The sequence below is a fragment of the Macaca fascicularis genome, chromosome X (assembly GCF_037993035.2).
Source record: "Macaca fascicularis isolate 582-1 chromosome X, T2T-MFA8v1.1".
Classification (NCBI taxonomy): Eukaryota; Metazoa; Chordata; class Mammalia; order Primates; family Cercopithecidae; genus Macaca; species Macaca fascicularis.
In genome coordinates, this window is record NC_088395.1 from 48,304,192 (window position 1) to 48,433,585 (window position 129,394).

The 129,394-nt window shown below is 43.8% G+C and overlaps 3 protein-coding genes and 5 pseudogenes across 11 annotated transcripts; 4 read left to right on the forward strand and 4 right to left on the reverse strand.

The window, feature by feature from the left end:
- Window positions 1-3,593: 3,593 nt before the first annotated feature.
- Window positions 3,594-3,894, reverse strand: LOC102118213 (protein S100-A11 pseudogene; annotated as a pseudogene).
- Window positions 3,895-31,151: 27,257 nt separating this feature from the next.
- On the forward strand, window positions 31,152-39,089 carry LOC102121356 (putative protein SSX8). The gene is made up of 6 exons (XM_065538710.1): window positions 31,152-31,220; window positions 31,706-31,820; window positions 32,511-32,606; window positions 34,450-34,499; window positions 36,472-36,607; window positions 38,989-39,089. Exons 1-6 carry the CDS (start codon window positions 31,152-31,154, stop codon window positions 39,087-39,089), a joined length of 567 nt encoding a protein of 188 aa, XP_065394782.1.
- Window positions 39,090-50,031: 10,942 nt separating this feature from the next.
- Window positions 50,032-50,332, reverse strand: LOC123571060 (protein S100-A11 pseudogene; annotated as a pseudogene).
- Window positions 50,333-61,064: 10,732 nt separating this feature from the next.
- LOC102122019 (protein SSX5-like) lies at window positions 61,065-71,470 on the reverse strand. Of its 5 annotated transcripts, XM_065538706.1 has the most exons (8): window positions 71,402-71,470; window positions 71,119-71,241; window positions 70,847-70,961; window positions 70,224-70,319; window positions 68,336-68,392; window positions 67,565-67,569; window positions 63,542-63,668; window positions 61,065-61,165 (listed from the first exon to the last, which is right to left on the reverse strand). In XM_065538706.1, exons 1-8 carry the CDS (start codon window positions 71,468-71,470, stop codon window positions 61,065-61,067), a joined length of 693 nt encoding a protein of 230 aa, XP_065394778.1. The 5 variants fall into 5 exon arrangements, with proteins under 5 accessions (XP_065394778.1, XP_065394779.1, XP_065394781.1 ...); XM_065538707.1 differs by lacking the exons at window positions 67,565-67,569; window positions 71,119-71,241 and adding an exon at window positions 61,941-62,010 and having other exon boundaries at window positions 61,065-61,173; window positions 63,542-63,687; window positions 68,344-68,392; XM_065538709.1 differs by lacking the exon at window positions 71,119-71,241.
- Window positions 71,471-73,324: 1,854 nt separating this feature from the next.
- LOC102118964 (ornithine aminotransferase, mitochondrial-like) lies at window positions 73,325-75,668 on the forward strand (annotated as a pseudogene).
- Window positions 75,669-91,759: 16,091 nt separating this feature from the next.
- LOC102122895 (putative protein SSX9) lies at window positions 91,760-101,638 on the reverse strand. 5 transcript variants are annotated; one of them, XM_045383570.2, is made up of 7 exons: window positions 101,570-101,638; window positions 101,017-101,131; window positions 100,285-100,380; window positions 98,391-98,440; window positions 94,509-94,644; window positions 92,941-93,018; window positions 91,760-91,860 (listed from the first exon to the last, which is right to left on the reverse strand). In XM_045383570.2, exons 1-7 carry the CDS (start codon window positions 101,636-101,638, stop codon window positions 91,760-91,762), a joined length of 645 nt encoding a protein of 214 aa, XP_045239505.2. The 5 variants fall into 5 exon arrangements, with proteins under 5 accessions (XP_045239505.2, XP_015299128.3, XP_045239506.2 ...); XM_015443642.3 differs by lacking the exon at window positions 92,941-93,018 and adding an exon at window positions 101,287-101,409; XM_065538788.1 differs by having other exon boundaries at window positions 91,801-91,860; window positions 92,873-93,018.
- A 1,345-nt stretch (window positions 101,639-102,983) lies between these two features.
- LOC102119355 (ornithine aminotransferase, mitochondrial-like) lies at window positions 102,984-105,934 on the forward strand (annotated as a pseudogene).
- A 9,549-nt stretch (window positions 105,935-115,483) lies between these two features.
- On the forward strand, window positions 115,484-122,990 carry LOC102119728 (putative protein SSX8; annotated as a pseudogene).
- Window positions 122,991-129,394: the final 6,404 nt, after the last annotated feature.

The following is a 129,394-nucleotide window of genomic DNA, read 5'->3' on the forward strand; positions in this document are numbered from 1 at the left end:
AACATCAACTTCTTATCCTGATTTGTCACTGGAATGTATCTGGTTATGGCACTGGACAGTTTGGTGAACTTTTTCTGTGGTCCAAACATCAGGCACAAGACTTGTTCCATAAAAGAAAAAAAATTTTTTTTGAGACAGAGTCTCGCTCTGTCACCCAGTTTGGACTGCAGTGGTGCAATCTCGGTTCACTGCAAGCTCCACCTCCCGGGTTCATGCCATTCTCCTGCCTCAGCCTCCCAAGTAGCTGGGACTACAGGCGCCCACCACCACGCCCGGCTAATTTTTTGTATTTTTAGTAGAGACGGGGTTTCACTGTGTTACACAGGATGGTCTCGATCTCCTGACCTTATGATCTGCCCCCCTCGGCCTCCCAAAGTGCTGGGATTACAGGCGTGAGCCACTGTGCCCGGCCTCGTTCCATAAAATTTATGCACTTTGTCTAGGCTCGGTGGTTCACGCCTGTAATCCCAGCACTTTGGGAGGCCGAGGTGGGTGGATCACGAGGTCAGGAGATCAAGACCATCCTGGGTAACACGGTGAAACCCCGCCTCCACTAAAAATACAAAATATTAGCCAGGGATGGTGTCACGTGCCTGTAGTCCCAGCTACTCAGGAGGTTAGGCAGGAGAATCGCTTGAACTCGGGAAGCGGAGGTTGCAGTGAGCCGAGATCTCGCCACTGCACTTCCAGACTTGGTGACAGAGCAAGACTGTCTCAAAAACAAAAAAAAAGAAAAGAAAAGAAAGAGAGAGAAAGAAAAAGAAAGAAAGAAAAGAAAGGAAAGAAAGAACGAAAGAAAGAAAGAGAAAGAAAGAAAGAAAGAAAAAATTATGCAGCTTTATCTTAAAGGATTTGTAAACCAAAAATAACATCCTAAGCAACCCCCTGTTCCCCCACCACCCTTAACCATCTGAATGGACTTCCTCCTCAGCCAGAGCTCTTTTAAAATTAACCTAAGTGACCATTTTAGGCCATGACAGGATGTGTGGTTGAGACATGCCTCATTATACCTCTCTGGCATCAACATTAACACAGACTTAAATCTCATAAGAAACATGTTACAACCTAGTCTCTGAAGCTGAGTCCCTGAAGGCTTCCTCTGGAAATAAGAACTTGGGTCACCACAATCCTCTATCTTAACCCAGACATTCCTTTCTGTTGATCCTAGGCATTTTTGTTTGTTTCTTTGTTTTTGTTTTGAGGCAGAGTCTAGATCTGTTGCCCAGGCTGGAGTGCAATGGTGTGCTCTCGGCTCACTGTAACCTCTGCTGCCCGGATTCAAGGAATTCTCCTGTCTCAACCTCCTGAGTAGCTGGGATTACAGGCGCCCTCCACCATATCCAGCTAATTTTTTTGTATCTTTAGTAGAGACGGGGTTTCACCATGTTGGCCAGGCTGGTCTCGATCTCTGATCTCAGGTGATTCACTGGCCTCAGCCTCCCAAAGTGCTAGGATTACAGGCGTGAACCACCGTGCCCAGCCCATGCTAGGTTTTCAGATAAATCCAACCAATTGTCAACCAGAAAATTTTTAAATCTACGTATACACTGGAAGCCCCTGCTTCGAGTTGTCCTGCCTTTCTAGATCAAACCAAAGTATTACTTAAAAGTATTTGATAGACTGGGCGCGGTGGCTCAAGCCTGTAATCCCAGCACTTTGGGAGGCCGAGACGGGTGGATCACGAGGTCAGGAGATCGAGACCATCCTGGCTAACACGGTGAAACCCCGTCTCTACTAAAAAAATACAAAAAACTAGCCGGGCGAGGTGGTGGGCGCCTGTAGTCCCAGCTACTCGGGAGGCTGAGACCGGAGAATGGCGTGAACCTGGGAGGCGGAGCTTGCAGTGAGCTGAGATCCAGCCACTGCACTCCAGCCTGGGCGACAGAGCGAGACTCCGTCTCAAAAAAAAAAAAAAAAAAAAAAGTATTTGATTGAGTTTCCATATAATGTATAAAACCAAGCTGCACCCCGACCTCCTTGGGCAACTCAGGACCTCCTAAGGCCGAGTCATGGGCCATGGTCACTCCATTTGTCTCAGAATAAATCTCTTCAAATGTTTTCCAGAGTTTATCTGTTTTCATCAGCAGACTTCAGGAACAGAGCCGTTTCTGTTTTTAGTAATTTTATGGGAAAAAGTTGGATCTAGTCTAGTCTATATTTAGATAACAAGAACTCGGTCGGGCGCAGTGGCTCATGCTTATAATCCCACCATTTTGGGAGGCTGAGGCGAGCAGATCACTAGGTCAAGAGATCGAGACCATCCTGGCCAACATGGTGAAACCTGTCTCTACTAAAAATACAAAAATTAGCTGGACATGGTGGCGTGAGCCCGTAGTCCCAGCTACTTAGGAGACTGAGGCAGGAGAATCGCTTGAATGCGGGAGGTGGAGGTTGCAGTGAGCTAAGATCCGGCCACTGCACTCCTGCCTGGTGACAGAGCAAGACTCTGTCTTAAAAACAAAGAAATAAGAAAAAAAAAAAAACCAAGACAACTATAATCTAATAACAGATCTATTACAGCAATTTTTAGCAACATAATTTTTCTCTATATATTGATCACTTGGGAATCTTAGATTTAAAAACCTCTTGAGTATAGAAAGTGAAATCAAGGCCGACTTTAGATTTCACCTACGTTCTTCAGGTTCCTAGACCTGCCAGAAAGTGACCATTTTATTTACCCACTGTAAAGCTAAAAACACTTGAAGTCAGGCATTCCATGCATTTTGATGAAAGCTTTGGTAATATAACCAATTTTTTTTTCTTTTTGAGACAGAGTCTTGCTCTATCACCCAGGCTGGTATGCAGTGGTGAGATCTCAGCTCACTGCAGCCTCCACCTCCTGGGTTCAAGCAATTCTCCTGTCTCAGTCTCCTGAGTAGCCAGGATTACAAATGTGTGCCACCACTCCCTGCTACGTATTTTTGTATTTTTAGTAGAGATGTGGTTTCACCATGTTGGCCAGGCTGGTCTCAGACTCCTGACCTCAGATGATCCATGCGCCTCAGCCTCCCAAAGTGCTGGGATTATAGGTGTGAGCCACCGTGCCCGGCCCTATAACCAATGTTTTTAATTGTATCCATCTATAAAGAGAGAGCAGATTTTTTTTTATTTTCGTGTTTGAAAAAAAATGGGCCTGGTGCAATGACTCATACCTATAATCCCAGAAGGTTGGGAGAGCACTTGAGCCCAGGAGTTCAAGATCAGCCTGGGCAACATAACTAGACCCCCGTCTCTGAAAAAAACATAATAAGAAGAAAAGAAAAAAAAAAGGGAAGAAAAGAAAGAGAAGAGAAAAGTAAAGTATGGTTTTATTATTACCTGCATGAGGTGGTAGGTGTGCTTGAGAGAAGAGAGGAAAGGAGGGGAGGAGAGGGGAGGGCAGGGGAGGGCAGGAGAGGGGAGGGGAGGAGGGGCAGTGGGGAGAGGGAGTGGGGAGCTGCAGGCAGGAAGGAATGGTTTTATTACTACCTGCAGGCAAGGCCTGCATGAGGTGGTGGGTGTGCTGGGCCCAGGGGACGTGTGGGTTGTGAGGAGATGGTGATGGTGAGGCTGGAAGGAAAGGGGGTGGTTTGGAAACCAGGCCCAAGGGATCCTCAGATCCACTTCTTGGAATGGGCAGCCTTGAGAAAAGAGTCACGGTAAGCCACAGTCATGCCATCCATCAGATGCAGAAATTCTTGGAAATCTAGCTGCCCATCACTAGTGAGATCCAGTTTCTTCAACATGTGGTCAAGGACACTGGGGCCCTCTGGTTCTTCGTGAAGGCATCCAGTTCTCTATTCATGAAGTTTGGGAACTCCATCTTGGAGTGCATGCTATTATAACCATCCTTTCCAGTTTATTTCTGGAAAACAGCAATCAGGGACTCTCTGTAGGGCTGGAGATTTTTGCCATGTTGGAGTTGAATGAGTCACCAAGAGCAGGTTTTTACTGGACCTGTGTAAATAGACATATTGCCATAAGAATATTTACAAATAGTTTCTGAATTTTGGAAGAATGGAGCAGAAAGAGAAAGCAAACCTTTCCATCTTAGTTTACAAAAGTATACTTTACCAAATTGTTATAAACTATAGATAGTTTAACAGAGAAAATTTTCTCTTTGTTTCATTTTTTTGAGAAAGTGTTGTGCCCTGTTGCACAGGCTAGAGTGCAGTGGTACAAACGCAGCTCCCTGCAACCTCTGCCTCCTGGCTGAAGTGATCCTCCCACCTCGGCCTCCCAAGTAGCTGGGACCACAGGCGCACACCACCATGCCCAGCTAATTGGTTTTTTTTTTTTTTTTTTTTTTTTTTGAGACAGGCTTTTGCCATGTTGCCCAGACTGGTCTTGAACTCCTGGGCTCAAGCAATCCTCCTGCCTTGGCTTCCAAAGTGAGCCGCCACACCCCACCAGAAAATTTTATTAAATGTGGAAAACCAAACATTTAAGTAAAAAACAAAGCTTTTTTTCCCCTTAATTTCTTTTAGAAACCAGGTCTCCTGTGTTGCCCAGGTTTGTCCTGAAGTCCTGTGCTCAATGGATCCTCCTGTCTCAGCCCGAGAATGCTGGGATTACAGGTGTGAACCACTGTGCCAAGCCCAAGAATAAATAAAGTTTTAAATAGAGGTCATAAAAACATTATCAGTTATTTAGCCTCACGTAATTTTGTTCTGCTTGATCTTGATGATCAGTTGCATGAAACCATCAGTTTTAATTAGAGTTTTGAAAAATAATTTAGTTCATTGATCTGAAAGTTATTACAAATCTATATTCAATAGTACTTGTTAAAATCTTTTTTTATGAATCTGATTCTGGATGCCTTTAGAGAAGAATCAGCACTGTAGATGATAAAGCTTAGAATAGTAATGATTAAGATCTGATGAAAGGTCCACAATTGAGAAAAAATTCAGTTATTTCTATTATATAGAACATTTTAAGATAACAACCAGAATCATGACTGATAGCGTTACACCAGGACCATCAGAACTCTGTAAAATTTATGTAATCTTCAGAACATTAACATCAATAACATATCTATATAGATGTAAACAGCAATTAGTGTTTTTTTTTATTTGACATTGCTTTTCATATAATCTAACATATCAAATAAGTCTAATGAGAGACACATTCTTTGAGGCTCTCCAGGGGCCTCACTGGTAAATCTCAAAGTCAATTTCAGGTTAAAAAGACTTAGAATATGATTAGTTTGTTCGACAGCAATAGATAAATTAAAAAAGAATTGGATTTTGGGAAAGTTTGTCAAAGATGTTAAAAGGCTCAAAACATTTGTTCAAAACAGGATCACGGGTCACTGTGGAAATAAGTCACTCATTTAACCAGAGTGATAGTCAACAGACTTCAAAAGCAATACAGAAAGTTACACGGACTTAAAAACTTAACCCTTTCAAAGCTCAGTTTTCCTAAGCAAAAAGAAACCTAATTAGTAGGCCGGACACGTTGGCTCATGCCTGGAACCCCAGCACTTTGGGAGGCCGAGGCAGATGGATCACATGAGGCCAGAAGTTCAAGACCAGGCTGAGCAATATGACAAAACCCCTTTTCTACTAAAAGGACAAAAAATTAGCTGGATGTGGTGGCCCGCACCTGTGGTCCCAGCTAGTGGAGGTTGAAGAGTTGCTTGAACCCGAGAGATGGAGGTTCCAGTGACCTGAGATCCCGCCCCTTGCACTCCAACCTGGGCAACAGAGAAAGACTCCATCTCAAAACAAAAACAAAACAAAACAAAACTCTAGGAACAACAGAAAGGAATGCCAGGGTTAAGATAAAGGATTGTGGAGACCCAAGTTCTCATTTGCAGAGAGAATAGGTTGTAACATGTTTCTTATCAGACTTCAAGTCTGTGTTGATGTTGATGCCAGAAAGGTATAATAAGGCATGTCTGACCCCCATTTCCTGTCATGGCCTGAAACCATCTCTCAGGTTAAATTTTAAAAGAGCCCTTACGGAGGAAGAAGTCCATTCAGATAGTTGTGGGGTGGCAGGGTTAGGATTTTATTTTTGATTTACAAGTCCTATAAGATAAAAGTGCATAAATGTTAAGGAACAATTGTCGTGCCTGATGTATGGACCATGCAAAAAGTTCACCAAACTGTCCAATGCCGTAACCAGAGACATTTGAACGACAAATCAGGGTGAGGGGATGATGTTTCCACACTGTAGACAGCTTTTCCCAAGACGTCAGAATGAGTCTTCATATCATAATGGGGCTCTTACCCCCTTAATGTCTACATTTTTATTTGACAGAACCTGACCCCCAAATCCCATAATTCACCTAGTGGTCCCTTTTATAGAGTTGGCACTCTGCTTTAATTGAACCAGTCCTAAAATGCTACTCAAAGACTACAAGAAGCCTCATTCAATTCCCCCATAGGTTTTTGATTTGTTTAGCTGGTGGTCCTTAGGCTTGGGATCTTGGTTCAAAACCATTGTACAAATTAAATTTATTATACTATTGCTAATTATAGCTGGGTGCGGTGGCTTACGCCTGTAATCCCAGCACTTTGGGATGCCAAGGTGGGCAGATCACTTGACGTCATGAGTTCTAGACCAGCCTGGGTAACATGGTGAAACCCTGTCTCTACTGAAAATAAAAAAACTAGCCGGGCATGGTCGTGAGCACCTGTAATTCCAGCTGCTTAAAAGGCTGAGGCAGGAGAATTGCTTGAATCCGGGAGATGTAGGTTGCAGTGAGCCGGGATCTTGCCATGTAGGTTGCAGTGAGCCGGGATCACGCCACTGCACTTCATCCTGGGCAACAGAGCAGGAATCCATCTGAATAAAATAAATAAAATAAAATAAAATAAAGTAAAATAAAATAAAATAAAGCAAAACAATTGTTAATTATTTTTGGATTATGATCTTTGAGCTCTGTTCTTGTTGCCTGTCCAATATTTGTTAAGCCAGTTCTTCCAACAAGATAATGTTAGCCCAGGGCATCAAGAAGTTTGCTAATACAGATGGCACTAACTAGATGAAACTTGATGCTGAACTCCAGATAAATCTCCCTGAATTTTTTTTTCTTCTGACCTCTTTGTGGCTCAAATGTGGCCCATGTCCCTGATATCGACTCCCTTACCTTTCTCTTGACATGGGACAAAGACAACCGGCCCAGGTCCATCCTGACATGGAGTGACAATGAAGCTTCACTGTAAGATGGCTGATCAGTAAGGTTTTCAAAGAAAGATGTTGATCAAAACGGGGAATGTGAAAGCTGATTGTGCAAATGAACCAGCTTCTCCAGTGCCAATGGGGTTCATTTCAAAACAATATGTAACATTTTTCTTTCTAATAAAACTTCCAACTTCTGCTTCTTCGTTGCACATACTGAAGACCACCCTAGTCCGTGTGTATGCCCTGAATTGCAATTTTGTGATTCCCAAATAAAGCATTTGATTTAGGGATTTGTCTCTATAATTTATTTTGACTTTCACACAATTAACCAGTATGATGTGTTGAATGGTTGCCCCGCCCCCTGGCAAGGTGCATATTATACTGAATTTAAAAATTCACTCTAGACTGAGCATGGTGGCTCACGTCTGTAATCCTAACACTTTGGGAGGCTGAGGTGGGTGGATCACGTGGGGTGAGGAGTTCAAGACCAGCCTGGCTAACACGATGAAGCCCCATCTCTACAAAAAATACAAAATTAGCTGGGCCTGGTGCCGCATGCCTGTAATCCCAGCTACTTGGGAGACTGAGGCAGTAGAATCGCTTGAACTCAGGAGACAGAGGTTGCAGTGAGCCGAGATCCCACCATTGCACTCCAGCCAGGGCAACGAGAGTGAAACTCTGTCCCGAAAAAAAAAGAAATCATTCTATTATAATCCTGATAATTGCTTTGCTTTGCATCTTACTGTGGACTTGCTGGCAATCTAGGTGGCTGTAAACTACCCAGAGAAAGACAGAAATAGCAGCGGTGATAATTAGAAAATTGTATTGTTACTATAAAAGAATAACAAAAGGGGGAAATTGTAAGGGTAACTAAACATAAAATTGAATTTTTCCTGTTGCCAAAACCGCAAGAAGATACCTTTCCCCATTTCACTTTCCCTAGAGCATTTCCTCGAGAAAATTTGTATTTGTAAGTTCTTCCTTTGATCTGTAGGCCTCTGGCCATCCTAGAACCCAGGAGGGTGTTGAACTTGAACTCCAGGCCTCAAGTGATCCTCCAGCCTCAGCCTCCCAAAGTGTTGGGATTACAGGCATGAGCCACCACACTTGTACCCTAGGAATGCCTTTCTTCAGGGCCTTGGAGCCATCTCTTTGAAATGTGAACCTCGAGGAAGATGATGTCCCTGTCTCCCTGTCACCAGGGGAGTTTAGCCTAGGTGCTTTGCTCTAAGCTGTAAGCACCTGCTTGTCATAGAGATATGAGTTTTATTTTTCTTTCAGATAAAGGCAATTAACTAATGCAGATGGGTACTCCAATTACTTGGTGAACTTAGGACTTGCCTGGGAGTATTTAGTTTTCACCCCTGGCTGCTGCTGTACAAGCAGCATATTAGCTGTTAGCTACATATCCAAACTTTCTGTTTTCTGCTACCATTTTTTATTGTTTCTTTGTTTGGCTTTTGTTTGTTTGTTTTTGAGAGGGAGTCTCCCTCTGTTGCCCAGGCTGGAGTGCAGTGATGCGATCTCGGCTCATCGCAACCTCTGCCTCCCTGGTTCAAGCAATACTCCTACCTCAGCCCATGGAGTAGCTGGGATTACAAGCACGGGCCACCATGCCAGGCTAAATTTGGACTTTTAGTGGAGACGGGGTTTCACCATGCTCAGCAGGCTAGTCTCAAACTCCTGAACTCATGATTCACCTGTCTTGGCTTCCCAAAGTGCTGGGATTACAGGCATGAGCCACCACACCTGGCCTCTATGACCACTTTTGGATTGTATGAAACACTACACTTCAAAGTGTGGGATCTGGCTCCCCAGACAGCTGCCAAAGGGGCAGGTGATGCAATCTGGAAGTGTAGGGGAGTTCATGTGCGTGGGGTAAATTTTGACCAATAAGAAAATAGCCAGGAGTGAGAGACAGGTAGTAAATTCCCTCTCCTCTCCTCTGGCCATGCACCGTTCCAAGCATGGTTTCTCAGTATAGTCTGTCTAGAGGTATCCTATATGGCCCAAAGCCTGTTTTCTTGGGAACCTGAGCTAAAACAATGGGAATTCACATACTCGAAGACAGTGTTAAGTGTTGTGGAGGACCCAGATCTGGGCAGAGGAAAATTACCCCAATAAGGAAATGGATAATTTGAGGTTTTGGAATAGAGGGAAAGACTAGAAGAACCAGTAGTAGAATAGCTTATGGGTAATATTTTTGGAGAAAAGGCAGTTTTGGTGATTTCTGCAGTGAACTGCCCAGCTCTGTAAAATATATACTTCCTTTCTTTCCATCAATCTCCCCTATGAAATCTTCCATAAATTATCCTTTTATCACTATCTATTGCCTGTGAAGTGAATTTTCTTTTTTTCTTTTTCTTTTTTATTTAGACATACTCTCTGTCACCCGGGCTAGAGAGTGCAGTGGCACGATCTCGACTCACTGCGATCTCCGCCTCCCGAGTTCAAGTAATCCTTCCTCCTCAGCTGCCCTAGTAGCTGGGACTACAGGCACGCACCAATGCCCGGCTATTTTTTTTTTTTTTTTTTTTTTTTGTATTTTTAGTAGAGATGGGGTTTCACCATCTTGGCCAGGCTGGTCTCGAACTCCTGACCTCAGGTGATCCACACACCTAGGTCTCCCAAAGTGCTGGGATTACAGATGTGAGTCACCACACACAGCCTGTCAGTTTTCTTTTGGAGAATAAAACAGATTGAGTCTTGTGCCAAAATGCAGGGGAAGCTGCACCCAGACAGGTAACAATATATTATATAAAATAATAAGGCTTCTACATACCAATATTAACCATTTAGAAAACCAAACTAAGAAAAATTACACTTATATAGTGACAAAAATACATAAAATATCTAAAACCAGATGGTTGGAGCAAGATGACAGCTAGATCCCGTGCCCCACTCAACATTCCATTGACCTGGGAAGAAATGTTTTCAAGGATCAATTCTTAACAGTAGAGGAAAATAGGAAAACAGGTCAGTGGTCCACCAGAAATATTGAGGCATTCCTGGGAGATAGAGTAGATGGGATCAGACTGATAGGGAAACTCAAAGAGAAAAGACCACAGCTCAAATCACTGTAGACAAGAGATGCTGTTTGTTTTTTGAGACAGAAACTTACTCTGTCGCCCAGGCTGGAGTGCGGTGGCATGATATCAGCTAGCTGCAGCATCTGTCTCCCAGGTTCAAGGGATTCTCCTGCCTCAGCCCCTGTACTAACTGGGATTCACAGGCTCAAGCCACCACAGCCAGCTAATTTTTGTATTTTTAGTAGAGATCGGGGTTTCGCCATGTAGGCCAGGCTGGTCTCGGAATCCTGACCTCAAGTGATCTGCTTGCCTCAGCCGCCCAAAGTGCTGGGATTACAGCATAAGTCACCGTTTTTAATGAGTCATTGTCTTTGTTGTTTTTTAGGCTTTTAATTTTTGTTTTTTATTTTTGTGGGTACACAGTAAGTGTATATTCTTATGGGGTACGTGAGATGCTTTGATACCGGCATGCCATGCGTAATAATCACATCATGGAAAATAGGGTCTCCATCCCCTCAACCATTTATCCTTGTGTTACAAACAATCCATTTACACTCTTTTAGTTTTTTTTAAATGTACGATAAAGTTATTATTGCCTATAATCACCCTGTTGTGTGTAATTGTTTGGGGGGTACCAGGAACTGCACCCATAGACGATGACAAACTTAATCGATGAATGTTGTGTGTGTTCTGACTGCTCCACCGATGAGCTCTTCTCTTCTCTCATCCTTTTCTTGGGCCTCCATATTTCCTGAGACACAGCAACACTGAAATTAGGACAATAAACAACCCTACAGTGGCCGCCAAGTATTCAGTTGAAAGGAAGAGTTGCATGTCTCTCACATTAAATCAGAAGCTAGAAATGGCTAAGCTGAGTGAGGAAGGCATGCTGAAAGCCAAGACAGGCTGAAAGCTTGGCCTCTTGCACCAAAGAGCCAAGCTGTGTATGCAAAGGAAAAGTTCTTGAAGGAAACACTAATACTAATACTCCAGTGAACAGAAGAATAAGAAAGCAAAACAGCCTTACTGCTGAAATAGAGAAAGTTTGAGTGGTCATGATAGAACATGAAACCAGCCACAACATTCCCTTAAGCCAAAGTCTAATTGAGAACAACACCCGAACTCTCTTCAAGTCCATGAAAGCTTGAGAGAGGTGAAGAAGCTGCAGAAGAAACGTGTGAAGCTACCAGAGGTTGGTTTGTGAGGTTTAAGGAAAGAAGCTGTCTCCATAACATAAAAGTGCAAGGAGAAGCCTGATGGAGAAGCTGCAGCAAGTTATCCGGAAGATCCAGCTAAGATCACTGATAAAGGTGGCTACACTAAACAACAGATTTCCAATATAGATAAAATAGCCTTCTATTTGAAGGTGATGCCATCTAAACCTTTCATAGCTAGAGAGGATTGACTCCAACTTTGAAAGAAGTTCTACTGTGGGTAAAATGCTATCCAATAGCATCACATAGTACAGAGAAATCCTTCATGAAAGGGAGAGCTAATCAATGTGGCAAATTTCATTGTTGTCTTCTTTTAAGAAACTGCCACAGCCACTCCACCCTCCACCAACCACCACCTTGATCAGCCAGCAGCCATCAACACCGAGGCAAGACCCTCCACCAGAAAAGAGCATGACTCCCTGAAAGCTCAGAAGTTTGTTAGCATTTTTAAACAATGAATTATTTTAAAATTAAGGTATGTATTTTTTAGACATAACGCTATTGCACATTTAAGAGACTACAGTATAGTGTAAGCATAATGTTTTTATGCACTGCGAAACCAAACAAAAAAAAAGTGTGAGACTCTCTTTATTGCAGTGGTCTGGAACCGAATCTACAATATCTCTGAAGTACACCTGTATTGGGTATCAGGCATTGAGCTGAGTAAGACATGATCCCAGGTTATCAAAGATAGAATTGCTTGAGCACGTTTCATGTCATCAGGACTTCGGGATTAAATTTAATGCCTCCAAATAATTTATGAACTATGATTCTTTATTTCCATCTTATGGACAGGGAAACTGGAGCTGAGAAAATTTGGAAGACTTGCCCCAAGTCACGTGGTTTTTTATATGGATGACAACTCCAGTCTGTGTCTCTGGAAGTCATGTTTATCATCTCATCTGGAGCTGGGCAAGCTCCTCAGCCCAGCCTGAACCCAGGCTTTTCTGGGATCCATGCCTCACACCCAGTCCCCACACCTGAACATAGCCAGGGAAGCCAGAGGGGTTGTTCCCGATTTGTTTCCTCTTACCAGGTGTCTTGTTAATCTTCTCAGAGGTACTTGGTTTTCCTGGGGGGCACAGCTGTTTCCCATCATTTTGTGGGCCAGATGCTTCTGACATTCCCTTCGAATCATTTCCTTCCTCTGCTGGCTTCTTGGGCACGATCTTTGTAATGTGAAGGTCACAGATAAACAGTATCAGTGACATTTCTATAGTGCTTTAGAGCTTACAAAGCGTCTTCACATGCATTACCTTAATCAATGTTCTCAACAATGCTGGAAGAGTTACACATGCCTAAATGAAGAGAAACCTGGGAAGTTAGAAGGGAAAGGAATGCCCTAAATGAATAGGGTTTCCAGGTTTATCTTCACACTCTTTTAAGACTGACATTCTTGCAGACAGCAAAAATCTCCATGTAATTGAGAGTTTTGTATACAGAAGATTTAGAGAAGAATAGCATTCTAAGAATTCACAAGGTCTACAAAGGGAAGATGTTCTGTAAAATACAAGGGATCCCATATAAGCTTGTAGACAGCTGCTGGGAGAGTAAATGTAAAAACATAGGGAGGTGACAAAACACTGCTGGGAAAGATGGTGTGGGGAGACGAATACAGGGAAGGGAGAGGTAAATAAATGGTTTGTTGAAATTAATCTAGACAGCAAAGAAAGCAGTACCAGATATGGCATACCACCCTACCGAGGCACCAACATTGAATGTGGAATTACCTGAGGTTGTACTCATAACAATTCTGGTTGCACTGGGATGTGTCACTGACCACCAATCTTATGCTGCTACTTCTTCTTTTTTTTTTTTTTTTTTTTTTGAGACGCTGTCTTGCTCTCTTCCAGGCTGGAGTACACTGGTGCCATCTTGGCTCACTGCAACATTTGACTCCTGCATTCAAGCGATTCTCCTTCCTCAGCCTCCAGAGTATCTGGGGCTACAGGGAGGTGCTACCACGCCCCGCTAAATTTAGAATTTTTAGTAGAGACGAGGTTTCACTATGTTGGGCAGGATGATCTCGATCTCTTGACCTTGTGATCTGCCCACCTCGGCCTCCCAAAGTGCTGGGACTACAGTCGTGAGCCACCATGCCCAGTCTTTAAGCTGCTTTGTATTCAGCTTTCTCACTTATGAAATAGTGAACAATACATGTAAAACAGGCTAAGGGAAAGTCCTCTCTGAGCTTGTAAATTCTGTTTAAATGTAGTCATAATAACAATTAATACCTTTCATGATCCTCTTTGAATTCAGTCTCCACGCTGGCAACCCAACTCCCAGATCCCTTTACCCTCTAAACCAGAGTTGAATCTGCACTTGTGGGATCACTCATTCAGGGGCCTCCGAGGGATCACTGGGCTGGGACTGGGGCTTCCCAGATGCCCCAGGTGCAGACAAGGCACTCAAGGAGCTCACAGTAGGGAGGGACCAACAGTCAAAGCAATTCCTAAGCCATGCAAGCGGCCCCGGTAACAGAGCAGAGGCCAGCTGGTCCTTCCTATTGCGAGAGTGTGTGTCTCAATGGAAGCACCAGCAGGCCCTATGGGGTAAAGCCCTAGTGAGCAACATCTGAACTTCATAAACAAATGCAAACGTGAATGAGCTTTAAATGGCTTGGAGCTCTGGATTAGACTACCCCTGCCACTGTGCCCCAGGAAAATTCTTTAACATCTCTGTACCCCGATAGCCTCATTTTATTATTATGTTGCTGTTAGCTATGATCTAAAACATGAACTATGATTCTTTACTTCCATTTCACGGACCAGGAATCTGGAGCTCAGAGAACTTAGAAGATTTGTGCCATGTCACGTGGCTTTTATATGGATGACAACCGAAGTGTGTGACTCATTATTTGGAGATAATAATAGAAACAACGTCATAGAGGTCTCCTTAAGGATTAAATAAATTAATCCATGTGAACTGCTTAAAATAGTATCTGGCATCTCTATGAAAACAAAAGAAGTATTAAGGATCACAACTCTTAGTATTATTAAGCCGTCGATGCTACATTAGGCGTTGTGATACACATGGGGGGAAGGAGGCAGTGAGGGCATTTTTGATATTCTCCCACTCTTACCAGTGTTCACATCCGTGAAGAGACAAAGTTCTCTGGTCCTTTAGATTTGAGAGATACTCACTTTCAGGAAGATTCTCTGTAGCCTGCTGAAAGTCATCTGAGGACTTTCAACTAAAAGAGAATACATCAGAATTTTTCTTGGTTGGTAAAGATTTCCAAACTTCAGAGAGACTTCTGTCGCATGAGGGCATTCTGCAGCGGAGGGTTACGAGTGCACTCATCATTGAGGAGTTATTTGAGATTTGCTTCTGAATTATGTTTAGTCATGGTTGGTCCATTTATCTGTGGGATCAGTTCAAACTTGTCCATCTCATAGTTTATCAAATGGGAACTAAACCCCATCATAGTCTCATCTTATTCCATTACATATCTTTTACTTTTTCCCAAATAATTAAATTAAATTGATTGGTTGGGAATCTGAACTGTATCCACTCAAGAAGTACAACTAAAAATCACTGTACACTTCAAATGGGTGAATCTTATGGTATGTCAATTAAGCTGTTAAATGTGTGATGAATCATGGATGATTTAGTTCAGTGGCTCTGAAATATTTTCAGTATAAAGACACTCCTTTAATATCAAAAACTTGGCAGATACTAAAGCACTGGATTTTCAGACCTCTTATAGTGATTGTGGGAGAATGTAGAATCTGACCTGTTTAGTTGAGGAGTAATAGGTCTATTGGAGACAGTGTGGACATTCTGACCTTGTCTTATAATTGTGTTGTCAGAGCAGAAGAGCAAGTAAACACATATGTCCCCTTAATAGTCCTGAAATGCACAAAGATCTCTACGCAAAGGGATTATTCTTTCAAACTCACTTCCAAGCTCATCACGGAGAATTGGGGTTGTTTGGGAATGAGAAGAGTATTTGGTTTTGATAAAATGCAGAAAAACAGTGATCTTTATTACATAATGTGTCCATCACCCTCACTCATAAGATACCTATCCAATACCCATATGCTGTTAATGAGACAAACTCTGGAAGTTTTTGGCGGATCTACAGTTTTAACATTTTCTTTCTTTTTTTCACTTGTAACATTTTCTTAATTGTCCTTTGATTCATTAACAGTGCTTAGAAGAACAACATGTTCTTTAAAAAAGAAATATTTCAAACACACAGAAAAGTATAGGAAATAATATTGAGTCCAGTCAGATCTCAACAATGCCCCACAGCTATGTTAGGTCTGATTTATTTATTCAGAATATTAGAAATACTACAAACAGGCCGGGCGTGGTAGCTCACACTGGTAATCCCAGCACTTTGGGAGGCTGAGGCGGGTGGATCACCTTAGGTCAGGAAGTTTGATACCAGCCTGGCCAGCATGGTGAAACCCCTTCTTTACCAAAAATAAAAAAATTAGCTGGGTGTGGGGGTAGGCACCTGTAACCCCAGCTACTCCGGAGGCTGAGGCAAGAAAATTACTTGAACCTAGGAGGTGAAAGTTAGAGTGAGCTGAGATTGCCTTATTGCACTCAAGCCTGGGCGACAAGAGCGAACCTCCACCTCAAAAACAAACAAAACACACTATCAACAAGTCACGGCTGAAGCTGTCTGTGCAGCGCTCACCAATCCCTGCCCTCCCTCCCTCCTCCACTTACAGTCAGTCACCTTAATTTGATGGCTTTTTATTCACATTCATGTTTGTATACATTTACCATTTACTTATTATCCATAAAAATATATGGTGGTGGTATGGTGACTTGTATGGTAGCTGAGGCGGGAGGATTGCTTGAAGCCCAGATTTCGAGGCTACAGTGAGCTATGATTGCACTACTGCACTCTAAGCTAGATGACAGAGTGAGAGTCTGACTCAAAAAAAAGAGAGAGAGAGAGAGAGAGAGACAAGCCGAGAGAAAGATGGTAGGGTAGGTGTGTCTGTTTGGGGGTTTGGGGATAGGGTGCCAGGATGCCACAGAGACAGTTGGACTCATCAGAACAGACGCCTAAGGGAGAGAAACGTGCAGGATACAGGTATGAGCTCCACTGTGGCCAGTCCCTGCCCTCGGCCCTGACAGGATACAGAAGAGCAGAACACCCAGAAGCTGTCTTGCAAATTTTCTCTTCACAAAAGGAAAATGTGGGGTACTTTCTGCAGCCTAAAAAGTAGCCAAAGCAGAAAAAGGGATGCTCACGTGTCCCCAGACTTGTGTGTGCCTAGAACGTTCTGTTACCTAGTTTAGTCATGGCCTCATACTTTCTCTTCATATACACAGAGATGATTTTCTCCAAGGCTTTCATCTTTTCCCACTTTTTCTTAGAGAAGTATTTGGGAATATCATCAAAGGCCTAGGAAAAAAAGAAAAAGGAATTCTGGCAGTGTCTCAGCTAGGGATGTCTGCCATTCAGCTGGAGCCGCTTCCTGTGTGCTGGATCTGGGAAGTGGGGATGATAATCCGTCCTGGTTGATGCCATGGCTAACTGACAGAACATGGGGGACCTACACTAGCTTGTACTCTGCCACACAGTAGGGCTTTAATGCTGCTGGCTGACTCTCTTCCCACCTTCCAGAATGGACTGAGAGTCACCAAATGAAGTGCAAGATCACAGACTTGTCTCCAGGGATACTAGGTGATGACAGAGTGAGGGTGGGAGGCTCCCAAGGGTCCAGATCTCCCCCGAGACCCTGCTCCTTGTCCCCAGTATCTCTGTCCTCCCCTCCTCAGAAACCTGCTCACTCCCACTGTCCCCTGGGCCACTGCTTTGCCCCCTCCAGGTCACCTCATCTTTTGTATCTTCTCTGGTATTTGAGCATCATCCCTGGGCCTCTTTGCACAGGCGTCATCTCTATTAACGGCACCAAGACCAGTCTGACCTGCAAGAGAAACAGCCTGAGTCTTTAGGGAGAAATCTGTGAAGGCCGGTCACACTCAGTCACCTGGAATCAGGTGTTGCATTTCTCCATCCAGGGCTTATCTGTCCGTGAGTAAGGGGAGAAGTCAGATGGAAACAGGGAGCCAGGGGTCTCTGGGAGAAGTGTTGATTGGGGATGACAGGTTTCCTATGGGCATAGCAGCCTTGAGTCTTTGGGAGGGGGTTGGCTACTGTTGTTAGTAGTTTCCCCGGGACTAGGCTTACCCTGAAAGATGTACAGACCCCTGTTGGGGAGGCAGAGATGTGACTGTGTAATTGTATTGAGTGGGGGCGTTCTGACACCCCCACTCAATATATAAAGTCCCAGAGATAACATGGTCTCTCTGGTGATGGATCTGTTCAGGCAGAGGGATGCGGGGTTCTGTTCTGTTGAAGAGAAATGAGTATCTCTAATATGAACGAGTTTAGAGGCTATTAATGGGTGACTTGTAAATTATTAGAAGGAAGAGAGCTAGAATTTCTGAGACTACAAGAGCCCGCCATCACTTAGAGAGAATGTGGGGCATTTCAAGATGCAACAATCAGCCAGGAGCAGTGGCTCACACCTGTAATCCCAGCACACTGAACAATCCTTCTGCCTCTATCTCAGGACTACAGGCATGCACCACCCCACCCCGACTAAAATTTTTATTTTTGATTTTTTTAGTAGAGACCGTTTGCTATGTTGACCAGGTTGGTCTCGATCCCCTGGGCTCAAACAATACTCCTGCCTCAGCTTTGAGATTACAGGCATGCAATACCCTGCCTTTTGCTATGTTTCCCAAGCAGGTGAGCCACTGGGCCCAGTCAGTAGTTCATTTTTATTACTGAGTAGTATTCCACGGTACAGATGTACCACAGTTCGACCATTTGCTTATTGTAGAACATATTGATTATTTCCAGCTTTTGGCTATTACAGTAAAGCTGCTATGAACAATTATGTACAAGTTTCTGGATAAGCATACGTTTTAATTTCTCTGAAGTGTAATTGTTGAATTGTATGGTCATTACATGTTTCATTTTATAAGAAACTACCAAACTGCTTTCCAGAGTGGTTGTAAGATTTTACCTTCCCAGAAGCATTTTACTAGATGTCCAGTTTCTCCGCATCCTTGTCACCATTTGGTGTTCTCACTATGTCTTTTATTTTAGCTATTGTAATAAGTGTGTAGTGATACCACATCATGGTCTTAGTTTGTATCTAATGAAGCAAATGAGCATTGAGCATCTTTTCATGTGCTTATTTGCTTGTTTCCTCTTCAGTGAAATGTATGTTCACATCTTTTCATGATTTTCTAATTGGATTATTTGTTTGTATTTTTTACCATTGAGGTTTTATTATTATTATTATTATTTTTCTTGAGACAGAGTCTGGCTCTGTTACCCAGGCTGGAGTGCAGTGGCACGATCTTGGCTCACTCCAATTTCCGCCTCCCAGGTTCTAATGATTCTCATGTCTCAGCCTCCCACATAGCTGGGATTACAGGCGGGCATCATCATGCCAGTCTAATTTTTGTATTTTTAGTAGAGATGGGTTTTTGCGATGTTTCCCAGGCTGGTCTCGAATTCCAGGCCTCAAGGGATCTGCCCTCCATCCACCTTGACCTTTCAATATGCTGGGATTACAAGCTTGAGCCACCACGCTCAGCCTACCGTTGAGTTTTGAGAGTACTACACATATCCATTATATATTCTGGATGTGAGTCCTTTCTTGGTTATGTGGTTTGCAAACATTTTCTCCTAGTCCAGACCCTGTTTTTTCGTCCTTTTAACAGGGTTTCTTGCAAAGCACAAGTTTTAAATTGGATGTAATCTAATTTATTTGTTTTCCTTATGGATTGTGCTTTTTGAACCATTGACTATGCCCTAGATCTCAGACATTTGTCCTGTGCTTTCCTGCAAAAGTTTGTTTTTTAGTTTTATATTTTAGATTTAAATCTATGATCCACTTGAGGTGTTTTTGGTATAAAAATATGAAGATTAGGTCTTTTTTTTTTTTTTGCCTATGGATATGCAACTGCTCCAGCACCATTTGTTAAGCAGACGATCCTTCCTTCTTTTTGTCTCTTTGTAAAAAATCAGTGTGGGGCTATTTCTAGGTTCTCTATTTTGTTCCAGTGATCTATGTGTCTATTCTTCTCCCAATACTACAGTCTTGATTCCTGTAGCTATATAAGAAGTACTGAAATGTGGTAGAGCAATTCCTCCCACTTTATTCTTCTTTTCCAAAAATTGTCTTAGCTATAAAAATATTTTTTGAGATGGAATCTCACTTGTGTCACCCAAACTGGAGATCAGTGGGGTGATCTTGGCTCACTGCAACCTCCGCCTCCTCTCAGCGGCCCGAGTAGCTGGAATTTCAGGTGTGCACCACCACACCTGGCTAATTTTTGTATTTTTAGTAGAGAGGGGATTTCACCATGTTGGCCAGGCTGGTCTTGAACTCCTGACTTCAAGCGATCCACGGGTCTCGGCCTCACAAAGTGCTGGGATTACAGGCGTGAGCCACCATGCCCGGCGTTGTCTAAGCTATTGAAAATTTGTTACAGCAGCAATCAAAAATGAAAACACATGGAAACATTTATTAGTGAAATAAAATAGAAGGTCAAGAAACAGACTAATCTATATGCAAACTTCAGCATGCATTTCCAAACAGGAACAAAAGATGATGGGTTGTATAATAAATGATTGCTTGACAAGTGTCTATCCATTTGAAAAAATGAAGATTAAATCCAAAATGTGAAGTCATAAAGAACTAGATGAAAATTTAGGAAAATATTACCATGTAAGACATCTTGAGTTGGCATAGGCACTTCCTGACATTACACCAAGGCTATAAACAATGAATCTGACAAATTTAAAAATGTAAAAATTAAAGTATCATCTAATTCAAAAGACACCATAAACAACTGTTTTAAAAGGCAAATTTTGGGGAAATTGGTGAAGCATCCACAACAAATTAAAAGTAACCATCTCTAATATACAACAGAGCTTTTGCATATCAATAAGAGAAACTGGAACAACCCAATGAAAAAAATGTGTTCAGGCATGGCACTACTTCACCGTATAACAGAAAAGGATTACAAAATAGAATGTATGAAATGAAAATAATAAAGGAAATGGAGAATAGATTCCAGAAGTTTCAACATTCATCCAATAAAAGTTCCAGAGATACACCAGGGGCAGTGACTCATGCCTGTAATCCCAGCACTTTGGGAAGCCGAGGTGGGTGGATCACCTGAGGTCAAGAGTTTGAGACCAGCCTGGCCAACGTGGTGAAACCCCATCTCTACTAAAAATTAAAAAAATTAGCCAGGCATGGTGGCATATGCCTGTAATCCTAGCTGCTAGCGGTGCTGAGGCAGGAAGATCACTTGGACCTGGGAGGCGGAAGTTGCAGTGAGCCGAGATTGTGCCACTGCACTCCAACCTGGGCAACAGAGTGAGACTCTATTTCAAGAAAAAAAAAAGAAGAAGTTCCAGAGATAGAGAATAGAAAGACTGGGCCGGGCGCCGGGGCTCACGCCTGTAATCCCAGTACTTTGGGAGGCCAAGGCAGGCAGATCACCTAAGGTCAGGAGTTTGAGATCAACCTGGCCAACATGGTGAAACCCCATCTCTACTAGGAGTTGGTGGAGGGCGCCTGAAATCCCAGCTATTTGGGAGTTCAGAACAGCTCCCAGTAACAAAACCCTTGATGGTTTGGCCCAACTCGGGGATGACATGTCTTCGAGTGGGAAAAGGTCAGAGGCCACAGATGGAGGATCAGCCCAGGTGGAGCTTTCTAAGTTGCATCCTTTTTTTTTTTTTGTCCTTGTTTTCTGGAAGGCTTATTACCTGTTCTGTGAACATGCAGAGCAGACACTTGGCGGGGCAGACCCAGTGCTAACCCAAAGTGGTGTGATAACATTAAGGAATGGGGGCTTGGAAAGTTCCTAGAGAAAGTGCAGACTCATCAAAGCTGGCCAGTAACTGAGCATTCCTTTCCTACCTCTCCCTCTGACCTCTGAGCTAGGCAATTACAACCAATATCACTCACCCATAGACTCCCTTCACACTGTAAGGCAGAAATCCTGTAAGCGTCTCTGAGGACTCATACGCTAGGGGCTGAAAAGAAAAATTGACTCAGCTCAGCTCTAGAGACTCTGTACCCTAAGACCTATCAATCCAGAAACCCTGAAACTCATGTGGAGTGTCTGGGCTGACACATCTTCCCAGGCACAAAGAGTTATACAGAAAAACTATCTGATAGGCCAGGTGTGGTGGCTCACGCCTGTAATCCCAGTACTTTGGAAGGCCGAGGTGGGATGATCACCTGAAGTCAAGAGTTTGAGACCAGCCTGGTCAACATGGCGAAACACCATCTCTACTAAAAATACAAAATTAGCTGGGGGTGGTGGTGCATGCCTGTAACCCCAGCTACTCAGGAGGCTGGGGCAGGAGAATCACTTGAACCTGGGAGGCGGAGGTTGCAGTGAGGTGAGATCACACCATTGCACTTCAGCCTGGGCAATAGTGAAACCGTCTTAACAACAACAACAACAAAAGGCTGGGCATGGTGGCTCACGCCTGTAATCCCAGCACTTTGAGAGGCTGAGGCAGGCGGCTCGTCTGAGATCAGGAGTTCGAGACCAGCCTGACCAACATGGTGAAACCCCATCTGTACTAAAAATACAAAAATTAGCCTGGCATAGGGTCACACGACTGTGGTCCCAGTTACTCAAGGAGCTGAGGAAGGAGAATTGCTTGGACTCCGGAGGCAGAGGTGCAGTGAGCCAAGATCGAGTCACTGCACTCCAGCCTGGGTGAAAGAGCAAGACTCTGTCTCAAATACATAAGTAAAAAGAAAACCTATTGCATAGATTGGATATGAAAATATTAACTGCTCAAATACATAATTCAGTGGAATAGGTTGGATATTAAAACTGATATAGTTGAAAAAGCAATTACTGAGTTGAGGAAATGAGTCTAAAGAATTCATAAAAGTAATCGGTAATGGATAGAGATGAAGTAAATGAAAGAAAAGTTAATTAGTAGGGAGGATAGAAGAACAAATGTTGAAATACATCCAATAGTAGCCTTATAAGAAGAGAATATAGTCATTAAAAAGGAGAGTGTACTTAAACAAGTAATGAATGAGAAGTTCTCAGATTTAGACAAATGTCTTAAGATTTAAAGGGATCATCGTACACACACACACACACAAGAACGGTGAAACGAAAAATTGTGAAAGACCAAAAAAAATTTTTTTAATGATCAGAGAGAAATAGCAGGTTACTTACAAAGGAAAAATATTTAAACCTTCATCGGATCTCTCAAACACCACACTGGAGGCAAGGATACAATGGTGTAATAACTCCAGTGTTGAACGAAAGGAATTTTTTTTTTTTTTTAAACAGAGTCTTGCTTTGTCACTCATGCTGGCATGCAGTGGCATGCTCTCGAATCACTGTAACCTCTGCCTCCCAGTTTCAAGTGATGCTCCTCCTTAGCCTCCTGAGTAGCTACAGGTGCACACCACCACACCCAGCTAATTTTTGTACTTTTAGTAGAGATGGGGTCTCGCCATGTTGGCCAGGCTGATCTCGAACTCCTGACCTGGGATGATCTACCCACCTTGGCCTCCCAATGTGCTGGGATTATAGGAGTAAGCCACTGCTCCCAGCAAAAGAAAGGAATTTTTGTATTTGGTGGAGTAAGGCAAAGTCAGACATATAACACTTCAGGAGATTGAAGACAGAGGGAAATGTTAAAGCAAACAAGTATTTATTGCACTTATTAAAGGCTGTAAGAAAGGGCCAGCTGCAGTGGCTCATGCCTGTAATCCCAGCACTTTGGGAGCCTGAGGCAAGAGGAGTGGTTGACACCAGGAATTCAAGACCAGCCTGGGCAACATGGCGAAACCCTGTCTCTACAAAACATACAAAATTAGACGGGCATTTCAAGTTCCTGAGTCTGTAGAGAATTAAAAAAAAAATACCTGGGTGTGGCAGTGCATACCTGTAGTCCCAGCTACTCGGGAGACTGGGGCAGGAAGATTGCTTGGGCCCTGGAGTTTGAGGCTGCAGTGAGCTAGAATTGGGTCACTGCACTCCAGCCTGAGTGACAGAGTGAGACTTTGTCTCTGAAAAAAAAAAAAAAAAAAAGAAGATCGTAAGGACGATTTTACTACTATGATAAGTACAGGGACCACTGCAATGGGGTCCTGCTGTGGGAGAGTGATACTAGGATATTAGGATTGACTTCAACTCCACCGAGGAAAAGTGGGGATTTGTAGTCAAGGAGTAGGAGCGGGGGGTCAGAAGATGGGAAATTACTTGGAGGAAACCTCAGGGGCAGGGAGACTCAGGTAAAACTGACTTGACAGGATTTTTGCTGAAACAGGCTAAATGGACAGAGTCCCTGGATGAAGGACAGAGCCCGAGGTTGGGACCTAGTCAGAAACCGAACTCAGAGGAGCCCCACTTAAGTTTGGTCAAAGGAGAGTGTCTCTGTCCGAAAGCATGAGCAATAAAGTCAACAGCAGTAAAATGAGTGGATCACAAAGGAGAATTTTTGTTCATTGCTAAGCAGGACTCTGCTTTAACCACTGTGAAAGTTGATTATGTGAAGTGAATCGTTCTTAGTTTTTTTTTTTTTAAGTTCTTATTTGCAGAGGAAGACTTCAGGTACTATGCTTCAGAGAGAACAGGTTGTAACAAGTTCTGTTTTTTTTTTTCTTTTTGAGATGGAGTCTCGCTATGTTGCCAGGCTAGAGTGCAGTGGCTCCTTCTCCGCTCACTGCAACCTCCAGCTCCCGGGTCAAATGATTCTCTTGCCTGAGCCTCCTGAGTAGCTGAGACTACAGGTGTGTGCCACCACGCCCGGCTAATTTTTTGTATTTTTAGTAGAGACAGGGTTTCACTGTGTTAGCCAGGATGGTGTTCATCTCCTGACTTCATGATCCACCCTCCTCACCCCCCTAAAGTGCTGGGATTACAAGGGTGAGCCACTGCGCCCGGCCAACATGTTTCTTATCAGACTTCAAGTCTTTGTTGATGTTGATGCCAGAGAGGTATAATGAGGCATGTCTGACCCCCACTTCCTGTCATGGCCTGAAACCATCTCTCAGGTTAAATTTTAAAAGAGCCATGGCTGAGGAGGAAGTCCATTCAGATGCTTGGGGGCAGGGGGCTTAGGATTTTATTTTTTATTTACAAGTCCTATAAGATAAAACTGCATAAATTTTAAAGAACAAGTTTCTTACCTGATGTATGGACCACACAAAAAGTTCACCAAACTGTCCAATGCCATAACCAGGGATATTCAAATGACAAATCAGGATGAGAAGTTGATGTTTCCACACTGTAGACAGCTTTTCCCAAGATATCAGAATAAGTCTTCATATCATAAGGAGACTCTTACCCTTTAATGTCTACATTTTTCACTTGACAGACCCTGATCCCTAAATCCTTTACTTCAACTAGTGGTCCCTTTTATAGAGTTGGCACACTTCTTTAATTCAACCCAGTCCTAAAATGCTACCCAAAGACTACAAGAGGCCTCATTCACTTCCCCCACTATCTTTTGATTTGTTTAGTTGGTGGCCTCTAGGCTTGGGATCTTCGTTCAAAACCATTGTACAAACCAAATTTATTATACTATTGCTAATTATAGCTGGGTGCAGTGCTCACGTTGGTAATCCCAGCATTTTGGGATGCCAAGGAGGGCAGATCACTTGAGGACAGGAGTTCAAGACAAGCCTGGCCAACATGGTGAAACCCCGTCTCTACTAAAAACACAAAAATTAGCTGGGCGTGGTGGTGGGCACCTGTAATCCCAGCTACTCAGGAGGCTGAGGCACAAGAATCACTTGAACCTGGGAGGTGGAAGTTGCAGTGAGCAACTTTGCTCACTGCAGTGGCTGGATCGCACCGCTGCACACCACCCTGGGCTACAGAGGAACACTCCATCTCAGAAAAACAAAAACAAAAATGAAAACTTAATAAACGCAGTCAGGAAACTATCTTAAAACACAAAATCGCCATTTTTTTTACTGATTGTTTAAAAGAAAAACAGATCAACATGTTAAGAAAACCTATTTCAAACCTAGAGGAGCAGACTCACCCTGCTTCAGTGCACCCTTGACACTAATGTTCAATTTTTAGAAAAACTGATAAACAATTTATTTTCAATCCCAACTAATCTGATCATATGTAAGACTCCTTTTCCAAGGCTCTTCCTTCATAAACCCTCAACAACTTGCCTAGACATTCCATCATTTTTTACCCCCCGTCTTAGTCCCATAATTTTTTATTTTTATATTGGACTCCAATCCAAGTACTAGTAAAATGTTAGAGGAAAGGGATAAACGGAGGAAAGGACTCTTAAGCAAAAAGGATCCAGGGAAATTCTCAGCCTATCAAGATTTCAAAAGACACTAAAATTAGGAGAGGCACTGTCAGGAAGGTATGCTCTGGAGAGAAAGTCAAGAATGGGGCCATGTTTGCTAGTGCTGAAGAGACTAGGCACATGACTCAAGGAGCTCTTCCACTATGCTCAGCCATAGCCGGTAATAGAAATGATATTATCTGGGAAAGATCCACAAAGGACCTGCTGGTCTAAAGGTGTGAATCACTATGACATACATTCTGAGAGGAGGGCTATGGGACCAGAGGGGAGAGCTTCAAGCTACAGAGGATTTTTCTGAGTCCTTGAAACCAAATGGAATTTGTCCTGCTAGATTTCAAAATGGTTGGAAGCAGCGACTCCTTCCTTTCTTCCATTTTCTCCCATTTGAAATGGAAACATCTATAACTATTATCCTACACCTGTCCCACCACTGTATTTTTGGAACAGATAACTTGTTTTCTAGTGTCACGAATTCACAGCAGGAGAATTTTGCCCCAGGATGTTTCATAACCAGAGTCTCATCCATATCTGTTTTAGATGAGGAGACTTGGTACTTCTGAACTGATCTTATTTGGATAAGATGTCAGACTTCTGCGAATGTTGCATGGTTTGAGACATTTGAGGATTTGGGGATGGGGTGCATGTATTTTGCACGTGGAAGAGATGTAAATCCTCGGGGGCCAGAGGGCAGGCTGTGGTAGACTGAACAATGTCCCTCCAAAAGATAGCCACATGGTAACCCCTGGAACCTGTGAGTGTTAACTTACAACAAAAAAAGTGATTATGTTGGTCAAGTGTGGTGGCTCGCACCTGTAATCCCAGCACTTTGGGAGGCTGAGGCCGGTGGGTCACGAGGTCAGGAGTTCAAGACCAGCCTGGCCGAGATGGTGAAACCCTGTCTCTACTAAAAATACAAAAATTAGCTGAGCATGGTGGCAAGCACCTGTAATCCCAGCTACTCGGGAGGCTGAGGCAGAGAATTGCTTGAACCCAGGAGGCAGAAGTTGTAGTGAGCTGAGATCACACCTCTGCACGCCAGCCTGGGTGACATAGTGAGACCCCATCTCAAAAAAAAAAAAAGAAAGAAAAACGTAATTGTGTTAAAGATCCTGAGATGGGGAGATTCTCCTGGATTATCTGGGTGGGCCCTAAATGTAACATTGAATGTCCTTATCAGATTGAGGTAGGGAGATCTGACACAGGGAGAAGAGAAGAAGGCAGTATGACTGCCATGATTTGAATGTTCCCACCAAAACTTGTGTTGAAATGTAATTGCCATTGTAACAATATTAAGAGGTGGGGCTGTGAGGAAGTGATTAAGGCCATTATCAAAAGATTGGATTAATTATCACGAGACTGGGCTTGTTATAAAAGGGAGTTTAGCCACATTTTCTCTGTCTGTCTCCTGCACTTGCTTTTGTCTTTCATTCTTCCATCATGGCACAACCTTTACCAGATGCCAATGCCATGCTCTTGGACTCCTAGCCTCTAGAACTGTACACTAAATAAACTTCTATCCTTTATAAATTACCCAATTTGTGGTATTCCGTTATAGTAACAGAAAACAAACAAAGGCAATGACCATGGAGATAGAGATTAGAGTGATGCAGCCATGCATTAGTCCATTCTCATGCTGCTATAAAGAACTGCCCGAGACTGGGTAATTTATAAAGGAAAGAGATTTAACTGACTCACAGTTCCACATGGCTGGGGAGGCCTCAGGAAACAATCATGGCCAAAGGTGAAGAGGAAGCAAATACTTTCTTCACATAGTGGCGGGAGACAGAAGTGCCAGCAGGGGAAATGCCAGACGCTTATAAAACCATCAGATCTCGTGAGAACTCACTGTCACAAGAAGAGCAAGGGGAAAACCTCCCCCACTGGGATTTTTAATCCGTGGGGATTACAATTTGAGATAAGATTATGGAAATTATTTTAATTAAAAATAAATAAATACATAAATAAAAGCACAGATTTTGGACTCAGTTCAACTTCTGGGTGAATCCCAGCTGTGTCACCCACTGACCTTGAGCAGACTGCTTAATTCTCTGAGCCTCAGTCTCAACATCTGCACACTGGGGATGATAATAGTATTTAACTCAAGAGAAGGTTGTGAAAATCAATGGGAAGATGCACATAAAGGGCTTTGTGCTGGGCTCAAGGGCCATTGCCCTGTCCCTGCCCTAAGGGAGCTCCCTGTCATCCTGGGGGGATCTTAGAGAGATCAGGGCTGTACATGGAAAGCCTAGAGAGGAATGGGGACTTGTTGGAGGTGCTAGGGATGGGGGTAAGGGAGACTTCTTAGACAAATTGACTTATGAGCTCCCTGATGAACACAGTGGGCCCTAATTACATACTCTTTTTAATACTATTATTATAAATATTATTAATATCAATGGGTAAAATATATTTCTGGTTTTTTGGTCTTTTAGAAAAAAACATATATAGAAGTGAGTTTTTTTAGTTTAAATTTCTTTTTAAAAAAAATTTTTGTAGAGATGGGGGTATCACTATGTATCCCAGATTGTTCTGGAACTCCTGGCCTCAAGTGATCCTTCCACCTCCTGCCTCACCCTCTCAAAGTGTTGGGATTACAGGCATAAGCCACTGGGACTGACTCATTGAAATTTTTCTTTCTTTCTTTCTCTCTATCTCTCTCTCTCTTTTTTGGACAATATCTTGCTCTGTGGCCCAGGTAGGCAGCAGTTGCCGAATCATGGCTCACTGCAACCTCGTACTCCTGGGCTCAAGCAATCTTCCTAACCCAGCCTCCTGAGTAACGGACTACAGGCACACCACCCCACCTCGCTAATTTTATTTTGTGTGTGTGTAGAGAAAAGAGGGTATCGCTCTGTTGCCCAGGCTGGGGTGCACTGGCGTGATCGTGGCTCACTGCAACCTCTGCCTCCCGGGTTCAAGCGATCCACCAGCTGTGGCCTCCCAACGTGCTGGGATTACAAGAGTGGGCCACCGTGCCCGGCCCAAATTTCTTACGTTACTACAGAGTTCCTAGGAAAAATCCCATACATGAAAAAGTTAGAAACTGACAGGAAGGATTTGAGATGGCGCCTTGCTTCGTATACACTGCTTATTAAAACTGGATAACAAATGCACCGTAGGGGGTGGGGGGGGGATAGGAAAAATGGAAAGGTAAAATCAGCCCATGCGTACTCTGATTTTGAAAGAATCTAAAGAGAAAATCAGAGCATGCGTACTCTGAACTTGAAGTAGCCAATCCCAGGGGATGCTTTAGGCGGGAAAATCAGAGTCTCTGCCCTCGCTTTGAGAAGGTTCTGTCCCTGGAGCCTGGACTGAGAGACCCCACGTCAGCTTGGCTTGTCCCGCCTACTGTTCTGACTTCTAATTGGCCAGATGGAGTTCACTGACTGCCCTGATTGGTCCATCATCCTGGGGCAGTGACATCACAGAATATTTTCTCCTCCTCCAGCCACACTTTGTCGCCAACTGCTGCCGACCTCGCCACCACTGCTTTGTCTCTGAGGTAGGTTCTCTTGAAGGGACACCCTAGATGGGCCAATGGGGGCAGATAGAAAAGGAGGAAGCCTCCGTAGGGGCCTCAAGTGCTTGGGCTTCCCAAAGTCTTGAGGACTGAAAGACAACTAATGCCTTTCAGGGCGATCATCATGGAGGAGCCTCCCGCCTCGGCCTCGCGCCTACAGGCCTGTGCCATCCCACCCCTGGAAATATTTTTTCATTTTTGTATTTTAGTAGAGACGGGGATTCGTTATGTCGGCCAGGCTGGCCTCGACTGCCTGGGCTCAAGTAATCCTCCCACCTCGGCCTCGGGACTACAGGCACGCACCACCCCGCCCTCACTAATAGTTTTTATTTTTCATTTTTTTTAGTAGAGACAGTTTCGCCATGTTGGCCAGGCTGGCCTCAACCGCCTGGGCTCAAGCAGTCCTCCCGCCTTGGCCTCGGGACTACAGGCAGGCAGCAACCTGCTCCCACTAATATTTTTTATTTTTCATTTTTTTAGTGCAGATGGTTTCGCTATGTTTGCCAGGCTGGCCTCGACCACCTGGGCTTAAGCAATCCTTCCACCTTGGCCCTAGGACTACAGAAGTACACGACCCTTCCCACCCTTTTGTTTGTTTGGTTGGTTTTAGTAGAAACCGGATTTCACTATGTTGGCCAGGCTGGCCTCAACCTCCTGGGCTCAGGCAATCCTTGCACCTTGGCCTCAGGACTACAGATGTGTGCCATTCCACCCCTGCTAGTTTGTTGTTGTTATTGTTGTTGTTCTTTTTAGTAGAGACGGGGTTTCGCTATGTTGGCCAGGCTGGGCTTGACCTCCTGGCCTCAAGCCATCATCCCACCTCGGCCTCAGAACTACAGGCAGGAACCACCTCGCCCATGCTGTTTTTTTTTGTTGTTGTTATTGTTATTAGTAGAAGTGGGGTTTTGCTATGTTAGCCAGGCTGGCCTCGACTTCCTGGGCTCAAGAGATCTCTTGCCTCAGCCTAGGGACTACAGGTGAGCACTACCCTGCCCCCACCAATACTTTTTATTTTATTTTATTTTTTTACTAGAGGGTTTTGCTAGGTTGGCTAGGCTGGTATCGACCTTGTGGGCTCAAGCGATCTGCCCCCCTTGGCCAGCCAAGGTGCTGAGATGTTACAGGCCTGTGCCACCACCCCCAGCTAAGTTTTTTGCGTTTTTTTTTTCTTTCTTTTTTTTTTTTTTTTTTTTGTAGAGATAGGGATTTTGCTATGTTTCCCAGGCTGATCTCAACCTCCTGGGCTCAAGCGATCTGCATGCCTCGGCCTCTCAAAATGCTGGGATTATAGCCATGAGCCACTGCGCCTGGCCGCTTGCTGCAACTTGAAATGCCCCACATTCTCTCTAAGGGATGGCGGGCTCTTGTAGTCTCGGAGATTCTAGCTCTCTTCCTTCTAAAAATTTACAGGTAACCCAGTAATAGCCTCTAAATCTGTTCATATTAGCGAAGGTCATTTCTCTTCAACGGAACAGAACCCCCCCCCCCCCCATCCCTCTGCCTGATCAGATCCATTACCAAAGAGACCGTGTTATCTCTGGGAGTCACTTCCCTTCCTTTATTGAATGAGTGGAGGCATCAGAATGCCCACACTCAATAAAATTACACAGTCACGTCCCTGCCTCCCCAACAAGGGTCTGTACATCTTTCAGGGTAAGCCTAGCTCCAGGGAAACTACTAACGACATTGGCTAACCCCCTCCCAAAGACTCAAGACTGCTTTGCCCATAGGAAACCTGTCATCCCAATCAATACTTCTCCCAGAAACTCCTGGCTCCCTGTTTTCATCCGACTACTCCCCATGTCCTTACTCAGGGACAGATAAGCTCCCAATGGAGAAAAGGAACAACTGATTCCAGGTGACTGAGTGTGGCCGGCCTTCACTGATTTCTCCCTCCACAGGACCAAAGGTCTCAGACTGTTTCTCTTGCAGGTCAGACTGCTCCTGGTGCCATGAATGGAGACAACGCCTTTGCAAAGAGACCGAGGGATAATGCTAAAACATCAAAGAAGAGAAGCAAGGTGAGGTGATCTGGAGGGGGCATAGCAGTGGTCCAGGGAACAGAGTAGGGTGACCAAATTTCTGAGGAGGGGAGGACAGAGGTACTGGGAACAAGGAGCAGGGTCTCTGGGGAGATCTGGACCCTTGGGAGCCTCCCACCCTCACTCTGTCATCACCTAGTATCCCTGGAGACAAGTCTGTGACCCTGCACTACATTTGGCGACTCTCAGTCCATTCTGGAAGGTGGGAAGAGAGCCAGCCAGCAGCATTAAAGCCCTACTGTGTGCCATGGGAGAAGCTAGGGTAGGTCCCCCATGGTCTCTGAGTTAGCCATGGCATCAACCAGGACAGCTTATCATCCCCACTTCCCAGATCCAGCACAAGGAAGCAGCTCCAACTGAATGGCAGACATGCCTAGCTGAGTCACTGCCAAAATTCCTTTCTTTCTTTCTTTCTTTCTTTCTTTCTTTTCTTTTCTTTTTTTTTTTTTTTTTTTTTTTTGTAGGCCTTCGATGATATTGCCAAGTACTTCTCTAAGAAAGAGTGGGAAAAGATGAAATACTCGGAGAAAATCAGCTATGTGTACATGAAGAGAAACTATGAGGCCATGACTAAACTAGGTAACAGAAAGTTCTAGGAACAGACAAGTCTGGGGATACATGAGCATCACTTTTCCTGCCTAGGCTACTTCTTAGGCTGCAGAAAGCACCCCACATTTTCCTTTTGTGAAGGAAAAAATCGCAAGGCAGCTTCTGGGTGTTCTGCTCTTCTGTATCCTGTCAGGGCTGAGGGCAGGGACTGACCATGGTGGAGCTTGTACCTGGACCCTGCACTTTTCTCTCCCTTAGGCGTCTGTTCTGATGAACCCAACTGTCTCTGTGGCATCACAGCACATCTCCCACCCTACCTTCCTCCTCTCGGCTTGGCTCTCTATCTCTCTCTCTCTTTCTCTTTTAATTTTTTTTTTTTTTTTTTTTTTTTTTTGAGCCAGACTCTCACTCTGTCACCTAGGCTAGAGTGTAGTAGTGCAATCATAGCTCAATGCAGCCTCGAACTCCTGGGCTTAAGCAATCCTTCTGCCCAGCCTATGGATTAGCTGAGCCTACAGGCACATGTCACCATGCCCAACTAATTTTATTTTATATTTTGTAGATATGGGAGTCTCTCTATGTTACCCAGGCTCATCTTGAACTCCTGGCCTCAAGCAATCCTCCCACCTCAGCCTCCCAAAGTGCTGGTACTACAGACATGAGCCACCATGTCAGGCCTAAGTTTGTGTCTTAAGGAATAAACATTTTGCTTCTTTCTAGGTTTCAATGCCACTCTCCCACCTTTCATGCATAATAAACAGGCCACAGACTTCCAGGGGAATGATTCTGATAATGACCGTAACCACAGGAATCAGGGTGAGTAGATGGGAAGTGGCTGGAAAGGTCTCCTGAAGCCCAATTGCTTTTCAACTCAGCTACTTGGGAAAGATCCTCTGGCATTTGTTCCCTCATACACATCTGAGTTGAGTGAAAAAAAAAAAATTGAATACAGAAAGTTAACTACAGAGGCCATTCATAAAATTCTTAAACATGCAAAACAGTAATATGTATTTTCATGGATAATAAGTTAATGGTAAATACATAAAAACATAAATGTGAATAAAAAGCCATCAAATTGAGGAGACTGGCTGTAAATGGAGAAGGAGGGGGGCAGGGATTGGTGAGTGCTGCACAGACAGCTTCAGCCATGACTTGTTGATAGTGTGTTTTGTTTTGTTTTTGTTTTTGTTTTGGACTGGAGATTCTCTCTTGTCGCCCAGGCTGGAGTGCAGCGGCACAGTCTCAACCCACTACAACCTCTGCCTCCCAGGTTCAAGCGATTCTCCTGCCTCAACCTCCTGAGCAGCTGGGATTACAGGCGCCCGCCACCATGCCCACCTAATTTTTGTATTTTTAGTAGAGACAGGGTTTCACCATGTTGGCCAGGCTGGTCTCAAACTCCTGACCTCAGGTGATCCACCTGCCTCAGCCTCCAAAGTGCTGGGATTACAGCCGTGAACTACTGCACCCGGCCCGTTTATAGTGTTTCTAACATTCTGAATAAATAAATCAGATCTAACATAGTCATGGGGTAATGTTGAGATGGGACTGAACTCAACATTATTCCCCATACTTTTCTGTGTGTTTGAAATATTTCCTTTTTAAAGGACATGCTGTTCTTGCTAAACATTGTTAATGAATCAAAGGACAGTTAAGAAAATTTTAAAAGTGAAAAAAAAAAGAAAATGTTAAAAGTGTAGATCCGCCAAAAACTTCCAGAGATTGTTTCATTAACAGCATGTAGATACTGGATAAATATCTTAAGAGAGAGGGTGATGAACACATTGTGTAATAAAGAACACTGTTTCTCTGTACTTTATTAAAACCAAATAGTCTTCTCATTCCCAAACAACCCTAATTCTCCGTGATGAGCTTGGAAGTGAGTTTGAAAGAGTGATCCCTCATCCAACACAGAGAGCTTTCCCAATTGTCAGTGAGCAAAGATAACATAGGGTGAAAAAAAGACAGGTTCTTGGGTAGAGATCTTTGTACACTTCAGGACTATTAGGGGAACATATGTGTTTACTTGGTCTTCTGCTCTGACAATACAATCATAAGACAAGGTCAGAATGTCCAAACTGTCTCCAATAGACCTATTACTGCCCAAGTAAACAGGCCAGAATCTACCATCTCCCACATCACTATAAGAGATCTGAAAATCCAGTGCTTGAGCATCTGCCAAGTTTTTGACATTAAAGGAGTGTCTTTTTACTGAAAATATTTCAGAACCACAGGACTAAATCATCCATGGTTCATTACAAATTTAACAGCTTAATTGACATACTTATGGTATGTGCACTTCACCCATTTGAAGTGTACAGTGATTTTTAGTTGTTGCACATCTTGAGTGGATACAGTTCAGATTCCCAATCAATTTAATTATTTGGGAAAAAGTAAAAGATACGTAATGACATAAGATGAGACTGTGATGGGGTTTAACCCCCATTTGATAAACCATGAGATGGAAAATTCTGAATTGATGCCACAGATAAATGCACCAACCATGACTAAACATAATTCAGAAACAAATCTGAAATAACTCCTCAACAGTGAGTGGACTCATAACCCTCTGCTACAGAATGCCCTCATGTGACAGAAGTCTCTCTAGAGTTTGGAAATCTTTACCAACAAACAAAAATTCTGATGTATTCTCTTTCAGTTGAACGTCCTCAGATGACTTTTGGCAAGCTCCAGAGAATCATCCCGAAGGTGAGTATCTCTCAAATCTAAAGGACTAGAGAACCTTTGTCCCTTCATGGATGTGAACACTGGTAACAGTGGGAGCATATCAAAAATGCCCTCATTGCCTCCTTCTCCCCATGTCTATCACAACACCTGATGTAGCATCAACGGCTTGATAATACTAAGAGTTGTGATCCTTAATACTTCTTTTGTTTTCATACTGTCGCCAGATACTTTTTTAAGCAGTTCACGTGGATTAATTAATTTAATCCATAAGAAGACCTCTATGACGTTTCTGTTATTATCTCCAAATAGTAATGAATCACACACCTCAGCTGTCATCCATATAAAATCCATGTTGTTGGCACAAATCTTCTAAGTTCTCTGAGCTCCAGATTCCTGGTCCATGAAATGGAAGTAAAGAATCGTAGTTCGTGTTATAGATCATAATTATCAGCAAATTAATAATAAAATGAGGCTATCAGGGTACAGAGATGTTAAAGAATTTTCCTGAGGTGCAGTGGCAGTGGTACTCTAATCTAGAGCTCCAAGCCATTTAAAGCTCATTCACATTTGTATTTGTTTATGAAGTTCAGATGTTGCTCACTAGGGCTTTACCCCATAAGGCCTGCTGGTGCTTCCATTGAGACACCCACTCTCGCAACGGGAAGGAGCAGCTGGCCCCTCCTCTATTACCGAGGCCGCTCACTCACATGGCTTAGGAATCGCTTTGACTGTTGGCCCCTCCTTGAGCTCCTTGAGGGCCTTGTCTGTACCTGGGGCATCTGGGAAGCCCCAGTCCCAGCCCAGGGGATCCCTCAGAGGCCCCTGAATGAGTGATTCCAGAAGTGCAGATTCAACTCTGGTTTAGATGGTAAAGGCATCTGGGAGTTGGGTTGCCAGTGTGGAGAACGAATTCAAAGAAGGATCCAGAAAGGTATTCATTGTTATTATTATTACATTTGAACAATCTTTACAAGCTCAGAGAGGACTTTCCCTTAGTCTGTTTTACATGTATTATTTACTATTTCATAAGTGAGGAAGCTGAGTAAAAGGTAGCTTAAGGGCCAGGCATGGTGGCTCACGACTGTAATCCCAACACTTTAGGAGGCTGAGGTGGGCAGATCACGAGGTCAAGAGATTGAGACCATCCTGGCCAACATGGTGAAACCTCGTCTCTACTAAAAATATGAAACTTAGTGGGGCGTGGTAGCGTCTGCCTATAGTCCCAGCTACTCGGGAGGCTGAGGCAGGGGAATCGCTTGAACAGGGAGGGGGAGATTGCAGTGAGCCGAGATCGCACTACTGCACTCTAGCCTGGTGACACAGTGAGATTTTGTCCCCCTCCAAAAAAAGAAGAAAGCAGCTTAATATTGTTAGTCAGTAACACATCCCAATGTAACCAGAACTGATATGGGCACCACCTCACTGAATTCCACATTCAATGTTGGTGGCTTGGTAGGGTGTTATGCCATATCTGGTACTGCTTTGTTTGCTGCCTAGACTAATTTCAGCAAATCATTTCTTTCCCTCTCCCTTCCCTGTATTCATCTCCCCACAATACCTTTCCCAGCAGTGTTTTGTCCCCTCTCTTATGTTTTTACATTTACTCTCCCAGCAGCTGTCTACAAGCTTACATGGGATCCCTTATATCTTATAAAAGCTCTTCCTTTCGTAGACCTTGAGAATTCGTAGAATGCTATTTTTCTCCAAAGCTTCTGTGTACCACATTCTCAATGACATGGAGATTTCTGATGTTTGCACCAGTGTCAGTCTTAAAAGAGTGTGAAGATAAGCATTCTAGCCCTGGAAACCCCATTCATTTAGGCCATTCCTTTTGCTTCTGATCTCCCAGGTTTCTCTTATTTAGGTAAGTGTAACTCTGGCACCATTGTTGAGAACATTGATTAAGGTAATGCATGTGAAGACGCTTTGTAAGCTCAAAAGCACTATAGAAATGTGACTGATACTGTTTATCTGTGACCTTCACATTATAAAGATCATACCCAAGAAGCCAGCAGAGGAAGGAAATGATTCAAAGGGAGTGCCAGAAACATCTGACCCACAAAACGATGGGAAACAGCTGTGCCCCCCAGGAAACGCAAATACCTCTGAGAAGATTAACAAGAGATCTGGTAAGAGGAATCAATTCGGGAACAAGCCCTCTGGCTTCCCTGGCTATGTTCGGGTGTGTGGACTGAGTATGTGACATGGATCCCAGACAAACCTGGTCCAGGCTGGGCTGAGGAGCTCGCCCAGCTCCAAATGAGACATTAGACATGACTTCCAGAGACACAGACTGGAGTTGTCATCCATATTAAAAAAGCCATGTGACTTGGGGCAAGTCTTCCAAATTTTCTCAATTCCAGATTCCTAGTCCATAAGATAGAAATAAAGAATCATAGTTCATAAGTTGTTTGGAGGCGTTAAATTAAATCTAGAAGGCCTGATGACGTGAAAGGTGCTCAAGCAATTCTATCTGTGATTACCTGGGATCATATCTTACTCAGCTCAATGCCTGATACCCAATACAGGTGTACTTCAGAGATATTGTAGGTTCGGTTCCAGACCACTGCAATAAAGAGAGTCACACACATTGTTTTCCGTTTGTTTCACAGTGCATTAAGAACATTATGTTTACACTATAGTGTACTCTACTATGTGCAATAGCGTTATGTGTAAAAATGTACATACCTTAATTTTAAAATAATTCATTGTTAAAAAGTGCTAACAATCTTCTGAGCCTTCATTGAGTCACAACTTTTTGCTGGTGGAGAGTTTTGCCTCGGTGTTGATGGCTGCTGGCTGATCAAGGTGGTGATTGCTGAAGGGTGGAGTGGCTGTGGCAGGTTCTTGAACACAATGAAATCTGCCACATCGATTAGCTCTCCCTTTCATGAAAGATTTCTCTGTAGTATGTGATGCTATTGGATAGCTTTTACCCACATTAGAACTTCCTTCAAAGCTGGAGTGAATCCTCTCTAGCTGTGAAAGTTTTAGATGGCATCTTCTTCCAATAAAAAGGCTATTTTATCTATATTGAAAATCTGTTGTTTAGTGTAGCCACCTTCAGCAGTGATCTTAGCTAGATCTTCTGTATAACTTGCTGCAGCTTCTCCATCAGGGTTTGCTGCTTCTCCTTGCACTTTTATGTTATGGAGACGACTTCTTTCCTTAAACCTCATGAACCAACCTCTGCTAGCTTCACACATTTCTTCTGCAGGTTCTTCACCTCTCTCAGCTTTCATGGACTTGAAGAGAGTTTGGGTGTTGCTCTGAATTAGACTTTGGCTTAAGGGAATGTTGTGGCTGGTTTCATCTTGTATCCTGATCACTCAAATTTCTCTATTTCAGCAGTAAGGCTGTTTTGCTTTCTTATTCTTCTATTCACTGGAGTGTTCGTATTATTATTTCCTTCAAGAACTTTTCCTTTGCAGTGTATACTATTATTTCCTTCAAGAACTTTTCATTTGCATACACAGCTTGGCTATTTGGTGCAAGAGGCCTAGCTTTCAGCCTGTCTTGGCTTTCAGCATGCCTTCCCCACTCAGCTTAGCCATTTCTGGCTTCTGATTTAAAGTGAGAGACATGCAACTCTTCCTTTCTTTGGAACACTTAGCAGCCATTGTAAGGTTGCTAATTGTCCTAATTTCAGTATTGCTGTGTCTCAGGGAATAGGTAAGCCCGAGAAAAGGAAGAGAGATGGGGAACAGCTCATCGCTGGAGCAGTCAGAACACACAACATTGATCGATTACGTTCGTCATCTTCTGTGGGCACAGTTCCTAGTACCCCCAAAACATTTATACACAACATCGTGACTATAGTCAATAATAACTTAATTGTACATTTTAAAATAACTAAAAGGGTGTAACTGGATTGTTTGTAACACAAGGATGACTGCTTGACAGGATGGATACCCTATTTTCCATGATGTGATTATTACGCATTGCATGCGTGTATCAAAACATCTCACATACCCCATAAGTATAAACACCTACTGTGTACCCACAAGAATAAAAAACAAAAATTATTTTAAAAGACTAAGAAACAAAAAAATAATTGCAGTAATAACATCAAAGCTCACTGATGACAGATCACCATAACAGATAGAATAATAATGGAAAAGTGTAAAATTGGTGAGAATTCCCCCCAGAAAATTGCAGTATCTGCGAAGCACTATAAAAACGATGTGCCATAAAACAAGGTATGCCTGTGTGCCCTTAGCAAATACGTGCAGAACGAAAGGAGGTATGGGTGAATGTTCCCGTAAGTGAAGATGTTGGGAATCTAAACCTCACAACGGAAGGAGCCAGAAGCTAAAACTTTAATTGGCATTTGGTGTGTATTGGTGTGGGTCTAAGGTCTCAGCCTCTCTAAGCCAGAGAATGTGAAAAACTGGATAAAGAAGGCCCATGGGCACTTGGGAGCATGGAGGCATCTCCTGTTTTTGAGAAAAAAGAGCCTAACACTCTCCAATCTACCCAACCCTCATCTTCCAACTCTTCTCCATCATAGGACCCAAAAGGGGGAAACATGCCTGGACCCACAGACTGCGTGAGAGAAAGCAGCTGGTGATTTATGAAGAGATCAGCGACCCTGAGGAAGATGACGAGTAACTCCGTAAGTGAACCTTCGGCTCATCCCCCACATCCCTGCAGATGTGCTATTCTGTTACGGTACCGGTATCCCATCTTGTCACTTGTTCCCCAAATCATTCCCTTCTCATAATTTTCTGGGGTACATCATTGAGGCTGAATGCTGAGATTTCCCATGCTCTTTCTACTCCCTATCCTGTATATCCAGTGATCCTTCCTACACAGGATGCTGTGGACTCCCAAACCCCACGTCAGCCCTGATATGTGGGCCACATCTTCCTTTAGCCTAGGAATGGATAAACCAGGTGAGGAAGTCACTGTGGCATGAGCGGATGGTTCTCTTCGAGGAACCGTGGAAGGTGTGTGCAGGTCCCGAGGTAGGGCAGAATCAGAGTGTGCAGGTTCTACAGGTCAGGAGAAGTTGAGATTGAGTTATTGGGAATTGGGAACTCACTGTCACTTACCTTCCTTCTCTCTTCTCGCCTTAGCCTCGGGGATATGACACATGCCCGTGATGAGAAGCAGAACGTGGTGACCTTTCACGAACATGGGCATGGCGGCGGACCCCTTGTCATCAGCTGTATAGCAAGTGAAAGCAAGTGTTCACAACAGTGAAAAATTGAGTGTCATTTTTCTTAGTGTTCCAAGACTTCGATGTTAGCATTTCCATTGTATTTTCTTACAGTGTGCCATTCTGTTAGATACTAGCGTTTTCATTGCTGAGCAAGACATATTAAATGCATATTTCGGTTTGTGTATCTATGCACCTATCTCAGAAAGCAAGTATTGTCAGGTATTCTCTGCATAGAACAGCACTACCCTCCTTTCTCCCCAGATATGACTACTGAGGGCAGTTCTGAGTGTTTAATTTCAGATTTTTTCCTCTGCATTTACACATCACACACACGCGCACACACACACACACACACACACACACACACACACACACACACCAAGTACCAGTGAAAGCATCTCCCATCTGCTTTTCCCATTGCCATGCATCCCGGTCAAGCCCCCCTCACTGTGTTTCCTGTTCATCATGTACTTCCCTCATCCGATTTTCCTGTATCAGTCGCTGACAGTTAATAAACATTTGCAAACGTTCCCCAGTTGTTTGCTCCTCTCATTACTGTGCACACAGCTCTATGCACGTGTGTGAATATTTCTTTAGAAAAGATTCTTAGAAGTGGAATTGCTGCATCAAAGGAGTCATTTATTCAACAAAACCCTAATGAGTACTTACTCGTGCTGAGCGCTGTTCTAGGTGTTGGAGAGACATCAGGGAACAAGGCAGACAGATGTTCCTGACCACCATTCTAGAGGAGGATGTTTCCAGTTGTTGGCTGGTTTGTTTGTTTTTTCTAGGGATGGGGTCTTGCTCTCTCTAGGCTGGAGTGCAGTGGCATGATCATAGCTCAATGCCCCCTTGAACTCCTGGGCTCAAGCAATCCTCCCACCTTGGCCTCCTAAAGTGCTAGAATTCAGGCGTGAGCCACCGCGCCTGGCCTCTAGTTTTTATTTTGATAGAGACTATACACTTCAGTCCTGGAGCAGGATTCTGCAGCAGATGATTGGGCATCTTGGCCTTTGCGCTCTGAACGATTTTTGGGTTCAAAGCCTGGGACGGCCCATTTGGGAGTATGTGGGAGGAGACACAGATGAAATCATCATCTGGGGAATGTGGAGGAATGAGGAAGATATTTGCACGGTAGACCCTGTAATGGGCAGGGAATAGAAGAGTCCACTTAGTCTCCATGCAGGGGAGCAACGGTGGGAAATTCCCCTGGACAGAAGCATGAGACTGCCCATCAAGGGTCTCACCAACCAAGGGCCTGGAGGCTGGAGTGGGGACGATGGTTTGGGAATGGGACAGTTCTTTCTCACAGGTACCACTGCACGGTGCAGAGGGGAAACAGTTGTGGGGAAGGGAAGGGCAGAGGGGAGTCCATTTTTGAACAAACCATTGTGTGTGAATGGAGGCATTAAGGTTCCATTTACACACAGCGGACTTGAAACATCAGACCCAGGTGGAGGTAGGATTAGAGCTGTTTTGGCAGTCCATAGCCCATCACCTTGGCCTTCTGGTTCTCCCCAGCCTTTGAAGGAGGACACTATCATCATTATGCCTATACGACAGATGAGAAACGGAGTCCCAGACAGATGGTAGGTGTCTTGTCACAGGTCCCACAGCTGGCAGGTGCAGGAGGGGCTGAGTTTGGAGCTCACTGACTCTAGAAACATGAAGGAGGACAAGTGTGTGTGACGGAGGGAGGGAGAATTGAACAAGCCCAGGGTTCTGTCCCTAATCGCAAGGTAGAGGCTGTGGGTTAATTTACCCAAGACAACGAGTCCTCAGAGAGGGAGAGTGCAGGGAGGGAGAGGCAATCGTGGTCATAGTGGGGACAGTGGGAGACAGAGATATGCAGGGTGGGCAGAAGAAGGGCAGGCAAAGAAGCAGGGGAGATCCAAGGCAAAGTGTGAGCTGTCACAGCCACCAGAGGGACAGGGTGCCAGGAAGGAGGTTGTGGGGCTCCAGGAGCAGCAGAGGTTCCCCAGATCTGTGAGCATGCCCTGCCTGGCACTGCAGGAAGAGGTGGCTGCCACCCAGGTCAGTGTGGATGTACCTCTACCTGTGTCTCAGAGGAAACAAATTCTATTTTATCCCAACATGTTTCTGTGTTACACAAATGTAACATTCGGCTACTAAATATCGAGAGCCTTATCCTCCATGCAAATAGCAGAGAGGATACCCTGAAAGAGATACTGAAGGATTTGATTTTTCTTTCTCCCCGGGAAGATGGGATCCATAAGCTGGGTCCCCCAGCCCACAAGACAGGTGCAAGGAAGGGTGGTCGGAAGATTGTGAGTCATGACAGGGAACATTTTTCCGTAGGTTCCTTGGGTATATAAAGCTCCCTACTATCTGTCTGTCATGGACAGATAAAGAGTGAATGTGGTCCCCTCTCCACAAATGTGTTTCTCTCCTTCATTATTTCTGTGAAGGGCTGAAGATACACAAGTCCTGATACATTACCTTTGAGACAGAGTCTTGCTCTGTCACCCAGGCTGGAGTGCAGTGGCGATATCTCGGCTCACTGCAACCTCTTCCTACCAAGTTCAAGCGATTCTCCTGCCTCAGCCTCCTGAATCGCTGGGAATACAGGCGCCTGCCACCATGCCCAGCTAATTTTTTGTATTTTTAGTAGAAACGGGGTTTCACTGTGTCAGCCAGGATGATCTCCTGACCTCACGATCTGCTGGCCTCAGCATCCCAGTGTTGGGATTACAGGCGTGAGCCAACGCACCCAGTGATGCATTACTTTTTTGTTTTTTTGTGTTTTTGTTTGTTTGTTTGTTTGTTTATTTTGAGACAAGATCACACTCTGTCTCCCAGGCTGGAGCACAGTTCTGCAGTTTCAGCACACTGCAGCTTCGATCTCCCAGGCTCAACAGATTCTCCCAGTTCAGCTTCCGAACTAGCTGGGACTACAGGCACACACCACCACACCCAGCTAGTTTTTGTATTTTCTATAGAGACAGGATCCCACTATGTTGCCCAGGCTGGTCTCTATGTACTGGCTTCAGGCAATCCTCCTGCCTCAGCCTCCCAAAGTGCTGGGATGACAAGTATAAGCCACCCCACCAGGCCTTCACTTTCTTTAATGTACAATTATCAGAGTATCATCTTAGAGGCAAAAGTGGCTACTGCCAGCCAATCTGAGTGTGGTGTTGGAGGGGAATCTGGCTGATTCAGATGTTTCAAATGAACTTTTAAATTAACCTACCTGATGACTATCCTAAGGCCCTTTCTCACTCCATGTTTTTCTGATTCTGGGTTTGGAGTTTTCAGAAGCTTTGTTACAAAGAACATCTCCTGGCCGGACGCAGTGACTCACGCTGTAATCCCAGCACTTTGGGAGGCCAAGGAAGGCAGATCACTTGAGGTCAGGAATTCGAGACCAGCCTGGCCTACATTGCAAAACTCCTGTCTCTACTAAAAATACAAAAATTAGCCGGCCGTGGTGGTGGGCACCTGTGAATTTCAGTTACTGCAGGGGCTGAGGCAGGAGAATCACTTGAACCCGGGAGACAGAGCATGCAGTGAGCCGAGATCATGCCACTGCACTCCAGCCTGGGCGACAGAGTAAGTCTCTGTCTCAAAAAACAAACAGCATCTCTTGCCTACATTGATTTAAGCTATGGTCTTGTCTCCTTGGCTTTCTCTATCAGTCTGATCCCACCTACTCTATCTCCCAAGAATGCCTCCATATATCTGGTGGACCACTGACATGTTTTCTTATTTTCCTCTACTGTTAAGAATTGACCCTTGAAAACATTTTCTTCCCAGTTCGATGGAATGTTGAGTGGGGCACAGGATCTATCTGCTATCTTACTCCAATCATCTGTTTTAGATATTGTATGTATTTTTGTCACAATATGAGTGTAATTTTTCTCAATTTGGTTTCTAAATGGATAAGATTGGTATGTAGAAGCCCTATCTATTATTTTATGTATATAATATTTTGCTACCTGTCTGGGTGCAGCTTCCCCTGAATTTTGGCACAAGACTCAATCTGTTTTATTCTTCAAAATAAAACTGACAGGCTGGGTGTGGTGGCTCACACCTGTAATCTCAGCATTTACGGAGGCCGAGGCATGTGGATCACCTGAGGTCAGGATTTTGAGACCAGCCTGGCCAAGATGGTGAAACCCCATCTCTAATAAAAATACAAAAAAAAAAAAAATTAGCCAGGCATTGGTGGTGCATGCCTGTGGTCCCAGCTACTAGGGCAGCAGAGGCGGCAGGATCACTTGAACTCGGGAGGTGGAGATTGCAGTGAGCCAAAGTGGCACCATTGCATTTCAGTCTGGTGGACAGAAATTCTATCTCTAAATAAAAAGAAAAAGAAAAAAAGAAAATTCACTGCACAGGCAGTGGATAGTAATAAAAGGATAATTTATGGAAGATTTCATAGGGGAGACTGATGGAAATAAAGGAAGTATACATTTTACAGAGCTGAGTAGGTCACTGCAAAAATCACCAGAACTGCCTTTTTCTCCAAAAGTACTACCCATAAGCTATTCTACTACTGGTTCTTCTAGTCCTTTTCTCTATTCCAATTCCTCAAATTGTCCTTTTCCTTACTGGGATAATTTTCCTCTGCCCAGATCTGGGTCCGCCACAACACTTAACACTGTCTTCAAGTGTGTGAATTCCCATTGTTTTAGCTCAGGTTCCCAAGGAAACAGGCTATGGGCCACACAGGACACCTCTAGACAGACTATACTGAGAAACCATGCTTGGAACGGTGCATGGGGAGAGGAGAGGAGAGGGAATTTACATACCTGGCTCTCACTCATGGCTTTTTTTTTTTTATTATTGGTCAAAATTTACCCCACAGGCACAAGCTCCCCCACACTTCTAGATTGCATCATCTGCCCCTTTGGCAGCTGTCTGGAAAGCCGGATCCCACACTTTGAAGTGTAGTGTTTCATACAATCCAAAAGTGGTAGCAGAGGCCAGGTGTGGTGGCTCATGCCTGTAATCCCATCACTTTTGGAGGCCAAGGCAGGAAGATCATGAGGTCAGGAGTTCGAGACTAGCCTGGTGAGCATGGTGAAACCCCATCTCTACTAAAAATACAAAAATTAGCCCAGCACAGTGGCACGTTCTTGTAATCTCAGCTACTCGGGAAGCTGAGGCAGGAGAATCGCTTGGCCCTGGAAGGCAGAGGTTGCAGTGAGCTGAGATTCCACCACCGCACTTCAGCCTGGGCAACAGAGCAAGACTCCATCTGAAAAACAAAACGAAACAAAGCAAAACAAGCTATCAAAAGAGTGGTAGCCAAAACCAGAAAGTCCAGGCATGTAGCTAATTGGCCTGATTGTACAGCAGCAGGCAAGGGTGAAAACTAAATACTCCCAGGCAAGTCCTAAGTTCACCAAGTAATTGGAGTACCCATCTGTGCTAGTTAATTGCCCTTATCTGAAGGAAAAATAAAATTCATATCTCAATGATAAGCAAGTCTTACAGGTTGGAGCAAGTCACCTAGGCTAAACTCCCCTGGTGACAGGGAGACAGGGACATCATCTTCCTCGACATTCACATTTCAAAGAGATGGTTCCAAGGCCCTCAAAAAAGACATTCCTAGGGGACGGGTGTGGTGGCTCACGCCTGTAATCCCAACATTTTGGGAGGCTGAGGCTGGAGGATCACTTGCGGCCTGGAGTTCAAGTTCAAGACATTCCTGGGTTCTAGGGTGACCAGAGGCTTACAGATCAGAGGAAGAATTTACAAATACAAATTTTCTGAAGGAAATGCTCTAGGGAAAGGGAAATGGGGAAAGGTCTCTTCTTCCCTTTTGGCCACAGGAAAATCTCAATTTTATGTGTAGTTACCCTACAATTTCCCCTTTTTGTTATTCTTTTACAGTAACATTTTAATTTTCTAATTATCTCCACTGCTGTTTATATCTTTCTCTGGGTACTTTATAGCCACCTAGATATCCAACAAGTCCATAGTAAGATGCGCAGCAAAGCAATTATCAAGATTATAATAGGATAATTTTTTTTTTCGGGACAGAGTTTCTCTCTTGTTGCCCAGGCTGGAGTGCAATGGTGTGATCTCGGCTCACTGCAACCTCTGTCTCCTGAGTTCAAGCGATTTTCCTTCCTCAGCCTCCCAAGTAGCTAGGATTACAGGCATCCACCACGAGGCCCAACTAATTTTGTAGTTTTTGTAGAGATGGGGTTTCACCATGTTAGCCAGGCTGGACTTAACTCCTCACCCCAGGTGGTCCACCCACCTCGGCCTCCCAAAGTGTTAGGATTACAGACATGAGCCACCATGCCCAGTCTAGAATGAATTTTTAAATTCAGTGTAATACTCACCTTGTCAGGGGGCGGGGCAACCTTTAAACACATCATACTGGTTGATTGTGTCAAAGTCAAAATAAATTATAGAGACAAATCCCTAAATCAAATGCTCTATTCGGGAATCACAAAATTGCAATTCAGGGCATACACACGGACTAGGGTGTTCTTCAGTATGTGCCACAAACAAAGAGAAGTTGGAAGTTTTATTAGAAGGAAAAATGTTACATATTGTTTTGAAATGAGGCTCATTGGCCCTGGAGAAGCTGGTTCATTCTCACAATCAGCTTTCACATTCCCTCTTTCGATCAACATCTTTCTTTGAAAACCTCACTGATCAGCCATCTTAAAGTGAGGCTTCATTGTCACTCCATGCCAGGATGGACCTGGGCCGGTTGTCTTGGTCCCATGTCAAGGGAAAGGTAAGGGAATCAATGTCAGGGACATGGGCCACATTTGAGCCACAAAGAGGCCAGAAGGAAAAAAAAAATTCAGGCATGTTTGTCTGGAGTTCAGCATCAAGTTCCATCGTGTTAGTCCCATCTATATTAGCATTCATCCTAAAGCACTATGTCAACATTATCCTGTTGGGAGAACTGGCTGAACAAATATTAGACAGGCAACAAGAACAGAGCTCAGAGCTCATAATCCAAAAATAATTAGCCATCGTTTTATTTTATTTTATTTTGTTTTATTTTATTGTGATGGATTCTTGCTCTGTTGCCCAGGATGAAGTGCAGTGGCGTGATCCCGGTTCACTGCAACCTCCACCTCCTGGGTTCAAGAGAATCTCCTGCCTCCGCCTCTGGAGTAGCTGGGATTACAGGTGCCCACCACCACGCCGAGCTAATTTTTGTATTTTCAGTGGAGATGGGGTTTCACCATGTTGGCCAGGCTGGTCTTACACTCCTGACCTCAAGTGACTCACCTGCCTTGGCATCCCAAAGTGCTGGGATTACAGGCGTGAGCTACTGCACCCAGCTATAATTAGCAATAGTATAATAAATTTAGTTTGTACAATGGCTTTGAACCAAGATCCCAAGAGAAGTCAAAACACTATGGGGGAATTGAATGAGACCTCTTGCTGTCTTTGAGTAGCATTTTAGGACTGTGTTGAATTAAAGCAGAGTGCCAACTCTATAAAAGAGACCACTAGATGAATCAAAGTATTTGTGAGTTAGGTTCTGTCAAGTGCCTGTAATCCCAGCATTTTGGGAGGCCGAGGCTGGCAGATCACGAGGTCAGGAGATCGGGACCATCCTGGGTAACACAGTGAAATCCCACTTCTACTAAAATGCCACAAATTAGCTGGGGATGGTGTCACATGCCTGTAGTCCCAGCTACTCTTGAGGTTGAGGCAGGAGAATCACTTGAACCCGGGAAGCGGAGGTTGAAGTGAGCTGAGATCTTGCCACTGCACTCCAACCTTGGCGACAGAGTGAGACTATGTATCAAAAAAAAAAAAAAAATGCAGTTTTATCTTATTGTATTTGTAAACCAAAAATAGCATCCCAAGCACCTCTCCTCCCCTTAACCATCTGAATGGACTTCCTCTTCAGCCAGGGCTCTTTTAAAATTAACCTGAGAGACTGTTTTAGGCCATGACAGGATGTGTGGGTCAGACATGCCTCATTATACCACTCTGGCATCAACATTAACACAGACTTAAATCTCATAAGAAACATGTTATGACTTAGTCTCTCTGAAGCCTACACCCTGAAGGCTTCCTCTGCAAATAAGAACTTGGGTCACCACAATCCTCTGTCTTAACCCAGACATTCCTTTCTGTTGATCCAGGGCATTTTTGTTTGTTTGTTTTTGTTTTGAGGCAGAGTCTGGATCTGTTTAATGCAATGGCGCGTTCTCAGCTCACTGTAACCTCTGTTTTCCAGATTCAAGGAATTCTCCTGTCTCAGCCTCCCAAGTAGCTGCAATTACAGGTGCCCGCCACCACACCCAGCTATTTTTGTGTGTGTGTCTTTAGTAGAGACAGGGTTTCACCATGTTGGCCAGGCTGGTCTCGAACTCCTGACCTCAGGTGATTCACCACCTTCAGCCTCCCAAAGTGCTGGGATTACAGGCGTGAGCCACAATGCCCAGCCCATCCTTGGTTTTTAGATAAACCCAACCAATTGTCAACCACAAAATTTTTATATCTGCCTATAACTGGAAGCCCCTGCTTCGAGTTGTCCTGCCTTTCTGGACCAAACCAAAGTATTACTTAAATGTATTTGACTGAGTCTCCATAAAATCTATAAAACCAAGCTGCACCCCAACCACCTTGGGCAACTCAGGACCTCCTGAGGCCGTGTCATCAGTCCTGGTCACTCCTATTTGGCTCAGAATAAATCTCTTCAAATGTTTTCCAGAGTTTGACTTTTTTCATCAGGAGACATCAGGAACAGAGCAGTTTCTGTTTTTAGTAATTTTATGGGAAAAAGTTGGATCTAGTCTAGTCTATAGGTAGATAACAAGAACTTGGCTGGGCGCAGTGGCTCACGCCTGTTATCCCACCATTTTGGGTGGCTGAGGCAGGTGGATCATGAGGTCAAGAGATCGAGACCATCTTGTCCAACATGGTGAAACACCATCTCTACAAAAAACACAAAAATTAGCTGGACATGGTGGCATGAGTCTGTAGTCCCAGCTACTCGGACGGCTGAGGCAGGAGAATTGCTTGAACGCGGGAGGCGGAGGTTGCAGTGAGCCAAGATCTCGACACTGCACTCCTGCCTGGTGACAGAGCGAGACTCTGTCTCAAACAAACAAACAACAACAAAACAAAACAACAACAACAGCTAAAACAAGAACTCAAACAATGCACAGAGCTACAATCTCATACCTAGTCTATTAGAGCTTTTCTTCAGCAACATAATTTTTCTCTATATATTGATCACTTGGGAATCTCAGATTTAAAAACCTCTTGAGGATAGAAAGTGAAACCAAGGCCGACTTTAGATTTCACCTACATTCTTAAGGTTCCTGGGCCGCCAGAAAGTGACCGTTTTTATTTACCCACTGTAAAGCTAAAAGCACTTGAAGTCAAGCATTCCATGCATTTTGATGAAAGCCTTGGTAATATAACCAATTTTTTTTTTCTTTTTGAGACAGGGTCTTACTCTGTCACCCAGGCTGGTATGCAGTGGTGAGATCTCAGCTCACTGCAGCCTCCACCTCCTGGGTTCAAGCAATTCTCCTGCCTCAGCCTCCTGAGTAGCCAGGATTACAAATGTGTGCCGCCACTCAGTGCTACGTATTTTTGTATTTTTAGTAGAGATGTGGTTTCATCACGTTGGCCAGGCTGGTCTCAGACTCCTGACCACAGATGATCCATGCGCCTCAGCCTCCCAAAGTGCTGGGATTATAGGTGTGAGCCACCGTGCTCGGCCCTATAACCAATGTTTTTAATTGTATCCGACTATAAAGAGAGAGCAGATTTTTTTTTTTTTTCGTGTTTAAAAAAAAGTGGGCCGGTGCAATGACTCACACCTATAATCCCAGAAGGTTGGGAGAGCACTTGAGACCAGGAGTGCAAGATCAGCCTGGGCAACATAACTAGACCTCCATCTCTGAAAGAGAGAGAGAGAGAGAGAGAGAGAGAGAGAGAGAGAGAGAGAGAAAGAAAAAGAAAGAAAGAAAGAAAGAAAGAAAGAAAGAAAGAGAGAGAGAGAGAGAGAGAAAGAAAGAAAGAAAGAAAGAGAAAGAAAGAAAGAAAGAAAGAAAGAAAGAAAGAAAGAAAGAAAGAAAGAAAGAAAGAAAGAAAGAAAGAAAGAAAGAAAAGAGAAAAGTAAACTATGGTTTTATTACTGCTTGCATGAGGTGGTAGGTGTGCTTGAGAGAAGAGAAGAGAGGAAAGGAGGGGAGGAGAGGGGAGGGCAGGGGAGGCAGGAGAGGGGAGGGGGAGGAGGGGCAGGGGAAAGAGGGAGTGGGGAGCTGCAGGCAGGAGGGAATAGTCTTATTACTACCTGCAGGCAGGGCCTGCATGAGGTGCTGGGTGTGCTGGGCCCAGGGGATGTGTGGGTTGTGAGGAGACGGTGATGGTGAGGCTGGAAGAAAAGGGGGTGGCTTGGAAACCAGGCTCAAGGGATCCTCAGATCCACTTCTTGGAATGGGCAGCCTTGAGAAAAGAGTCACGGTAAGCCACAGTCATGCCATCCATCAGATGCAGAAATTCTTGGAAATCTACCTGCCCATCACTAGCGAGGTCCAGTTTCTTCATCATGTGGTCAAGGAGACTGGGGCCCTCTGGTTTTTCGTGAAGGCATCCAGTTCTCTATTGATGAAGTTTGGGAACTCCGTCTTGGAGTGCATGCTATTATAACCATCCTTTCCAGTCTATTTCTGGAAAACAGCAATCAGGGACTCTCTGTAGGGCTGGAGATTTTTGCCATGTTGGAGTTGAATGAGTCACCAAGAGCAGGTTTTTACTGGACCTGTGTAAATAACCATATTGCCATAAGAATATTTACAAGTAGTTTTCGAATTCTGGAAGAATGGAGCAGAAAGAGAAAGCAAACGTTTCCATCTTAGTTTACAAAAGTATACTTTACCAAATTGTTATAAACTATAGATAGTTTAACAGAGAAAATTTTCTCTTTGTTTCATTTTTTTGAGAAAGTGTTGTGCCCTGTTGCACAGGCTAGAGTGCAGTGGTGCAAACACGGCTCCCTGCAACCTCTGCCTCCTGGCTGAAGTGATCCTCCCACCTCGGCCTCCCAAGTAGCTGGGACCACAGGCGCACACCACCATGCCCAGCTAATTGGTTTTTTTTGTTTTGTTTTTTTTTTTTTTTTGAGACAGGCTTTTGCCATGTTGCCCAGACTGGTCTTGAACTCCTGGGCTCATGCAATCCTCCTGCCTTAGCTTCCAAAGTGAGTCACCACATCCCACCAGAAAATTTTATTAAATGTGGAAAACCAAACATTTAAGTAAAAAACAAAGCTTTTTTTCCCCTTAATTTCTTTTAGAAACCAGGTCTCCTATGTTGCCCAGGTTTGTCTTGAAGTCCTGCGCTCAATGGATCCTCCTGTCTCAGCCCGAGAATGCTGGGATTACAGGTGTGAACCACTGTGCCAAGCCCAAGAATAAATAAAGTTTTAAATAGAGGTCAAAAAACATTATCAGTTATTTAGCCTCACGTAATTTTGTTCTGCTTGATCTTGATGATCAGTTGCATGAAACCATCAGTTTTCATTAGAGTTTTGAAAAATAATTTATTTAGTTCATTGATCTGAAAGTTATTACAAATCTATATTCAATAGTACTTGTTAAAATCTTTTTTTATGAATCTGATTCTGGATGCCTTTAGAGAAGAATCAGCACTGTAGATGATAAAGCTTAGAATAGTAATGATTAAGATCTGATGAAAGGTCCACAACTGAGAAAAAAATCAGTTATTTCTATTATATAGAACATTTTAAGATAACAACCAGAATCATGACTGATAGCGTCACACCAGGGCCATCAGAACTCTATAAAATTTATATGATCTTCAGAACATTAATATCAATAACATATCTATATAAATGTAGATAGCAATTAGTGTTTTTTTTATTTGACATTGCTTTTCATATAATCTAACATATCAAATAAGCCTAATGAGAGACACATTCTTTGAGGCTCTCCAGGGGCCTCACTGGTAAAACTCAAAGTCAATTTCAGGTTAAAAAGATTTAAATTAGAATATGATTAGTCTGTTCAACAGCAATAGATAAATTAAAAAAGAATTGGATTTTGGGGAAGTTTGTCAAAGATGTTAAAAGGCTCAAAACACTTGTTCAAAACAGGATCACGGGTCACTGTGGAAATAAGTCACTCATTTAACCAGAATGATAGTCAACAGACTTCACATGCAATACGGAAAGTTAACATGGACTTAAACACTTAACCCTTTCAAAGCTCAGTTTTCCTAAGCAAAAAGAAACCTAATTAGTAGGCTAGGCGCGTTGGCTCATGCCTGGAATCCCAGCACTTTGGGAGGCCGAGGCAGACGGATCACCAGGCCAGAAGTTCAAGACCAAGCTGAGCAACATGGCAAAACCCCTTCTCTACTAAAAGGACAAAACATTAGCTGGGCGTAGTGTCCCGCGCCTGTGGTCCTAGCTATTGGAGGCACAAGAATTGCTTGAACCCGGGAGACAGAGGTTGCAGTGAGCTGAGATCCTGCCCATTGCACTCTAACGTAGGCAAAACTCCAACAAAAGCAAAACAAAACCCTAGGATCAACAGAAAGGAATGCCTGGGATAAGATAAAGGATTGTGTTGACCCAAGTTCATATTTGCAGAGAAAGCCTTCTGGTACTAGGCTTCAGAGAGAATAGGTTGTAACATGTTTCTTACTAGACTGAAAGTCTGTGTTGATGTTGATGACAGAGGTATAATGAGGCAAGTCCGACCCCCACTTCCTGTCATGACCTGAAACAGTCTCTCAGGTTAAATTTTAAAAGAGCCGTGGCTGAGGAAGAAGTCAATTCAGATGGTTGGGGGGTGGCGGGGGTTAGGATTTTATTTTTGATTTACAAGTCCTATGAAAGTGCATAAATTTTAAGGAACAAGTGTCGGGCCTGATGTATGGACCCCAAAAAGAGTTCTCCAAACTGTCCAATGCCATAACCAGAGACATTTGAACGACAAATCAGGATGAGAAGTTGATGTTTCCACACTGTAGACAGCTTTTCCCAAGACGTCAGAATAAGTCTTCACATCATAATGAGACTCTTACCCCCTAAATGTCTATACGTTTCACTTGACAGAACCTGATCCCCAAATGCTTTGATTCCCCTAGTGGTCCATTTTATAGAGTTGGCACTCTGCTTTAATTCAACTCAGTCCTAAAATGCTACTCAAAGACTACAAGAGGTCTCATTCAATTCCCCCATAGGTTTTTGATTTGTTTAGCTGGTGGCCCTTAGGCTTGAGATTTGGTTCAAAACCATTGTACAAACTAAATTTATTATACTATTGCTAATTATAGCTGGGTGCGGTGGCTCACGCCTGTAATCCCAGCACTTTGGGATGCCAAGGAGGGCAGATCACTTGTGGTCATGAGTTCTAGACCAGCCTGGCCAACATGGTGAAACCCCGTCTCTACCGAAAATACAAAAATTAGCTCGGCGTGGTGGTGAGCACCTGTAATCCCAGGTACTCAGGAGGCTGAGGCAGGAGAATTGCTTGAATCAGAGACATGTAGGTTGCAGTGAGTCGGGATCAGGCCACTGTACTTCATCCTGGGCAATAGAGCAAGAATCCATTGCAATAAAATAAAATAAAATAAAATAAAATAAAATAAAATAAAATAAAACAAAACAAAATAAAATAATAAAACAATTGCTAATTATTTTTGGATTATGATCTCTGAGCTCTGTTCTTGTTGCCTGTCTAATATTTGTTAAGCCAGTTCTCCCAACAGGATAATGTTGGCCTAGTGCTTCAAGATGATTGCTAATACAGATGGTACTAACACAATGAAACTTGATGCTGAACTCCAGACAAAGCTGCCTGAATTTTTTTTTTTCCTTCTGGCCTTTTTGTGGCTCAAATGTGGCCCATGTCCCTGATATCGACTCCCTTACCTTTCCCTTGACGTAGGACAAAGACAACCGGCCCAGGTCCATCCTGGCATGGAGTGACAATGAAGCCTCACTTTAAGATGGCTGATCAGTGAGGTTTTCAAAGAAAGATGTTGATCGAAAGAGGGAATGTGAAGGCTGATTGTGAGGATGAACCAGCTTCTCCAGGGCCAATGAGCCTCATTTCAAAACAATATGTAACATTTTTCTTTCTAATAAAACTTCCAACATCTCTTTGTTCGTTGTACATGCTGAAGACCACCCTAGTCCGTGTGTATGTCCTGAATTGCAATTTTGTGATTCCTGAATAGAGCATTTGATTTAGGGATTTGTCTCTATAATTTATTTTGACTTTGACACAAATAACCAGTATGATGTGTTGAATGGTCACCCGGCCCCCTGACAAGGTAAGTATTATACTGAATTTAAAAACTCATTCTAGACCAGGCACGGTGGCTCATGTTTGTAATCCTAACACTTTGGGAGGCCGAGGTGGGTGGATCACCTGGGGTGAGGAGTTCAAGTCCAGCCTAGCTAACATGGTGAAACCCCATCTCCACAAAAAATACAAAATTAGCTGGGCCTGGTGGTGCAAGCCTGTAATCCCAGTTACTTGGGAGGCTGAGGCAGGAGAAATTGCTCGAACTCAGGAGACAGAGGTTGCAGTGAGCCGAGATCACACCATTGCACTCCAGCCTGGGCAACAAGAATGAAACTCTGTCTCGGAAAAAAAAAATTACTCTATTATAATCTTGATAATTGCTTTGCTGTGCATCTTACTATGGACTTGTTGGATATCTAGGTGGCTATAAAGTACCCAGAGAAAGATATAAACAGCAGTGGAGATAATTAGAAAATTAAAATGTTACTGTAAAAGAATAACAAAAGGGGGAAATTGTAAGGGTAACTAAACACAAAATTGATTTTTTTCCCGTCGTCAAAAGGGTAAGAAGAGACCTTTCCCCTTTTCACTTTCCTTAGAGCATTTCCTTGAGAAAATTTCTATTTGTAAGCCTCTGTTCACCCTATAACCCAGGAATGTCTTGAACTTGAACTCCAGGCCTCAAGTGATCCTCCAGCCTCAGCCTCCTCACCCGGCCCCCAGGAAGGTCTTTCTTGAGGGCCTTGGAGCCATCTCTTTGAAATGTGAACATTGAGGAAGATGATGTCATTGTCTCCCTGTCACTAGGGGAGTTTAGCCTAAGTGACTTGCTCCAAGCTGTAAGCACCTGCTTGTCACAGAGATATGAGTTTTATTTTTCTTTCAGATAAGGGCAGTTAACTAGCACAGATTCGTACTCCAATTACTTGGTGAACTTAGGACTTGCCTGGGAGTATTTAGTTTTCATCCTTGGCTGCTACTGTATAATCAGGCCAGTGAGCCACATACCTGAAATTTCTGGTTTCTGCTGCAACTTTTCTTTGTTTGTTTGTTTTTGAGAGGAAGTCTCCCTCTGCTGCCCAGGCTGGAGTGCAGTGGTGCGATCTCGGCTCATTGCAGCCTCTGCCGCCCAGGGTCCAGCGATTCTCCTTCCTCAGTCTCCTGAGTAGCTAGAATTACATGCATGGGGCACCATGCTAGGCTAAATTAGGATTTTTAGTAGAGATGGGGTTTTACCATGCTCACCAGGCTAATCTTGAACTCCTGACCTCATGATCCACCTTCCTTGGCCTCCCAAAGTGCTAGGATTACAGGCTTGACCCACCACACCTGGCCTCTATGACCACTTTTGGATTGTAGGAAACACTACACTCCAAACTGTGTGATCTGGCTTCCAGATCTGGCTTCCAAGACAGCTGCCAAAGGGGAAGGTGATGCAGTCTAGAAGTGTGGGGGAGTTCGTGCCTGTGGGGTAAATTTTGACCAATTGGAAAAAGAACCAGGAGTGAGAGCCAGGTACCTAAATTCCCTCTCCTCTCCTCTCCCCATGCACTGGTCCAAGCATAATTTCTCAGTATAGTCTGTCTAGAGGTGTCCTGTATGGCCCAAAGCCTGTTTCTTTGGGAACCTGAGCTAAAGTAATGGGAATCCACACACTCGAAGACAGTGTTAAGTGTTGCGAAGGACCCAGATACCGGCAGAGGAAAATTACCCCAATAAGGAAAAGGACAATTTGGGGATCTGGAACAGAGGGAAGGACTAGAAAAAAAACAGTCGTAGAATAGCTTATGGGTAATATTTTTGGAGAAAAAGGCAGTTCTGGTGATTTTTGCAGTGAACTGCCCAGCTCCATAAAATATATACTTCCTTTCTTTCCATCAGTCTCCCCTATGAAATCTTCCATAAATTATCCTTTTATCACTATCTATTGCCTGTGAAGTGAATTTTCCTTTTTTCTTTTTCTTTTTTATTTAGAGGTAAAGCTGTCACCCGGGCTGGAGTGCAGCAGCGCAATCTCGACTCACTGCAGTCTCTGCCTCCCAAGTTCAAGTAATCCTGCCACCTCTGCTGCCCTAGTAGATGGGACTACAGGCCCGCGCCACCAATGCCTGTCTAATTAATTTTATTTTATTCATTTATTTTTTTTTATTTTGTATTTTTAGTAGAGATGGGGTTTCACCATCTGGGCCAGGCTGGTCTTGAACTCCTGATCTCAGGTGGTCCATGCACCACGGCCTACCAAAGTGCTGGAATTAGAGCTGTGAGCCACCACACCCAGCCTGTCAGTTTTCTTTTGGAGAATAAAACAGATTAAGTCTTGTGCCAAAATGCAGGGACGCCGCATTCAGAGAGGTAACAATATATTATATACAATAATAGATAGGTTTTGTACATACCAATAATAACCATTTAGAAAACCAAATTGAAAAAAATTACACTTATATAGTGACAAAAATACATAAAATATCTAAAACCAGATGATTGGAGCAAGACGGCAGGTAGATCCCGTGCCCCACTCAACATTCCATTGCACTGGGAAGAAAACGTTTTCAAGGGTCAATTCTTAACAGTAGAGGAAAATAGGAAAACGTGTCAGTGGTCCACCAGAAATATTGAGGCATTCTTGGGAGATAGAGTAGATGGGATCAGACTGATAGAGAAACCCAAGGAGAACAGACCACAGCTCAAATCACTGTAGGCAAGAGATGCTGTTTGTTTTTTGAGACAGAAACTTACTCTGTCACCCAGGGTGGAGTTCAGTGGTGTGATCTCGGCTCATTGCACCCTCTGTCTCCTGGGTTCAAGGGATTCTCCTGCCTCAGACCCTGCAGTAACTGGGATTCACAGGTGCCCACCACCAAGGTTGGCTAATTTTTGTATTTTTAGTAGAGATAGGGTTTCGCCATGTAGGCCAGGCTGATCTCGAACTCCTGACCACAAGTGATCTGCTTGCCTTGGCCTCGCAAAGTGCTGGGATTACAGTGTCAGTCACTGTGCCCAGCCAGGAGATGCTCTTTGTAACAAAGCCTATGAAAAACTCTAAACCCAGAATCAAAATTACACGGTGCAGGAAAGGACCTTAGGATAATCATCAGGTAGGTGAATTTAAAAGTTCATTTAAAACAACTGAATCACTAGATTCCCCTCCAACACCACACTCAGATTGGCTGGCAGTAGCCACTTTTGCCTCTAAGATGAAACTCTGCTAATTGTTCATTAAAGAAAGTGAAGACCTGGCCAGGTGGCTCACATTTGTCATCCCAGCACTTTGGGAGGCTGAGGCAGGAGGATTACCTGATGCCAGGAGATCCAGACCAGCCTGGGAAATATAGTGGATCCCATCTCTACAAAAAAAAAATACAAAAATTAGCTGGGTGTGGTGGCGTTTCTCTGTAGTTCCAGCTAGTTGGGAAGCTAAAGTGGGAGAATCCCTTGAGCCTGGGAGATCGAGGCTGCAGTGAGCTGTACTTGCATCACTGTACTCCAGCCTGGGTGACAGAGTGTGATCTTGTCTTAAAAAAACACAAAAAAGTAAGGTATCAGGACTTGGTGTATCTTCAGCACTTCACAGTAACAATGAAGGAGAGAAACACATTTGTGGAGAGGGGACTATGTTCACTCATTATCTACACATGATAGACTGATAGTCAGGAGCTTTATATACCCAACGAGCCTAAGGAAAAATGTTCCCTGTCATGACTCAGAATCTTCCAGCCACCCTTCCTTGCACCTGTCTGGAGGGCTGGGGGACACAACTTATGGATCTCATCATCTCAAGGAGAAAGAAATATCAAATCCTTCAGTATCTCTTTTGGGGTACACTCTCCTCTGTCTCCATGGAGGATAAGGCACTCAATATCTAGTAGCCGAATGTTGCATTTGTGTAATACAGAACTATCTGGGATAAAATAGAATTTGTTTCCTCTGAGACACAGGTAGAGGTATGTCCACACTGACCTGGGTGGCAGCCACCTCCTCCTGCAGTGCCAGGCAGGGCATGCTCACAGATCTGGGGAACCTCTGCTGCTCCTGGAGCCCAACCTCCTTCCTGGCACCCTGTCCCTCTGGTGGTTGTGACAGCTCACACTTTGCCTTGGGTCTCCCCTGCTTCTTTGCCTGCCCTTCTTCTGCCCACACTGCATATCTGTCTCCCACTGTCCCAACTATGACCATGATTACCTCCCCCTCCCTGCATTCTGTCTCTCCTAGGGCTCCTTGTCTGGGGTAAATGAACCCACAGCCTTTACATGGTAATTGGAAACAGAACCCAGGGCCTGTTCAATTCTCCCTCCCTCCACCACACTCAACTGTCCTCCTTAATGTTTCTGACGTTGGTGAGCTCCAAACTCAGCTCCTCCTGCACCTGCCAGCTGTAGGACCTGTGATAAGACACCTACCTTCTGCCTGGGACTCTGTCTCTCATCTATCATATAGGCATAATGATGATAGTGTCCTCCTTCCAAGGCTGGGGAGGACCAGGAGGCCAAGGTGATGGGCCACAAGCAGTAAAAACAGTTCCAATCCTGCCTCCACCTGGGGCTGGTGTTTCAAGCCCCTTGCGTGTGAATGGAGCTTTGATGCCTCCATTCACACACAATGATTTGTTCTAAAATAGACTCCCCTCTGCCCTTCCCTTCCCCACATCTGTTTCCCCTCTGCACCATATAACGGTAACTGTGAGAAAGAACTGTCCCATTCCAAATCATCGTCCCCACCCCAGCCCCCAGGCCCTTGGTTGGTGAGACCCTTGATGGGCAGTCTCATGCTTCTGTCCAGGGGACTTTCCCACCGTTGCTCCCCTGCATGGAGACTAAGTGGACTCTTCTATTCCCTGTCCATCACAGGGTCTACCGTGCACACATCTTCCTCATTCCTCCACGTTCCCCAGATGACGATTTCATCTGTGTCTCCTCCCACATACTCCCAAATGGACTGTCTCAGACCTAGAACTTGAAAATCGTTCAGAGAGCAAAGGCCAAGATGCCCAACCACCTGCTGCAGAATCCTGCTCCAGGACTGAAGTGTATGGTCTCTATCAAAATAAAAACTGGAGGCCAGGCGCAGAGGCTCACACCTGAATCCTAGCACTTTAGGAGGCCAAGGTGGGAGGATCGCTTGAGCCCAGAAGTTCAAGATGGCATTGAGCTATGACCATGCCACTGCACTCCAGCCTGGACAGAGAAAGACCCCGTCTCTAGAAACAAACAAACAAACAAAACCAACAGACAAAACCAACAACTGGAAACATCCTCCTCTAGAATGGTGGTCAGGAACATCTGTCTGCCTTGTTCCCTGATGTCTCTCCAGCACCTAGAACAGCGCTCAGCACAAGGATGCACTCATTAGGGTTTTGTTGAATAAATGACTCCTTTGACGCAGCAATTGCACTTCTAGGAGTCTTTCCTAAAGAAATATTCACACACGTGCACAGAGCTGCGTGTACAATAATGAGAGGAGCAAACAACTGGGGAACGTTTGCAAAGTTTTATTAACTGTCAGTGACCGATACAAGGGAATAGGATGAGGGGAGTACATGCTGAACAGGAAACAGAATGAGGGGGGCTTGACCAGGATGCATGGCAACGGGGAAAAGCAGATGGGAGATGCTTATAGTGGTTCTTGGTGTGTGGGGGTGTGTGTGTGTGGTGTGTAAATGCAGATGAAAAATTTGAAGTTAAACACTCACACCTGCCCTCAGTAGTCACATCTGGGGAGAGAAGAGGGTAGTGCTGTTCTATGCAGAGAATACCTGACTATACTTGTTTTCTGAGGTAGGTGCATGGATACACAAACCGAAATACGCATTTAGTAAGTCTTCCTCATCAATAAAATTACTAATGTCTAACAGAATGGCACACTGTAAGAAAATACAACAGAAACGCTAACATCGAAGTCTTGGCACACTAAGAAAAACGACGGTCAACTTTTCACTGTTGTGAACACTTGCTTTCACTTCCTATACACCTGATGACGAGGGGTCCGCAGCCATGTCCATGATCTTGAAAGGTCACCACGTTCTGCTTCTCATCATGGGCATGTGTCATATCCCTGAGGCTGAGGCAAAAAGAGAGAAGGAAGGTAACTGGCAGTGAGTTCCCACTGCCCAATAACTCAATCTCAACTCTTCCTGACCTGCAGACCCTGCACACTCTGATTCTGCCCTACCTCAGGACTTACACATGCCTTCCATGGTTCCTCGAAGTGAACTATCTGCTCATGCCACAGTACCTTCCTCGCCTGGGTTATCAATTCCTAGGTTAGAGGAAGGTGTGGCCCACATATCAGGGCTGACCTGGGATTTGGGAACCCACAGCATCCTACGTAGGAAGGATCCCTGGATATACAGGGCAGGGAGTAGAAAGAGCATGGGAAGGCCGGGCACAGTGGCTCACGCTTGTAAACCCAGCATTTTGAGAGGCTGAGGCATGCGGATCACGAGGTCAGGAGTTCAAGAACAGCCTTACTAACATGGTGAAACCCCGTCTCTACTAAAAACACAAAAATTTGCCAGGTGTGGTGTTGCACATCTGTAATCCCAGCTACTCAGGAGGCTGAAGAAGGAGGGAGGTAGAGGTTGCAGTGAGCCAAGATCACGCCAGTACACTCCAGCCTAGGTGACAGAGCAAGACTCCCTCTCAAAACAAAAGAGAAAGAGAAAGAAAGAAAGAAAGAAAGAAAGAAAGAAAGAAAGAAAGAAAGAAAGAAAGAAAGAAAGAGAAAGAAAGAAAGAAAGAAAGAAAGAAAGAAAGAAAGAAAGAAAGAAAGGAAAGAAAGAAAAGAAAGAAAGAAAAGAAAGAAAGAAAAGAAAGAAAGAAAGGAAAGAAAGAAAGAAAGAAAGAGAAAGAAAGAAAGAGAAAGAAAGAAAGAAAGAAAGAAAGAAAGAAAGAAAGAAAGAAAGAAAGAAAAGAAAGAAAAGAAAAAGAAAAGAAAGAAAGGAAAGAAAGAAAGAAAGAAAGAAAGAAAGAAAGAAAGAAAGAAAGAAAGAAAGAAAGAAAGAAAGAGAAAGAAAGAGCGAGCATGGGAAATCTCATCATTCAGCCTCAATGCTGTACCCTAGAAAATTACGAGAAGGGAATGATTTGGGGAACAAGTGACAAGATGGGATACCGGTACCGTAACAGAACAGCACATCTGCAGGGATGTGGGGGATGAGCTGAAGGTTCACTTACGGAGTTACTCGTCATCTTCCTCAGGGTCGCTGATCTCTTCATAAATCACCAACTGCTTTCTCTCACACAGTCTGTGGATCCAGGCATGTTTCCCCCTTTTGGGTCCTACGATGGGGAACAGTTGGAAGATGAGGGTTGGGTAGATTGGAGAGTGTTAGGCTCTGTTTTCTAAAAAAAGGAGATGCCACCCCCCGCACCAACTGCCCATGGGCCTTCTTCATCCAGTTTTTCACATCATCTGGCTTAGAGTCTGAAATCTTAGACCCACACCAATATAGGCCAAATGCCAATTAAAGTTTTAGCTTCTGGTTCCTTCTGTTGTCAGGTTTAGATTCCCAACCTCTTCACTTACAGGAACATTCATGGATACCTCCTTTCATGCTGCACATATTTGTTAAGGGCACACAGGCAGACCTTGTTTTATGGCACCTCATTTTCATACTGCTTCACAGATACCACAATATTTTTTTGGAGATTCTCACCAATTTTATACTTTTCCATTACTATTATATCTGTTATGGTGATCTGTCATCAGTGAGTTTTGAGGTTATTATTGCAAAGGTTTTTGTTGCTTTTTAGTCTTTTAAAATAATTTTTGTTTTTTATTTTGTGGGTCCACAGTAGGTGTATATACTTATGGGGTATGTAAGATGCTTTGACACAGGCATGCCATGAGTAATAATCACATCATGGAAAATAGGGTCTCCATGCCCTCAAACATTTATCCTTGTGTTACAAACAATCCGTTTACACTCTTTTAGTTTTTTTTTAAAATGTACCATTAAGTTATCATTGACTATAATCACCCTGTTCTATGTAATTGCTTTGGGGGTACCAGGAACTGCACCCATAGAAGATGACAAACTTAATTGACCAATGTTGTGTGGTCTGACTGCTCCACCGATGAGCTGTTCCCCATCTCTCCTCCTTCTCTCGGGCCTCCCTATTTCCTGAGACACAGCAACACTGAAATTAGGACAATGAACAACCCTACAATGGCTGCTAAGTGTTCAAATGAAAGGAAGAGTCACATGTCTCTCACTTTAAATCAGAAGCTAGAAATGGCTAAGCTGAGTGAGGAAGGCATGCTGAAAGCCAAGACAGGCTGAAAACTCGGCCTCTTGTACCAAACAGACAAGCTGTGAGTGCAAATGAAAAGTTCTTGAAGGAAATAATAGTATATAATGCAAAGGAAAAGTATTAGTATTATAACTAATACTCCAGTAAACACACGAATAAGAAAGCAAAACTGCGTTACTGCTGAAATAGAGGAAGTTTGAGTGGTCAGGATAGAACATGAAACCAGCCACAACATTCCCTTAAGCCAAAGTCTAATTCAGAGCAACACCCAAACTCTCTTCCAGTCCATGAAAGCTGAGAGAGGTGAAGAAGCTGCAGAAGAAACGTGTGAAGCTAGCAGAGGTTGGTTCATGAGGTTTAAGGAAAGAAGCTGTCTCCATAACATAAAAGTGCAAGGTGTAGCAGCAAACCCTGATGGAGAAGCTGCAGCAACTTATCCAGAAGATCTAGCTAAGATCACTGATGGAGGTGGCTCCACTAAACAACAGATTTTCAATGTAGATAAAATAGCCTTCTATTGGAAGGAGATGCCATCTAAAACTTTCACAGCTAGAGAGGATTCACTCCAACTTTGAAGGAAGTTCTAATGTGGGTAAAAGCTATCCAATAGCATCACATACTACAGAGATATGCTTCATGAAAGGGAGAGCTAATCGATGTGGCAAGTTTCATTGTTGTGTTCAAGAACCTGCCACAGCCACTCCACCCTTCAGCAACCACCACCTTGATCAGCCAGCAGCCATCAACACTGAGACAAGACCCTCCACCAGCAAAAAGAGCATGACTCCCTGAAAGCTCAGAAGATTGTTAGCATTTTTAATAATGAATTATTTTAAAATTAAGGTATGTACCTTTTTTACACATAACGCTTGCACACTTAGTACACTACAGTGTAGTGTAAACATAATGTTTTTATGCACTGCAAAACCAAACAAAAAAAAATGTGTGTGACTCTCTTTGTTGCAGTGGTCCGGAACCGAACATGCAATATCTCTGAAGTACACCTGTATTGGGTATCAGGCATTGAGCTGAGTAAGATATGATCCCGGGTTATCACAGACAGAATTGCTTGAGCACATTTCATGTCATCAGGCTTCTAGATTTAATTTAATGCCTCCAAACAATTTATGAACTACGATTCTTTATTTCCATCTTATGGACTAGGAATCTGGAATTGAGAAAATTTGGAAGACTTGCCCCAAGTCACGTGGTTTTTTATATGGATGACAACTCCAGTCTGTGTCTCTGGAAGTCATGTCTAGCATCTCATCTGGAGCTGGGTGAGCTCCTCAGCCCAGCCTGGACCCAGGCTTGTCTGGGATCCATGCCACACACCCAGTCCCCACACCTGAACATAGCCAGGGAAGCCAGAGGGGTTGTTCCCGAACTGTTTCCTCTTACCAGATCTCTTGTTAGTCTTCTCAGAGGTATTTGCTTTCCCTGGGGGGCACAGCTGTTTCCCATCATTTTTTGGACCCGATGTTTCTGACACTCCCTTCAAATCATTTCCTTCTTCTGCTTGTGCTGGCTTCTTGGGTATGATTTTTATAATATGAAGGTCACAGATAAACAGTATCAGTCACATTTCTATAGTGCTTTTGAGCTTACACAGCGTCTTCACATGCATTATCTTAATCAATGTTCTCAAAAACGCTGGGAGAGTTACACATGCCTAAATTAGGAGAAACTTGGCAAGTTAGAAGCAAAAGGATTGGCCTGAATGGATGGGGTCGCCCGGGCTAGAATGGTTATCCTCACACTCTTTTAAGACTGATACTCTTGCGAACAGTAAAAATCTCCATGTAATTGAGAGTTTGGTATACAAAAGATCTGGAGAAAAATGGCATTCTTAGAATTCACAAGGTCTACAAAAGGAAGAGCTTCTATAAAGTACAAGGCATCCCATATAAGCTTGTAGACAGCTCCTGGGAGAGTAAATGTAAAAACATAGGGAGGCTACAAAACACTGCTGGGAAAGATGGAGTAGAGAGATGAGTACAGGGAAGGGAGAGGTAAAGAAATGGTTTGTTGAAATTAATGCAGGCAGCAAAGAAAGCAGATATGACATACCACCCTACAAAGGCACCAACATTGAATGTGGAATTAAGTGAGGTGGTACTCATAACAATTCTGGTTGCATTGGGATGTGTCACTGACCAACAATGTTAAACTACCTTTTTTTTAAATTAATTAATTTATTTATTAATTAATTAATTTATTATTATACTTTAAGTTCTAGGGTACATGTGCATAAGTGCAGGTTTGTTACATATGTATACTTGTGCCATGTTGGTGTGCTGCACCCATCAACTCGTCAGCACCCATCAACTCGTCATTTACATCAGGTATAACTCCCAATGCAATCCCTCCCCCCTCCCCCCTCCCCATGATAGGCCCCGGTGTGTGATGTTCCCCTTCCTGAGTCCAAGTGATCTCATTGTTCCGTTCCCACCTATGGTGAGAACATGCGGTGTTTGGTTTTCTGTTCTTGTGATAGTTTGCTAAGAATGATGGTTTCCAGCTGCATCCATGTCCCTACAAAGGACACAAACTCATCCTTTTTGATGGCTGCATAGTATTCCATGGTATATATGTGCCACATTTTCTTAATCTAGTCTGTCACTGATGGACATTTGGGTTGATTCCAAGTCTTTGCTATTGTGAATAGTGCCGCAATAAACATACGCGTGCATGTGTCTTTATAGCAGCATGATTTATAATCCTTTGGGTATATACCCAGTAATGGGATGGCTGGGTCATATGGTACATCTAGTTCTAGATCCTTGAGGAATCGCCATACTGTTTTCCATAATGGTTGAACTAGTTTACAATCCCACCAACAGTGTAAAAGTGTTCCTATTTCTCCACATCCTCTCCAGCACCTGTTGTTTCCTGACTTTTTAATGATCGCCATTCTAACTGGTGTGAGATGGTATCTCATTGTGGTTTTGATTTGCATTTCTCTGATGGCCAGTGATGATGAGCATTTTTTCATGTGTCTGTTGGCTGTATGAATGTCTTCTTTTGAGAAATGTCTGTTCATATCCTTTGCCCACTTTTTGATGGGGTTGTTTGTTTTTTTCTTGTAAATTTGTTTGAGTTCTTTGTAGGTTCTGGATATTAGCCCTTTGTCAGATGAGTAGATTGCAAAAATTTTCTCCCATTCTGTAGGTTGCCTGTTCACTCTGATGGTAGTTTCTTTTGCTGTGCAGAAGCTCTTTAGTTTAATGAGATCCCATTTGTCAATTTTGGCTTTTGCTGCCGTTGCTTTTGGTGTTTTAGACATGAAGTCTTTGCCCATGCCTATGTCCTGAATGGTACTACCTAGGTTTTCTTCTAGGATTTTTATGGTATGAGGTCTAACATTTAAGTCTCTAATCCATCTTGAATTAATTTTCGTATAAGGAGTAAGGAAAGGATCCAGTTTCAGCTTTCTACTTATGGCTAGCCAATTTTCCCAGCACCATTTATTAAATAGGGAATCCTTTCCCCATTTCTTGTTTCTCTCAGGTTTGTCAAAGATCAGATGGCTGTAGATGTGTGGTATTATTTCTGAGGACTCTGTTCTGTTCCATTGGTCTATATCTCTGTTTTGGTACCAGTACCATGCTGTTTTGGTTACTGTAGCCTTGTAGTATAGTTTGAAGTCAGGTAGCGTGATGCCTCCAGCTTTGTTCTTTTGACTTAGGATTGTCTGGAAGATGCGGGCTCTTTTTTGGTTCCATATGAACTTTAAAGCAGTTTTTTCCAATTCTGTGAAGAAAGTCATTGGTAGCTTGATGGGGATGGCATTGAATCTATAAATTACCTTGGGCAGTATGGCCATTTTCACGATATTGATTCTTCCTATCCATGAGCATGGTATGTTCTTCCATTTGTTTGTGTCCTCTTTTATTTCACTGAGCAGTGGTTTGTAGTTCTCCTTGAAGAGGTCCTTTACATCCCTTGTAAGTTGGATTCCTAGGTATTTTATTCTCTTTGAAGCAATTGTGAATGGAAGTTCATTCCTGATTTGGCTCTCTGTTTGTCTGTTACTGGTGTATAAGAATGCTTGTGATTTTTGCACATTAATTTTGTATCCTGAGACTTTGCTGAAGTTGCTTATCAGCTTAAGGAGATTTTGGGCTGAGAGAATGGGGTTTTCTAAATATACAATCATGTCATCTGCAAACAGGGACAGTTTGACTTCTTCTTTTCCTAACTGAATACCCTTGATTTCTTTCTCTTGCCTAATTGCCCTAGCCAGAACTTCCAACACTATGTTGAATAGGAGTGGTGAGAGAGGGCATCCCTGTCTTGTGCCAGTTTTCAAAGGGAATTTTTCCAGTTTTTGCCCATTCAGTATGATATTGGCTGTGGGTTTGTCATAAATAGCTCTTATTATTTTGAGGTACGTTCCATCAATACCGAATTTATGGAGCGTTTTTAGCATGAAGGGCTGTTGAATTTTGTCAAAAGCCTTTTCTGCATCTATTGAGATAATCATGTGGTTCTTGTCTTTGGTTCTGTTTATATGCTGGATTATGTTTATTGATTTGCGAATGTTGAACCAGCCTTGCATCCCAGGGATGAAGCCCACTTGATCATGGTGGATAAGCTTTTTGATGTGCTGCTGAATCCGGTTTGCCAGAATTTTATTGAGGATTTTTGCATCGATGTTCATCAGGGATATTGGTCTAAAATTCTCTTTTTTTGTTGTGTCTCTGCCAGGCTTTGGTATCAGGATGATGTTGGCCTCATAAAATGAGTTAGGGAGGATTCCCTCTTTTTCTACTGATTGGAATAGTTTCAGAAGGAATGGTACCAGCTCCTCCTTGTACCTCTGGTAGAATTCAGCTGTGAATCCATCTGGTCCTGGACTTTTTTTGGTTGGTAGGCTATTAATAATTTTTTTTTTTTTTTTTTTGAGACACAGTCTTACTCTCTTGCCAGGCTGGAGTGCACTAGCGCCATCTTGGGCTCACTGAAACATCCAACCCTGCATTCAAGCAATTATCCTCCCTCAGCCTCCAGAGTATCTGGGACTACAGACAGGCGCTACCACGCCCTGCTACATTTTGTGTTTTTACTAGAGATGAGGTTTCACCATGTTGGCCAGGATGGTCTCGATCACTTGACCTCGTGAACTGCCTGCCTCGGCCTCCTAAAGTGCTGAGATTACATTCGTGAGCCACCGCGCCCAGTCCTTAAGCTACTTGTTATTCTGCTCCCTCACTTATGAAATAGAGAACAATACATGTAAAATAGGCTAAGGGAAAGTCCTCTCTGAGATGTACACACTGTTTAAATGTAGTAATAATAGCAATTAACACCTTTCTGGAGGAATGTGATCCTCCACATTCCTTTACCCTCTAAACCAGAGTTGAATCTGCACTTGTGGGATCACTCATTCAAGGGCCTCTGAGGGATCCCCTGGGCTGGGACTGGGGCTTCCCGGATGCCCCAGGTGCAGACAGGGCCCTCAAAGAGCTCACATAGGGAAGGATCAACAGTCAAAGGGACTCTTAGGCCATGTGAGTGGCCCCAGTTACAGAGCAGAGGTCAGCTGGTCCTTCCTGTTGCGAGAATGAGTGTCTAAACAGAAGCACCAGCAGGCCCTATGGGGTAAAGCCCTAGTGAGCAACATCTAAATCTCATAAACAAATGCAAACGTGAATGAGCTTTAAATGGCTTGGAGCACTGAATTAGACTACCACTGCCACTGCGCCTCAGGAACATTCTTTAACATCTCTGTACCCCGATAGCCTCATTTTATTATTATGTTGCTGATAACTATGATCTGTAACATGAACTATGATTCTTTACTTCCAATGCATGGACCAGGAATCTGGAGCTCAGAGAACTTAGAAGATTTGCGCCAATTCACATGGCTATTATATGGATGACAATCGAAGTGCGTGACTCTTTATTATTTGGAGATAATAATAGAAACAATGTCATAGAGGTCTCCTTAAAGATTAAATAAATTAATCTATGTGAACTGCTTAAAATAGTATCTGGCATCACTATGAAAACAAAAGAAGTATTAAGGATCACAACTCTTAGTATTATCAAGCTGTCGATGCTACATCAGGTGTTGTGATAGACATGGGGAGGAGGAGGCAGTGAGGGCATTTTTTACATTCTCCCACTGTTACCAGTGTTCACATCCGTGAAGGGACAAAGGTTCTCTGGTCCTTTAGATTTGAGAGATACTCACCTTCGGGAAGATTCCCTGGAGCATGCTGAAAGTTGAAAGCTGAGGACGTTCAACTGAAAGAGAATACATCAGAATTTTTCTTTGTTGGTAAAGATTTCCAAACTCTACAGAGATTTCTGTCACATCAGGGTATTTTGCAGTGGAGGGTTATGAGTCCACTCATTACTGAGGAGTTATTTGAGATTTGCTTCTGAATTATGTTTAGTCATGGTTGATGCATTTATCTGTGGCATCAATTCAGAATTATCCATTTCATTTTTTTATCACGTGGGAACTAAACCCCACCACAGTCTCATCTTATTCCATTATATATATTTTACTTTTTCCCAAACAAATAAATTGATTGGTTGGGAACTTGAACTGTATCCACTTAAGATGTACAACAACTAAAAATCACTGTACACTTCAAATGGGTGAATCTTATGGTAAGTCAGTTAAGCTGTTAAATGTGTGATGAACCATGGATGATTTAGTCCAGTGGCTCTGAAATATTTTCAGTATAAAGACACTCCTTTAATGTCAAAAACTTGGCAGATACTCAAGCACTGGATTTTCAGATCTCTTATAGTGATTGTGGGGGATTGTAGAATCTGGCCTGTGTAGATGGGGAGTAATAGGTCTATTGGAGGCAGTTTGGACATTCTGACCTTGTCTTATAATTGTAGCAAGTAACCACATATGTCCCCTTAATAGTCCTGAAATGCACAAAGATCTCTATGCAAGAACCTGTCTTTTTTCACCCTATGTTATCTCTGCTCACTGAGAAGTGGGAAAGCTCTCTGTGTGTTGGATGAGGGATCACTCTTTCAAACTCTCTTCCAAGCTCACCATGGAGAATTAGGGTTGTTTGGGAATGAGAAGACTGTTTGGTTTTGATAAAATACAGAAAAACAGCGATCTTTATTACATAGTGTGTTCATCACCCTCACTCCTAAGATACCTATCCAATCTACATGCTGTTAATGAAGCAAACTCTGGAAGTTTTTGGCAGATCTACAGTTTTAACATTTTCTTTCTTTTTTTTTTTTTTTTTTTTTTCACTTGTAACATTTTCTTAACTGCCCTTTCATTCATTAACAGTGCTTAGGAAGAACAACATGTCCTTTAAAAAGGAAATATTTGAAACACACAGAAAAATATAGGAAATAATATTGAGTCCAGTCGGATCTCAACATTATCCCACAGATATATTAGGTCTGATTTATTTATTCAAAATATTAGAAATACTACAAACAGGCCAGGCGTGGTAGCTCATACTCGTAATCCCAGCACTTTGGGAGGCTGAGGCGGGTGGATCGCCTGAGGTCAGGAAGTTAGACCAGCCTGGCCAACAAGGTGAAACCCCATCTCCACCAAAAATAAAAAAAATTAGCTGGGTATGGGGGCGGGTGCCTGTAACCCAAGCTACTCGGGAGGCCGAGGCAGGAGAATCACTTGAATCCGGGAGGTGAAATTTGGAGTGAGCTGAGATTGCTTTATTGCACTCCAGCCTGGGCGACAAGAGCGAACCTCCATCTCAAAAACAAACAAAACACACTATCAACAAGTCACGACTGAAGCTGTCTGTGCAGCGCTCACCAATCCCTGCCCTCCCTCCCTCCTCCACTTACAGTCAGTCACCTTAATTTGATGGCTTTTTATTCACATTCATGTTTGTATACATTTACCATTTACTTATTATCCACAAAAATATATATTCTTATTTTACATGTTTTAAAATTTTATATGAATGGCCTCTATAGTTAACTTTCTGCATGCGATTTTTTTTTCACTCAGCACTTGTGTGTGTGAGGGAACAAATGCCTGAGGATCTTTCCCAGGTCGCTGAGCTGAAAAGCAGTTGGGCTTCAGGAGACCCTTTCCAGCCCCTTCCCATCTACTCACCCTGATTCCCACGGTTACAGTCATTATCAGAATCATTCCTCTGGAAGTCTGTGGCCCGTTTATTATGCATGAAAGGTGGGAGGGTGACCCTGAAACCTAGAAAGAAGCCAAATGTTTATTACTTAAGGGACAAGCTTAGGCCTGGTATGGTGGTTCATGTCTGTAGTACCAGCACTTTGGGAGGCTGAGGCAGGAGGATTGCTTGAGGCCAGGAATTCAAGGCTGCAGTGAGCTATGATAGCACTACTGCACTCTAGCCTAGGTGACAGAGTGAGACTCTGACTCAAAAAGAGAGAGAGAGACAAGCTGAGAGAAGGTAGGCTGGGTGTGTCTGGGGTGGGGGTTGGGGGTTTCCAGGATGCCACAGAGACAGTTGGGCTCATCAGAAAAGATGCCTATGGGAGAGAAACATGCAGGATCCAGATATGAGCTCCACTGTGGCCAGTTCCTGCCCTCAGCCCTGACAGGATACGGAAGAGCAGAACACCTAGAAGCTGCCTTGTGATTTTTCCCTGCACAAAAGGAAAATGTGGGGTACTTTCTGCAGCCTAAGAAGTAGCCGAAGCAGGAAAAGGGATGCTCATGTGTCCCTAGTCTTATCTGTACCTAGAACTTTCTGTTACCTAGTTTAGTCATGGCCTCATACTTTCTCTTCATATACACATAGATGATTTTCTGCGAGTATTTCATCTTTTCCCACTCTTTCTTAGAGAAGCATTTGGCAATATCATCAAAAGCCTAGAAAAAAAAAAGAAAAATAAATTTTGGCTGTGACTCAGCTAGGCATGTCTGCCATTCAACTGGAGCCGCTTCCTGTGTGCTGGATCTGGGAAGTGGGGATGATAATCCGTCCTGGTTGATGCCATGGCTAACTGAGACAACATCAGAGACCTACCCTAGCTTCTCCCCTGCCACACAGTAGGGCTTTAATACTGCTGGCTGGCTCTTGTCCCACCTTGTAGAATGGAGTGAGAGTCACCAAATGTAGTGCAAGGTCACAGACTTGTCTCCAGGGATGCTAGGTGATGACAGAGCAAAGGTGGAAGGCTCCCAAGGGTCCAGATCTCCCCCAAGACCCTGCTCCTGGTCCCCAGTATCTCTGTCCTTCCCTCCTCAGAAACCTGCTCACCCCACACTGTCCCCTGGGCCACTACTGTACCCTCTCCAGGTCACCTCACCTTTTGTATCTTCTCTGGTATTTGAGCACCAACATTAGGTCTCCTTTCAAAGGCGTCATCGCTGTTCATGGCACTGGGAGTAGTCTGACCTGCAAGAGAAACTGCCTGAGACTTTCCAGGTGCAAGACCTTTGGTCCTGTGGAGGGAGAAATCAGTGACGGCTGGCCACACTCAGTCACCTGGAATCAGGTGCTGCATTTCTCCATCAGGGGCTTATCTGTCCCTGAGTAAGGATATGGGGAGAAATCAGATGACAACAGGGAACCAGCGATCTCTGGGAGAAGTATTGATTGGGGATAGCAGGTTTCCTTAGGGCAAAGCAGCCTTGAGTCTTTGAGAGGGGTTTAGCTAATGTTGTCAGTACTTTCCCTGGGGCTAGGCTTACCTAGACCCTTCTTGGGGAGGCAGGGATGTGACTGTGTAATTGTATTGAGTAGGGGCGTTCTGACACCCACACTGAATAAATAAAGGAAGGGAAGTAAGTCCCAGAGATAACATGGTCTCTCTGGTGATGGATCTGATCAGGCAGAGGGATAGGGGGTTCTGTTCTGTTGAAGAGAAATGAGCATCATTAATATGAACTGGTTCAGAGGTTATTACTGGGTGATTTGTAAATTATTAGAAGGAAGAGAGCTAGAACTTCTGAGACTACAAGAGCCCACCAACACTTAGAGAGAATGTGGGGCGTTTCAAGATGCAGCACTCAGCCAGGGGCAGTGGCTCACGCCTGTAATCCCATCTCATTGGGAGACCGAGGCATGCAGATCGCTTCAGCCCGGGGGTCGAGGCCAGGCTGGGAAAAATAGCAAAACCCCGTGTCTACAAAAAATACAAAAAATTAGCTGGGGGTGGTGGAGCAGGCCTGTACCATCCCAGCACTTTGGGAGGCCAAGGTGGGCAAATTGCTTGAGCCCAGGAGCTTGAGACTAGCCTAGTCAACATAGCGAAACCATGTCTACTAAAAAACCCAAACAAAAAAAAAACCTTAGCAGAAGCCAGGTGGTGTGCACCTGTAGTCTCAAGGCCTAGGTGAGACGATCACTTGAGCCCGGGAGGAAAGATTTCAGTGAGGTTTCTTTTTTTTTTTTTTTTTTTTTTTTGGAGACAAGGAGACAAGGTCTTGCTCTGTTGCCCAGGCTGGAGTGCAGTGGCGTGATTTTGGTTCACTGCAACCGCTGCCTCGTGGGTTCAAGCGATCCACCAACTTTCTTAAGTTATTACAGGGTTTCCAGGAAAAATCCCATACCTGAAAAAGTTAGAAACTGACAGAAAGGATTTGAGATGGCGACCTGCCTCATACACACTCCTTATTAAAACTAGATAACAAATGCATCTTGGAGGAGGGGAGGGGTAGGAAGAATGGAAAAAGAAAATCAGCGAATGCTTACTCAAATTTTGGAAGAATCGAAAGAGAATATCAGAGCATGCGTACTCTGTGGAAGAACAGAAACAGAAAGACAGAGCATGCACACTCTGAACTTAGTAGCCAATCCCTGGGGATGCTTTAGGTGGGAAAATCAGAGTCTCCACCCTAACTTTGAGAAGATTCTGTCCCTGGAGGCTGGACTAATAGAAGCCACATCAGCTTCCCTTGTTCCACCTACACTTCTGACTTCTGATTGGCCAGATGGAGTTCACTAACTGCCCTGATTCGTTCATCATCCTTGGGCAGTGACATTGCAGAATATTGTCTCCTCCTCCAGCCACACTTTGTTGCCACTGCGACAAAGTGGGTGGTCCTCAGGTGCCGTCAGGAGATTTTGATCTCTCTGAAGACTGTTCCTGGATCTTGGGTTAAACATCTGTATTCTAGTCTGAACAGAGAGAAGAAAAAAATTGTCGGATCTGTGATTTTTCTACTTGTAAGACACAATGTTTTCCAAACTAGCACATTTGCAGAGAGCTTTGCTGTACTTAGTCGTGATGTTCATTCTTCAGTGGCTTCTATATCTGTTGCAACGGAAAAAGTCAGTCCAAAGCCCTCCAACCTCTGATTACATTTTTGAAAGGGAATCTAGGTGTGGTGTGCAAAATTACCATCCTTTACCTGTAGCCCTGGAGAGAGGAAAATGTACTTACTTATGTGATGTGATTGTGGTATTGGTTACATCCGCCTTGGCCAATCCTCCTTCTTCGTTCTCGGGACTACAGGCGTGAACCACCCCACCCCCACTAATATTTTTTGGTTTTTTATTTTTTAATAGAGACCGTTTCCCTATGTTGGCCAGGCTGGCCTCAACGTCCTGGGCTCAAGGGATCCTCCCACCGCAGCCTTGAGACTACAGGCATGCACCACCCTGCCCATGCTTTTTTTTTTTTTTTCTTTTTTTTTTTAGTAGAAACCGAGTTTCTCTATGTTGACCAGGCTGGCCTCAACCCCTCCTGGGCTCAAGAGATCCTTCCACCATGGCCTCGGGACTACAGGTATGCGCCACCCTGCCCACGCTTTTTAAAATTTATTTATTTATTTATTTTTAGTAGATACCGACTTTCGACAAGTTGCCCTGGCTGGCCTCAATCTCCTGGACTCAAGTGATATTTCCCCTCGACCTCAGGACTACAGGCGTGTGCCATTTGGCCCTGTTCATTTTAATTATTATTTATTTATTTATTTATTTATTTATTTATTTATTTTAGGAGAGACAGGCTTTCGCTATGTTGGTCAGGCTGGTATCGACCTCCTGGGCTCAAGCAATACTCCCACTTTGGCCTCGGACCTACAGGGGTGAGCCACCCTGCTCACGCTATTTTTTGTTGTTGTTGTTCTTGTTAGTAGAAATGGGATTTTGCTATGTTGTCCAAGCTGGCCTCGACCTCCTGGGCTCAAGCAATCCTCCTGCCTTGGCCTCGGGACTACAGGCTCACACCATCCCGCCCCCACTAATATTTTTAATTTTTCTAGTAGAGATAGTTTTGCTATGTTGTCCAGGCTGGTCTTTACCTCCTGGGCTCAAGCGATCCTCCCGCCTCGGCCTTGGGACTACAGGCATGCACCACCCTGCCTTTTGCTATGTTTCCCAGGCTGGTCTTGACCTCCTGGGCTCACTCAATGATTTGAACCCGGGAAGCGGAGGTTGCATTGAGCTGAGATCACACCACTGCACTCCAGCTTGGGCGACAGAGCAAGACTGTCAAATAAATGAATACAGGAAAGAGAGAAAAGAAAAGGAGAGGAAAGGAGAGGACCAGCTGAATCTCCATAAGAACAGTAAGCTTTGTGGTATTTTTAACTTACTCTCATCCCATCTCGTGCTCCCAGCTTAGTTCTGTTCATTGCTGATGAAATTCAGATAGGATTGGCCAGAACTGGTAGATGGCTGGCTGTTGATCAGAAAGGCCCTTTCCGGGGGCTGACACTCTGTGTCTGCGATGCTGTGGGATGATGACATAATGCTCACCATTAAGCCAGGGGAACATGGGTCCACATACGGTGGCAATCCACTAGGTTGCTGAGTGGCCATTGCAGCCCTTGAGGTTTTAGAAGAAAACCTTGCTGAAAATGCAAGGTTTTTATCTCAAGGGTATTATCTTGAGAAACGAACCCGTGAAGCTACCTTCTGATGTTGTGACTGCCGTAAAAGGAAAATGATTATGTTGTTTATTCATTTACTTATTTATTTATTTTGAGTAAGAGGTTCACTCTGGTTGCCCAGGCTGGAGTGCAATGGCGCGATCTTGGCTCACTGCAACTTCTGCCTCCTGGGTTGAAGCGATTCTCCTGCCTCAGCCTCCTGAGTAGCTGGGATTACAGTCACGTGCCCCTATTCCCAGCTAATTTTTGCATTTTTAGTAGAAACGGGGTTTCGCCATGTTGGTCAGTTGATTCGAACTCCAGAACTCAGGTGATGTACCTGCCTCGGCCTCCCAAAATGTTGGGATTAGAGGCATGAGCCACTGTGCCGGGGAGGAAAAGAATTATTAAATGCTATTGTTATTCAAGAAAACAAAGATTGTGATGCTTGGAAGGTATGTCTACGACTTCGAGATTATGGACTTCTGGCCAAGCCAACCCATGGTGACATCATCAGGTTTCGCCTCTGCTGGTGGTCAAGGAGGATGAGATTCGAGAGTCCAGTGAAATCATTCAGAAGGCCATCTTGTCATTCTGAGGGTAGCAGCTGTTTTCGGTGGTCCCTGGGAGCCAGCTGGAGACAGGTGGTCCTCTGCTCTTAATGCAGGCACATTTCACTCCCATGTGTCTTCAAAATCTTTTTGTGGAATATATGTGTTTTTCAGTTGATACAAAAATATATGTTTTTTTCACTTGATATATGATAGAACAACGTTTTTGAACCTGCCTTTTGCTTTGTAACGTAAGTAAGAGAATGTAATGGCATCTATATTCAGTGAAAATGTTTTGATGTGCAGAACATGGCCGAGTGCAGTGGTTCATGCTTGTAATCCCAGCATTTTGGGAGGGCAAGGTGGGCGGATCACTTGAGGTCAGGAGTTTGAGAACAGCCTGGCCAACACTGAGAAAACCCATCTCTACTAAAAATACAAAAATTAACTAGGTGAGGTGGTGGGTGCCTGTAGTCCTAGCTACATGGGAGACTGAGACAGGAGAATCACTTGAACCTGGGAGGCAGATGTCGCAGTGAGCCGAGATTCTGCCACTGCACTCCAGCCTAGGTGACAGAGTGAGAATCCCTCTCAGAAAAAAAAAAAAAAGAAGAAGAGGTACAGAACATTTTCATCACCACAATGCTATCCCTTGTGCTACTCATTTTTAGTAATACTCACTCTCCTCCCATCCACCATTCCTAACCCCTGGCAACCACTAAACACTTTTTCATTTCCACAATTTTGTCTTTTCTACAATGCTGTACAAATGAAATCTTATAGTATGTAACATTTTCGGGGCTTGTGCCACTCAGCATAATTCCATGGAGATTCCTCCAAGATATTAATATTTGTGTATCAATAGTTCATTGTTGCTGTTCTTGTTGTTGAGACAGATTCTTGCTCTGTCACCCAGGCTGTAGTGCAGTGGCATGATCTCGGCTCACTGCAACCTCCACCTGCCAGGATCAAGTGACTTTCGTGCCTCAGCCTCCCAAGTAGCTGAGACTACAGGCGTGCACCACCACACCCTGGTAATTTTTGTATTAGTAGTAGAGACGGGATTTCAACATATTGGCAAGGCTGGTCTCGAACTCCTGACATTGTCGTCTGCCCACCTCGGCTTCCCAAAGTGCTGGCATTTCATGTGTAAGCCACTGGGCCCAGTCAATAGTTCATTTTTATTATTGAGTGGTATTACATGGTATGGAAGTACCACAGTTCTACCATTTGCTTATTATAGGACATATTGATTATTTCCAGCTACTGGCTATTACAAGTAAAGCTGCTATGAACAATTATGTACAAGTTTCTGGGTGGGCATAAATTTTAATTTCTCTGAAGTGTAATTGTTGAGTTGTATGGTCATTGCATGTTTAGCTTTATAAGAAACTACTAAACTGCCTTCCAGAGTGGCTGTAAGATTTTACCTTCCCAGCAGCACTTAATGAGATGTCCAGTTTCTCTGCATCCTTGTCACCATTTGGTGTTGTCACTATGTCTTTTATTTTAGCTATTGTAATAAGTGTGTAGTGATACCTCATCATGGTCTTAATTTGTATCTAATGAAGCAAATGAGTGTTGAATACCTTTTCATGTGCTTATTTGTTTCTTTCCTCTTCAGTGAAATGTATGTTCACATCTTTTCATGATTTTCTAGTTGGATTATTTGTTTATATTTTTTTACCATTGAGGTTTTTTTTATTATTATTATTTTTCTTGAGACAGAGTCTCACTCTGTTACCCAGGCTGGAGTGCAGTGGCATGATCTTGGCTCACTTCAACCTCTGCCTCCCAGGTTCAGGCGATTCTCATGCCTCAGCCTCCCAAGTAGCTGGGATTACAGGCAGGCATCATCACGCCTATCTAACTTTTGTATTTTCAGTAGAGACGGCTTTTTCGCCATGTTGCCCAGGCTGGTCTCAAACTCCTGGCCTCAAGGGATCTGCCCTCTGTTCACCTCAACCTTTCAAGGTGCTGGGATTACAAGCCTGAGCCACCACGCTCAGTCTACCGTTGAGTTTTCAGAGTAGTTTACATATTCATTATATATTCTGGATGTGAGTCCTTTCTTGGACATGTGGCTTGCAAACATTTCCCCCAGGTCATACCCTTTTATTCATCATTTTAAACAATATTTCTTGCAGAGCCAAAGTTTTAAATTGGATGAAATCTCATTTACTTTTTTCCTTATGGATTATGCTTTTTGAACTGTTCACTATGCCCTAGATCTCAGACATTTCTCCTATGCTTTCTTGTAAAGGTTTTTTTAGTTTTATATTTTAGATTTAAGTCTATGATACACGAGTTTTTTTGTTTTTGTTTGTTTGTTTGTTTGTATAAAGGGTTGAAGATTAGGTCTTTTTTTGTTTGTTTGTTTTTCTTTTTTTTTTTTTTTTTTTTTTTTTGGCCTATGGATATGAAACTGCTCCAGCACCATTTGTTAAGCAGACGATCCTTCCTTCTTTATGTCTCTTTGTAAAAAATCAGTGTGGGGCTCTTTCTAGGTTCTCTATTTTGTTCCAGTGATCTATGTGTCTATTCTTCTCCCAATACTACACAGTCTTGATTCCCGTAGCTATATAAGAAGTATTGAAATATGGTAGAGCCATTCCTCCCACCTTATTCTTCTTTTCCAAAGATTGTCATACACACACACACACACACACACACACACACACACACACACACACATATATATGCATTTTGAGATGCAGTCTGACTTGTGTTGCCCAAGCTGGAGTGCAGTGGGGTGATCTCAGCTCACTGCAACCTCCACCTCCCGGGTTCAAGTGATTCTCCTGTCTCCGCCTCCTGAGTAGCTGAGATTTCAGTTGCGTGCCACCACACCCGGCAAATTTTTGTATTTTTGGTAGAGGGGGAGTTTCGCCATGTTGGCCAGGCTGATCTTGAACTCTTGACCTCAAGCGATCTGCCGGTCTCAGCCTCCCAAAGTGCTGGGATTACAGGCTTGAGCAACCGTGCCCAGCGTTGTCTAAGCTATTGAAAATTCGTTACAGCAGCAATCAAAAATGAATACACACAGAAACATTTATTAGTGAAACAAAATAAAAGGTTAAGAAGCAGACTAATCTATATGCAAACTTCAGCATGCATTTCCAAATAGGGGCAAAAGATGATGGGTTGTATAATAAATGATTGCTTGACAAGTGTCTATCCATTTGAAAAAATGAAGATTAAATCCTTACTTTGAACCACATAAAATAATAAATTCTAAAAATTCAGTGACTTAAATGTGAAAACGTGAAGTCATAAAGAACTAGATGAAAATTTAGGAAAATACTACCATGTAAGACATCTTGAGTTGGCATAGGCACTTCCTGACATTACACCAACGCTACAAACAATGAATCTGACACAGTTAAAGATGTAAAAGTTAAACTATCATCTAATTCAAAAGACACCATAAACAACTGTTTAAAAAGGCAAATTTTGGGGAAAATGGTGAAGGATCCGCAATAAATTAATAGTAACCATCTCTAACATACAACAAAGCTTTTGCATATCAATAAGAGAAACTGGAACAACCCAATGAAAAAATGTGTTCAGGCATGTCACTACTTCACTGTATAGCAGAAAAGCATTACGAAATAGAAAGTATGAAATGAAAATAATAAGGGAAATAGAGAATAGATCCCAGAAGTTTCAACGTTCATCCAATAGAAGTTCCAGGGATAGGCCAGTCACGTTGGCTCATGCCTGTAATCCCAGTACTTTGGGAGGCCGAGGTGGGTGGATCACCTGAGGTCACAAGTTTGAGACCAGCCTGGCCAACGTGGTGAAACACTGTCTCTACTAAAAATACAAAAATTAGCCAGGCATGGTCGCACATGCCTGTAATCCTAGCTACTAGCAGTGCTGAAGCAGGAGAATCACTTGGACCTGGGAGGTGGAGGTTGCAGTGAGCCAAGATCGTGCCACTGCACTCCAACCTGGGCAACAGAGCGACACTCCATCTCAAAAAAAAAAAAAAAAAAAAAGAAGAAGAAGAAGTTCCAGAGATAGAAAATAGAAAGACTGGGCCGGGCGTCATGGCTTGCACCTGTAATCCCAGCACTTTGGGAAGCCGAGGCAGGCAGATCACCTGACGTCAGGAGTTTGAGACCGGCCTGGCCAGAATGGTGAAATCTCATCTCTACTGAAAATACAAAAATTAGCCCAGTGTGGTGGTGCACAACTGTAACCCCAGCTACTCAGGAGGTTGGGGCAGGAGAATCACTTGAACCTGGAAGGCAGAGGTTGCAGTGACGTAAGATCACACCGTTGCACTTCAGCCTGAGCAACAATACTGAAACCGTCTTTAAAGAAAAAAAACAAAAAAAAAGGCCAGGCACTGTGGCTCACACCTGTAATCTGAGCACTTTGAGAGGCTGAGACAGGTGGATCACCTGAGGTCAGGAGTTTGAGACCAGCCTGGCCAACAGAGTGAAACCCCGTCTCTACTAGGGGTTGGTAGTGGGCGCCTGAAATCCCAGCTATTTGGGAGTTCAGAACAGTTACCAGTAACAAAACCCTTGATGGTTTGGCCCCACTGGGGGATGACATGTCTTCGAGTGGGAAAAGGTCAGAGGCCACAGACGGAGGATCAGCCCAGGGGGAGCTTTCTAAGTTGCATTCTTGTTTTCTCCTTGTTTTCTGGAAGGCTATTACCTGTTCTGTAAACGTATAGAGCAAACACTTGGCAGAGCTGGCCCAGTGCTAGCCCAAAGTGGCGTGATAACGTTATGGAATAGTGGGCTTGGAAAGCTCCTAGAAAAAGTGCAGACTCATCAAAGCTGACCAGTAACTGAGCATTCCTTTCCTACCTCTCCCTCTACCCTATGAGCTACGCAATTACAACCAGTATCCCTCACCCATAGACTCCCTTCACACTGTAAGGCAGAAATTCTGTAAGCTTCTGTAGAGGCTCATAGGCTAGGGGCTGGAAAAAAGAATTGGCTCAGCTCAGCTCTAGAGGCTTCGTATCCTACGACCTATCAATCCAGAAACCCTGAAACTCAAGCGGAGTGTCTGGGCTGACACATCTTCCCAGGCACAAAGAGTTATATAGAAAAACAATCGCACAGGCCAGGTGCCCTGGCTCACACCTGTAATCCCAGTACTTTGGAAGACCGAGGTGGGAGGATCCCCTGAAGTCAGGACTTTGAGACCAGCCTGGCCAACATGGTGAAACCCCATCTCTACTAAAAGTACAAAATTACCTGGCTGTCATGGTGCACGCCTGTAACCCCAGCTACTCAGGAGGCTGGAGCAGGAGAATCACTTGAACCTGGGAGGTAGAGGTTGCAGTGAGGTGAGATCATACCATTACACCTCAGCCTGGGCAACAACAGTGAAGCTGTCTAAAAATAAATAAATAAATAAATAAATAAATAAATAAATAAATAAAAGGCCGGGCACAGTGGCTCACTCCTGTAATCCCAGCACTTTGACAGGTTGAGGCAGGCAGCTCGCCTGAGATCAGGAGTTTGAGACCAGCCTGGCCAACATGGTGAAACTCCGTCTCTACTAAAAATACAAAAATTCACCTGACATAGTGTCACATACCTGTGGTCCCAGCTACTCAAGGGGCTGAGGCAGGAAAATTGCTTGGACTCTGGAGGAGGCAGAGGTGCAGTGAGCCAAGATCGAGTCGCTGCACTCCAGCCTGGGCGAAAGAGCAAGACTCTGTCTCAAATACATAAATAAAAAGAAAACCTATTGGATAGATTGGATATGAAAATATTAACTGCTCAAATACATAACTCATTGGAGTAGGTTCGATATTAAAACTGATATAGTTGAAAAAGCAATTACTGAGCTGAGGAAATGAGTCCAAAGAATTCATTAAAGTAATTGGTAATGGATAGAGAAGAAGTAAATAAAAGAAAATTAATAGGGAGGATCGAAGAATAAATATCAAAACATATCTAATAGTAGCCTTATAAGAAGAGAATATAGTCACTAAAAAGGAGAGTGTGCTTAAACAGGTAATGAGTGAGAATTTCTCAGATTTAGACAAATGTCTTAAGATTTAAAGGGATCATCATACACACACACAGGAACAGTGAAATGAAAAACTGTGAAAGACAAAGAAAAATATTTTTAAAATGATCTGAGAGAAATAGCAGGTTACTTACAAAGGAAAAATATTTAAAACTTTATCGGATCTCTCAAACACCACACTGGAGGCAAGGATACAATGGTGTAATGACTCCAAAGTGTTGAATGAAAGGATTTTTTTTTCTTTTTTTTGAGACAGTCTCGCTTTGTCACCCAGGCTGGAGTGCACTGGCATGATCTCGGCTCACTGTAACCTCTGCCCCCCAGTTTCAAGCAATTCTCCTCCTCAGCTTCCTGAGTAGCTGGGGCTGCAGGCGCATACCACCACACCAGGCTAATTTTTGTACTTCTAGTACAAAATTAGTAGAGATGGAGTTTTGCCATGTTGGCCAGGCTGATCTCAAACTCCTGACCTGAAGTGATCTGCCTGCCTTGGCGACCCAACGTGCTGGGATTATAGGGGTAAGCCACTGCACCCAGCAAAAGAAAGGAATTTTTATATTTGGTGGAGTAAGGAAATGTCAGGCATATAAAACTTCAGGAGACTGAAGACACAGGGAAATGTTAAAGCAAACAAGTATTTATTGCACTTATTAAAGACTATAAGGAAGGGCCGGCTGCAGTGGCTCATGCCTGTAATCCCAGCACTTTGGGAGCCCGAGGCAAGAGGATTGGTTGAGCCCAGGAATTCAAGACCAACCTGGGCAACGTGGCGAAACCCCATCTCTACAAAAAATACAAAAATTAGATGGGCATATCAAGTTCCTGTGTCTGTAGAGAATTTAAAAAAAAAAAAAAAAAAAAAAAAAAAAAAAAACCTGGGTGTGGTGCTGTCTACCTGTAGTCCCAGCTAGTCAGGAGTCTGGGGCAGGAAGATTGCTTGGACCCTGGAGTTTGAGGCTGCAGTGAGCTAGGACTGGGTCACTGCACTCCAGCCTGAGTGACACAGTGAGACTTTGTCTCTGAAAATAAAAAAAGATCATAAGGACGATTTTACACAGAGGGGGACTACTGTGATATGTACAGGGACCACTGCAATGGGGTCTTGTGGTGGGAGAGTGATATTAGGATCGACTTCAACTCCACCAAGGACAAGTGGGGATTTGTAGTCAGGGAGTAGGAGCGGGGGGTCAGAAGATGGGAAATTACTTGGAGGAAACCTCAGGGGCAGGGGGATTCTGGCTAAACTGACTTGACAGGATTTTTGCTGAAACGGGCTAAATGGGCAGAGTCCCTAGATGAAGGACAGAACCTGAGGTTGGGACCTAGTCAGAAACAGGACTCAGGAGCCTGACTCAAGTTTGGTCAAAGGAGAGTGTCTCTGTCTGAAAGCATAAGCAATAAAGTCAACAGCAGTAAAATGAGTGGATCACAAAGGATAATTTTTGTGTATTGCTAGGCAGGACTCTGCTTTAACCACTGTGAAAGTTGATTATGTGAAGTGAGTCGTTCTTAGTTTTCTTTTTTTAAGTTCTTATTTGCAGATGAAGCCTTCAGGTACTATGCTTCAGAGAGAATAGTTTGTAACTTTTTTGTTTGTTTGTTTCGTGTTTTTTGAGATGGAGTCTCACTATGTCGCCAGTCTACAGTGCAGTGGCTCCTCCACTCAGTGCAGCCTCTGGCTCCCGGGTTCAAGCAATTCTCTTGCCTGAGCCTCCTGAGTAGCTGAGACTACAGGCGCGTGCCACCACGCCCAGCTAATTTTTTGTATTTTTAGTAGAGACCGGGTTTCACTGTGTCAGCCAGGATGGTCTCCATCTCCTGACCTCAAGATCTGCAAGTCCTGGTGATCCAACAAATCTGTGTTGATGCTGATGCCAGAGAGGTATAATGAGGCATGCCTGACCCACACTTCCTGTCATGGCCTGAAACCGTCTCTCGGGTTAAATTTTAAAAGAGCCCTGGCTTAGGAGGAAGTCCATTCAGATGGTTGGGGGCAAGGGGCTTAGGATTTTATATTTGATTTACAAGTCCTATAAGATAAAAGTGCATAAATTTTAAGGAACAAGTCTTGTGCCTGATGTATGGACCACACAAAAATTTCACCAAACTGTCCAGTGCCAAACCAGAGACATTCGAATGACAAATCAGGGTGAGGAGATGATATTTCCACACTGTAGACAGCTTTTCCAAAGACATCAGAATAAGTCTTCATATCATAATGAGACTCTTACCCCCGAATGTCTGTATTTTTCACTTGACAGAACCCGACCCCCAAATCCTTTACTTCAGCTAGTGGTCCTTTTTACAGAGTTGGCACTCTGATTTAATTCAACTGAATCCTAAAATGCTACTCAAAGACTACAAGAGGTCTCATTCACTTCCCCCACAGTCTTTTGATTTGTTTAGCTGGTGGCCCCTAGGCTTGGGATCTTGGTTCAAAACCATTGTACAAACTAAATTTGTTATACTATTGCTAATTATAGCTGGGTGTGGTGGCTCACACCTGTAATCCCAGCACTTTGGGATGCCAAGGAGGGCGGATCACTTGAGGTCAGGAGTGGGAGACCCGCCTGGCCAACATGGTGAAACCTCATCTCTACTGAAAATACAAAAATTAGCCAGGCATGGTGGTGAGCAACTGTAATCCCAGATACACGGGAGGCTGAGGCAGGAGAATCACTTTAACCTGGGAGATGGAGGTTGCTTTGAGCCAGGATCACGCCACCGCACTTCAGCCTGGGAGACAGAGCAAGAATCCATTGAAATAAAATAAAATTAAAATAAAATAAAACAATTGCTGCTTATGTTGGTATTATGATCTTTGAGCTCCGTTCTTGTTGTCTGTCTACTATTTGTTAAGCCAGTTCTCCTAATAGGAAAATGTTAGCCCAGTGTGTCAAGATGATTGCTAATACAGATGGGACTAATAACATGGAAATTGATGCTGAACTCCAGACAAACCTGGCATGGAGTGACAATGAAGCCTCACTTTAAGATGGTTGATCTGTGAGGTTTTGAAGGAAAGATGTTGATCAGAAAAGGGAATATGAAAGCTGACTGTGGGAATGAATCAGCTTCTCCAGTGCCAATGTGACTCTTTTCAAAACAATATGTAACATTTTTCTTTCTAATAAAACTTCCAACTTCTCTTTGTTCATTGCACATACTGAAGACCACCCCAATCTGTGTGTATGCCCTAAATTGCAATTTCGTGATTCCCAAATAGAGCATTTGATTTAGGCATTTGTCTCTATAATTTATTTTGACTTTGACACAATTAACCAGTATGTCTTTAAAGGTCACCTCGCACCCTGACAAGGTGAGTATTATACTGAATTTAAAAAGTCATTCTAGACTGAGCATGGTGGCTCATGTCTGTAATCCTAACACTCTGGGAGGCCTAGGTAGGTGGATCACCTGGGGTGAGGAGTTCAAGACCAGCCCGGCTAAAATGGTGAAACCCCATCTCTACAAAAAATACAAAATTAGCTGGGCCTGGTGGTGCATGCCTGTAATCCCAGCTACTTGGGAGGCTGAGGCAGGAGAATTGCTTGAACTCAGGAGACAGAAGTTGCAGTGAGCCAAGGTTGCGCCATTGCACTCCAGCCTGGGCAACAGGAGCAAAACTCTGTCCCAAAAAAAAAAAAAAAAAAATCATTCTTTTATAATCTTGATAATTGCTTTGTTGTGCATTTTACTATGGACTTGTTGGATATCTAGGTGGCTGTAAACTACACAGAGAATGATAGAAACAGCAGTGAAGATCATTAGAAAATTGTAGTGTTACTATAAAACAATAACGAAAGGGGGAAATTGTAAGAGTAATGAAACATAAAATTGAATTTTTCCTGTTGCCAAAACCGCAAGAGGAAACCTTTCCCCATTTCACTTTCCTTAGAGCATTTCCTTGAGAAAATTTGTATTTGTAAATTCTTTCATTGATATGTAAGCTTCTGGTGGCCCTATAACCCAGGAATGTCTTGAACTGGAACTCCAGGCCTCAAGTGATCCTCCAGCCTCAGCCTCCCAAAGTGTTGGGATTACAGGCGTGAACCACTACAGCCATCCCCTAGGAATGTCTTTCTTCAGGGCATTGGAGCCATCCCTTTGAAATGTGAATGTTGAGGAAGATGATGTCCCTGTCTCCCTGTCACCAGGGGAGTTTAGCCTAGGTGACTTGCTCCAAGCTGTAAGCACCTGCTTGTCATAGAGATATGAGTTTTATTTTTCCTTCAGATAAAGGCAATTAACTAACACAGATGGGTACTCCAGTTACTCGGTGAACTTAGGACTTGCCTGGGGGCATTTAGTTTTCACCCTTGGCTGCTGCTGTACAAGCAGGCCAATTAGCTACATATCTGGACTTTCTGGTTTCTGCTACCACTTTTTATTGTTTGTTTTGCTTTTTTGTTTGTTTGTTTGTTTTTGAGGTGGAATCACCCTCTGTTGCCCAGGCTGGAGTGCAGTGGTATGATCTCTGTTCATTGCAACCTCTGCCACCCAGGATCCAGTGATTCTCCTTCCACAGCCTCCCAAGTAGCTGGGATTACAGGCGTGCACCACCATGCCCAACTACTTTCTGTATTTTTAGTAGAGACAGGGTTTCATCATGCTGGCCAGGATGGTCTTGAACTCTTAACCTCATGATCCGCCTGCCTTGGCCTCCCAAAGTGCTGGGATTACAGGCATGAGCCATCATGCCTGGCCTCTGCTACCACTTTTGGATTGTATGAAACACTACACTTCAAAGTGTGGGATCTGGCTTCCCAGACAGCTGTCAGAGGGGTAGCTGATGCAGTCTAGAAGTGTGGGGGCGGTCATGCCTGTGGAGTAAATTTTGACCAATAAGAAAAGGAACCAGGAGTGAGAGCCAGGTACGTAAATTGCCTCTCCTCTCCTCTCCCCAATGCACCATTCCAGGCATTGTTTCTCAGTATAGTTTGTCTGTGTGGCCCAAATTCTGTTGCCTTGGGAACCTGAGCTAAAACAATGGACATTCAAACACCTGAAGACAGTGTTACGTGCTGTTGAGGACCCAGATCTGGGCAGAGGAAAATTATCCCAATAAGAAAATGGACAATCTGAGGATGCGGAATAGAGGGAAGGATTAGAAGAACCAGTAGTAGTATAGCGTACGGGTAATATTTTTGGAGAAAAAGGCAGTTCTGGTGATTTTTGCAGTGAACTTCTCAGCTCTGTGTGTATATATATATAATATATATATCCTTTCTTTCCATCACTCTCCCCTATGAAATCGTCCATAAAGTATCCTTTTATAACTATCTATTGCCTGTGAAGTGAATTTTCTTTTTATCTTTTTCTTTTTTATGTAGAGATATAGAGTCTCTGTCGCCTGGGCTGGAGTTCAGTGGCGCAATCTCAGCTCACTGCAATCTCTGCCTCCTGAGTTCAAGTGATCCTCCTACCTCAGCTGCCCTAGTAGCTGGCACTACAAGTGCACACTACAAATGCTTGGCTAATTTTTTTATTTTATTGCATTTTTAGTGGAGAAGGGAGTTCACGATCTTGGCCAGGCTGGTCTCCAACTCCTGACCTCAGGTGATCCACCTACCTCAGTCTCCCAAAGTGCTGGGATTACAGGCGTGAGCCACCGCACCCAGCCTGTCACTTCTTTTTGGAGAATAAAACAGATTGAGTCTTGTGCCAAAATGCAGGGGATAAAACAAAATATTATACACAATAATAGATTGGTTTTCTACATACCAATATTAACCATTTAGAAAACCAAATTGAGAAAAATTACACTTATATAGTGACAAATATACATAAAATATCTAAACCTAAATGATTGGAGCAAGATGGCGGATAGATCCTGTGCCCCACTCAACATTCCATTGAACTGGTAAGAAAATGTTATCAACGGTCAATTTTTAACAGTAGAGGAAAATAGGAAAACGTGTCAGTGGTCCACCAGAAATATTGAAGCATTCCTGGGAGACAGAGTAGATGGGATCAGACTGATAGAGAAACCCAAGAAGACAAGACCACAGCTCAAATCACCGTAGGAAAGAGATGCTGTTTGTTTTTTGAGACAGAGACTTACTCTGTCGCCCAGGCTGGAGTTCAGTGGCCTGATCTCGGCTGACTGCACCCTCTGTCTCCCGGGTTCAAGTGATTTTCCTGCTTCGCTCCCCATTGTAACTGGAATTCACAGAGGCCTACCACCACGGCAAGCTAATTTTTGTATTTTTAGTAGAGACAGGGGTTTCACCCAATTGGCCAGGCTAGTCTCCAACTCCTGACCTCAAGTGATCTGCCTGCCTCGGCCTCCCAAAGTGCTGACATTACATCATGGGACACCGCGCCAGCCCAGGAGATGCTCCTTGTAACAAACCCTCTGAAAAACTCCAAACCCTGAAACAAAAAAACACGGAGCTGGAAAGGGCCTTAGGATAATCATCAGGTAGGTTAATTTAAAAGTTCATTTGAAACATCTGAATCAGCCAGATTCCCCTCCAACACCACAGACAGATTGACTGGCAGTAGCCATTTTTGCCTCTAAGATGAAACTCTGATAATTATTCATTAAAGAAAGTGAAGGCCGGGCGAGGTGGCTCACACTTGTCATCCCAGCACTTTGGGATGCTGAGGCAGGAGGATTGATCCAGATCAGCCTGGGCAAAATAGTGGATGTCATCTCTACAAAAAAATACAAAAACTAGCTGGGAGTGGTGGCATGTGCCTGTAGTCCCAGCTAGATTGGAAGCTGAAATGAGAGAATCCCTTGAGCCTGGGAGATCGAGGCTGCAGTGAGCTGGACTTGCATCACTGCACTGCAGCCTGGGAGACAGAGTGAGATCCTGTCTCAAAAAAAAAAAAAAAAAAAAAAAAAAAGTAATGTATCAGAACTTGGTGTAACTTCAGCCCTTTACAGTAACAAGGACAGAACCACATTTGTGGAGAGGAGACCATGTTCACTCTTTATCCACGACAGACAGATAGTCGGGAGCTTTAAATACCCAAAGAACCTAAGGAAAAATGTTCCCTGTCATAACTCATAATCTTCCAGCCATGCTTCCTTGCACCTGTCTTGTGGGCTGGGAGACCCAACTTATGGATCCCATCATCCCAGGGGGAAAGAAAAATCAAATCCTTCAGTATCTCTTTTGGGGTACCCTCTCCTCTATTTGCATGGAGGTTAAGACACTCAATATCTGGTAGCCGAATGTCACATTTGTGTAATACAGAACTATGTTGGGATAAAATAGAATTTGTTTCCTCTGAGACACAGGTAGAGGTACGTCCACACTGACCTGGGTGGCAGCCACTTCTTCCTGCAGTGCCAGGCAGGGCATGCTCACAGATCTGGGGAACTTCTGCTGCTCCTGGAGCCCCACAACCTCCTTCCTGGCACCCTATCCCTCTGGTGGCTCTGACAGCCCACAGTTGGCCTTGGGTCTCCCCTGCTTCTTTGCCTGCCCTTCTGCCCACCCTGCATATCTGTCTCCCACTGTCCCCACTATGACCATGATTGCCTCTCCCTCCCTGCACTCTCTCTCTCCTACGGCTTCTTGTCTTCGGTAAATGAAACCACAGCCTCTACATTGTGACTGGGGGCAGAACCCGGGACTTGTTCAATTCTCCCTCCCTCCATCACACACACCTGTCCTCCTTAATGTTTCTAGAGTCAGTGAGCTCCAAACTCAGCTCCTCCTGCACCTGCCAGCTGTGGGACCTGTGACAAGACACCTACCATCTGTCTGGGACTCCGTCTCTCATCTATCATATAGGCATAATGATGATAGTGTCCTCCTTCAAAGGCTGGGGAGGACCAGGAGGCCAAGGTGATGGGCCACAAGCAGTAAAAACAGTTCCAATCCTGCCTCCACCTGGGGCTGGTGTTTCAAGCCCCTTGCGTGTGAATGGAGCTTTGATGCCTCCATTCACACACAATGATTTGTTCTAAAATAGACTCCCCTCTGCCTTTCCCTTCCCCACATCTGTTTCCCCTCTGCACCATATAACGGTAACTGTGAGAAAGAACTGTCCCATTCCAAATCATCGTCCCCACCCCAGCCCCCAGGCCCTTGGTTGGTGAGACCCTTGATGGGCAGTCTCATGCTTCTGTCCAGGGGACTTTCCCACCGTTGCTCCCCTGCATGGAGACTAAGTGGACTCTTCTATTCCCTTCCATCACAGGGTCTACAGTGCACGCATCTTCCTCATTCCTCCACGTTCCCCAGATGACGATTTCATCTGTGTCTCCTCCCACATACTCCCCAGTGGACCATCCTGGACCTTGAACCCGAAAATCATTCAGAGAGCAAAGGCCAAGATGCCCAACCACCTGCTGCAGAATCCTGCTCCAGGACTGAAGTGTATGGTCTCTATCAAAATAAAAACTGGAGGCCAGGCGCGGTGGCACATGCTGATAATCCCAACACTTTAGGAGACCAAGGTGGGAGTATCGCATTGGCCCAGGAGTTCAAGACCAGCCTGGGTAACATGGAGAGATTTTCTTGACAAAACCTTAAAAAAAATTAGTGGGTCATGATGTTGCATGCCTGTAGTCACAGCTTCTCTGGAGGCTGAGGTGGGAGGATTGCTTGAGCCCACGAGTTTAAGGCTGCATTGAGCTATGATCATGCTACTGCACTCTAGCCTGGACAGAGCAAGACTCTTTCTCTAGAAAAAACAATCAAACAAACTAACAAACCCAACAACTGGAAACATCCTCCACTAGAATGGTGGTCAGGAACATCTGCCTGCCTTCTTCCCTGATGTCTCTCCAGCACCTAGAACAGCGCTCAGCACAAGGACGCACTCATTAGGTTTCTGTTGAATAAATGACTCCTTTGACGCAGCAATTCCACTTCTAAGAATCTTTTCTAAAGAAATACACATTGTGCACAGCTCTGTATGCACAATAATGAGAGGAGCAAACAACTGGGGAACTTTGCAAAGTTTTATTAACTGTTAGTGACTGATACAGGGAATCAGATGAGGGGAGTGCATGCTAAACAGGAAACAGAGTGAGGGGGGCTTGACCAGGACGCATGGCAATGGGGAAAAGCAGATGGGAGATGCTTATAGTGGTACTTAGTGTCTGTGTGTGTGTGTGGTTTGTAAATGCAGAGGAGAAAATCTGACATTAAACACTCAGACTTGTCCTCAGTAGTCACATCTCGGGGGAGAGGAGAGCAGTGTTGTTCTATGTGGAGATTACCTGACTATACTTGTTTTCTAAGGTATGTGCGTGGATACACAAACCGAAATATGCGTTAAGTATATCTTGCTTATCAATGAAAACGCTAATATCTAACAGAATGGCACACTGTAAGAATATACAACGGAAACGCTAACATCGAAGTCTTGGCACACTAAGAAAAATAACACTCAACTTTTCACTGTTGTGAACACTTGCTTCCACTTCCTATACACCTGATGATGAGGGGTCCGCAGCCATGCCCATGTTCATGAAAGGTCACCAAGTTCTGCTTCCCATCATCGGCATGTGTCATATCTCTGAGGCTGAGGCAAGAAGAGAGAAGGAAAGTAAGTGGCAGTGAGTTCCCTCCGCATCACAACTTAATCTCATCTCCTCCTGACCTGCAGATCCTGCATGCTCCGATTCTGCCCTACCTCAGGACCTGCACAGGCCTTCCACTGTTCCGCGAAGTGAACCATCTGCACATGCCACAGTGACTTCCTCGCCTGGTTTATCCATTCCTAGGCTAGAGGAAGGTGTGGCCCACATCTCAGGGCTGACCTGGGGTTTGGGAGTCCACAGCATCCTGGGTAGGGAGGATCCCTGGATATACAGGGCAGGAAGTAGAAAGAGCTTGCAAAGGCCGGGCATGGTGGCTCACGCCTGTAATCCCAGCACTTTGGGAGGCCGAGGCAGGCGGATCACAAGATCAGGAGACCGAGACCATCCTGGCTAACACGGTGAAACCCCTTCTCTACTAAAAATACAAAAAAAATTACCCAGGTGTAGTGGCGGGTGCTTGTAGTCCCAGCTACTGGGGAGGCTGAGGAAGAAGAATGGCGTGAACCCGGGAGTTGGAGCTTGCAGTGAGCCGAGATCGTGCCACTGCACTGTAGCCTGGGCCACAAAGGGATACTCCGAGAAAAACACAAAACAAAACAAAACAAAACAAAACAAAACAAAACATGGGAAATCTCATCATTCAGCCTCAATGCTGTACCCTAGAAAATTATGAGAAGGGAATGATTTGGGAAACAAGTGGTAAGATGGGATACCAGTACCACAACAGAAGAGCACATCTGCAGGGATGTGGGGGATGAGCCGAAGGTTCACTTACAGAGTTACTCGTCATCTTCCTCAGGGTCGCTGATCTCTTCATAAATCACCAGCTGCTTTCTCTCACGCAGTCTGTGGGTCCAGGCATGTTTCCCCCTTTTGGGTCCTATGATGGGGAACAGTTGGAAGATGAGGGTTGGGTAGGTTGGAGAGTGTTAGGCTCTGTTTTCTCCAAAAAAGTAGATGCCTCCGCCCTCCCAAGTGCCATGGGCCTTCTTTATCCAGTTTTTCATTCTGTGGCTTAGAGTCTGAGACCTTAGACCCACAACAACACACGCCAAATGCCAGTTAAAGTTTTAGCTTCTGGCTCCTTCTGTTGTCAAGTTTAGATTCCCAGCCTCTTCACTTATGGGAACATCCACCCATACCTCCTTTCATTCAGCATGTGTTTATTAAGGGCACACAGGCATACATTTTTTTTATTGCACCACATTTTCATAGTGTTTCACAGATGCTGCAATTTTTTTTTTTTGGAAACTCTCATCAATTGTACACTTTTCCATTATTATTATATCTGTTATAGTGATCTGTCATCAGTGAGTTTTGATATTATTACTGCCATTGTTTTTGTTGTTTTTTAATCTTTTAAAATAATTTTACTTTTTACTTTTTTATTTTTTTTATTTTTTCGAGACAAAGTCTGGCTCTGTCGCCCAGACTGGAGTGCAATGGAGCAATCTCGGCTCACTGCAACCTCTGCCTGCTGGGTTCAAGCGATTCTGCAGCCTCAGACTCCCAAGTAGTTGGGACTACAGGCGCCCATCACCACACCCAGCTAACTTTTTGTATTTTTAGTAGAGACAGGGTTTCACTGTATTAGCCAGGATGGTCTCAATCTCCTGACCTCATAATCGGCCTGCCTCAGCCTCCCAAAGTGCTGGGATTACAGGCGTAAGCCACGGAGCCTGTCCGTGTTTTTTATTTTTGGGGTCCACAGTAGGTGTATATTCTTAAGGGGTACATGAGATGCTTTGATACAGGCATGCCATGCATAATAATCACATCATGGAAAATAGGGTCTCCATCCCCTCAACCATTTATCCTTCTGTTACAAACAATCCAATTACTCTTATAGTTTTTATAAAATGTACAATTAAGTTATTATTGACTATAATCACCCTGTTCTGTGTTATTGTTTCGGGGGTACCAGGAACTGCACCCATAGAAGATGACAAACTTAAACGACCAATGTTGTGTGTGTTCTGACTGCTCCACGGATGAGCTCTTCCCCATCTCTCCTCCTTCTCTTGGGCCTCCCTATTTCCTGAGACACAGCAACACTGAAATTAGGACAATTAACAACCCTACAATGGCCGCTAATTATTCAAATGAAAGGAAGAGTCACATGTCTCTCACTTTAAATCAGAAGCTAGAAATGGCTAAGCTTAGTGAGGAAGGCATGTGGAAAGCCAAGACAGGCTGAAAGCTCTGCCTCTTGCATCGAACAGGCAAGCTGTGAATGCAAAGGAAAAGTTCTTGAAGGAAATAATAATACTAATACTCCAGTGAGCACAGGAATAAGAAAGCAAAACAGACTTACTGCTGAAATAGGGAAAGTTTGAGTGGTCAGGATATTTGACAAAACCAGCCACAACATTCCCTTATGCCAAAGTCTAATTCAGAGAAAGACCCGAACTCTCTTCAAGTCCATGAAAGCTGAGAGAGGTGAAGAAGCTGCAGGAGAAATGTGTGAAGCTAGCAGAGGTTGGTTCATGAGGTTTAAGGAAAGAAGCCGTCTCCATAACATAAAAGTGCAAGGTGAAGCAGCAAACCCTGACGGAGAAGCTGCAGCAACTTATCCAGAAGATCAAGCTGAGATCACTGTTGAAGGTGGCTACACTAAACAACAGATTTTCATTGTAGATAAAATAGCCTTCTATTGGATGAGATGCCTTCTAGGACTTTCATAGCTAAAGAGAATTGACTCCAACTTTAAAGAAGTTCCACTGTGGGTAAAATGCTATCCAATAGCATCACATACTACAGAGAAATCCTTCATGAAAGGGAGAGCTAATCGATGTGGCAAATTTCTTTGTTGTCTTCTTTTAAGAAACTGCCACAGCCACTCCACCCTTCAGCAACCACCACCTTGATCAGCCAGCAGCCATCAACACCGAGGCAAGACCCTCCACCAGAAAAAAGAGGGAGTCACTGAAGACTCAGAAGATTGTTAGCGTTTTAAACAATTATTTTAAAATTAAGGTATGTACATTTTTAGACATGTTATTACACACTTAGTAGATTACAGTATAGTGAAAACATAATGTTTTTATGCACTGCCAAACCAAAAAAAAAGTGTGTGACTCACTTTATTGCAGTGGTCTGGAACCGAATCTACAATATCTCTGAAGTACACCTGTATTGGGTATCAGGCATTGAGCTGAGTAAGACATGATCCCAGGTTATCAAAGATAGAATTGCTTGAGCACGTTTCATGTCATCAGGACTTCGGGATTAAATTTAATGCCTCCAAATAATTTATGAACTATGATTCTTTATTTCCATCTTATGGACTAGGAATCTGGAGCTGAGAAAATTTGGAAGACTTGCCCCAAGTCACGTGGCTTTTTATATGGATGACAACTCCAGTCTGTGTCTCTGGAAGTCATGTTTATCATCTCATCTGGAGTTGGGTGAGCTCATCAGCCCAGCCTGGACCCAGGCTTGTCTGGGATCCATGCCATACACCCAGTCCCCACACCTGAACATAGCCAGGGAAGCCAGAGGGGTCGTTCCCGAATTATTTCCTCTTACCAGATCTCTTGTTAATCTTCTTAGAGGTACTTGGTTTTCCCAGTGGGCACGGCTGTTTCCCATCATTCTGTGGGCCAGATGGTCCTGGCACTTCCTTCGAATCATTTCCTTCCTCTGCTGGCTTCTCGGGCATGATCTTTATAATGTGAAGGTCACAGATAAATAGTATCAGTCACATTTCTATAGTGCTTTAGAACTTACAAAGCATCTTCACATGCATTACCTCAATCAATGTTCTCAACAACACTGGAAGAGTTACACAGGCGTAAATGAGGAGAAACCTGGAAGGTTAGACGGGAAAGGAATGGCCTATGTGAATATGGTTTCCAGGGCTAGAATGCTTATCTTCACACTCTTTTAAGACTGACATTCTTGCAAACAGCAAAAATCTCCATGTAACTGAGAGTTTGGTATACAGAAGATTGGAAGAAGGACAGCATTCTAAGAATTCACAAGGTCTACAAAAGGAAGAGCTTCTATAAAATACAAGGGATCTCATATAAGCTCTTAGACAGCTGCTGGAGAGTAAATGTAAAAACATAGAAGGGAGACAAAACACTGCTGAAAAAGATGGTATTGGGAGATGAATACAGTGAAGGGAGAGGTAAAGAAATGGTTTGCTTAAATTAATCTAGGCAGCAAAGAAAGCAGTTATCAGATATGGCATACCACCCTACCAAGGCACCACCACTGAATGTGGAATTAAGTGAGGTGGTGCCCATACCAATTCTGGTTGCATTGGGATATTGGGATGTGTCACTGACCAACAACCTTAAGCTACCTTTTTTTTTTTTTTTTTTTTTTTTTCTGAGACGGAATCTCGCTCTGTTGCCAGGCTGCAGTGCAATGGCGCAATCTCGGCTCACTGCAACATCCAACCCCGCGCTAAAGCGATTCTCCCGTGACAGCCTCTGGAGTATCTGGGACTGCAAGCAGGCACTACCACGCCCCGCTAAGCTTTGTATTTTAGGTAGAGACAAGGTTTCACCATGTTGGCCAGGATGGTCTTGATCTGTTGACCTCGTGATCCACCCACCTTGGCCTCCCAAGTGCTGGGATTGCAGTCGCAAGCCACCGCACCCCGCTCTTAATCTACTTTTTATTCAGCTTCCTCGCTTATGAAATAGTGAACAATACATATACAATAGGCTAAGGGAAAGTCATCTCTGAGCTTGTAAACACTGTTTAAATATAGTAATAATAACAATCAATACTTTTCTGGATCCTTCTTTGAATTCGGTCTCCACACTGGCAACCCAACTCCCAGATCCCTTTACCCTCTAAACCAGACTTGAATCTGCACTTGTGGGATCACTCACTCAGGGGCCTCCGAGGGATCCCCTGGACTGGGACTGGGGTTTACCAGATGCCCCAGGTGCAGACAAGGCCCTCAAGGAGCTCACAGTAGGGAGGAGTCAACTGTCAAAGGGACACTTAGGCCATGTGAGTGGCCCCAGTTACAGAGCAAAGGCCAGCTGGTCCTTCCTGTTGCGAGAGTGTGTGTCTCAATGGAAGCACCAGCAGGCCCTATGGGGTAAAGCCCTAGTGAGCAACATCTGAACTTCATAAACAAATGCAAACGTGAATGAGCTTTAAATGGCTTGGAGCTCTGGATTAGACTACCACTGCCACTGTGCCCCAGGAACATTCTTTAACATCTCTGTACCCCGATAGCCTCATTTTATTATGTTCCTGATAACTATGATCTATAACATGAACTACGATTCTTTACTTCCATTGCATGGACCAGGAATCTGGAGCTCAGAGAACTTAGAAGATTTGCACCAAGTCACATGGCTTTTGTATGGATGAAAACCGAAGTGTGTGACTATTATTTGGAGATAACAACAGAAACAACGTCATAGAGGTCTTCTTAAGGATTAAATAAATTAAGCCATGTGAACTGCTTAAAATAGTATCTGGTATCACTATGAAAACAAAAGAAGTATTAAGGATCACAACTCTTAGTATTATCAAGCCGTCAATGCTACATCAGGTGTTGTGATAGACATGGGGGGAAGGAGGCAGTGAGGGCATTTTTTATATTCTCCTGCTCTTTTTTTTTTTTAATTTATTTATTATTATTATACTTTAAGTTGTAGGGTACATGTGCATAACGTGCAGGTTTGTTACATATGTATACTTGTGCCATGTTGGTGTGCTGCACCCATCAACTTGTCATTTACATCAGGTATAACTCCCAATGCAATCCCTCCCCCCTCCCCCCTCCCCATGATAGGCCCCGGTGTGTGATGTTCCCCTTCCTGAGTCCGAGTGATCTCATTGTTCAGTTCCCACCTATGAGTGAGAACATGCGGTGTTTGGTTTTCTGTTCTTGTGATAGTTTGCTAAGAATGATGGTTTCCAGCTGCATCCATGTCCCTACAAAGGACTCAAATTCATCCTTTTTGATGGCTGCATAGTATTCCATGGTGTATATGTGCCACATTTTCTTAATCCAATCTGTCACTGATGGACATTTGGGTTGATTCCAAGTCTTTGCTATTGTGAATAGTGCTGCAATAAACATACGTGTGCATGTGTCTTTATAGCAGCATAATTTATAATCCTTTGGATATATACCCAGTAATGGGATGGCTGGGTCATATGGTACATCTAGTTCTAGATCCTTGAGGAATCGCCATACTGTTTTCCATTACATAATGGTAAAGGGATCAATTCAACAGGAAGAGCTAACTATCCTAAATATATATGCACCCAATACAGGAGCACCCAGATTCATAAAGCAAGTCCTTAGAGACTTACAAAGAGACTTAGACTCCCATACAATAATAATGGGAGACTTCAACACTCCACTGTCAACATTAGACAGATCAATGAGACAGAAAGTTAACAAGGATATCCAGGAATTGAACTCATCTCTGCAGCAAGCAGACCTAATAGACATCTATAGAACTCTCCACCCCAAATCAACAGAATATACATTCTTCTCAGCACCACATCGTACTTACTCCAAAATCGACCATGTAATTGGAAATAAAGCACTCCTCAGCAAATGTACAAGAACAGAAATTATAACAAACTGTCTCTCAGACCACAGTGCAATCAAACTAGAACTCAGGACTAAGAAACTCAATCAAAACCGCTCAACTACATGGAAACTGAATAACCTGCTCCTGAATGACTACTGGGTACATAACGAAATGAAGGCAGAAATAAAGATGTTCTTTGAAACCAATGAGAACAAAGATACAACATACCAGAATCTCTGGGACACATTTAAAGCAGTGTGTAGAGGGAAATTTATAGCACTAAATGCCCACAAGAGAAAGCAGGAAAGATCTAAAATTGACACTCTAACATCGCAATTAAAAGAACTAGAGAAGCAAGAGCAAACACATTCGAAAGCTAGCAGAAGGCAAGAAATAACTAAGATCAGAGCAGAACTGAAGGAGATAGAGACACAAAAAACCCTCCAAAAAATCAATGAATCCAGGAGTTGGTTTTTTGAAAAGATCAACAAAATTGACAGACCACTAGCAAGACTAATAAAGAAGAAAAGAGAGAGGAATCAAATCGACGCAATTAAAAATGATAAAGGGGATATCACCACCGACCCCACAGAAATACAAACTACCATCAGAGAATACTATAAACACCTCTACGCAAATAAACTGGAAAATCTAGAAGAAATGGATAATTTCCTGGACACTTACACTCTTCCAAGACTAAACCAGGAAGAAGTTGAATCCCTGAATAGACCAATAGCAGGCTCTAAATTGAGGCAATAATTAATAGCCTACCAACCAAAAAAAGTCCAGGACCAGATGGATTCACAGCTGTATTCTCCCGCTCTTACCAGTGTTCACATCCTTGAAGAGACAAAGGTTCTCTGGTCCTTTAGATTTGAGAGATACTCACCTTTGGGAAGATTCCCTGGAGCCTGCCGAAAGTCATCTGAGGACGTTCAACTGAAAGAGAATACATCAGAATTTTTCTTCGTTGGTAAAGATTTCCAAACTCTAGAGAGACTTCTGTCACATGAGTGCATTCTGCAACAGAAGGTTATGAGTTCACTCATTGTTGAGGAATTATTTGAGATTTGCTTCTGAATTATGTTTAGTCATGGTTGGTGCATTTATCTGTGGCATCAGTTCAGAATTTTCCATCTCATGGTTTATCAAATGGGGGTTAAACCCCATCACAGTCTCATCTTATTCCATTACATATCTTTCACATTTTCCCAAATAACTAAATTGATTGTTTGGGGATCTGAACTGTATTCTCTCAAGATGTGCGACAACTGAAAATCACTGTACACTTGAAATGGGTGAATCTTATGGTATGTGAATTAAGCTGTTAAATGTGTGATGAACCATGGATGATTTAGTTCAGTGGCTCTGAAATATTTTCAGTATAAAGACACTCCTTTAATGTCAAAAACTTGGCAGATACTCAAGCACTGGATTTTCAGACCTCTTATAGTGATTGTGGGAGATGGTAGAATCTGGCCTGTTTAGTTGGGGAGTAATAGGTCTATTGGAGACAGTTTGGACATTCTGACCTTGTCTTATAATTGTGTGGTCAGAGCAGAAGAGCAAGCAAATACATATGTCCCCTTTATATTCCCGAAATATACAAAGATTTCTACCCAGTAACCTGTCGCTTTTTCACCCTATATTATCTCTCCTCACTGACAAGTGGGAAAACTCTCTGTGTGTTGGATGAGGGATCACTCTTTCAAACTCACCTCCCAGCTCACCGCAGAGAATCAGTTCTTTGGGAATGAGAAGGCTATTTGGTTTTGATAAAATACAGAATAACAGCGATCTTTATTACATAATGTGTTCATCACCCTCACTCCTAACTCCTAAGATACCTATCCAATACCTACATGCTGTTAATGAAACAAACTCTGGAAGTTTTTGGCGGATCTACAGTTGTAACATTTTCTTTCTTTCTTTCTTTCTTTTTTCTTGTAACATTTTCTTAACTGTCCTTTGATTCATTAACAGTGCTTAGGAAAAACAACATGTCCTTTAAAAAAGAAATATTTCAGACACAAAGAAAAGCATAGGGAATAATACTGAGTCCAGTCAGATCTCAACATCACCCCACAGCTATGTTAGGTCTGATTTATTTATTCAGAATATTAGAAAAACTACAAACAGGCCAGGTGTGGTAGTTCACATTTGTAATCCCAGCACTTTGGGAGGCTGAGGTGGGTGGATCACCTGAGGTCAGGAAGTTTGAGACCAGCCTGGCCAACATGGTGAAACCCCTTCTTTACCAAAAATAAAAAAATTAGCTGGGTATGGGGGTGGGCACCCGTAACCCCAGCTACTCGGGAGGCTGAGGCAAGAGAATCACTTGAACCCAGGAGGTGAAAGTTGGAGTGAGCTGAGATTGCCTTATTGCGCTCAAGCCTGGGTGAGAAGAGCGAACCTCCACCTCAAAAACAAACAAAATACACTATCAATAAGTCACGGCTGAAGCTGTCTGTGCAGCACTCACCAATCCCTGCCCTCCCTCCTCCACTTACAGGCAGTCACCTTAATTTGATGGCTTTTTATTCACATTCATGTTTGTATACATTTACCATTTACTTATTATCTATAAAAATATATTATTCTTTTGCATGTTTTAAAATTTTATATGAATGGCCTCTGTAGTTAAGTTTCTGCATGCAATTTTTTTTTTCAGTCAGCCCTGATGTGTGTGAGGGAACAAATGCCTGAGGATCTTTCCCAGGTAGCTGAGCTGAAAAGCAGTTGGGTTTGAGGAGACCCTTTCCGGCCCCTTCCCATCTACTCACCCTGATCCCTGCGGTTACAGTCATTATCAGAATCATTCCCCTGGAAGTCTGCGGCCACTGTATTACGCATGAAAGGTGGGAGGGTGGCCTTGAAACCTAGAAAGAAGCAAAATGTTTATTCCTTAAGAGGCAAGCTTAGGCCTGCCACGGTGGCTTATGTCTGTAGTACCAGTACTTTGGGAGGCTAAGGTTGGAGTATTGCTTGAGGCCAGGAGTTCAAGGCTGCAGTGAGCTATGATTGCACTACGGCACTCTAACCTAGGTGACAGAGTGAGACTCAAAGAAAGAAAGAAAGAAAAAGAAAGAAAGAGAGAGAGAGAAAGAAAGAAAGAAAGAAAGAAAGAAAGAAAGAAAGAAAGAAAGAAAGAAAGAAAGAAAGAAAGAAAGAAAAAGAAAGAAAGAAAGAAAGAAAGAAACATAGATGCAAGCTGAGAGAAGGAAGGTAGGGACAGTGTGGGGGTGCCGGGATGCCACAGAGACACTTGGACTCATCTGAACAGACACCTAAGGGAGAGAAAGGTGCAGGATCCTGGTCTGAGCTCCACTGTTGCCAGCCCTTGCCCTCAGCCCTGACGGGATACAAAAGAGCAAAACACCCAGAAGCTGCCTTGCGATTTTTCCCTGCACAAAAGGAAAATGTGGGGTACTTTCTGCAGCCTAAGAAGTAGCCAAAGCAGGAAGAGGGATGCTCATGTGTCCCCAGACTTGTCTGTACCTAGAACTTTCTGTTACCTAGTTTATTCATGGCCTCATACTTTCTCTTCTTATACACATAGATGATTTTCTCTGAGGTTTTCATCTTTTCCCACTCTTTCTTAGGGAAGTATTTGGCAATATCATCGAAGGCCTACAGAAAAAAAGAAAAGGAATTCTGGCAGTGACTCAGCTAGGCATGTCTGCCATTCAGCTGGAGCCGCTTCCTGTGTGCTGGATCTGGGAAGTGGGGATGATAATCTGTCCTGGTTGATGCCATGGCTAACTGAGACAACATCAGGGACCTACCCTAGCTTCTCCCCTGCCACACAGTAGAGCTTTAATGCTGCTGGCTGGCTCTCGTCCCACCTTCCTGAATGGAATAAGAGTCACCAAATATAGTGCACTGTCACAGACTTGTCTCCAGGGATGCTAGGTGATGACAGAGCAAAGGTGGGAGGCTCCCAAGGGTCCAGATCTCCCCCAAGACCCTGCTCCTTGTCCCCAGTATCTCTATCCTCCCCTCCTCAGAAACCTGGTCACCCCACACTGTACCCTGGGTCACTACTGTACCCTCTCCAGGTCACCTCACCTTTTGTATCTTCTCTGGTATTTGAGCACCAACCCTACGTCTCCTTGCAAAGGCATCATCTCCATTCATGGCACCAGGAGCAGTCTGACCTGCAAGAGAAACAGCCTGAGACTTTCCAGCCACAGGACCTTTGGTCCTCTGGAGGGAGAAATCAGTGAAGGCCGGCCACACTCTGTCACCTGGAATCAGGTGCTGCATTTCTCCATCCGGGGCTTATCTCTCCCTAAGTAAGGACATGGGGAGAAGTCAGATGGAAACAGGGAGCCAGGGGTCTCTGGGAGAAGTATTGATTGGGGATGACAGGTTTCCTATGGGCAAAGCCGCCTTGAGTCTTTGGGAGGGGTTTGGCTACTGTTGTTAGTAGTTTCACTGGGGCTAGGCTTACCCTGAAAGATGTACAGACCCTTGTTCCGGAGGCAGGGACGTGACTGTGTAATTGTATTCAGTGGGGGCATTCAAACACCCCCACTCATTCAATAAAGGAAGGGAAGTGAGTCCCAGAGATAACATGGTCTCTCTGGTGATGGATCCGATCAGGCAGAGGGATGGAGGGTTCTGTTCTGTTGAAGAGAAATGAGCATGGCTAATATGAACCTATTTAGAGGGTATTACTGGGTGATCTGCACATTATTAGAAGAAGAGAGGTAGAATATCTCAGACTACAAGAGCCCACCAACACTAAGAGAGAATGTGGGGAGTTTTAAGATGCAGCAATCAGCCAGACGCCATGGCCCACGCCTGTAATCCCAGCACTTTGGCAGGCTGAGACACGCAGATGGCTTGAGCCCAGGAGGTCGAGACCAGGCTGGGAAAAATAGCAAAACCCCCGTGTCTACAGCAAACACAAAAAATTAGCTGGGGGTGGTGGAGCAGGCCTGTACCATCCCAGCACTTTGGGAGGCCAAGGTGGGTGGATCGCTTGAGCCCAGGAGCTTGAGACCAGCCTGGCCAATATACCGAAACCATCTCTACTAAAACACCAAAAAAAACAAAACAAAACAAATTAGCAGAAGCAGCGTGGTGTGTGCCTGTAGTCCCAAGGCCTAAGCGAAAGGATCTCTTGATCCCAGGAGGAAAGATTTTAGTGAGTTTTTTTTTTTTTTGAGACACGGTCTCTCTCTGTTGCCCAGGCTGGGATGCAGTGGTGTGATCATGGCTCACTGCAACCTCCGCCTCATGGGTTCAAGTGATCCACCAGCACCAGCTGTGGCCTCCAAAACTGCTGGAATTACAAGCGTGAGCCACCATGCCTTGCCCAAATTTCTTAAGTTACTGTGGAGTTCTTAGGAAAAATCCTGTACCTGAAAAAGTTAGAAACTGACAGGAAGGATTTGAGATGGCGACCTACCTCATATACACTCCTTATTAAAACTAGATAACAAATGCACCACGGAGGAGGGGAGGGGTAGGAAGAATGGAAAAAGAAAATCAGCGCATACTTACTCTGATTTTGGAAGAATCGAAAGAGAAAATCAGAGCGTGCGTACTCCGTGGAAGAATCGAGAGAGAAAGTCAGAGCACGCGTACTCTGAACTTAAAGTAGCCAATCCCTGGGGATGCTTTAGGCGGGCAAATCAGAGTCTCCGCCCCCACTTTGAGAAGGTTCTGTCCCTGGAGGCTGGACTGATAGTCGCCACATGAGCTTCGCTTATCCCGCCTACTGTTCTGACTTCTGATTGGCCAGATGGAGTTCACTAACTGCCCTGATTGGTCCATCATCCTTGGGCAGTGGCATTGCAGAATATTGTCTCCTCTTCCAGCCACACTTTGTTGCCACTGAGACAAAGTGGGTGGTCCTCAGGTGCTGTCAGGGGAAATTGATCTCTCTGAAGACCATCCCTGGATCTTGGGTTAAAAATCTGTATTCTAGTCTGAACTGTGGGAAGAAAAAAATAGTCAGATCTGTGATTTTTCTACTTGAAAGACACAATGTTTACCAAACTAGCACATTTGCGGAACTTTGCTGTACTTAGTCGTGATGTTCATTCTTCAGTGGCTTCTATATCTGTTGCAACTGAAAAAAACAGTCCGAGGCCCTCCAGCTTCTGATTACATTTTTGAAAGGGAATCTAAGTGTGGTGTGCAAAATTACCATCCTTTACCTGTAGCCCTGGAGAGAGGAAAATGTACTTACTTATGTGATGTGATTGTGGTATTGGTTACATCCGCCTTGGCCAATCCTCCTTCTTCGTTCTCGGGACTACAGGCGTGAACCACCCCACCACCCATAATATTTTTTGTTTTTTTATTTTTTAATAGAGACCGTTTCCCTATGTTGGCCAGGCTGGTCTCAACGTCCTGGGCTCAAGGGATCTTCCCACCGCAGTCTTGAGACTACAGGCATGCACCACCCTGCCCACGCTTTTTTTTTTTTTTTTTTTTTTTTGTAGAAGCCAGGTTTCACTATGTTGCCCAGGCTGGCCTCAATCTCCTGGGCTCAAGGGATCCTTCCACCACAGCCTCGGGACTACAGGCATGCACCACCCTGCCTATGCTATTTTTTGTTTGTTTGTTTCTTTGTTTGTTTGTTTCTTTAGTGGAAACCGGGTTTCGCTATGTTGCCCAGGCTGGCCTCAATCTTCTGGGCTCAAGTAATGCTTTCCCCTCAGCCTCAGGACTACAGGCATGTGCCATTCTGCTCTGCTCTTTTTTACTTTATTTATTTGTTTGTTTATTTATTTATTTATTTATTTATTTAGGAGAGACAGGCTTTTGCTATGTTGGCCAGGCTGGTATCGACCTCCTGGGCTCAAGCCATCCTCCCACCTTGGCCTCCCAACGACAGGGGTGAGCCATCCCACCCACGCAATTTTTTTGTTGTTCTTGTTGTTAGTAGAAATGGGGTTTTGCTATGTTGACCAGGCTGGCCTCAACCTCCCAGGCTCAAGCAATCCTCCCACCTCAGCCTCCTGACTACAGGCTCACACCATTCTGCCCCCGCTAATATTTTTAATTTTTCTAGTAGAGACAGTTTTGCTATGTTTTCCAGGCTGGTCTCTACCTCCTGGGCTCAAGAGATCCTCCTGCCTCAGCCTTGGGACTACAGGCATGCACCACCCTGCCTTTTGCTATGTTTCCCAGGCTGCTCTTCACCTCCTAGGCTCACTTAATGATTTGAACCCAGGATGCAGAGGTTGCATTGTGCTGAGATCACACCACTGCACTCCAGCTTGGGCGACAGAGCAAGACTGTCAAATAAATAAATACGTACATACATGAAAGGAAAAGAAAGAGAAAAAGAAAGAAAGAAAGAGAGAGAGAGAGGGAGGGAAAGAGGGAGGGAGGGAGGGAGGGAGGGAGGAAGGAAGGAAGGAAGGAAGGAAAGAAGGAAGGAAGGAAGGAAGGAAGGAAGGAAGGAAGGAAGGAAGGAAGGAAGGAAGGAAGGAAGGAAGGAAGGAAAAACAGACCAGCTGAATCTCCATAAAAACAGTAAACTTTGTGGTATATTAACTTACCCTCATCCCATCTCGTGCTCCCAGCTTGGTTCTGTTCATTGCTGATGAAAACAGATAGGATTGGCCAGAACTGGTAGATGGCTGGCTGTTGATCATGAAAATGTCAGACCTGATATAGCCTCCTTGGAAAGGCCCTTTCTGGAGGCTGATACTCCGTGCCTGCAGTACTGTGGGACAATGGCATAATTCTGACCATTAAGCCAGGCGAAAATGGGTCCACATACAGTGGCAATCCACTAGGCTGCTGAGTGGGCATCAGAGCCCTTGAGGTTTTAGAAGAAGAAAACCTTGCTGAAAATGCAGGAAAAAAAATGGGTATTCTCTTGAGAAATTAACCCATGAAGCTACCTTCTGATGCTGTAACTGCTGTAAGAGGAGAAGAATTATTGTATGTATGTGTGTATGTATGTATGCATATATGTATGTATTTAGTCAGAGGTTCACTCTGGTTGCCCTGGATGCAATGGTGTGATCTTGGCTCACTGCAACCTCTGCCTCCTGGATTGTAGCAATTCTCCTGCCTCAGCCTCCTGAGTAGCTGGGATTACAGGTGCACAACACTATGCCCGGCTAATTTTTGTATTTTTAGTAGAGACAGGGTTTCACTATGTTGGCCAGGCTGGTCTCGAACTCCTGACCTCAGGTGATGCACCCACCTCGGCCTCCCAAAATGTTGGGATTACAGGCGTGAGCCACTGTGCCTGGGAGGAAAAGAATTATTAATTGCTATTGTTATTAAAGAAACCAAAGATTGCTATGCTTCGAAGGTGTGTCTACGACTTCAAGATTATCCACTTCTGGCCAAGCCAACCCATGGTGACATCATCAGGTTTCGCCTCTGCTGGTGGTCAAAGAGAATGAGATTCGAGAGTCCAGTGAAATCATTAACAAGACCATCTTGTCGTTCTGAGGGTAGCAGCTGTTTTCAGTGGTCGCTGGGAGCCAGCTGGATCAGGCGGTCCTGTAAAAGCTCTGCTCTTAATGCGGGCACATTCCACTCCATGTGACTTCAAAATCTTTTTGTGGAGTATCTATTTTTTTCAGTTAATACATAATAGAACAACGTTTATGCAGCTGCTGTTTGCTTTGTAATGTAAGAGAATGTAATGGCATCTGAATGGTGAAAGTGTTTTGATGTGTATATGTACTTTCTAAGGTTTAAACACATCTACATATACAGATAGCCTTTAAATCACATCCTTCAGTATACTTTATATATGTTTTTATAATTTCCTTGGTGGTATAAATGTTTTGTATTTGCAAAGGTTATCTCTAGGGAATTACATAAAAGACTTCACCTTATAAAGTCAAATCATTGTTGTCATTGAATTTTAGGAAGGATGAATGGTTAAGCATATAAGAAATACTAATATTAAGTAAACTTCATGTTGGCCAACACCAGGATGTATTCTATGGATGTCATTATTTTCAATTAAGAATTAGTGTTTAACATTCCTAAATTGTTTTGAGTGCTTGATTATAATTTGTAAAAAAAAAAAAAAGTTTATTTTTAATATTTCTTTAAATTTAAAACAAAGCTTATATTTCGGAAAAAAAAAGATACAGAACATGGCCAGGTGCAGTGGTTCACGCTTGTAATCCTAGCACTTTGGGAGGGCGAGGTTGGCAAATTACTTGAGGTCAGGAGTTCGAGACCAGCTTGGCCAACATGGAGAAACCCCGTATCTACTAAAAATACAAAAATTAGCTGGGCATGGTGGTATGCACCTGTATTCCCAGCTACATGGGAGGCTGAGACAGGAGAATCGCTTGAACCCGGGAGGCAAAGGTTGCAGTGAGCCGAGATCATGTCACTGCACTACAGCCTAGGTGACAGAGTAAGAATCCCTCTCAGAAAAAAAAAAAAGGTAAAGAACATTTTCATCACCACCACCACAATGCTATCCCTTGTGCTACTCATTTTTAGTAATAGTCACTCTCCTCCCATCCACCATTCCTAACCCCTGGCAACCACTAATCTCTTTTTCATTTCTACAATTTTGTCTTTTCTACAATGCCATACAAATGAAATCTTATAGTATATAATGTTTTAGGGGCTTATTTCACTCAGCATAATTCCATGGAGATTCCTCCAAAATATTGATATTTGTGTATCAATAGTTCATTATTGTTGTTGTTGTTGTTGTTGTTGTTGAGATGGAGTCTCACTCTGTCGCCCAGGCTGGAGTGCAGTGTCTCGGCTCACTGCAACCTCTGCCTCCCAGGTTCAAACGATTTTCCAGCTTCAGCCTCCCAAGTAGCTGTGACTACAGGCGCATGCCACCATGCCCGGGTAATGTTTGTATTAGTAGTAGAGATGGGATTTCAACATATTGGCAATGCTGGTCTTGAACTCCTGACATCATGATCCGCCCGCCTCGGCCTCCCAAAATGCTGGGATAACATGGTGAGCCACTGTGCCCGGCCAACAGTTCATTTTTACTACTGAGTAGTATTCCATAGGATGGATGTACCACAGTTTGACCATTCACTTATTGTAGGACATATTGATTATTTCCAGCTACTGACTATTACAAGTAAAACTGCTATGAACAATTATGTACAAGTTTCTGAATGGGCATACATTTTAATTTTCTGAAGTGTAATTGTTGAATTGTATGGTCATTGCATGTTTAGTTTTATCAGAAACTACCAAACTGCTTTCCAGAGTGGCTGTAAGATTTTACCTTCCCAGCAGCGCTTAATCAGACGTCCAGTTTCTCTGCATCCTTGTCACCATTTGGTGTTGTCACTATGTCTTTTATTTTAGCTATAGTAATAAGTGTGTAGTGACACCACATCGTGGTCTTAATTTGCATCTAGTGAAGCAAATTAGTGTTGAACATCTTTTCATGTGCTTATTTGCTTATTTCCTCTTCAGTGAAATGTATGTTCATATCTTTTCATGATTTTCTAATTGGATTATTTGTTTGTATTTTTTACCATTGAGATTTTTTTATTATTATTATTTTTCTTGAGACAGAGTCTTGCTGTGTTACCCAGGCTGGAGTGCAATGCCATGATCTTGGCTCACTCCAACCTCTGCCTTCCAAGTTCAAGCGATTCTTGTGCCTCAGCCTCCCGAGTAGCTGGTATTATGGGAAGGCATCATCATGCCTGTCTAATTTTTGTAGTTCAGTAGAGATGGTTTTTTGCCATGTTGCCCAGGCTGGTCTTGAACTCCTGGCCTCAAGGGATCTGCCCTCCGTCCACCTCGACCTTTCAAAGTGCTGGGATTACAAGTGTGAGCCACCACACTCAGCCTACCATTGAGTTTTGATAGTAGTTTACATATCCATTATATATTCTGGATGTGAGTCCTTTCTTGGATATGTGGTTTGCAAACATTTTCTCCCAGGTCATACCCTATTTTTTCATCCTTTTAACAAGATTTCTTGCAGAGCACAAGTTTTAAACTGGATGAAATCTCATTTATTTTTTTCCTTATGGTTTATGCTTTTTGAACCATTCACTATGCCCTAGATCTCAGACGTTTCTTCTGTATTTTCTTGTAAAAGTTTTCTTTTAGTTTTATATTTTAGATTTAAACCTATGATCCACTTGAGTTACTTTTTTGTATAAAGGTATGAAGATTAGGACTTTTTATTTTTTATTTTTTATTTTTTTGCCTATGGCTCTACAACAGCTCCAGCACCATTTGTTAAGCAGACGATCCTTCCTTCTTTTTGTCTCTTTCTAAAAAATCAGTGTGGGGTTATTTCTAGGTTCTTTGTTTTGTTCCAGTGATCTATGTGCCTATTCTTCTCCCAATACTACACAGTCTTGATTCCTGTAGCTATATAAAAAGTATTGAAATATGATAGAGCCATTCCTCCCACCTTATTCTTCTTTTTCAAAAATTGTCTTAGCTATATAAATATTTTTTGAGATGGAGTCTCACTTGGGTCGCCCAAGCTGGAGATCAGTGGGGTGATCCCAGCTCACTGCAACCTCCACCTCCCAGGTTTAAGTGATTCTCCTGCCTCAGCTTCCCGAGTAGCTGGGATTTCAGGCACACGCCACAACACCCAGCTACTTTTTGTATTTTTAGTAGAGATGACGTTTTGTCATGTTGGCCAGGCTGGTCTCGAACTCCTGACCTCAAGCGATCCGCCCATCTTGGCCTTCCAAAGTGCTGGGATTACAGACATGAGCCACCACTCCCAGCATTGTCTTAGCTATTGACAATTTGTTACAACAACAATCAAAAATTAATATACATAGAAACAGATTAGTGAAACAAAATAGAAAGTCAAGAAACAGACTAATTTTTATACCAACTTCAGCATGCATTTCCAAACAGTGGGCAAAAGATGGGTTGTATAATAAAGGATTGTTGACAAGTGTATAACCATTTGAAAACATAAAGATAAATCCTTACTCTGAACCACATAAAATAATAAATTCTAAAAATTCAGAGATGTAAATGTGAAAATGTGAAGTCATAAAGAACTAGATGAAAATTTAGGAAAATATTACAGTGTAAGACATCTTGAGTTGGCATAGGCACTTCCTGACATTACACCAAGGCTATAAACAATGAATCAGACATAGTTAAAGATATAAAAATTAAAGTGTCATCTAAGTCAAAAGACACCATAAACAACCTTTTAAAAAGGCAAATTTTAGGCCAGGCGCAGTGACTCACACCTGTAATCCCAGCACTTTAGGGAGCTGAGGAGGGCGGATCATGAGGTCAGGAGATCAACACCATCCTGGCTACCATGATGAAACCCCATCTCTAATAAAAACACAAAAAAGTAGCCAGGCGTGTTGGCACGCACCTGTAGACTCAGCTACTCGGAAACCTGAGGCAGTAGAATCGCTTGAACATGGGAGGCAGAGGTTGTAAATTTAAAAGGAAGAAGGTGATTTCAATAAGCAATGGTGAGGAGAAAAATAGTACAATTTATTGAAAAGTGTAAAGTTTAGATTGTAAATTTTAAAAGTTATAGTCTTGAACTAAAACTGCAGGTATTATAAACATGGAAGATGGGAGGAGGGACAGGAAACAAAAGAGAAGTTATTTCGCTGTTCAAGGAATGGATACAGATACTAATGAATGATAGAATGGTAGAATGGTTAAAAACACTAGCATTTTATTTTGTTTTATTGTAGACAGGGCCTCACTGTTGCCCAGGCTAGAGTTCCATAGCACAATCATGGCTCACTGTAGCCCCAGCCTCCTCAGCTCAAGTGATCCTCCTGCCTCAGCCTCCCATGTAGCTGGGATTACAGGTGTGCACCAGCACCCCTGGCTAATTAAGTTTTTGTTTTTTTTTTTTTTGGTAGAGACAGGGTCTTACTATGTTGCCCAGGCTGATTTTGAACTCTTGTCCTCAAGCAATGCTCCCACCTCCGCCTCTCAAAGGGGTGGGATTACAGAAGTGAGTCACTGCCCAGTTAATGCTAGTATTTTAGAGTACAAACTCTGGAGCCAGACAGCTCGGGTTCAGTTTCTGGCTTCTCAACTTACCAAGCTGTGTGACCTTGTATAAGTCATATAACCTTCCTGTGTCTCAGGCTACTCAAGAGTAAACTGGGGATAACTACATTACCTAACTCATTTGATTGCTATGATTAAATGGGGAAATACATGTAAAGCACTTAGAATAGCACCTCTCATGTGGTTAAGTGATATATATATTTTAGTTGTTGTTAGTAATGACTTCAAATTACTTTTAAAATGTAAAAGCATATCTGGTTCCAGAAGAAGATGGTGAACCAGCAATAGCTGCTGGCTTCCTTCCCAAACCCAACCCTGCAGATGCCACAGAAGAGGTGGGAAGTGGTTGGAGTTCAGAACAGTTCCCAGTAACAAAACCCTTGATGGTTTGGCCCCACGGGGGGATGAGATGGCTTAGAGTGGGAAAAGGTCAGAGGCCACAGATGGAGGATCAGTCCAGGTGGAGCTTTCTAAGTTGCATTCTTTTTTGTCCTTCTTTTCTGGAAGGCTTATTACCTGTTCTGTGAATATATAGAGCAGACACTTGGCAGGGCAGACCCAGTGCTAACCCAAAGTGGTGTGATAATATTAAGGAATGGGGGCTTGGAAAGCTCCTAGAAAAAGTGCAGACTCATCAAAGCTGGCCAGTAACTGAGCATTCCTTTCCTACCTCTCCCTCTGACCTCTGAGCTAGGCAGTTACAACCAATATCATGCACCTGTAGATTCCCTCCACACTGTAAGGCAGAAATCCTGTAAGGGTCTCTGGGGGCTCATAGGCTAGGGACTGGAAAGAAGAGTTGACTCAGCTCAGCTCTAGAGGCTCTGTACTCTAAGTCCTTTCAATCCAGAAACCCTGAAACTCATGTGGAGTTTCTGGGCTGACACATCTTCCCAGGAACAAAGAGTTATATAGAAAAACCATTGCATAGGCCAGGCGTGGTGGCTTACGCCTGTAATCCCGGCATTTTGGAAGGCAGAGGCGGGAGGATAACCTGAGGTCAGGAGTTTGAGACCAGCCTGGCCAACATGGTGAAACACCATCTCTACTAAAATTACAAAATTAGCTGGGCATCATGGTGCATGCCTGTAACCCCAGCTACTCAGGAGGCTGGGGCAGGAGAATCACTTGAACCTGGGAGGCAGAGGTTGCAGTGAGGTGAGATCACACCATTGCACTTCAGCCTGGGCAACAATAGTGAAACTGTCAAAAAAAAAAAAAAAAAAAAAAAAAAAAAAAAAAAAAAAAGGCCAGGCACGGTGGCTCACGCCTGTAATCCCAGCACTTTGGGAGGCTGACGTGGGTGGCTCACCTGAGGTCACGAGTTCGAGACCAGCCTGGCCAACATGGTGAAACCCCATCTCTACTAAAAATACAAAATTTGCCTGGCATAGTCTCACACGCCTGTGGTCCCAGTTACTCAAGGGGCTGAGGCAGGATAATTGCTTGGACTCAGGAGGCAGAGCTACAGTGAGCAAGATCGAGTCACTGCACTCCAGACTAGGCGAAAGAATAAGACTCTGTTTCAAATAAATAAATAAAAAGAAAATCTATTGGATAGATTGGATATGAAAACATCAACTGCTCAAATGAATAATTCAGTGAAATAGGTTGGATATTAAAATGGATAGAGTTGAAAAAGCAATTACTGACCTGAGGAAATGAGTCTAAAGCATTCATAAAAGTAGACCGGGCGAGGTGGCTCACGCCTGTAATCCCAGCACTTTGGGAGGCCGATTAACCAGGCATGGTGGTGGGCGCCTGTAGTCCCAGCTACTCGGGAGGCTAAGGCAGGAGAATGGCGTGAACCCGGGAGGCAGAGCTTGCAGTGAGCCAACATTGTGCCACTGCAGTCCAGCCTGAGTGACAGAGCGAGACTCCGTCTCAAAAAAAAAAAAAAAGAATTCATAAAAGTAATCGGTAATGGATAGAGATGAAGTAAATGAAAGAAAAGTTAATTAATAGGGAGGATAGAAGAATAAATGTTAGTAGCCTTGTGAGAACAGAATATAGTCATTAAAAGGAGAGTGTACTTAAATAATGAAAGAGAATTTCTCAGATTTAGACAAATGTCTTAAGATTTAAAGGGGTCATTGTACACACGCACATACACACACACACAGGAACAGTGAAATAAAAAATTGTGAAAGACAAAGAAAAAATATTTTTAAAATGATCAGAGAGAAATAGCAGGTTACTTACAAAAGAAAAATATTTAAACCTTCATTGGGTCTCTCAAACACCACACTGGAGGCAAGGATACAATGGTGTAATAACTCCAAAGTGTTTCACGAAAGGTTTTTTTTTTTTTTTTTTTTTTGTGTGTGTGTGTGTGTGTGTGTGTGTGTGTGTGTGTGTGTGTGTGTTTGAGACAGAGTCCGCTTTGTCACTCAGGCTGGGGTGCAGTGGCATGATCTGCCTCCCAGCTTCTAGCAATTCTCCTCCTCAGCCTCTTGAGTAACTGGAGCTACAGATGCACACTACCACACTCAGCTAATTTTTGTAGTTTTAGTAGAGATGGGGTTTTTCCATGTTGGCCAGGCTGATCTCGAACTCCTGACCTGAGGTGATCTGCCCGCCTTGGCCTCCCAACGTCCTGGGATTATAGGAGTAAGCCACTGCACCCAGCAAAAGAAAGGAATTTTTATATTTGGTGGAGTAAGGCAATGTCAGGCATATAACACTTCAGGAGATTGAAGACACAGGAAAATGTTTAAGCAAACAACTATTTATTGCACTTATTAAAGACTGTAAGGAAGGACCAGTCTGCAGTAGCTCATGCCTGTAATCCCAGCACATTGGGAGCCTGAGGCAAGAGGATTTGTTGAGCCCAGGAATTGAAGACCAACCTGGGCAACATGGCGGAACCCCGTCTCTACAAATTATACAAAAATTAGATGGGCATATCAAGTTCCTGAGTCTGTAGAGAACTGAAAAAAAAACAAAAACAAAAACAAAAACCTGGGTGTGGTGGTGCGTACCTGTAGTTCCAGCTACTCGGGAGGCTGGGGCAGGAAGATTGCTTGGGCTCTGGAGTTTGAGGCTGCAGTGAGCTAGGATTAGGTCACTGCACTCCAGCCTGAGTGACAGAGTGAGACTTTGTCTCTGAAAGCAAAAAAAAAAAAATCGTAAGGACGAATTTACTCAGAGGCGGGACTACTGTGATAGGTACAAGGACCACTGCAATGGGGTCTTGCGGTAGGAGAGTGATATTAGGATCGACTTCGACTCCACCAAAGACAAGTGGGGATTTGCAGTCAAGGAGTAGGAGCAGGGGCGGGGCAGGGGGGCAGTCAAAAGATGGGAAATTACTTGAAGGAAATCTCAGGTGCAAGGGATTCTGGCTAAACGGACTTGACAGGATTTTTGCTGAAACAGGCTAAATGGGCAGAGTACCTGGATGAAGGACAGAGCCTGAGGTTGGGACCTAGTCATTAACAGGACTCAGAGGAGCCCCACTCAAGTTTGGTCAAAGGAGAGTGTCTCTGTCTGAAAGCATAAGCAATAAAGTCAACAGCAGTAAAACGAATGGATCACAAAGGAGAATTTTTGTGCAATGCTAAGCAGGACTCTGCTTTAATCATTGTAAAAGTTGATTATGTGAAGTGTGTCATTCTTAGTTTTTTTTAAGTTCTTATTTGCAGAGGAAGCCTTCAGCTACTATGCTTCAGAGAGAACAGATTGTAACCTTTTTTTTTTTTTTTTTTTGAGGCGGAGTCTCACTATGTCACCAGGATACAGTGCAGTGGCTCCTTCTCTGCTCACTAAAACCTCCGGCTCCCGGGTTCAAGCGATTTTCCTGCCTGAGCCTCCTGAGTAGCTGAGACTACAGGTGTGTGCCACCATGCCCAGCTAATTTTTTGTATTTTTAGTAGAGACGGGGTTTCACTGTGTTAGCCAGGATGGTGTTGATCTCCTGACCTCGTGATCCACCCTCCTCGGCCCCCTTAAGTGCCGAGATTATAGTCATGAGCCACCGCGCCCGGCCAACATGTTTCTTATCAGACTTCAAGTCTTTGTTGATGTTGATGCCAAAGAGGTATAATGAAGCATGTCTGACCCCCACTTCCTGTCATGGCCTGAAACCATCTCTCTGGTTAAATTTTAAAACAGTCCTGGCCTAGGAGGACGTTCATTCAGATGGGTGGGAGCAGAGGGCTTAGGATTTTATTTTTGATGTACAAGTCCTATAAGATAAAACTGCACAAATTTTAAAGAACAAGTGTCATGCCTGATGTATGGATCACACAAAAAGTTCACCAAACTGTCCAATGCTATAACCAGAGACATTCGAATGACAAATCAGGATGAGAAGTTAATGTTTCCACACTGTAGACAGCTTTTCCCAAGACGTCAGAATAAGTCTTCATATCATAATGAGACTCTTACGCCCTTAACATCTACATTTTTCACTTGACAGAACCTGACCCCTAAATCCTTTCCTGCCGGGGGGATGGCTTGAGACCAGGAGGTCAAGACCAACCTGGTCAACATAGTAAAACCATCTCTACTGAAAAAACAAAAATAAAAATATTAGTGGGGGCGAGGTGGTGCATGCCTGTAGTCCCAAGAACGAGGCAGGAGGATTGGCCAAGGCGGATTTTACCAACACCACAATCACATCCCATAAGTAAATATCTTTCCCTCTCTCCAGGACTACAGGTAAAGAATGGTAATTGTGCACACCATACTTAGATTCCCTTTCAAAAATGTAATCATAGGTTAGAGGGCCTTGGACTGTTTTTTTTTAGTTGCAACAGGTGTAGAAGCCACTGAAGAATGAACTCTGTGACTAAGTCCAGCAAAGCTGTGCAAGTGTGCTAGTTTGGAAAACATTGTGTCTTTCAAGTAGAAAAACGACAGATTGACCATTTATTTCTTCCCACAGTTCAGACTAGAATACAGATGTTTAACCCAAGATCCAGGGAGGGTCTTCAGAGAGATCAAAATCTCCTGATGGTGCCTGAGGACCTCCCACTTTGTCGCAGTGGCAGGAGGAGACAATATTCTGCAATGTCACTGCCCGAGGATGATGGACCAATCAGGGCAGTTAGTGAACTCGATCTGGCCAATCGGAAGTCAGAACAGTAGGCGTGACAAGCGAAGCTGATGTAGTGTCTATCAGTACAGGCTCCAGTGAGACAACCTTCCCAAGCAGTGATGGCAGGGAGAGGGAGAAGAGGGGACGGAGACTGATTTTCCCGAATAAAGCATCCCCTGGGATTGGCTACTTTAAGTTCAGAGTACACTTGCTCTTTCCATTCTTCCAAAATCAGAGTAAGCATGTGCTGATTTTCTCTTTCCATTCTTCCTACCCCTCCCCCCACCGTGGTGCATTTGTTATCTACTTTTAATAAGGCAGGTCGCCATCTCAAATCCTTCCTGTCAGTTTCTAACTTTTTCAGGTATGGGATTTTTCCTAGGAACTCTCTATTAACTTAAGAAATTTGGGCCAGGCGCTGTAGCTCAGGCTTGTAATCCCAGCATTTTGGAGGACACAGCTAGTGGATCGCATGAACCCGGGAGGCAGAGGTTGCAGTGAACTACGATCACACTACTGCACCCCACCCTGGGCAATGGAGCAAAACCCTGTCTCCAAAAAAAAGCTCACTCAAATCATTCCTCCTGGGCTCAATCGATCCTGTCACCTCCGCCTCATTACTACAGGCGTGTGCCACCTCACCCCTGCTTATTATTATTATTATTATTATTGGTTTTTTTAGTAGAGACGGTTTCTCCGTGTTGGCCAGGCTGGTCCAGACATCCCGGACTCAAGCCATCTTCCCGCCTTTGCAGAGTAGTAGCCCAGGGGACAGTGTGGGGTGACCAGGTTTCTGAGGAGGGGAGGACAGAGATACTGGGGGCAGGGAGCAGGGTCTCGGGGGAGATCTGGACCCTTGGGAGCCTCCCACCCTCGCTCTGTCATCACCTAGCATCCCTGGAGACAAGTCTGTGACCGTGCACTACATTTGGTGACTCTCAGTCCATTCTGGAAGGTGGGAAGGGAGCCAGCCAGCAGCATTAAAGCCCTACTGTGTGGCAGGGGAGAAGCTAGGGAAGATCCCCCATGTTCTGTCAGTTAGCCATGGCATCAGCCGGGACGGATTATCATCCCCACTTCCTAGATCCAGCACACAGGAAGCGGCTCCAGCTGAATGGCAGACATGCCTAGCTGAGTCACTGCCAGAATTCCTTTTTATTTTCCAGGCCTTCAATGATATTGCCCAATACTTCTCTAAGAAAGAATGGGAAAAGATGAAATTCTCGGAGAAAATCATCTATGTGTATATGAAGATAAACTATGAGGCCATGACTAAACTAGGTAACAGAAAGTTCTAGGTACAGGCAAGTCTGGGGACACATGAGCATCCCTTTTCCTGCCTAGGCTACTTCTTAGGCTGCAGAAAGTACCCCACATTTTCGTTTTGTGCAGGGAAAAATCACAAGGCAGCTTCTGGATGTTCTGCTCTTCTGTATCCTGCAGGGCTGAGGGCAGGGACTGGCCACAGTGGAGCTCATACCTGGATCCTGCACATTGCTCTCCCTTAGGCGTCTGTTCGGATGAGTCCAGCTGTCTCTGTGGCATTCCGGCACCCCCTACCCCCACCACCACCCACCCTACCTTCCTTCTCTCGGCTTGTCTCTCTTTTATTTTTTTGAGTCTGAGTCTCACTCTGTCACCTAGGCTAGAGTGCAGTAGTGCAATCATAGCTCAATGTAGCCTCAAACTCCTGGGCTCAAACAATCCTCCTGCTCAGCCTATGGAGTAGCTGAGGCTACAGGCTCGTGCCACCATGCCAAACTAGTTTTATTTTATATTTTGTAGATAAGGGAATCTCTCTATGTTGCCCAGGCTTGTCTTGAGCTCCTCGCCTCAAGCTATCCTCCCGCCTCAGCCTCCCAAAGTGCTGGTACTACAGACATGAGCCACCGTGCCAGGCCTAAGCTTGTCCCTTAAGGAATAAACATTTGGCTTCTTTCTAGGTTTCAAGGTCACCCTCCCACCTTTCATGCATAATAAACGGGCCACAGACTTCCAGGGGAATGATTTTGATAATGACCATAATGGCAGGAATCAGGGTGAGTAGATGGGAAGGGGCTGGAAAGGGTCTCCTCAAGCCCAACTACTTTTCAGCTCAGCTACCTGGGAAAGATCCTCAGACATTTGTTCCCTCATACACATCAGGACTGAGTGAAAAAAAAAATTGCTTGCAGAAAGTTAACTACAGAGGCCATTCATATAAAATGCTAAAACATGCAAAACAAGAATATATATTTTATGGATAATAAGTAAATGGTAAATGTATAAAAACATGAATGCGAATAAAAAGCCATCAAATTGAGAACAATGACTGTAAGTGGAGAAGGAGGGGAGCAGGGATTGGTGAGTGCTGCACAGACAGCTTCAGCCGTGACTTGTTGATAGTAGGGGTTTTTTTGTTTGTTTTGTTTTGTGGTTTGTTTGTTTTCACGGAGTTTCACTCTTATCACCCAGACTGGAGTGCTATAGCGTAATCTCAGCTCACGGCAACCTTCACCTCCTGGGTTCAAGTGATTCTCCTGCCCCCGCCTCCCGAGTAGCTGGGATTACAGGCGCCCACCCCCATACCCAGCTAATTTCGGTATGTTTGGTAGAGACGGGATTTCAGCATGTTTGCCAGGCTGGTCTCAAACTTCCTGATCTCAGGTGATCCACCTGTCTCAGCCTCCCAAAGTGCTGGGATTACAGGTATGAGCTACCACTCCCTGCCTGTTTATAGTATTTCTAACATTCTGAATAAATAAATCAGGTCTAACATAGTTGTGGGGTACCGTTGAGATGCGACTGGACTCAATAGTATTCCACATACTTTTCTGTGTGTTTGAAATATTTCTTTTTTAAAGGACATGTTGTTCTTGCTAAGCACTGTTAATGAATGAAAGGACAGTTAAGAAAGCGTTACAAGTGAAAAAAATTTTAAAAGAATGTATTAAAAGTGCAGATCTGCAAAAAACTTCCAGAGTTTGTTTGATTAACAACATGTAGGTATTGGATAAGTATCTTATGAGAGAGGATAATGAAAATATTATGTAAAAAATATCACTATTTCTCTCTATTTTACAAAAACCAAATACTCTTCTCACTCTCAAACAACTCTGAATCTCCATGATGAGCTTGGAAGAGAGTTTGAAAGAGTGATCCCTCATCCAACACAGACAGCTTTCCCACTTTTCAGTGAGCAGAGATAACATAGGGTGAAAAAAGACAGGTTCTTGCATAGAGATCTTTGTGGATTTCAGGACTATTAAGGGGACATATATGTTTACTTGCTCTTCTGCTCTGAAAACACAGTTATAAGACAAGGTCAGAATGTCCAAACTGTCTCCAATAGACCTATTACTCCCCAACTAAACAGGCCAGGTTCTACAATCTCCCACCATCACTATAAGAGATCTGAAAATCCAGTGCTTGAGTATCTGCCAAATTTTTGACATTAAAGGAGTGTCTTTATACTGAAAATATTTCAGAGCCACTGGACTAAATCATCCATGGTTCATCACACATTTAACAGCTTAATTGACATACCATAAGATTCACCCATTTCAAGTGTAAAATGATTTTTAGTTCTTGCACATCTTAAATGGATACAGTTCAGATTCCCAACCAAATAATTTAATTATTTGAGAAAAATTAAAAGATATGTAATGGAATAAGATGAGACCGTGATGGGGTTTAATCCCCATTTAATAAACCATGAGATGGAAAATTCTGAACTGATGCCACAGATAAATGCACCAACCATGACTAGACATAATTCAGAAGCAAATCTCAAATAACTCCTCAATAATGAGTGCACTCATAACCCTCTGCTGCAGAATGCCCTCATGCGACAGAAGTCTCTCTAGAGTTTGGAAATCTTTCCCAACAAAGAAAAATTCTGATGTATTCTCTTTCAGTTGAACGTCCTCAGATGACTTTCAGCAAGCTCCAGAGAATCCTCCCAAAGGTGAATGTCTCTCAAATTTTAAGGGCCAGAGAACCTTTGTCCCTCCATGGATGCAAACACTGGTAAGAGTGGGGGAATATCAAAAATGCCCTCACTGCCTCCTTCTCCCCATGTCTATCCAACACCTGATGTAGCATCGACAGCTTGATAATACTAACAGTTATGATCCTAATACCTCTTTGTTTTCATAGAGATGCCAGATATTCTAAACAGTTTACATGGATGAATTTAATCTTTAAGAAGACCTCTATGATGATGTTTCTATTATTATCTCCAAATAATAACATCTCATACATTTCGGTTGTCATCCACACAAAAGCCATGTGACTTGGTGCAAATCTTCTAAGTTCTCTGAGCTCCAGACTCCTGGTCCATGAAATGGAAGTAAAGAATCATAGTTCATGTTATAGATCATAGTTATCAGCAAAATAATAATGACATGAGGCTGTCGTGGTACAGAGATGTTAAAGAATTTTCCTGAGGCGCAGTGGCAGTGGTAGCCTAATCCAGAGCTCCAAGCCGTTTAAAGCTCATTCATGTTTGCATTTGTTTAAGAAGTTCAGATACTGCTCACTATGGCTTTACCTCATAGGGCCTGCTGGTGCTTCCGTTGAGACACCCACTCTTGCAACAGGAAGGACCAGCTGGCCTCTGCTCTGTTACTGGGGCCACTCGCATCTCTTAGGAATCGCTTGACTGTTGGTCCCTTTCTACTGTGAAACCCTTGAGGGCCTCGTCTACACCTGGGGCATCCCGGAAGCCCCAGTCCCAGCCCAGGGTATCCCTCAGAGGCCCTTGAATGAGTGATTCCACAAGCGCAGATTCAACTCTGGTTTAGAGGGTAAAGGGATCTGTGAGTTGGGTTGCCAGTGTGGAGAACAAATTCAAAGAAGGATCATGAAAAGTATTAGCTTTTGTTACTACTATATTTAAAGTGTTTGCAAGCTCAGAGAGGACTTTCCCTTAGCCTGTTTTACATGTATTTTTCACTATTTCATAAGTGAAGAAGCTGTGTAAATGTAGCTTAACAATGTTGGTCAGTGACACTTCCCAGTGTAGCCAGAATTCGTATGGGTACCACCTCACCTAATTCCACATTCAGTGTTCGTTCCTCGGTAGGGTGGTATGCCGTATCTAGTACTGCTTTCTTTGCTACCTAGATTAATTTCAGCAAACCATTTCTTTCCCTCTCCCTTCCCTGTATTCATCTCCACACACCATCTTTCCCAGCAGTGTTTTGTCCCCTCTCTATGTACATTTACTCTCTCAGCAGCTGTCTACAAGCTTATGTGGGATCCCTTGTATTTTATAGAAGCTCTTCCTTTTATAGACCTTGTGAATTCTTAGAATGCTATTCTCCAAATCTTCTGTATACCAGACTCTCAATTACATTGAGATTTTTCACAGACTACTCTAACAGATATAGTAATAATGGGTCTAAGGTATCAGCCTCTCTAAGCCAGAGAATGAGAAACTGGATAAAGAAGACACATGGGCACTTGGGAGCAGCGAGGCATCTCCTTTTTTTGAGTAAACAGAGACTAACACTCTCCAGCCTACCCAACCCTCATTTTCCAATCTTCCCCATCATAGGACCCAAAAGGGGGAAACATACCTGGACCCACAGACTGCGTGAGAGAAAGCAGCCGGTGATTTATGAAGAGATCAGCGACCCTGAGGAAGACGACGAGTAACTCCGTAAGTGAACCTTCGGCTCATCCCCGACATCCCTGCAGATGTGCTCTTCTGTTATGGTACTGGTATCCCATCTTGTCACTTGTTCCCCAAATCATTCCCTTCTCATAATTTTCTAGGGTACAGCATTGAGGCTGAATGATGAGATCTCCCATGCTCTTTCTACTCCCTTGCCTGTATATGCAGGGATCCTCCCTACCCAGGATGCTGTGGGATCCCAAACCCCAGGTCAGCCCTGATATGCGGGCCACACCTTCCACTAGCCTAGGAATGGATAAACCAGGCGAGGAAGTCACTGTGGCATGTGCAGATGGTTTATTTCAAGGAATCGTGGAAGGCCTGTGTGGGTCCTGAGGTAGGGCAGAATCGGAGTGTGCAGGGTCTGCAGGTCAGGAGGAGTTGAGATTGAGTTATCAGGCAGTGGGAACTCACTGCCACTTACTTACCTTCTCTCTTCTTGCCTCACCCTCAGGGATGTGACACATGCCGATGATGAGAAGCAGAACGTGGCAATCTTTCACGAACATAGGCATGGCTGTGGACCCCTCATCATCAGGTGCATAGCAAGTGAAAGCGAGTGTTCACAACAGTGCAAAGTTGAGCATCATTTTTCTTAGTGTGCCAAGAGTTCGATGTTAGCCTTTCCGTTGTATTTTCCTACAGTGTGCCATTCTGTTAGATATTAGTGTTTTCATTGATGAACAAGACATACTTAACGTATATTTCAATTTGTGTATCCATGCACCTGCCTTAGAAAACAAGTATTTTCAGGTATTCTCTCCATAGCATAGCACTACCCTCCTCTCTCCCCAGATGTGACTACTGAGGGCAGTTCTGAGTGTTTAATTTCAGATTTTCTCCTCTGCATTTACACCGCCCCCCCCCCCCCCCCCGCCACACACACACCAAGTACCACTATAAGCATCTCCCATCTGTTTTTCTCCATTGCCATGCGTCCTGGTCAAGCCCCCCTCACTCCATTTCCTGTTCAGCATGCACTCCCTTCATCCGATTCCCCTCTATCAGTCACTGACAGTTAATAAGCATTTGCAAATGTTCCCCAATTGTTTGTTCCTCTCATTATTGTGCACACAGTTCTGTGCACGTGTGTAAATATTTCTTTAGTATAGATTCTTAGAAGTGCAATTGCTGCTTTCAAAGAGTCATTTATTCAACAAAAACCTAATGAGTGCGAACTGGTGCTGAGCGCTGTTCTAGGTGCTGGAGAGACATCAGGGAACAAGGCAGACAGATGTTCCTGACCACCATTCTAGAGGAGGATGTTTCCAGTTGTTGGGTTTGTTTGTTTGTTTGTTTGTTTGTTTGTTCTAGAGACAGGGACTTGCTCTGTCCAGGCTGGAGTGCAGGGAAATGAGCATAGCTCAATGCAGCCTTGAACTCCTGGGCTCAAGCGATCCTCCCACCTCAGCCTCCAGAGTAGCTGTGACTACAGGCACGTACCATCATGATCTACTAATTTTTTTTTAGGTTTTGCCTACAGAGTCTCACTATGTTACCCAGGCTAGTCTCGAACTCCTGGACTCAAGCGATCCTCCCACCTTGGCCTCCTAAAGTGCTGGAATTACAAGCATGAACCTCCTTGCCTGGCCTCCAGTTTTTATTTTGATAGTGACCATACACTTCAGTCCTGGAGCAGGATTATGCAGCAAGTGGTTGGGCATCTTGGCCTTCGCTCTCTGAACGATTTTCAAGTTCTAGGGCTGGGACGGTCCATTTGGGAGTATGTGGGAGGAGACACAGATGAAATCGTCCTCTGGGAAATGTGGAGGAATGAGGAAGATGCGTGCACTGTAGACCCTGTGATAGACAGGGAATAGAAGAGTCCACTTAGTCTCCATGCAGGGGAGCAACGGTGGGAAAGTCCCCTGGACAGAAGCATGAGACTGCCCATCAAGGGTCTCACCAACCAAGGGCCTCAGGGATGGGGTGGGGACAATGATTTGAAATGGGTCAGTTATTTCTCACAGGTACCACTGCACAGTGCAGAGGGGAAACAGTTGTGGGGAAGGGAAGGGCAGAGGGGAGTCTGTTTTAGAACAAATCATTGTGTGTGAATGAAGACATTAAGGCTCCATTCACACACAACAGACTTGAAACACCAGCCCCAGGTGGAGGCAGGATCAGAGCTGTTTTGACTATCTGTAGCCCATCACCTTGGCCTCCTGGTTCTCCCAAGCCTTGGAAGGAGGACACTATCATCATTATATCTATATGATAGATGAGAGACGGAGTCCCAGACAGATGGTAGGCGTCTTGTCACAGGTCCTACAGCTGGCAGGTGCAGGAGAAGCTGAGTTTGGAGCTCACTGACTCTAGAAACATTAAGGAGGACAGGTGTGTGTGATGGACGGAGGGAGAATTGAACAAGCCCCGGGTTCTGCCCCCAATCACAATGTAGAGGCTGTGGGTTCATTTTCCCAAGACAAGGAGTGCTAGGGGAGAGAGAGTGCAAGGATGGAGAGGCAGTCGTAGTCACAGCAGGGACAGTGGGAGACAGAGATATGCAGGGTGGGCAGAAGAGGGGCAGGCAAAGAAGCTGGGAGACCCAAGGCCAAGTGTGGGCTGTCACAACCACCAGAGGAAGAGGGTGCCAGGAAGGAGGTTGTGGGGCTCCAGGAGCAGCAGAGGTTCCCCAGATCTGTGAGCATGCCCTGCCTGGCACTGCAGGAAGAGGTGGCTGCCACCCGGGTCAGTGTGGACGTACCTTTACCTGTGTCTCAGAGGAAACAAATTCTATTTTATCCCAATATGGTTCTGTACTAAACAAATGTAACATTCAGCTACTAGATATTGAGTGCCTTATCCTCCATGCAAATAGAGGAGAGGATGCCCCAAGAGAGATACTGAAGGGTTTAATTTTTCTTTCTCCCTGGGAAAATGGGATCCATAAGTTGGGTCCCCCAGCCCTCCAGACAGGTGCAAGGAAGGGTGGCTGGAAGATTCTGAGTCATGACAGGGAACATTTTTCCTTACATTCCTTGGGTGTATAAAGCTCCTGACTATCTGTCTATCATGTGTAGATAATGAGTGAACATGGTCCCCTCTCCACAAATGTGTTTCTCTCCTTCATTATTTTTGTGAAGGGCTGAATTTACACCAAGTCATGATACACTACTTTTGTGGTTTTTTGAGACAGGATCTCACTCTGTCTCCCAGGCTGGAGTGCAGTGATGCAAGTCCAGCTCACTGCAGCCTCGATCTCCCAGGCTCCAGGGATTCTCCCATTTCCGCTTCCAAACTAGCTGGAAGTACAGGAACATGCCATCACACCCAGCTAGTTTTTGTATTTTTTCTAGAGAGGGTGTCCACTATGTTTCCCAGGCTGGTCTCGATCTCCTGGCCTCAGCAATCCTCCTGCTTCAGCCTCTCAATGTGCTGGGATGACAAGTGTGAGACACCTCGCCAGGCCTTCACTTTCTTTAATGAACAATTAGCAGAGTTTCATCTTAGAGGCAAAAGTGGCTACTGCCAGCCGATCTGTCTGTGGTGTTGGAGGGGAATCTGGCTGATTCAGATGTTTCCAATGAACTTTTAAATTAACCTACCTGATGACTATCCTAAGGCCCTTTCCAGCTCCGTGTTTTTTTGATTCAGAGTGTGGAGTTTTTCAGAGGCTTTATTACAAAGAGCATCTCCTGGCCAGGCGCGGTGACTCACACCGTGATGCCAGCACTTTTTGAGGCTGAGGCAGGCAGATTACTTGAGGTCAGGAGCTCAAGACCAGCCTGGCCAACATAGCGAAAGCCCTGTCTCTACTGAAAATACAAAAATTAACCGGCCGTGGTGGCAGGCCCCTTTGAATCCCAGTTACTGCAGGGGCTGAGGCAGGAGACTCCCTTGAATCCGGGAGACAGAGAGTGCAGGGAGCCGAGATCACGCCACTGAACTCCAGTCTGGGTGACAGAGTAAGTCTCTATCTCAAAAAACAAACAGCATCTCATTCCTACAGTGATTTGAGCTGTGGTCTTTTCTACCTGGGTTTCTCTATCAGTCTGATCCCATCTACTCTATCTCCCAGGAATGTCTCAATATTTCTGGTGGACCACTGACCTGTTTTCCTATTTTCCTCTACTGTTAAGAATTGATCCTTGAAAACATTTTCTTCCCAGTTCAATGCAATGTTGAGTGGGGCACAGGATCTATCTTCTATCTTGCTCCAATCATCTGGTTTTAGATATTTTATTTACTTTTGTCACTATATAAGTGTAATTTTTCTCAATTTGGTTTTCTAAATGGTTATTAGTGGTATGTAGAAAACCTACCTATGAGTGTATATAATATTTTATTACCTGTCTGGGTGCAGCTTCCTCTGCATTTTGGCACAAGACTCAGTCTGTTTTATTCTCCAAAAGGAAAGTGGCAAGCTGAGCGCAGTGGTTTACGCCTACAATCCCAGCACTTTGGTAGTCCAAGGCGGGTGGATCACTTGAGGACAAGAGTTCGAGACCAGCATGGCCAAGATAGTGAAACCCCATCTCTACTAAAAATACAAAATATATATATGTGTGTGTGTGTGTGTATGTATATATGTATATATATGTGCGTATATATATGTGTGTATATATGTATATATATGTGCGTGTATATATATGTGTGTATATATGTATATATAGCTGGGCATTGGTGGTGGGCGCCTGTATTCCCACCTACTAGGGCAACTGAGGCAGGAGGATCACTTGAACTCAGGAGGCAGAGATTACAGTGAGCCGAGATCGTGCCGCTGCACTCCAGCCCGGGAGACAGAGACTCTATGTCTAAATAAAAAAGAAAAAGAAAAAAAGAAAATTCACCTCACAGGCAATAGATAGTTATAAAAGGATACTGTATGGAAGATTTCATAGGGGAGACTAATGGAAAGAAAGGAGATATATAGATATATATTTTTTTTTTTTACAGAGCTGAGCAGTTCACTGCAAAAATCAACAGAACTGCCTTTTTCTCCAAAAATTTTACCCATAAGCTATTCTACTACTGGTTCTTCTAGTCCTTCCCTCTATTCCAAATCCTTAAATTGTCCATTTCCTTATTGCGATAATTTTCCTCTGCCCAAGTCTGGGTCCTCCACACATGTAACACTGTCTTCAGTGTTTGAATGCCCATTGTTTTAGCTCAGGTTCCCAAGGAAACAGGCTTTGGGCCATACAGGACACCTCTAGACAGACTATACTGAGAAACCATGCTTGGAACGGTGCATGGGGAGTGGAGAGGAGAGGGAATTTACATACCTGGCTCTCATTCCTGGTTCCTTTTCTTATTGATCAAAATTTACCCCACAGGCACGAACTCCCCCATGCTTCTAGATTGCATCACCTGCCCCTTTCGCAACTGTCTGGGAAGCCAGATCCCACACTTGGAAGTGTAGTGTTTCATACAATCCAAAACTGGTAGCAGAGGCCAGGTGTGGTGGCTTACACCTGTAATCCCAAAACTTTGGGAGGCCGAAGCAGGTGGAGAATGAGGTTAGGAATTTGAGACCAGCCTGGGCAGCATGGTGAAACCCCTTCTCTACCAACAATACAAAAATTAGCTGGGCATGGTGGTGCACGCCTGTAATCCCAGCTACCTGGGAGACTGAGATAGGAGAATCACTTGACCCTGGGAGGCAGAGGTTGCAGTGAGCTGAGATCACACCACTACACTTCAGCCTGAGTGACAGAGCAAGACTCCATCTAAAAAACGAACAAACAAACAAACAAAAGTGGTAGCAGAAGTCAGAAAGTCCAGGCATGTAGCTACTTTGCCTGGTTGTACAGCAGCAGCCAAGGGTTAAAACTAGTGCTCCAAGGCAAGTCCTAAATTCACCTAGTAACTGGAGTACCCATCTGTGTTAGTTAATTGCCTTTATCTGAGGAAAAATAAAACTCATATCTCTATGACAAGCAGGTGCTTACAAGGTGGAGCAAGGCACCTAGGCTGAACTCCCCTGGTGACAGGGAGACAGGGACATCATCTTCCTCAACGTTCACATTTCAAAGAGATGGTTCCAAGAAAAGAAAGACATTTCCAGGGGCCAGGCGTGGTGGCTCAGGCCTGTAATCCCAACACTTTGGTAGGCTGAGGCTGGAGGATCATTTGAGGCCTGGAGTTCAAGTTCAAGACATTCCTGGGTCATAGGGTGGCCAGAGGCTTACAGATCAAAGGAAGAATTTACAAATACAAATTTTCTCAAGGAAATACTGTAAGGAAAGTGAAATGGGGGAAGGTCTCTTTTTCCCTTTTGGCAAGAGGAAAAACTCAATTTATATTTAGTTACCCTTACAATTTCCCCCGTTTGTTATTCTTTTATAGTAACACTACAATTTTCTAATTATCTCCACTGCTGTTTCTATCTTTCTCTGGGTAGTTTACAGCCACCTAGATATCCAACAAGTCCATAGTAAGATGCAAAGCAAAGCAATTATCAGGATTACAATAGGATGAAAAAAAAATTTTTTTTTTTTTTTTGAGATGGAGTTTCGTTCTTCTTGCCCAGGCTGGGGTGCAGTGGTGCAATGTCGGCTCACTGCAACCTCCGTCTCCCGAGTTCAAGCTGTTCTCCTGTCTCAGCATCTGGAGTAGCTGGGATTACAGGCATGAGCCACCATGTCCAGCCTGGAATGAGTTTTTAAATTCAGTATAATACTCACCGTGTCAGGGTGAGGGGCGACCTTTAAACATATCATACTGGTTAATTGTGTCAAAGTCAAAATAAATTATAGAGACAAATCCCTGAATCAAATGCTCTATTCGGGAATCACAAAATTGCAATTCAGGACATACACACGGACTGCGGTGGTCTTCAGTATGTCCAACAAACAAAGGGAAGTTGGAAGTGGCCAGGCGCGGTGGCTCAAGCCTATAATCCCAGCACTTTGAGAGGCCGAGATGGGCGGATCACGAGGTCAGGAGATCGAGACCATCCTGGCTAGCCCGGTGAAACCCCATCTCTACTAAAAAATACAAAAAACTAGCCGGGCGAGGTGGCGGGTGCCTGTAGTCCCAGTTACTCGGGAGACTGAGGCAGGAGAATGGCCTGAACCTGGGAGGCGGAGCTTTCGGTGAGCTGAGATCCGGCCACTGCACTCCAGCCTGGGCGACAGAGCGAGACTCCGTCTCAAAAAAAAAAAAAAAGAAAGAAAGAAAAATGTTACTGTGAATAGTGCCGCAATAAACATACGTGTGCATGTGTCTTTATAGCAGCATGATTTATAATCCTTTGGGTATATACCCAGTAATGCAAAGACTTGGAATCAACCCAAATGTCCATCAGTGACAGACTGGATTAAGAAAATGTGGCACATATACACCATGGAATACTATGCAGCCATAAAAAAGGATGAGTTTGTGTCCTTTGTAGGGGCATGGATGCAGCTGGAAACCATCATTCTTAGCAAACTATCACAAGAACAGAAAACCAAACACCGCATGTTCTCACTCATAGGTGGGAACTGAACAATGAGATCACTTGGACTCGGGAAGGGGAACATCACACACCAGGGCCTATCATGGGGAGGGGGGAGGGGGGAGGGATTGCATTGGGACTTATACCTGATGTAAATGACGAGTTGATGGGTGCTGACGAGTTGATGGGTGCAGCACAGCAACATGGCACAAGTATACATATGTAACAAACCTGCACGTTATGCACACGTACCCTAGAACTTAAAGTATAATAATAATAAAAAAAAAGAAAAATGTTACATATTGTTTTGGAATGAGGTTCATTGGCCCTGGAGAAGCTGATTCATTGGCACAATCAGCTTTCACATTCCCTCTTTTGATCAACATCTTTCTTTGAAAACCTCACTGATCAGCCATCTTAAAGTAAGGCTTCATTGTCACTCCATGCGAGGATGGACCTGGGCCGGTTGTCTTTGTCCCATGTCAAGGGAAAGGTAAGGGAGTCGATATCAGGGACATGGGCCACATTTGAGCAACAAAGAGGTCAGAAGAAAAAAAAATCAGGCAGTTTTGTCTGCAGTTCAGCAACATGTTCCATCTTATTAGTCCCATCTGTATTGGCAATCATCTTGAAGCACTAGGCCAACATAATCCTGTTTGGAGAACTGGCTTAACAAATATTAAACTGACAATCTAATATCATAATACAAAACTACTTAGCAATCGTTTTATTTTATTTTATTTTATTGATATGGAATCTTGCTCCGTCACCCAGGCTGGAGTGCAGTGCCACGATCCTTGCTCACTGCAACGTCCACTTCCTGGGTTCAAGCAATTCTAC

What these genes read in the sequence shown, in the direction of transcription:
- LOC102121356 (XM_065538710.1), top strand. Translation starts at nt 31,152, where the DNA reads ATGAATGGAGACAACGCCTTTGCAAAGAGACCGAGGGATAATGCTAAA. An exon ending in TGAGGCCATGACTAAACTAG is followed by an intron (nt 31,821 to 32,510) that starts GTAACAGAAAGT and finishes GCTTCTTTCTAG; the next exon opens with GTTTCAATGCCACTCTCCCA. An exon ending in GAAGATTAACAAGAGATCTG is followed by an intron (nt 36,608 to 38,988) that starts GTAAGAGGAATC and finishes TCTCCATCATAG; the next exon opens with GACCCAAAAGGGGGAAACAT.
- LOC102122019 (XM_065538706.1), bottom strand. Translation starts at nt 71,470, where the DNA reads ATGAACAGCGATGACGCCTTTGAAAGGAGACCTAATGTTGGTGCTCAA. An exon ending in TACCAGAGAAGATACAAAAG is followed by an intron (nt 71,242 to 71,401) that starts GTGAGGTGACCT and finishes GTCATCACCTAG; the next exon opens with CATCCCTGGAGACAAGTCTG. An exon ending in CTGTAACCGTGGGAATCAGG is followed by an intron (nt 68,393 to 70,223) that starts GTGAGTAGATGG and finishes ATTCTCTTTCAG; the next exon opens with TTGAACGTCCTCAGCTTTCA.
- LOC102122895 (XM_015443642.3), bottom strand. Translation starts at nt 101,638, where the DNA reads ATGAATGGAGATGATGCCTTTGCAAGGAGACGTAGGGTTGGTGCTCAA. An exon ending in TCCAGGGAATCTTCCCAAAG is followed by an intron (nt 94,645 to 98,390) that starts GTGAGTATCTCT and finishes CACATTATAAAG; the next exon opens with ATCATGCCCGAGAAGCCAGC. An exon ending in GAAGATTAACAAGAGATCTG is followed by an intron (nt 91,861 to 94,508) that starts GTAAGAGGAAAT and finishes TCCCCATCATAG; the next exon opens with GACCCAAAAGGGGGAAACAT.